Source organism: Melospiza melodia, chromosome 1 (genome assembly GCF_035770615.1).
Source record: "Melospiza melodia melodia isolate bMelMel2 chromosome 1, bMelMel2.pri, whole genome shotgun sequence".
NCBI lineage: Eukaryota > Metazoa > Chordata > Aves > Passeriformes > Passerellidae > Melospiza > Melospiza melodia.
This window is the reverse complement of record NC_086194.1, coordinates 154,001,508-154,145,686: the sequence shown is the minus strand read 5'-3', so window position 1 is coordinate 154,145,686 and position 144,179 is coordinate 154,001,508. Positions and strand designations below refer to the sequence as shown.

General features: G+C 39.3%; 3 protein-coding genes across 3 annotated transcripts; 1 reads left to right on the top strand and 2 right to left on the bottom strand.

Annotated features, from left to right (window-relative positions):
• The first annotated feature begins 29,192 nt into the window (after window positions 1–29,192).
• NECAB1 (N-terminal EF-hand calcium binding protein 1) lies at window positions 29,193–82,588 on the top strand. The gene is made up of 12 exons (XM_063151794.1): window positions 29,193–29,300; window positions 32,531–32,555; window positions 42,273–42,381; window positions 54,495–54,520; window positions 56,942–57,039; window positions 67,229–67,357; window positions 68,558–68,693; window positions 70,956–71,032; window positions 74,802–74,855; window positions 76,280–76,392; window positions 79,363–79,454; window positions 82,346–82,588. The coding sequence occupies exons 1-12, from the start codon at window positions 29,193–29,195 to the stop codon at window positions 82,372–82,374; spliced, it is 996 nt and encodes a 331-aa protein (XP_063007864.1). The 3' UTR covers window positions 82,375–82,588.
• A 3,746-nt stretch (window positions 82,589–86,334) lies between these two features.
• On the bottom strand, window positions 86,335–94,192 carry C1H8orf88 (chromosome 1 C8orf88 homolog). Its single transcript, XM_063178360.1, has 5 exons — window positions 94,105–94,192; window positions 93,206–93,282; window positions 91,744–91,828; window positions 88,164–88,270; window positions 86,335–86,515 (listed from the first exon to the last, which is right to left on the bottom strand). The coding sequence occupies exons 1-5, from the start codon at window positions 94,190–94,192 to the stop codon at window positions 86,477–86,479; spliced, it is 396 nt and encodes a 131-aa protein (XP_063034430.1). The 3' UTR covers window positions 86,335–86,476.
• Window positions 94,193–109,577: 15,385 nt separating this feature from the next.
• Window positions 109,578–133,481, bottom strand: PIP4P2 (phosphatidylinositol-4,5-bisphosphate 4-phosphatase 2). The gene is made up of 7 exons (XM_063172687.1): window positions 133,343–133,481; window positions 127,413–127,561; window positions 126,294–126,400; window positions 124,008–124,131; window positions 118,283–118,335; window positions 112,339–112,429; window positions 109,578–111,208 (listed from the first exon to the last, which is right to left on the bottom strand). The coding sequence occupies exons 1-7, from the start codon at window positions 133,446–133,448 to the stop codon at window positions 111,065–111,067; spliced, it is 774 nt and encodes a 257-aa protein (XP_063028757.1). The 5' UTR covers window positions 133,449–133,481; the 3' UTR covers window positions 109,578–111,064.
• Window positions 133,482–144,179: the final 10,698 nt, after the last annotated feature.

The window sequence follows — 144,179 nt, the reverse complement described above, 5'->3', positions numbered from 1 at the left end:
AGGGCTATTATCATGCAAACACACCCAACTAAACATGTGAGTCAATTTGAAAGGAAAGGCATGACTCATTTAGGTCCATGCAACTGGTCCACAGTGAATAGGGATGCTGAAGATCGGAAGTAGGATACAGTAAACCACAAATCAGGACCTAAATTAATTCTGAAGTTCCTGAAAACTTGCCATAGTTATTTCTGAATTGCTCTTTGGGAGGGAGAAGCAGGACTTTTTTGAGAAAATGATATTAAGAACCGTAATGCCAGTGTACTTCTAAATGTCTGTTAGTCTGCCAGCATTATTGTGAAGATCCTTTGGTGGGAAGTGCAGCCTTGACTAATCTATGTTTATCTATCTATCTATGTCAGGACTAATGTTTCTTAGGCCACAGCAGGCTCATTCATAGTGCCTCCATCTGGCCTGCAGTCTTCCTTGCTATAGATTCCTTTACATCCACTTGAAGGAAGGGGGATATAAACTCAGGCAGGGAATACACTTTTTGCTGTTAAACAGAGGATGAGTTGCAAAGATGTGAGGGACAGTATTAGCAAGGAGCAAGCAATGACCAGAGAAATTATTCTGGTAGACCAAGGTAGGTCTGCAAACCGTAGCTTGGGCCCCACTGATTTGGATTGTTGTGTTTCAAATACATGTGCATTCACAGTTTTGTCAAAGGGAATGACAGTTGTGCTGAAGGAAAACAAGGTATCATGTAGCATTTTATGACTGCTTGAATTCCCTGTGAAAGGTGATAGCTCTGAAGTTACTGCATCAGAACAGGAGATGTAAGAAGAGAAAGGACACTATTTGCAACTTGGGATCATCTAATAGTATAATTTTTTGGACCAATATCTATCAAGATAGATAATAAATTTTGTGTTACTTTCACCAGGAGCTACCTAGTTTAGAAAAAATTTTTATATAAAATATACAAACATAAAAAATTAAAGAGCATAAACCTTATTTATCCCTGAAAGAGATTTTAAGTCCTGGGGTGAGAATCCAGATTGTGTTATTTTGCAGCTTGATTTATTAGGTGTCTACAGAAACTTTATTACTTGATATATAATCCCAATTTCCTACCTAAGTGTCATATAATCATGTTAAAAACACTGAAGGATTTGTTATACTATCATAAACTCATATAATTCAGAAAATGAATCTGTTTATTTTTAGACATGCTTCTACTTAAGAAATATGGTTTATACAATGATTTTACAAGAAACATTTCAAGCCGATTTGATTTCAACTCTATGTAAGGCATGAATAAAAATTAAATACAGTAAGCAATGTGCTGAAATATTTCATTGAAGAGAAAATTCTGAGGCATCACTGTAATATGACTTGCTATGTAAATAGTGACACATCAAAAACAAGTCCATTTCAGTGGAAGTGAGGATTTTTGATATTCATTAGAGTGTCCTAGACCAGAAAGAAGAAATGAGAAGCCTTTCCATATACATAAGGCAAAAACACAGCTGCATACTTGATCTATCTACAGTTGCCTTCACCTGTTGCAGCAATGGAAAAATTAAGCTAATTAATCTGAAAGACTCACAAGGAATTCTTCCTTGGACAAGGACATCCTTTGGTTGGGAGAAAAAACTTCTGCCAGTTTTTCATTCCCTGAAATTACTGCTTTATTGCCCAAAAAATGCCTTAGTCAGGGGCTATTGGTGTAATGCAGAATAGCCTGAAGTTTGGAAGTTGCAAAATTCCTCTTGAGGATTAGACTAACATGGGTTGCCCTAGGAAATGGCATGCTATGGAAAAAGTCCAAGTATTAAATTAATTGTGTCCTCCTTAATTGCATAGTGCAATCATTAGATGCACCTCAAAATGTTAGCCAAGTAATTACTAATTGTGATCCTTCTACCAGGATCACAAACTAGGAATCCTCATTTTCATGCAAGAGAATGCTTGAGGCAGTTCTTGAGAGCACTAAGATCTAGAAAGTGTATTTTCAAAAGGAATTTTGGGTATCATGAAACAAAATGCAGTGAGAAAAGCATATCTGAGAAACAGGAAATTCTCTTGGTCAAGTCGTTTATTGAGGCTGTTTACACCCAGATTCTCCTCCACTTTGAAGTGACTAAAAGAGAACTGTAGCTAAATATATACCATGCTCAGGGCACTTTTAATGGGAGGGCTGTAAGTAAATGGAAATGCTAGCACATCCTTAATGTCATGTTTTCATCCGTTCCCACACATCTGTGTCTTTTAATATAGTTTGATATTCAACAAGTTATCATATTCCCTTTGATACATCTGCAATCCCATACGTAAAAGATATATCTATCTCTTTCATATATTTGCTTTTAAGGTATATTTCACTAAGTTGCAAAGCACAGAAAAGTAGCCTGCATTTTCACTTTTTCCTCAGCAAGGGTACAGTCCTAGCAGGTTATGGATTGGAGGTCAGTTTCACCTAATATTTTTGGTTCAGTGATTTTGTAAAAGTATTTAGCATGAAAGGATAACCCAAGATGCAGAGACTGTTTTAATAACACAGTAACATTTGACTGAGTTTTATTACTAAAGCTTTATTAAGCAGCTTTAAGGTTAGCTTCAAGTCAGCTCTGAAGCAGACAATCAAGTTTGTAGCTTGGATAAACAAATGTATTTAAGTTTGAGGGTATAAATCAGGCCATCAGTTACAGCAGTCTTAGATCAGAAGAAAAAAAAAGCTTATGGATTAATTTCTTTGTGTTTTCTTGGTTTATAATTGGTTTTTACTGAGCAAAGCTTCAGCAGTCCTTCTTCATCTTTGTTGTTATTTCTTTATTTAAGAAACCACAGTATGGTACTGGCAGACATTGAACATAGCAGGGGTTTATGCCTTTGTAGAAGCATGAGGATTTAAAAAAATCTCAGCTTCCAAAATCAAAGGCAGAGCTCATCTGAGTGTTTCTCTATATCAAGCACTGTTTATATCACTTTGCATGTTTATAATCCTTGTTGTAGCATATCTACTAAATTATTTATCATTCATAGTTTCAAGCTAGGCTAACTGATGAGTTACAAACATCCTCTGAGAGAACATTCATATTTTTTATTAAACACTAGTGAAAACATGATTTTAAGCCTAATTTGCCTCCCATTCTGACTCTTATGACCGTAGCCCCAGGCAAAAGAGCATTTTAACTAGAAGCCCCCAAAATCAGAGTCCAGTAGACAGCCTGGCTCTTCTCTACTGTGTACTTTAAAGGAGATGTAGATTATGACTGGGCTTGGCAAAGTCTCTTCTTAATGGTCTCACCTCCTGAACTGGAAGCTCCACTTCTTGTCTGTTTTTTCTTGGCTCTGGTGTCTGCACCCCTACTCCAGCAGCTGAGATTGGAGACACAATGTAGTTGCAATAACAGCCATCCATTAAATTTGCAGCAAAGATTTTGCCCAAGGCTTGGAGTGTTCTGTCTTTCTTTGAAGCATTCAGTAGTCCTCAGCAGGCTTGGTGGGCACACAGGAACGTGTAAGAGGTGCTCAGTATCAAGCATCTGGGAGAGAGATGTAGAATACAAATAAATGAATGATCAGATGAGATGGAGAGGGCTGAAAGGACTTAAAGGATGTTAGTCTTGATAGGGAATCACATGAAAAAGGGCTGTGTGTTCTTTTTGGTCCTGTTCCTCCTCTCCTCCAGTCACAAGAGATGCTGTAAACATAAAAATGCTTTCTAGTCATACTTGAGGGGAGTTATACAGAAGAAGGATGAGAAACAGGGTATAGGAACTAGGTCTGTGCATAAAGGAGCCTGCTCCCTCTGACCCCAAATCTGTTCCATCCATGGAATCTGTGCACCCTTTCCTGCACTCGAGGGCAGCTTTTCCATAACAGGAAGAAGGAACCTGTGATGCTGGAAGAGACAGCCTTGCACACAGTAATTAAGATTAGGGTGTTTGCTAAATATAAGGCCTGTGTAGAGAGCAGATCTCTATTATAGGGCACACAGCTTAGGCAAGTAGGAGTCCAGGTGCATGGTATTTTGGACTTTTGAAAACAAATATTTCCAAATGGTACCTCTTAGCGGGTTCAACAGAGACAAAAATAGCTGTGTTGAAAAATATTTAGATGTGTTGAAACTATTTATTGACTTTGAGACTGACTAAAAATGCTCATATATTGATACCCAAAAGCATGTGTTTAAACTGAAGTTATTTAGTAAACCTGGTTCAAATGATATCATTAGATAACATCAGAAGGAGGTTTCCAAACTTGATCTTTCAAAGACTTAGCAGCACACAGGTGTTAGTCATGTAAGTAGATATATTGGTCTGCCCTCTTTGATGGTACTGTCGTCAAAACTGTTCTCTCTACAGCCAATAAACTCCAAAGGAATGTTGTAAATAGTTGCATACAACATTATTAAACACAGAGGAAAGGTAGACATGTCACTGGTAGACATTTTCACGCAAAGACATTCACAAAACCTGAAGGCATACAGATATTTCCCTGGATAAGCTCTATAGCTCATCCCTTCTTCAGTTCTTTACCTGGATTTAGAGTTTGTTTCTGAATGTGTTTGTTTGGAGGTTTGAGCCACCTATACCATTGCTTCTTAATCTTTATTATAACAATTTCAAGTTTACCAGTTTTCACTGGGCACAATATTTTTTTTCAACTGTCTGGCTCTTGTGTACTTTCCATTCTCAAAACACTGTATAAGCATTTTATGTTGGATATATTGCCTCCAGCTGTCCCTTGAAGCACTTAAAATTGCCTTTATAAAATATGTGTACTGTAAATCAAGCATATAGTCCCTTTGAATGAATCTGTTCTAGAGTGCTTTCCAAGTCATCAGGCAAAACAGACAATCTGCAAACCCAGGTGTTGCTTTAGAAAATAAACACATCAGCAGCATATCAAAGCTCAGGAAGAAGTTCTCAGCCTCAAAATGGAGTCATTCCCCATTATTGCTCCCACAGTAACAGAAATGTTGATGTGAACCATTGTGTTGTGCTCCTCATTCCCTGATATGCAGCCCCAATTCACACACCAAGTTGAGGTATTTCAGTTTTTTATTCTGGTTTGCACAGTGTAGGGAGATAACCCAAAAAGGCTGGCTCCCTTATTATCAAGGCTATGCATTTTAACAAACCAAGGCATCAGCACTCACTGGTTACAGAATACATATTTATTTATTTTAGTAATTAGTACTCAAATTCCTATTAGGTGTATCTCTTGCTCCTCATGCTAATTAGTCTGCATGTGCAGTTCTTCCCTTCCCTCCAGTTGAGTCTGGGATCTGCTTTAAGTAGGTGGTCAATGAGTCAATGGTCACAATCTGTCACAGCCAGAATTGCCTTTCCCCCAGTTACTGCTGAGTTCTGCTGACTTCTCTCCTGGTGGCTCTCATCCAGACAGCCCATTCATCTTGGGATTGTCTTCCTTTTTTCTTAAAACAAAAGATTAGCCAAGCATACAACATTCGCAATGCAATTGCTTAATCATAACTGTCCAGCTAGAGCTACTGGGAAACAACCAAAAAACAGATTGCAAAGTTTGATTCAAATCTTGAGCCACTCAAATCTTGGGGGGCTTGATATCATTTGTAGAATGATATCTCTGACTTGACCAGAGAATTTCTTCTTCATTGAAAGAGCACAATAAAAGCTTTCTACAACATTGAATTAGTTTGTAAAACATCTGAACAATGTTTGCTTTCTTCACACTTCTTGTGATCACAAATAAAAGGGTTAAATACAGGAAACTAGTACCAAAACTGGGATAAAAACCAGATATTTCTTTTCCTATTATACATATTTCTACTTTTATGGGTACTTTTTTTTTAATCTTAAAAGATGTAAAGATGATTTTTAAAGTAAGATTGTGCAACAGGAAGAGTTCCCAAAATTTTCTTCCTATTTTTCACAATTTTATTAGCATATTCTGAAATCACTGTTTCAATGTTGTTTGTGTTCCTTCATGAAACATTTTTTAATATATAAACACCTTATACTGCTCTATGTTTAGAAAGCTGTTAGCTTTGTCATTCTGTATGATCCCAGTGGTAACACTTACCATTCTTTATTCTGTTTCCAGTCAATAACAGTGGGAGGTTCAGCCCTGTTTCCCTTCCTCCTCTGCCTTCTTCCTGGCATTCTGCCTATGGCCATGGAGTAGCAGGTGTGTATTTTCAAGCAGTTACACCAGTTGCTTCAGGCATGCAGATCTCTTCAAATTACCTTCTTCATGCCCCTCATCAGCTGTTGCTGCTTTATCACTTTACTGTCAGATGGGCAGCAAGCACCAGTACTAATCCAGGACCAGCTGAGAGGCCGTTCTGTCCCTAGAGCAGCACCACCATAATATTCCTTACTGGAAACTGGATAACTGAGTAAGATTTTTTTTTTAATTTAGTTTAATTCTTCATTATGTGTGTTACTGATATTTGTCAAATAATAGAGGAATCATTTAAGAGCGAAGGAAATATTGAAGAGCTATTATGCACAATTTTTAATGAATTTTGAATGAAACTTCACATCACTCCAGCAAAAATTTGCCTTAATGTGAAGTATTCCTAATTTTCTTCTTTAGGCATCAAGATCTTCCAGATTAGTCTCACATCTATCAAGACATACAAAACTATTGAAAAGTTTTGCTATGAAATTCATGCATTTTAAAGTGTAAATTCTACCTCACCCCCTATACAGTGCACAAAAAAATTCATAAAATAATTATTTGACTAGAAATAAAAAGACAAAAATCATTTGGAGTTGACTGTATGTGATACTTAATAACTTGAGCAAGTAGTTACAGTGCATGATGCTAATGTTATCCTTCAGTACAGAAAGCAACCAAGTGCACCCAATATATGGACTTTGATGATAGTCTCTGACACACTATATGCTCTGTAGGAATTAACATGGCTGGAGTAAGACTCTGGCATGACCATGGCACCTCTGTATGACCCTTTCCATTCCACAATGACTTATTGCAAAAAGAAAAAGGATATAGTGCCTGTGAAGCTACAGACTTTTTTGTATCACATACCTTGATCTAAGGTGCCAGAAGAGAACTGCTGGATTCCAGGAGAAGCCTTTATGGCCCCACAAAATCAGATGTTAGGAATTTCCTTCATCTAGATCTAGAAAGATCTCCTCAAAGGATAGACATGCACACCAGTAATGACAGAAGCATAAATTACCTCCAGTCTGAATCCATGGACAAACTGCCCCTGATGTTCCTAAGGAGCACTGACATGCAATGTGCAGAGATCCCAAACTGTGAAGGCTTGGTTCAATATAGGTAACTGTCCTGATTTTAGCTGGGATAGAATTCATTTATTTTCAGAAGCTGTTACAGTTCTGTGTTTTGGATTTGGAATGAGAATGGTGTTGACAACACAGTTTTGATTCTTGCTAAATTATGTTTATCTAAGTCAAGGACTTTGATTTAGTTAATGGGGTTTTGGCTTGGGATTTCGTGGTTTGTTTGTTTGGTGGGGTGTTTGTTTGTTTGTTTGGTGGTTTTTTGGGGGGGAGGAGGCATTTAGTGTTGGTTTGTGAGGGTTTTTTTTTGGTTGGTTGGGTTGGGATTTTTTGGGTTTTGGGTATTTTTTGTCTTATGCTCTGCCAGAGACAAGGTATACAAAAGAGAATGGGAAGGAGCATAGCCAGGTGACTTGAACTGACCAAAGGGATATTCCACACCAGAGAACATCATGCCCAGTATATGAAATGGGGGAGTTACACAGAAGGGGGGACCAGTCAGGGTTCAGGAAGGGGGATCTGACATCACTGAAGGGTGAGCAATTGTACTGTGCATCATTTGTTCTTCCCTTTTTATTGTCATGATTACTATAATTTACCACTATTACTGTGTTTTACTTTGGTTTTGATTATTAAACTGTTTTTATTGCAACCTGCAAGCTTTACTTTGATTCTCCTCCCCATTCCACTGGGCTGACGGGAGAGAAGGGGCTTCAAGTGAGCGGCTGCATGGTGCCTAATTTCCAGATGGGTTTAAACTATGAGCAATGTAATTTAATTGGCTAATTCCAGGGAAAACTGTCTTACAAATACAAACTACTTTCTCACTTATGCATGGTTATTATGCTAACAGAGGTTGACAAGTGTAAAAAAGAATCACATCTTTCTTATTTGAATCCATAACATTAAAAAGTTATTTGGGGTTTTCATGTTTTTGTGGTTGATTTGTTTTGCAGTAGCTATGTTCTCTTTCTCTCTTTCTCTCTTTCTCTCTTTCTCTCTTTCTCTCTTTCTCTCTTTCTCTCTTTCTCTCTCTTCTCTCTTTCTCTCTTTCTCTCTTTCTCTCTTTCTCTCTTTCTCTCTTTCTCTCTTTCTCTCTCTTCTCTCTTTCTCTCTTTCTCTCTTTCTTTCTCTCTCTCTTTCTCTCTTTCTCTCTTTCTCTTTCATCTCATGAAGAGTCTAATGAAGCAGTTCTTTAAAGAAATCAGAAAACTGGCAAGAAAACTGCATGTGAGGTGTTGAGTTTCTGTTGAGAGCAAAGATTGTGTATCTTGGGTCTCTTTAACAGCTTTAGTCTTTATGATTTCACCCTATTGTTTCCCAGTTTCCCCTTTCTTTAAAAGTTGTCATGCACTTTAAGCTTTCAGCCCTTCAGATGCCTCATGTTACTTCATTGGTCACTACTCCTCCACTCCTCCATTTGCTGGGCAGAAGGCAGATTACACTTCTTAGGCAATACCTTTGAAGATTGCTTCAGAATTAAGACATCTGATGAAAAAATTAGTTTGTTGTGATAAAGTCAATCCCAGTAGGGACTGACCTTAACCCAGGACACTTCTCAAGAGATACGAGGAAGCTTTGTGTAAACTTACCCTTTAGAGACACACCAAATTGAGGAACAGTTAATTGCACTGACATTTGGAATCCACGAAGCATTTTTTTTTATTGTCTTGATTTTTTAATACCACTTTACTTATTTAAGTTTAAGCAGCCCTTTCCCGTCTTTGTTGTTATTACTTTATTTCAGAAATTATAAATTGAGTCTATTCAAGGTAATGGAGTTGGTCAGGCAGGATTTTCCTTTGGCAAGTCCATGATGACTACTCCCATATATGTTCTTCATGTTCTCAGAAGACTTTACTTGCAATGTGTATCTTTCAGATAGCATACAGAAAATATTTAATCAGAATATATTTTTACTTTGAATACATTTCTTCCTCATTTCTCTGCTACAAATTTCTCAAAATATATTTTCTGGCTCAGTACATATACCATGATCATCATGTTTGTGGACAGCAAACACAAACAGGGCTGGATCCAACCCTTTTCTAGATCTGGGGACTGTGTTGTGTGTGGGGCTTCATACACTGTGTCTGAATCCATGTGCATGCTGGAAGAGCCTAAAGAAGGATGGACTAGGAGAAGGTTAAGGGCCATGTTACCTGTCTCCCCTCCCTGCCTCTTCTTCAGGTTATTGTCCCATCATTAGGAATCATTTCTCTAAACAGGTAACAAACTGGAGGAGGGAGATTAATAAAATTCTATACCACAAGTAGTTACATAGCTGAAAACTTGATCTGATTCAATAGGACATTACAGTAGCTGTAGAAGAAATTATCCTCTTTGGCATCAGAGATTTTGCATATGCAGAATAGGAGACACAGAAGCAGTCAGGCTTACTTAGCCTTCAGTGTAATAGAAGGCTGCTTCAAGAGAGGTGATAAAGTAGTTGTAACTCTTCTGCATCCAATTACAAGGTTTCTAATTATGCAGAATTATTTAGGATTTCCTCAAGGAGTTCATTTTAGAGAGTACCAGACATTGTCTCTGAAGACCTCTTCTAACCTGTCGCACTTAAAAGCATTCCAGCTTCTCAGATGTGCTGCTCAAGGGAGCTCTTTCTATTTTATTGGTATCCACTAGAGTAAAATATGCAACAGCCAAGTCATAAAAAGGTTGGGGTTTATTACTTAACATTACAGCAATTTGCTGTTTCTAACCTCGTTGGGAAATTGCAGAGAGGTGAAGATGAGTGGATGAGCTGATTCACTGGGGAGTATGATTGATTGATGGTGGGAAATAATGACAAGTCCCAAGGAAGCACACAGGAGAGAGAAACTTCAGCAGAAGGAGAGCTTTAAAGAGAAGTGTTCTATTTTTCCTTTTTTGGTTTTTTTTTTTTTGGTTGTTTTTTTTTTTTTTTTTAACGAAAGCACCCAGTATCTTTATGATATGCTTTGATGTGCAAAATTTTGATGAGGTTATTTTCAGAGCACAGGAAGCTCTCCTTTCTTTGGGAGTGTGAAAAGGCTGTGCTTGCCACCCCTGGAAACATCTGTGGGATTCACAGCTCACCCAGAACTCCTAAGAAAATAGATTCACATATTTAGCCTGTATTTCCTTTTGTTAACATAAAACCAGCTGGTTCAAAGTAGTTTGTTAAGATGAGTCTGGAGTAGGTCACCTGTGGCTGGTGGTGGATGTACAGCACATTTGAGTGGATGCTGAACTGGTCCTCTTCATCTCAGCATTTAGTTCAGAACAAAGTACATATAAAAAGCCCCAGAATATTTCCCCATGTTTCCTGCCCTCCCACAGACTGTAACCATCTCTGTGGTCTGGAAACAAAGTTGAAGAGGGAAGCTGTGATTTCAAAGCAACACAACAGGAGGGAAATGATCAGTGCGGCCACAGGGTCTGCCGTGCCTGCTGTCCTGGGGGAGAGTGATGGAATTGCTCTGCTGGTGGCAAATACTTGCAGATGCAGCACAGGGATCTGCAAGAGATCTCCACTGTGTCTGCAACAGCATCTCCGCCCTTAGCATGAGGGCAAAAGAAGAGAAAATTGGTCAGCTGGGGGGACAAACTACACAGCCAAGAGATTTCTTCTTTCTCAGAGCTCAAGCAAGAGGAAACCATAGCAAGAGAATAGGGGAAGAGAGAGGAGGGGAGGAGAGGGGAGAGGAGAACCACACTGAGGGAAGGCAAGCAGCCTGTCTCTAACACATCTTTGCTTTTAGGGGAACTCAGGACATGGGTAAATTTTTTGGCTCTTCCTCATTGTTGGCATATATGGCCACTACAGCATTAAGTCCACTGCTTTAAGATACAGATTATCACATAAACATGATCCTCCGTTTTCAGATTTTTTGGAATTAAACTTAAACATACACTGTACTAGCATGGGTAATATTGCTACCACAGTGGTTATTTTTTATTTCCTATATTTCTGCAGCAGCATAATTCAAAATTAAAAGAATGAACATGACTTTAAGACAGAAGAAGCCCCTGTAAAGGAAATAATCTTATCAGGCTTCTGAACTGAAGCAGTTCTGCTTCTGCAGAACTGAAACAGTCCTGTTTAAGTGCAGAGGAGACCAAAACTAGTATGTGCAAGAGAGTCTGTACGGCTTATGCAGCTTCAGGAAAGGGGAGCTGCCACAAAGGGATTATTCCTGGTACTTACTTCAGACATCACTTTTCAACTTAGGTAACCAAAAAAATTATAAAAAAAAAAATAAAGAAAATAAGGACTGTATCATTATTAATATTTTAATTAAGGAATGAGAAAGGTTAAAAATAAAACAGAAAAATCTTCTTTTTTTTTTACTTCCTGAGGATTTATTAGGCAGCCAACACAGGGCAGCTTCTGGAAAAACATTTGTTTAACAATTGAACAAAAATCAAAAGATATATTTGAAGGACATCTCTTTGGCAGCTCTCTTCAGCATGCAGTAAGGCTCCTTTAAAAATGTTACAAGCCAGTCAATCTAAAGATGCCACGTATCTTTTAAGAGAGATTCCAAGTGAAACTAATCTGCTTAGGGCGATAATGACCCCGTAATAATGTATATTGTCTGTCCTTGTCTCATGTTCAGAATACCAGCATGACAATCAGATTTTCCTAGAGAGCATATTATTAATCTTTGCCCTTTATAATAAACTGTTGGTTTTATCTGTATGATATACAAAATGAGCCCAGGATCCTGTCAAATACTCATCCTTTATGGAACTCTCACTGCCCAGCGACATGGGAGTGGGAGTCTCTTCTGAGACCACTGAAAATATGTCCATTGTGATTTCCCTTAGCTCAGGAAAAGGAAAATGCAAATAACTCCAGAGAAAGAAGTGCAAATTGCACAGACTACAGTAGCCTGGATGGGCCCAGCTCTGTGCTGGTTTCGGGCAGGCAGTTGGATGGATGCACACACTGCAGCAGGTGAGACTCCCTCCCACTTGGCTCTGCGGGTGCAGCTCCGTCAGTTCCTGAATTAGGCCAGGTTCCCTCTTGGGAAACTCTCAGGAATTAGCAACTCTAATTGCATTACCCAGAGAGATTTTGGCCAAGAGTGAGACCTTGATGAAAACTATCTGTCTTTTGCCCATCTCCAGGTATTTCTTAGCAAGTTTATCCCCTTTAAGTGGATATAATTTAGCAAAATTATAGCTCTTTATAACCTGTATAGCTTTAAACAGCCAGCTTGAGGCCCAGGGACTCAAGGAAAAGGCAATAGGAATACTTAGAGCTGAAGAGCCTAAGAGAAAGAGCAGTGCAAATACAGCCATCCAATAAAATAAGTGCTTGTGTTTTATCTAGATTCTCTTGCCATTTATACTTAAAATAATCTGATTAGTTCAGGTTATTCAGCACTTGGAATGTTCCCTTTGCTGCTTGCCAAAAATAAATTACTAAGCTTTATTCTTTCTGCTAGAGGGCATTGGAAAGGGAAGCCATGGAGAAAAATACAAGAGAGTGGGCTTTTCTCTATTGAGAAATACTCAGAATACTCAGCATGTATTTATAATGTGTTTATAATTTCTAAGTACACCTGAAGCCTACAAGAGATCAGAATTTTGACACCAAAAACAGGAGAGAATTCAGGAGCTGCTTAGTCAGAAATGATGGGAAGAACATGTCTCACAAGAGTGCTACAAGGTAAGGATTGCTGCACCCTGCTCATAACCTTAGCAAAGGAGAAAATGAATATTTCTGTAATTTTGCCCCTGATTAAGTATGAAGTCCTGAAGGAAACAGAGTGTCTTAATGCTGTTTCCCTGCTCACAGAGGATATTTCTATGCATAATTCTATTCATATTCACTGCTATGCCAACAAATGTGCATCAAATTCCTTTCCACTGTAGTTTTTTTTCAGAACCTCTGCCAAACCATCCAATCCATGGGGGTTTTTTTCAGCATTGATGTACAGTTTGAGAGACTATAAACTTTAGTTCCTGCAAGATACACACAAAAGGGAAGTAAAGAGAGGAATAAAAATCTCTTGCCTGCTTTGATGGCAAAATTGTCTGTACAACAAGGAAGTATAAATTCTTTTGTTCTTTTCTTTTAAGTTTGTACAGCTGCCAAACTCATCCTCTGCTAAATTTCAGTATTTCAAAAATGCAGTGACTTAACTCCAAGGGGTTTTGCTGATGAATTGAAATCCCATCCCTCTAGTTTTGAAGCTAACTTTTCCAAACCAGCACATGCAGCCATTTTTGTAGCTCGGTGTAGAGGTTATCCCAGTTCCAACCTCAGACCCTTTCTTCTGCATGCAAAGATCTTTCTTCATACTCACTTCCTTACCCAATCAAGAACCACTTTCATCCTTCAAACTAAAGATGGAGCTGTTAATGAGTACTAGTTAGATTAATCTTCTTCTAGTGTCTTCTAAATAGACAAAAGGACTTGTCAGTGGAACCTGGGGAAAGGAAGGGGGAAGGAAGAAGAGGAAAAGAGAAGAAAGAGTTTATTAGGGAAACCCACTTCATAAGTACCAAGGATACCTCTGATTCCTATTTCTGAAGTACAAAACCAAAGCAAAAACTTGCATTTAGACCTATAAGTTTGAAACCACTACAGCTACCAAACAATTTGGCTAGCTTGGGACAATTTCATAGGCAGCACTCTCCATTATGCTGTTGTTTCCTCATGTGAGTTACATTCTCAGTAAAGTGAGCAGAAGGAAAGGATCACTGAGTTAAAGAGAGAGACAATTTCCAATAAGAACTCAGTTCCCATTATTACTGTTGATTGATATATAGTGAAAATGAATAAACAGTTACCGTCTTGATAATTAGAAGGTAATTGTCTAAACCTGTGGCTGTAGTGTAAATGGAGATGTGCTAACACAACTGAAATTTGTGCAAGTATCATCAGCAACTAATCACACCCTTCTTCTCTATAGGCTTGCTTGAATTTGCTTATTTTGGAAACAAAGCAAAGCTTTAACCTCATTTGTTAAACTGTATAGGCAGCAGAACTAGCCAGTGTTTTACTCTGTCCCATGACCTGCTAGTAAAGTTCCCAGAATCAGCAGATTTCCAGGTGCAGAAGGTTTGACTGGTGGCAATATGCATGATGGCAGTGACTCATGGGTTGTAAGATTAATAATGAAGTACCTAGCTCTGATGTGTGTCCCAGTAATGTATTCCAGTGGTACATATTTAGCATTTTACACCAGCATTTCTGTGAGGTGGCCTGAAGGTCACCAGCATTAAACATGGTGACACAGTCAGGTTCAATCAGCATTTACAATAATATAGGTCTACACTGACATCAGTATTAAGACATCAGCAAGAGTAAGGGAGAGATCAAGAGCACTTGGCTTTTCTTCTGGAAAGACACAGAAGAAAAAACATGGCACTACCTTTCCCACAAAATTTTACATGTGCAGAGGTGATGGGAGCACGTAGGTACTAATTCATAATCCTTGGAATTAATTTCTAAATTTTCCTATCATATCCACTGAGACTCTCAAATTACTTTTGTTATAACATCACTCCAGTTATAATACTTTTGTTATAACATCACTCCAGTTATAATATGTAGGGAAGTTCTGACTCCTTGAAAATTGTGCTCATTCTGAATGAGAAGAAAATCAACTTTTTATAGTTTCTTAAAAGACAGTTTCTAGAAGAGATGCTGTTTCAGGAAATTTGAAATGCATTACCCTAAGATAATTACCTAGTAAAGAGGTTTCAGTTTCAATCATGAAAAAATTTATTCTGAAAAGGATCCAAATTAATCACACTGACATTGTTAAAATGCTTTTCAATTCTTTTCATCGTAGAAATTCATGAAAAGCAGTGCATTTTTCAGGTAGTTTAGTTTTTAATGAAGCTTCATTTCCCAAAGGAGAAATTAAAATAAATTTCTTACCTTTTTAATTTCTTACCTTTTTAATTTTATCCTTTGTTTTCTATACTCTGTTCATCTGACACAATTGTACAAATGCTGGACAGACTCTTGCACCACTACCACTACCACTACCACTACCACAGTTTCCAGGCATGAGTCTCTTACTCCATCTGTCAGTACAAAAGTGAATTACAAGACAGGCATTACAGCTTAATGTATTTTACAGATGGAAAATTGCCTAAGGGTTAAACATTGATATCAAACTATACTGGTAAGTGCTATAAACCTACAGCACACCCCAGCTTTAATCTAGTTTTTCATATTGGATGTGAGTGCTGGCTAAATGAGGCCCTTCTGCTTTTAAAGAGGTGATCAGAGTGAAATGGGTAGATTAAGAAAAGAAGCTTATCTAAAAAAATTAAGAGGGAGGAGTAAGGCCTGAAGTTGAAAAATACATAGACAGTATCTCAATTAACAAGAAAAAGCTTTCCAAAGAATGGATGTACTTGAAGCATGGTAAAAAAATTAATTGGTTCTCTTGAGGTTAATAGGGAATTAGAGGGAGGATGGAGTCGCATTGCAGACCTGTTGTGTAATTTCCCTGCCTGCTTTTACAGTTGAAGTGGATGGAGATTTGCTTTAGCTGGAAGCCCATTTTCACGAACTCAAAGAAAAGAACTAAAAAATAATGCTCAGCTTGCAAGACAGGCAGGACACAGCAGGGCCAAAGGGAGCTGAAGCAAAAGATTTGGGTAGGAAACTGTCAGAGGTAAGTACTGACAAATATTTGTCAGGCTGGTTTTGGTTGATTCTAAAAGCAACAAACGTTCTGAAGGACGGAAAAAAATGTAAAAGAAATACCAATACGAGAATCAAGGCTTATTTGCCAGAGATTAGCACGCTTTTATTACTGAGCACACATATGAAAATCTGACCTTTGGCAAGGAGGCGTAATTAGACAGTGTGCACACTGCAGGCAGCGTGGCTTTCCCCCAAAGGACAGCACGAGAAGCAGCAGGGGCTGAGGTGCTCCGGGGTTATAATGAGAAGACCTGCACATTCTGGGCAGATGTCACCTGGGCAGCAAATATTGCCCATGTGGGAGGACAAGAGGGTGCACACACTCTGTACAGCTCAGGAACCTCACCAGGTCAGTGAGACAAGATGACTACAGCCTCTCTAGGTCCTCGGTCTTCTGCAGATGTACTTTTGCCCCTTCTCCAGATAGTACAGAGTTGGCTGAAGAGTTATTCCCAGGCTGCAGGAGGCTGTGGTAATGTTCCTTTACTAAGGGCTGCTTTAGTGTCTTTGACACGTCTTACACATAACTTGCTTCCTTTTCAAGTGAGATCCATCTGATAAATACTTCTGTTTACTGTTTAACTACCTTGGCTCCTCATTGTTGGCAACACAAAGCAAGTAGGGCTGGTAAATCTTAGCTGTTAATTAAGGCTATGCTGAGTCAAGGACTCTGTCATAAATACCCACTTTATTGCCACGTGCAAGAAGCTAGGAGAGCAGTGCAGACTGTTTGAGTGTCAGCTGCAAATCAGGGAGGGAGAATTTACATAACTCATCCAGCAGCTATCCTTAAATTCAGCACTGATTTTGCTCTAGTGCATGCCACCTCCCAGGACAGGCAGACTCCTGTTCCCCATTTGTGTCTGCTGAGCGGGGAGGCAGGATAGCCAGGACCAGGACGGACCATCCAGTGCTTTGCAAGGTGCAAAGCAAGAAGGTTTGTGGGAAGGAAGCTGGCATGGGAATAACATGACTGTAGAGGCAACTGCAGAGAAAGACTACTCTGGACCAAGACCCTGGGGCTATGAAGATCTTGTCTCTTAGAGATAAAAGAGACCTCAGCTGGGTTCCTGTGAATATTTACAAAAATAATAATAGAAGGGGAAAATTACATCTGCTACACATCTCCATAAATGTTATTCTCTCTACAAAGGTTTCAGACTTTAAATCCTCGCTCAGTCAAGAAACTGGAATTGCCTAAGAATAATCATATTGACAAATCAAAGACAAATGGGGAATTTATGGAATCTGCTGTATTTTTAATTTTTTATGCATTGTATCCACCACAGGATTTCATCTCAAACTCATCAAAATTAAAGCTACCTCCTTGTAATCTCTTCTGAAAATAAATCACTTTCTACCTTAAGAAACAGAATCAAGAGCTAACAGCTTTGAGTTGTTAAAGATGCTGCAGTTAAACAGAGTGCTATTCAGCAGACAGGAGTGTTCAACAGACCGTGCCAGCTTCTGCAAACACTGCCCATGTCTCTCTCTCTCTCTCTAAGCACTTTCCCTGCTTTAATTTGTGGCTTGTAGGAATTGATAGCCCATTAGTAGGTATCTTTGGGCATCATCCTGTTAATAGCTTCCATGGTTTAATCAAATACACAACAAATGCTACTAACCCTTGTTAATTCCCAAATTCTTATCCATGAGAAAGGCTTAGTGTGGGCAATGCTCTTTGTGCAGATGGAGTTTGTACATGCATGCATTTTATTTCCGCTGCTCTCATTTAACCTGTTCACCCCCTTTGAATTTTAGGAACTGAAATACAAAATGGAGAGAAAGAAGAGAAGATGGGGGCCAGATGTGACTGGTAAACCTCTTTCCATGCACTGCAGCTTTCTAAATACTAGACAAAATTGCTGAATATCATGCAGACGGAAATAGGAGACTAGCTTTGCACAGCTTTAAATCTCTAGTTTTAATGACTTGTTAGGCAAATTTCAGAATTTCTGAAGTGTTCCATTTCAGAAACTCACTGGCAATGACAATGCAAATAAACCAAGGAAGAATGTTATTGAAGAATGTTATAAAAACCACCTTGATGCTGTTTCATCATATGACAATTTTGATTTTTATCTAAATGTGATACGCTCAAAATGAGTTAAAATTAATATAAGCATCATGTTTATTCTCCAAAATATAAATAATATAAACTCTGTTTTCTAAAAAGAGTCACATATATTTTCTGTCCCTTTTACATGTTAAGGTAGAATATTTGTCAATGTCATTTTTATGTTTTAAAACTTCTGTCAAATCATTATTCACAAACATCTTTGATAATTTATTTTTTAGTTCTGAGCAAATACTTTAATGTGGAAAGTTGGAAAGATTATTCAAATATTACTCTATTCAACTAATTCTGGTTTAGAGCCATCAGAAGGTATGTTTGCTGAAAATATACTGTTCTAGCACTTTAATTCAGAGAGACTGGAGAAAATGGCCTGAAGCTTTTGGTTATATAGTATTAGGGTGTAGTGTAAAAAATAAAATCTAAAATGAAGGAGGAGTGTTTGTCTCCTGGCAGATCTGTGTTCAAAGGGGAAATCAGAGTGTGCTGGCAGCTTGGTTCATTTTGCTAAAAGGTGAAAACCTTTAGGATTTTGTGTGCTTTTTACAGCAAAATTGCACCAGATGAGAAGAGAAAAATAGCAGATCCATGAAAGTTAAGACAAGAGTCAGGTACTGAAAATTAAAACGTTAGAGCCCCATGCTGTTCTGACTCCATAGCAGGGCCCTTGGTGTGCAGAGCACTTGTTCCCATGGCCAGAGGACAGCCCATGGCTGTGCCCAAGCCACCCAGCTGGGCAGGGGAGAGCTCTAGGTCTGGACCCTTTGCAGGAGCTATTCCTTCTCCAGAGAAGCAGCATTTCTGAAGGCTGCAGTTTGTGCTGCACCTGATCTGTAGATTAATGAAGTTCAACAATCTCAGCTGTTGATCTCCCGCTTTTCAGGAACATGATATGTATACTTATTTACACTTGCATTGCTACTCATGAATGTATAAGCAACTGTGAAGGGAACAAAAATAAAAATAAAAAATGAGACTCATGGGAACTCTGAATTCTGATTAGAAACACTGCACATCTCTTATAATTTTGGCTCACAGAAGTTAATAGAAAATGACATCAAAGGCAGTTTGTGTTTACCAATGGTAGATCACGCCAGACCAAGCTTCTTTGATGTGCTGAGAGATATGAATAGGAAATGCAGATCTCATCTATCTGAACTCCAGGAAAACATTTAATGTGCTGTCACTTGGGACCATATCTGCTAGATAAATGGTAAAGGAGCTCACAAAAAAAATGAAAAATGCATGAAGTTTGGAACAAGACAGATGACAAACTGATTCTGTTGAAAATCTTCTGTATGCTGGAAGGAGGTTAGTAGTAGAGACTCTTGTGGGTTTGGGGTGGGTTAGTAATTTTCTGTACCAGCACTTATGCTGTTACTACCCCCTGAACCCGATATGTTCCCGAGGGATTTTCCTGCCAGGTGCTCCAGGGCTGCACAGCAAATGAACACAGTGCTGCCCTGGAACCTGAGCAGCATTACCCAGCCAGTGTTACAAGGCAGTTCCCTTCCTCCTTCCAGGGCAAATCCTCTCCTGGGCTGCAGGTGTATACCCCAGGGAGGGCTTCAGTACCAAGCAAGTGCAGGGAAGGGGATGCCTCCCACTTCCCTTCAGCACGGACACTTTCAGAAGAGTTTTCAGGGCTGCACAAACACCACAAAATCTTCTGGACTCAAGTCCAGTTGACAGCACTGCCAAGTCATCTGCGAACTCATTAAGAAAGCAAGTTCCTGTGCTGAACAGAAACAAACAATAAACACAGAAAGACAGTTTTCATCTACTTTGCTACTTATAATTGATATTGGCATGAGGTGACAAAGCAGAAGGCTGCAATATCATTCAGGAGGATCTAGGGAACTTTAGGGCATGGAATCAAAATAGTGTGGTGATCTTTCATCAAATATGTTGTAAGATCCTGCCCCTTGGACCTGCAATAAGATTTGTGTTGCAAACTGCAAGTGGACCATTTGAGGAGACAATGAATCAGGAATTTATTTTCAAATAAACAAAAATATTGTCTGAGCTCCTGGAGCAGGTCCAGCAGAGGAGGAAGATGATGAGGGGATGGGAGCACCTCACTTATGAGGAAAAGCTGAGAGAGTTGGGCCTGTTCAGCCTTGAGAAGGGACAACTGAGAGGGGACCTCATCAATATCTATCAGTATCTAAAGGGAGGATGTCAAGAGGATGAAGCCAGGCTCTTCTCAGTGGGGCCAAGCCGAGGCATAAGAAGCAACAGGCCAAAAACGATGTACAGGAAGTTCCACCTGAGTATGAAGAAGAATTTCTATACTGTGCAGGTGACCTTTCTGGAACAGATTGCCCAGAGAGGTGGTGGAGTCTCCCTCACTCTCCAAGAACCATCTGGATGCCATCCAGTGTCATGTGCTCCGGGATGGCCCTACTTGAGCAGGGAGGTTGGACCAGGTGACCAACTGTGGTCCCTTCCAACCTGACCCATTCTGTGATTCTGCACTAATTTTAGCAAAGAGGTCAGGACATATTAATGAAATTTTCCTGGTGAGCCCTTTCTGGAAGGTGGCATAAAAGCCTTGTCCCTTACTTTGAAAAAGAGAAGCAAATAAGTACCAGTGCACAGAAGCAGACATGATGCAGGCGCTAACTGCTTCTTTTAATGAGAGAAACATTAAAAAGTTTAACTTAATTAGCTCAGCAGAATCAAAGCTGAAAGAAGAAACAATTATTCTCTGTAAAGCTATCAAGACCAAACCTCAGGGAAGGAAAAGGACTTTTAGCTGATACAGCAAGACATGGAAATAAAGTGGCCATGAATATATTTAGTCTGGAAAATAGAGGGGAGAACAGCTAGCAGGAAGCAGAGTTGTCTCTCAGTAAAGGGGAAAAAAAGCATATGCAATTTTAGAACAGCAGCTACTAAAAATATGGAAGGTCCACCTGGAGCACCACCATCCTGCAGCAGGAAAAAGAAAACATGAGCAGTCAAAAGGCACTTGTTGGTTGCAGCTGGACATACATAAGCCAAAGGGATACCAAATTGCATGGCAGTTAAATAAAACCACTTCATCTCTCAATGAAAGAGACTGCTCTCAAAGCAGTATTCTAATGCTGGGATTAAAAGGCCAGTCCTACATCAGAGCAAGCAATTCCTCAGCTCTGGGGTCATAAGTGAAACTGTAATCATATCTATCTAGCTGGCCCTTTTTGGACCCTCCTGCTCCTAAAAGCAAAGAAGGAAAAGACTGGCAAGAAGAGCAGCAAGCCCACAATAAGGAACTTCAGCCAACATTCAGATTCACAGCTGAAGCTGAATTGCAATGGCAGAGGTTGGTTATAAATCCTCTGCACTGGAAAACGAAGGATCTTATAGAAAATCTTATATATACTATTTCTATGCATTACTGAAACTCCAGGTAGGAAATAAGCACAATTTGAAGATGAAAAGAGCTCTGGACATTACCACAATGACATCCCAGCATGCCTTGCTCTGTGCCTGCCAACCAGCAGCCTGCAGAACTGAAACAGTTTTGGGCATGTGTCTGTCTGTGAAGCATCCTGTCCTTAGCAGAGCAATTGGATCTCAGCTTAGAGGGGTGCCATTTGAGCCATCCCCCCTTGGCTGTGGGTGAGGACGAGCTGTTGCACTTCTGATTAATTCCCAAAGTAAAAATCATTACAAGTTTTGTGAAGACCACAAGATGGCACAGATGCAGTAGTTATACAGAACTGCACGAGGCAGCCCAGCATGAACAGATTCGAAATAAAAATTAAGAGAGAGTATAATATCAATTCAGAGATGGAGTGGAGTAAAAAATGTCCTATTTTGGTGAGAAAACTCTAATTTTTACATGAAGGACAGTGTTCTCTGAGCCAACAACAATGCTGAAATCTTTTATTTACAGTAAACAACTGCCTATATATTTAGACTGAAATAACTGAAAGCAGAATTTACTTTTGAACAAGATAATCACTTTTGTTTGAGATCTAACAGAATCTTGTGATTTTAGATTCTTTTCAGTCAAATAGTACAATCATTATAGAATGGCTTTTGATTATCTATTTTCTTAAGCTTAATTTTATTAAAATTCTTTAATACCAACAAAACTTGTCTATCCTACAGACAATTCAATTTACAACCATTTTCAATTTTTGTATAGCAAAGGAGTTTGAGAACAATCCCTAATTAGATGTCACATACAGATGACCTTTTGAAAACAGCCTTTTTATGACACAACCACAAGGCAAGGAATGCACTCCACGATACAATAAAGTAAGTGATATGGATTTGTAAGTTTCAGATGCACTGCTCTGAAGGCATGTCACAAGGGACTGGACAGTACAGGAGTACTGTCTGCAGGATATTTGCTTTTATTGTCCCTTAACTACTGAGAACATTATTTGAGGTAAAGAGAAGCAGACGTATATCAAAAACTATGCAGGGAAGAGTAATTTTATTACATCTCTGTAATGGATCTTCTAAACAAAAATTATGTGATTGATATTATTCACCAGTGAGTTTTGCCATTTGTCTTGCAGCTATTAAGCATCCAGCATAGCAGACTGATATTCCCTGGTTAAGATTTCTAGAAACATCTGCAATAAAAATACTTACTTTCTGTCTATGTGCTGCCATGTTTGTCAATAATTTTCACAAATGTCAGGGATTTTGGGAGGGCCCTTTATGGTAGAATGATGGAAATGTAAACATAAAGTCATCTAAATAGTGATATGTATCTATAGATAGATATAGATGATATAGATATGCTCCAGAAATATCTAAATCTAGTCATCTAATCTATATACAAAGAGAAGAAAACTAATAATTTTATTATTCAGTTCTGTAGTAAATCAGAATTCCTGATTAGCATTCAAACGAAAAACTGGTCTTCCAAAATTTGCTACATTAAACTGTTCTCTGATTTGGACAGTGAGGAGACTCACAGAAGCCTGTGGGTTTTTTTTAAGTAAGATATGAAACTTTAATTAACATTTTTTTTATTTGGGTTGATGGCCTTCCTTATGTAAGTAACTAGGAAATGCCTATGACTGTTCTTGCTATGCCTGGAGTAATATTTATAAGGAATATCCTAGTAAGTAAGTGATTTGTAGAATCAGTCTCTGAAAGTTAAAAAAAAACCTCTCTCAGTGAAACACATAGAATGTCCCTGTCATTTATTGTATCCTTTGATGATTGTGTTTTGGCTTTGGTAGAGAATGCACATCCTAAAATCTTGTCTTTGACTTGGGCTAGCACTGGGGCATTGAACCAGGCCCACAAGTCTGGCACCAGAATAATGGGATTAGTGGGATATGTCTGTCCAAATCACTTACTGTTATGCTCCATCTCAAATCCCATCTGTAAGTAGAAATTCTCTGGGAGTATTTTAAGTAGAATTTCTCCAAATAAGCACAATGTTGAGAAGCAAGCCGAAACTTCAACATTCATACCCAGAAATTATTTCAGTTTCTCATGCAGAGTTGCATTTGGATAGAAATGTCCCCAAAGTTATGCTCTGTTTGGATTAAGGCTTTTGCTTCTGTAAAATAGCAGAAGGGATTCCTTATTTCAAGTAGACAGTTATTAATTCTTATATTAAATATTTAGCTATTAATTATTGTTAAAATCAAGAACAGATAAAATCACATCTCTCCCTCCTGCTTTTACATTTATTTGCATTATTCTCCTTAGCCTAGGACTGAGCACAATAACAGCTGGAGAGCAGACAGTACTTGGCATTGAATTCTCTGGCAATATAAAATTGCTAGAGACTTTTCCTAAATTGGATGGTGACGTGTTTGCTCTTTCTGCAAGAATTCAGCTCCCCCCCAAAGATCCACTGAAAGCAAAACAGAGTCTCATCTACAGTTGTAGCAATATGATCAAAACATCAGTCCAAAAGGCCTTGAAGAGCCCTTGGCTTTCCCTGAGGTAGGAAGCAGCAGGAGATGTTCCACTAGGCTGTGAGCACTGCCAGGCTGGGGAGAGGGGCTTGCCTGCATGTTCTGAGCTGTCAGCATGGCTGCAAGAGGTGAAATCACTGAATTGCTGTAAGCCAGGAGGTCATTTCAGAAAGCAGAATTTCAACAACTGACAAACTAAAAAGCAAAGAAAAGAGCTGGAATCGTCTCATGAGGTAGTGTTTCATTGGAGATATATATCTGAGGATCGGCCTGGGAAAGGTAGGGAGGTAGGGAGAAAATTCTTCAGTTCAAAAAACTATTGAAATAATACAGTCTTTCTTTTTAAAAAATCTCAAATCCAGCTACAGAAATGAGTTTGAGATAATCTTATCAGATCCATGATCTTTTTATTGGATTCATGTAATTGAAGCCAGTTGAACAGGAAGGACAATGGCCAACACATAGTTAAATATTTGGGCACCTGAAGCAGAGCTCAGGCTCGGAGGTTTTGCCAAAGTGAAAACCACGACTCCATGTCACAGGTCTCAGACACTCTCCCAGATTGCTGTACTGTCTGTTATCAGTGTGTATGTGCTCATTTCTGGCCCAGGAATGAGGCACAAGGCTTTTGGCATTTTTCTCAGTGACAGCCACAGTAACAAAATAAGTTACATATAGGTTGCCATTTGGCAGGAGGGCACATACATATGGAAGAAACTGTAGTTATTTACACACTCCAACCAGCCTCAAGACTTTGAATAAATTAACCAGACTCCTAAAAGTACTCTGTAGTCAATGGCTCCTTCTCAGCTCTTAAAGACCAGGACCCTGAAGACCGGAATTAACTCTTTGTGGGAACCTCATTCCCCATCTTCAGCTGTGAGGGAAACTGTTCTTCCAGGCCTGATGAACCATGAGTGACCAGCTTTGCAATACAAATAACCTTGTGATTCTCCCTCTTAGGGGGAACAGAGCAGGGATGGATGGACTGCTCAGGACTATTGCTTATACCTGAGCATGGCAGGTACCGTGAACTGAACTTGTTTGGGTCTGGATTAATATCTGTCAGGTTTAGAAACAGTACTTCCAATTTACTGTCCCCTCCAAGGCTCTCCAAAACCACACACCCATTCCCCTTTGCCCTTCCTCCCTTCCCCTTCCCAATTCACTGGGCTGGCACTGAGAATTGGAAGCACAAAAGGCAAAGGTCATGGGTTAAGGTAAGAACAATTTACTGGAAAAAGAGATGAGATAAGAAAATGAGCAGAAACAGCAACAATACTAATGACAGAGATTATAAGAAAAGAAACTACTCACATGGGGGAAAAAAGACCCAGTAATAGAATACACTATGTTTTCTCAATATGAAGGAATGCCCTCTCCCTGAAAAAGTGTCACTTTCCCCAGCAATGGCATGAGGTGGCTCAGAAAAACCTCAGTGCCCTAGCCATGCCTCCTCCCAGCTACTGCAAAAAATTAACCCTGTCCTGACCAGAACGAGGACATTATTAAATCATTTTAGCTGCAGACTAACAATAGCAGTTTTCTTCTACCTTTTTTTTTTTTTTTTTTTTTTTTTGTGGGAATGTTGCAAATATAAAGAATAAAAGTAAACTGTGCTTTCATATTGTTTTGCTTCTGACCCTTATGCTTTGATCCTCTACTTAATTATTTTTCTTAGATCTTATGAGTAAATATTTGCCTTATCTATCCAGTCTCACAGCAGGCTTTTTCTCAACATGAGCCACAGTTGCTGCTGGGTGCCCCTTTACCCTCCCTCCTCCCCTTGGCCAGGGGTGCAAACCCTGCCTCAGTAAAGCACCCTGCTGCCTCCGCAAGTGGCTGATTGTTTTGAGTCATTAACCTCTAACATATCAGTTTCTGACAATGGCTTTACATTATATTTATTCTCCTGGTGGTTTAGGAAAGAGCTCCAATCCATGCTGCATTCAGGCTCACCTGCTGGTGCTCATGCCTGTTGTCTGCACTGGCTTGCCCCTGAACTGCCCTGTGGCTCCGGTACTGCCTGTGTCTGGTTTTCCTTTGCACCACCGCGTGGACATGGGGCCAGAGGGAAAGGAGGAGGGCAGGAAAGCCATGGGAGCAGACTCAGGCCTTGTCCCAGGAGGGATCCCGATGAGGTTCCCAGAGCTGGGAACCCTGAGGTGATTTTCATCTGATGAGCTGTACCTAGCCACACCCTCCTGTAGAGGTGGCTGACCTAATGGTTTTCCAGGCACACCAACATTCCTTCTGAGATTTTGTAGATCCACCCTTGCTGTCACTGGCACAGTTACCATATGTTATAGAAGAGGACTTACTTTTTCATCATCAGAGTCCTTCCTAGGAACACCGAGCTGCAGAAATACAGGATCCTCCCTTGGGTCAGATGAGTCCATGTGTGATACACAAAGGGAAGGAAAATAAAGGTGGCCTTTTGCTTCCTCTGTTTCTGCCCACAAGCCATGGCAACAAACATACTAAATCTGAATTTTCTCTATTTTTACTTTATGACAAAGAAAAGTAATGAGGGAGCAACGACAGGGGCAGCATTTGAGTACCCAAACCAGAGGCTGGTTTGGGGTTGGCCTACAGAGCACCAGACCAGATGGTTAAACCATGACAAAACAACAGGTTTTGAAAGCTGAGGGGGGACTCTGTATAATACTGACTCAGCCCTTTGGACACGTACCAGTCAGCTCCTGCAGCAAAGAAAAAAGACCATAAAGCAGATCCATTCCCTTAGCCAAGTGCAAATAGTGCTGTTCTTCTGCTGGAAAGGTTATATTTTGACACAAGCATTACAAAGTGTTTTTCCTGTCAGTTAGAGGCCACACACATAGAGAGTGGAATCATGGAGTGGCTCAGTAACTCAATTAGACACTTGGACAGCTTGCATTTCCTCAGTAAAAAAGAAGTTTTGCTGTTTGTCTATCTCAGCAATGATGGCTCTTGCACATCACAGTCCACTGCACAGTAAGTGGAAGGTAGCTCTTGCTGCCAGCTTTAATTTGTTTGTCTTTCCCAGATTAAAGGGCAAAATCATTACACTTTGGCTGACCAATTCATTTCACATGAGCTAGTAAAGTACCTGGTTTCTAAATAAAAGTTTAATGATTTGACACACAGCAAGAAAAAAGCAGGCTATTTTAGGTTTTATCCTCAGACACACACGGAACAACTTTTATTTCTTGTAATAGGAGGTGAGCAGCACAGGTCAGTGGCTGCAGAGGGGAGCATGTCACTGAGTGCTGACCTTTGCTAACCTCACCTGGGCAGGTCACAAAGCCGTTATCCTGCCAGCGAGGCAGTGCCTGTACTCCCACATCACAGGGCACCACAGCAGCACTCCCCTCTCCTCATGGCTTCTTGCTCAGAGACAGAGGGACATCATTGAATGAATATGAAACTGAGTAAAATTCAGAGCTCTGGTTCTGCTTGTGGTGTTAAAATTGAGGTATTGCTTCAGGTAATTTTAAAGCAGTACAAAAACTATCATCAGTAAGTTTCACATATACTCTACTCACAACTTTCTCATGTAATAAAAGTCCTATGAGACATTTTTGATTCTTATGTTTTCATTTTTACCCTAAAAATATCAAGATGGCACAATATTTTTTCTTACAATTTTGAAGGAAGGTTCCTCTAGACAAACAAAATATTCTTGGTGAATGTTAAAGCTAATCAAAAAGGAAAGATACTGGGTCTTCATCAAAGGTCTTTTTATAGATAGAAATTAATCCAAAAAGTTAATTTTTTTATAGATAGAATTTATTTTATATATAGAATTTTTTTATATATAGAATTTTTATAGATAGAATTTTTTTATAGATAGATACTGGGTCTTCATCAAAGGTCTTTTTATAGATAGAAATTAGTGAAAAAGTTAAATAGGTAAATTATTAATGTTGTTGCTGTGAAAGTTAAAAAAACCAAGCCGCTCTATAGTCTAAAGAAACTTGCTCTTATTTCTACTCACCCCCCTGGCTCTTGAGACTACCTTTGGAATTTCTTCTTCTTCTTCTTTCCTCTCCCTGGAAAAAAATATATTCCCATATTACCATCAAAAAATCAGATTAAATAAAAGCTTTTCAGTATTATTAAAAAGCAAAAATAGCCTGAGATGATCTTTCCATCTCTTTTTTAAAGCCATCTTTATGAACTGAGATAAAAATTGCTCACCCTGTGAAATGCCTTGTCTTTCCAATAGGACAGTTCTCTCTTACATCTCTCAGGTTTTCCTCTGAAATGTTGGAAGGGAGGTGAGAGAAGCAGAAACTTTCAAGTCACACCACGGCCGAGGCTTTTCATCCATGAAAGTGTTTTAAAACAAAAACTTCACTCTAGTATTTGTTTAGAAGCATAGTATTGATATAGTAATCACTAGCAGCAGTATTTAATCTATCCCACTGCTGTAACACATGATGTAAAATGGTAATGCCGTCTGCCCGTGGTGGGAGCACAGTCACAGCCGCTGTTACAGGATTTCCATGCGAGAACTCCTCCTTGGATTTCCATGCGAGAACTCCTCCTTGGCTCGGGCGTGCAGGAGCTGGGGGATCTCCCCTCAGAGCTGCCTTCCTTCCCCTGATCCCGGACCCTCCTCCTTGGCTCGGGTGTGCGGGAGCTGGGGGATCTCCCCTCAGAGCTGCCTTCCCCCCCTGACCCCGACCCTCCTCCTTGGCTCGGGTGTGCGGGAGCTGGGGGATCTCCCCTCAGAGCTGCCTTCCTTCCCCTGATCCCGGACCCTCCTCCTCCTCTCTGCCCTGACCACGCCGGGCCCGCTCCTGCCCCATCCCCTGCTCCCCGCTTGCTTCCCCGCAGAGCACCGGCGCTACACGTCCCTGCAGCCCCTGGTTTTTGGCCGGGACACTTTGAGGGATATATTATATACAAGCATCATCTTATTATCAAGCCCGAGGCTTTTGTGGAGCGCAGCTGCTGGCGGTGCCCGCAGCGCGGTGTGGAACGCAGAGCCGCCCGTCACCCCTGCACTGCCTCACCTTACGCCTTATCTCTTATAGCCCATCTTCGGAACGGGCTCTCGTGGCTTTCCTGGGAAACATCTCCCCAAAGTGACTGTGCTGATGGGGGAGGCAGCCAAAACGACGGTGCAGACGTGTCCTGACAGACCGCAAGTTTCCTTCATGGAGACAACGCAAGTGTCGCCAGAGCCCGCCCTAAGGATGCAACAGGGAGTGTGTGCCCCTCACGGCACGGCCGGCCCTGCTCCTGCCCCTGCCCTCGCTGGGGAGGGCTCCCGGGGCCGGGCGGGCGGCTCGGCCCCCGCAGGGACCCCGGCCCGGCCCCGCAGGGACCCCGGCCCGGCCCCGGGCGAGCTCTGAGGCGGCTGAGGCGGCTGAGGCGGGCGGATGGCGGCGGAGCGGGGAGCGGGCCTGCGCATCTTCCGCGATGTGAGTACGGGCACGGAACCCATCCTTCGCACCGGCCACCTGCGAGTGTTTGGGGAGGGGCACCTGGTTTGTTATGTATTGCCTTTTTCTCTTGCCTTTTTTCCTCTCCATACTTCCCCCCTCCCCGCTTTTATTTCTTCTTTTCCTTTTTTTTTTCCCTTTTTTTTTTTTCCGACCTGTTATCTCCTCCCTCGGTGGAAGGGGGTGAAGCCCAGTGAGGCTGTGAATCTTCCCCCTTTCCCTTTCCCTTTCCCTTTCCCTTTCCCTTTCCCCTTCCCCTTGTGCTTCTAATGGCTGCATGTGTGAGTAGAGCAGGTTAGTCTTTGGGGGTGGCTAGAAGAGGCTCTGTCACCATTCTAAACGGGTGAAAACAGTCTAAACAGTCACCTTTCTAAATAAGTTACTTCAAATTTTATTGTTTTTATTGGGGCGGGGGGATGGGGGTGCTTTTCACTAAAGTTTCTCACCCTATAAAAGTTTTTGGGTTTTTTTCCCTAACCATGCAGGTTCTTCCCATCCCTTCAGACCCTGATGAATTTGAGGAGCCCAAGGTCAATGTGCAGAGAATCCTGAGCCCCTCAGCCCTTTGAGGGTGAGCCCAGGGAGGTGTCCTGATGAACATCTGGCCACGCAGCCCCGCGAGGTGCTGTGCTAGGCTGTCCCCAAGGGCATCTTGCAAGGTGCAGCTGTAAAGTTTTCTTGTCCGAATCTGTGCAGCACAGAGTATTTCTTTGTTCCAAGACAAACCGCGGTAAAAGGCAAACTCCCACCCAAAGATCTTCAAAGTATCCCCTGACCTTGGTGAGACCTGCAAATCTTGAGACCAACTCAACCACCAACTCTGATCCGCTTCAGACCAGCTCTAGTATTGACATTATTCCACAAATCAGCTGGAATGGCATAGCCTGTATTAAAGGACTCTTTATCTAGATGTTTTCTCTAATATGCCCACTTCAACTTCCCCAACCTTTCTCTAGTTGCAAGTGAACCTCATCTGCTCATCTCCTGATTTCTCTAGCCTCCACAGAAAATTGTTTAAATAAGACTTTTTATTGACTTTTCCATTCAGTTCAATTTTCATTTTAATTCAAGTGTATATTGAAAATGCAGGGTTTTTCTTTGGTTGGGTTTTTTTGTGGTTTTTTTTTTTTTTTTCTTTTGTCTCAGAGATACCACTTGTAAAAGAAATGGGAGAATTACAGTCATACGTCTCAAAAACAGAAGAGAAATCCAAGTTGTCAGAAAAACATTAAATGCAGCCAGCTCCCCAGTTTAACTCAGCACACTGGATTGGGAAATTGCACAAGGTCAGATTATCTGATAAACTGAAAAGTTTTGATTTCACTAAAGTAGAAAAGATTTAAAAATAAAATTATTTCTTTAATTTTTAGCAATTTCCTTAACCAGTGTCATGTTCATATTTATAGGAAAGCAGATACCTTTCACAAACCCACAAATAGGAGGAGGCTGTTTCTGTGATTTTCCTCTTATATCTGGAGGAAAACCTTAAATCCAAGCCATGCCTGCTTCAAAGCAGGGACTGGACACTGGGGGCCCTTCTGCTGTGATAAAATATCATGTCACAGATATTTTAGATTTTGGGGGTGTGTAGGTGTGTGATTGCTCCTCAGTGAAGTAGCCCCACCTATATGAACACATTTAAATTAGATCAGGCAGCAAGAGGTTTGTTGTAAGGCTGCACAGAAAGGGCAGCACTGAGGTCCTGATCCCCCTGGGGAATAGAATTGTAGAATGATAAAATGGCATGGTTGGAAGGGATCTTAAAAATCATCCAGTTCTAAAGCCCTGCCATTGGCAGGGACAGCTTCCACTAGACCAGGTTGCTCAGAGCTTCATCCAGCCTGGCCTCAAACTCTGCCATCCACAACCTCCCTGGGCCACCACTACCAGTGCCTTAGCACCCATACAGTAATGATTGTTTTCCTAACATCTAATCTAAACCTAATCTCTTACAGTTTGAAATCATTCCCCATTGTTCTGTCACTAAATGTTCTTATAAATAATCTCTCTCCAGAGAGAGAGACCTAATGAGAGTGATTTATGATTGCTAAAACAACCTCTTCTGTGGTCTTCTGTCAAACTCCCTCTCAAGTGTCTAAAGGATTTTAATATTTGCTTAAGGTTGGGGCAGGGGGGTTAATTAATTAAAACAAATTATATAAAATTTAAATAAGAATTATAAAAATAATAAATACATAAAATAATTGATTTAAAATCAATTTTTAAAATTACTTAAGCAGAAAATTTTACCACTCTTGACCTATGGTTATGGGACATTTCTATTTTATTGAAACTCCACTGCTACATCCCTTCAAAAGTCCAATCCTTATACTGAAAATTGAGTGTATCATTTATTTGTATAAAGAGGGAGGGAAAGTGTCATCTTACTAAGTATATTTCATATTTTATGTGCTGTAAATTTGGTTCAATGCAAAGTTCACCATCAGTGAAGTCCTGGATGTGGATCACAACTCTGTTGGTTTCCCTGCCAACACCACCCTCCACAAAACAATCATGAAGGTGCTCCAAGAGAGCTGGGCACTTGGATCCATCTTGTCTGGTTTCACTTCTAGGAGCAGAGCAGCCATGGCATGTGCTGGAGAAGCTGTTTAAATGCTACTAACATTTTAATAAACCAGAGAATGTTTCCATTGCTGTCAGCTCTCAAAAATATCTGTGCAAAAACATATTTTGAAACACTTCAGTGATATTTGCTGCAGCAATAGAAACTAGGTTTGGAAGATTTGCTTTCTTGCTTTGTCTGCACTTGTGGCAGCATTTCCTGGATGATTCTCCATTGCAGTGACACCGAGTCTGATCCCTTTGTGCCACCCTGATTTACCCTTTGCTTCCTCCACCCACACAAACCAGGAGTCTTTCTCACCACCTCAGGTGCTCAGCACATCCTCCCAGCCATCATTCTTGCTCTACTTCTTTAAGCCACTTCTCTCAAACCTGAATCCAGTATGTATCATGGTAGCCATGTGGTACCAGGTTTTGTGCCTGAACATCATCCTTGTAATCCATAAACAAACCGGAAAATAAAGCTGGTTCTTGCTATGGTCTTGGTTGTCAGTGCACACAGCAACGGAGGAGTTAAAAAAAGCTCAGAGGGACGCATGAAGACGTGTTAATAACTTTAAAATTCTATGCAGCTTTGTGAAAATGTGATGTAGAGCCCAAACTATAAATCTGTACTAAGAAGAACATTGTTTGTTATTAACCCATACAAAAGAAAAAATTGACTCTGTTCTTTCTGTCTCTCTTTTTTTAAGATATTAAGAAGAGCAGACAAGAATGGTAAGATTTCTTGCATGTCTTGCCTCTTTCCTTTGGAAAAAAAGAATCCATCATTAATTCAGCATTTTAAGTCATGTTTTAAACATCCTAACAGGAAAAGCAGACATCCCTCATGTCATTTTATGTTTCCTGCAGATTCAGTGCCATGTATTATGTTGTGTTGTGATCTGATCTTCCCTTCTTTAAGGACAGATCTTATGCTTTCACAATTTGACATTTGTGTTTCATTTGCACTTTGGGTACATGTGAATGTTTTCTAGTGACACTGACTCAAGAAGGTCTGAAATACTTGTAAGAAGCTCCATCTTATCTTTTTTTAACCATCATAGGCTACATCCAGAAATCAGCTTGTTTTTGTATTTTTTCAGTGTGTCAGTTGGAAGAATAAACCCTTGAATTCAATGCACATATTTATACTACGAAGTCATAAGTTTTTTATTAACAAGAGAAGCATTGAACAGTGTCAAGATCACAGATCAGATAGGTTTAACCCTGACAAGTAATTCTGTCCAGTCAATCCTCAGAAAACAGATACTGGGTGCATTCAATAAAGAGAAGGCAAATGGATACCATCGAGAAAATCAGTGATAACTTACAAGGAAGAGCTCTTGGACAGCAAGTGGCTACTGTACAGTTTGGTGGTATAACTGAGCATGTGGAATAACTGTACTGTTGCTGAGAGAGAAATCTCACCTCCACAGCCCACTTCTGTTTGCTATTCCTGCCCCAGCTCATGTGCAGCAACTGGCACTTCCCACAAGACCATGGTAGGCTCCTTCAGAGGGCTCAGGAGCCACAGAATCCATCACTGTGGGAGTTTTTTGGTAGTGTTTTCTTTGTTATCTCCCTCAGTCAGCTAGCTTGCCAGTGGTTTGCATGGGCTGTGATTGTGTAAGGTGAATTCCAGGGTGAGGGCTGGCATGGGAAGAGGAGGAGGACTCCCTGCACCTGCAGTGTGCATCTCTAGCTTTGTTATCTGCCAACCACAGCACAGCTCTGGCATCCCCCTCAGACCTGCTCGTGGGGTTTGGAATAATGAGTGTGCATCTGCCCTGAAGATTGATGAGGGTCAGAGCACGTGGTACAGAGCAGAACTCATCAACACCCTGGAGACCAAAAGAGACCCTGGAGCTTTGTGTCCCTGCCCTGGATTTTGGGCTCGTGCTGTGCCGGCCCTGGTGGATCCACTTTGGTGCTTAGGAGCACTTCAGTCCTCATTTGGGTTTCCCCACAGCTCATTACCATACATTGCTGTGAAAACAGGGGGAACAGCTCCCAGTATTGGGGACAAACCAGAGCAATACAAAACCCAGAGATATTGGTCACTGGTATTCCTACCTGTATACGTTTTTTTACAACATATTACTGGCAGAAAAGTGGCTAAGTTCAGTCACTTCAGTTCTATTAATGTCCATGAACTTAAAATTATTTCAGCTTTTAGGCTTTAATTGTGTTTGCTCAACCATCAGTTGCCCATGGGACTTCCACTTTTTTTATCTAGCAATGCACAAGCTTGTGCCACATTGATAGGGAGATTTGTTTCAAGGCTGTGAAGTTAAGTTCATTTTCAGCAAGGTTATTGGATATGTGACTACTTACTGAAAATACTCACACTGTTGTCACCATAAATTATTGGTTTTGGTTAATGACTGGTCTACTTACACTTTCAGTGTCTCCTTTCTGTGCTACAGGAAATCAACTATTGGCTTTCAGTAACAAATGCTACATTACTGTCCATGACACAGCCCTGTTAAATTCTCTTGTATACTTTTAATAGAACCTCCTCTGCTGTATTCATTCATTTTGTGAGATTAAAATACCCTCAGAGAAAATATCATCAAAAACTTTACTAGATTCTTGCTAGACAGCAAGGAAAAAAATATATTAAAAAAAAAAGTGGATGGAGCTGATAAGTAGGAGTATTGTATAAGCATTTTTACTATGAATTCGTGGACTGTGGGACTTCAGGTAAGCCTTCCACCACAAGGAAAGATATATATTCTTGCAAAGGCAGTATAAAATGAAAGATCAAAAGAGCCAAGACATTCTACTGAACTGCTGGTACTCAAAATTGCTACAATAATTTATGGCATTTGTGGTCAATTAAGAAAGTCCTTTAGCAAACAGCCATGTGAATGAAGTCATGCAAATGGCTTCTTTCTTTGCCAGCCCAGGTACATATATCACTCTGTTATTGTCCTATTTCTGGAAATATCAACTATGCAGAGATTCCATGAGAGGATCAGCTTCATAAACTCTCTCTTTAGTTCTTATTTCATGGCTCTGCTTTTTGTGGAGCTGATCCACATGTCTCCCATAAATGAAAAGGTCATATGATTTTTTTTGAAGGGAGAACAAGGCACAGGGAAGGATTTTAAAGAACTATATGGTTCATAATATTGACAGAAGAAACAGAAAATCCTGAGGGGGGAAAAAAGCAATTTCATAAAGGTGAGATGCTGCACATTGACCTTTTTGGAAAGGAGATGTTTCAGGTCTGTATGTCAAAATGAAATTTTGGTAAGGTTTACTTTATAGAACCCCACAGACTCAAAGGAAAGCATGTGGATTTCACACAGAACTAATTTGGGGGAAAAAAATCCAGCTAAAAGGAAAAATCTTCATTTGTTTAATTTCTTTTGCTATTTAAAACAAAATCAAATTCATTAAATTCCTCACAAAAAATAAAATTTTGTCCTTAGCCTGCAATGGAGGGAGCGAAGAAAAAATGGGAAACTGGAACTGCCAAATGCAATCTTTTCTAACCCCCCCAAAAAAATTCACTTCCCTCATCTCTCAAGAAACAGTGGTTGCCTCACACACATATGAATGTAGCACCTGCATGTGCTTGTCTGCATGAGGTGTTTCTCTAATATCCCCTGATATGCCAGGAGGGACGTGGGGCACCCCATCAGCCTTGCAGTGAAATGATATCAGTTGTTGGTGAATGTCACCCAGGGGCCTCTTGTGACCATGCAGCTGTGACATGTGCCCAATTAGAATTGCCTCCTGCCAGAATTCCCTCCTCTTAGCACAGGAATGGAATTTCAAATACATATTACATTGCAGAAGTCCAATCACAAACAGTCTGACTGTCAAATAGATGGGGGGGGAAAAAAGGTAATATTGTACTGAGAATGCAACCCTTAATCTTGCAAGAGTAACAAGGGGAAGGCGCCTTGACGCTGATGGTTCAACACTGATGGTTCAACACAGTCCAAAGTCAAGGAGCACCACAAAATAACTAGAGAAAAGTGCCCTGCCTTTGCTGGCATCATGGTGGGGGTCATTTCTCTTCCCATCCCACTGGGGAAGAGGACCATTGCCTTTGCCTTTCACCAGAGTCTGTCTATCATCTCCAGCTCTGGATCTCCTCTCCTGCTCTGGAAACTTGGCATGCTCTGGCGTTTGAGACTTCTCTTGGCACTTTTCAGTGTCCATCCAGTCAAACCTGCAGGGAGTGACTCCTAGCCCTGTCCCCCAGGGGGAGTAGCTCTCAGCTGTCTCTCTCCTCCAGAAAATTCAAATTGGTATTTGATTATGGCCTTAACAAAGGCCATAACTTAACAGCTCCTGTCCCCAAGCTCTTGGATGCCTCTAGGCCCTAAGGAGGGCAACTCTAATATGACAGGTTTGGAAAAGGTGGTTTGTATATAGATGTTTTCATTGATTTGCAGATACAAGTCAGCTGTTAAGAAAAAGCACTGAGTGAAACTATACCTCAAACACTCTTAAAGCTCCTAAGAGGAAGATATTTAAAAACATCATTGGTAATATCTGCCACAGAAGCAGACATTTTCGTAAAAAGCCAAAAAGCCTGAACCGTAAGGAACACTGTGAACAGCTTGCTTCAGGCATGACTGCAAACAAATGAGGGAAAATTTTAAAAACTGACTAAACAAAAGAAGACTAAAGCTCCATACATTGATGAACCTGAATATCAAACAACCAGCAGACTTGCAGCAGCATCTTATTGATGTCGGAATCACTGCATTTATGTCTGGTTTAATTTTTTTTCTCTGACATTTCAAACAAGCACTCACTGAAAGCTTTTCCCCCGTAATATATATATATATATCTTTTTTAATGTATTTGAACTAGGATCTATAAAATGAAAAATAGTCAGATGAGATAATCTTTGAATTCTGTCATATTCAGTACCCCTGATGTCCATGATACAGAGCAGGCACACCAGGCTTTTATATGTAGAATTCTGAAACTGTATAAAATACTGTGATTATATATGCATCATATTGATTACAATAATCTGAGGATTTCAGCCCAGCTCTAAAACCATGCTAACATTGGCGTAACAAAAACTGTGGGTCATAAATAAAGGATTCCTTAAAATAAGGCGAGTGCAGCAGTAGCAACCCGTCCCTTTCACTGGTGTCAGTGACCAAAAGGTTTGATTCACAGATCATAGGCTTTTGAGTGACCAACAAGATTTCCAGAAAATAACCAGAACACCTCTGAAGTGCACCTGTATGATCATCAGGAGGAAATCTTGCAATGCCTACTCCAGAGTCAGCTTTGCAGAGACCAGAATAGAGGTTTTCCTATTCATTATTTATTGACAGCGCCTTTTCAGAATAAACACTGACTTTTCAGGTGAGTCTTCTACCATCTGTGCTGGCTCATGTGTCTGTGGGTGAGCTCTGGCAAGGTGAAAGCTGCCTCACTGCAGCAGTCCTCAGACTGGGATTTCTCAGTGGCTCTAGCTAGTTTACCAGAGTGCTGGTTCATACTGTGCCTGAGGATTAAGGGAATATGCCTCTGAGAGGCAGAGAAAGCACTTTGGGAAAGGGATCTCTGGAAGCTTTCCTAAAGTAAACAGTCAGAGGTTGGCCTGCAGGCTCTCAAGATTGCCACTTAGTGGGTTAAACTTTTTTCCTAAGAAAAATTTTGGAGTTATACCAAAGCAAAGAATGCAAAGTCCTTGATTTCAACATTTTTTATCTAGGCCAGTATCTCCTAACCTGTGGCTATAACACCCTGTCATCTCATGAGGTCTTCAGCCACCCCAGAGACTGCCCCAGAAGCTCTGCTCAGTGGCAGCTGCATCAGTGCACAGGCTCTCCCCTCCATATGGTCTGGCCAGAGAGGTCACAGCATGACAGGGTGACGCAGCTCTTGTGTGACCTCCCTGGAGAAAAACAGCAATGTGCAGGAATCCCTTGGGGAAGCTCGATGCACCACGATACCCAGAGGAGTCAGGGCTGAGTGGCCCAAAGTGGCCATGTTTGAGCTAGAGATTTACTGAATGACTTTGCAGAGCACATTTTCTAAACAGAAGCCAGAGGACAGAAATTCTCTGAACTGTAGCATCCCTGATTTAAGCTCCCAAGTTACTCAGTGAAGGGATTAGTAAGGCAAAACCCTTGCTGTACATCCCATGAACTGTCATCATGTTGCTGTTTGCTTCCTGACCATCTGGATCCACTGCAGACATGATCCTGCATCCTGTTCCAGAGCCCAGGCTCAGCCTGGAGTGGGATTCCCCATCCACCCCCCGCATCCTCCAAGTGCTGCATGGCTGGAGTCTGTGCTACAGATCCCCAGAAACATTTCTGTAGAAATAACCTAAACCCTCTCCCTGTTAGCCTTGGAATCACTTGGTTACTTGTGTGAAGCTTTTCTGGCATGAAAGATGGAATAATGGCTCAAAATGCTTATTTCTGATTTTATCAACATACAATATAGATCAGAGTCAGTAAAAGCTTAGTGGACTTGCCCAGACTCTTTAAATTTTCCTGTGCTTTTTCTGATGCAGCCCCCTTATGACTGGGACCTGGTGGATATTATTGGCATGCTCACCTTGGCACACTGAAATTTGTTATTTTGGCAGATCTTTCTTGGTCTGATTCCAGCTTGTGTGCCATATGTTAATAAACCACGTGGGTTTCATCTTTTTGCATCTGGCAATAGTACTCAATAGTAGTCTGTTCAAACCTTTTACAGCAGGTGGGGACTGTCAGTGCCTTCCAAAGGACAGGTCCCCCAGCAGGTCCCCAGGAGCAGGTGAGCTGGGAGGAGTACCCATGTTCACACTGCCTTCCCAGTGTGTTTTCTTCAGCTACACAGGCTCTGTGGCTCACTTGAAACCCTTGAAGGCTTTAGGTTCTAAAAAGGCAGATGGATTCAAAAATCCATAAAGGGCTGTCACAACACCCTCAAGAGAAACTGAGCTCCCATTGAGAATTGTGAGGGCCTGAATGGGTCTGTGTTTTGGCCCTTGGCTTTCCCATGGCAGAAGTGACTTTGAGTACTTTGAGTAATTTCCTAGTCCCTGTTGTACCTTCCTGGTGAATAAATACTTTCTGTCACAGGGAGTTTTTCCATTTATTAATATCATTTGTTGTTATCTCTTCTTCCTTTCCTAATTGTTGGCCTACAGTGACAGAGATCTGTTCTTATTGATCTGTGCTTATAAACAACCTCAATGCCCTGGTAGTGTGCATTCTGCCAGTCTGGAGGCAGGTTTGGTGTGGCCACAGCTCTCTTCACAGAGAGCAGCAGGCACAACTTCCCAAGGATTTTTCCTGGGAAGGCAGTGAGAAACACAGAACGAAGAAGAGAAAACAATTCTTATCTCTATTCACTGCTCCTGCTGTTGCACATGTGGAATGTGTTATGGAGATTGCTTACCTAAAGTGATTTGGTTATTGGACACCGGTGAAGGTTGTTTTGATTCCTTGGCCAGTTGGGTCAAAGCTGTGTCCTGGCTGTCTCTGACAGTCACAAATTTTTCTGTAGTATAGTATAGTATAGTATAGTATAGTATAGTATAGTATAGTATAGTATAGTATAGTATAGTATAGTATAGTATAGTATAGTATAGTATAGTATCCCCTTGGTATAGTTTTAATGTAGTATTAGTGTAATATAGTATCATTTAATAAAGCAAATTTTTCAGCATTCTGAATCATGGAGTCAGAGCACATTATTCCCAGCATCAGGGACTCCCTACAACAATAGTTTGGCACTGTCTGATTGGGCCAAAACAGCTCTGAGGGCTCAGTTATCCAAATCACATCCTTCTAAGGTAAACCCCAGGATGAGCTTCAGCCAAGAGTGGTTCTCTACCTCTGATTGCCAAAAACTCCTACATGTGGCTCTTCCAAGTTCCATAAGTGCTAGGGCTACCATTCAGCCATATGAGCTCCATCTGATGTGGCTCCTGCTATGAAAAAACTCTTTTTAAACTACTTAGAAAGGCTCACAATCCTAACAGGATGCCCAAAATAGGGGAGAGTGGAAGTGGTTTAGTTGTCCTCCAGCATTCGCTGGCATCTCTGTGAGACATCCTTCTTCTCCACATCACTGTAATTTCCTTCACCAGCTATAGTCTTACCATTTGCCATTATCTTTGTGCACACAGTCTCCAAATACCTCTGTGCCCTTGTCCATTATTTGCTCGATACATTTTAGCTTGCTGAAATCACCTTTCAACTGAGACACTGTGTGTGATTTTCCTCTGTCAGATATGCTGTTCTCTACTGAAGGCATCAGCTATCTAAAGAATATCCTGGAGATTATATTAGCATTTCTGCAGCCAACTGGCTGGGGGATATCCCTTGGACATATTTTACACAGAAAGACATCTACTCAATAGACAGGTGAATGTTACTGAAATAAATGTGAGAATGCAATTGTAACGTGGACGAAGGCTCCTGTAAACCACTGTGTGATTTGTTTCTAAATTTGCAATTGCAATGTGGGGAAATTTATTTTATTGCTTATATTTTCATTTTATTTACTTGTCTGCCATTTGAGAGACATAGGAGAACGGGTGATTGTGCCTGCTTGTGAAGAAGCCCTTCTTTTGAAAGATGTCAGAGAAGACAGACAAAAGCAAGCAGGTCTTGCAAAACAGCTTCTTAAATAACATTGCCAAGGCAAATACAGCTGAAGGTTGATTTCCCTGATGGATGCATAGCTTCAGAGAAGTTTATTTCATTACTCATCCTTCCCCTGTCACTTTGCCAGTGGCAAGGATTGAAGAATCTCTAATAGAGGTTTCTGCTCAGCACTTAAACCAGATAGCATTTATCTGGGCACTCCAATGGCACTGAGGTGCGCCCAGGGCAGTGGTGCTAAGGACACATGACACAGCCTTTAAAATAAAAGCTATTCTTGACAATAAAAGCTATTCTTGATAGTTGAGGGGGGAAAAAACTAAACTGTCTAGGCAAATGCATCTTCAGTTTAACAGCACAGGAAGCATTTGTTCAGTGTTGGGTCTGAGCTTCATGTGGGCACTGAGGAAGCACAAGGATGGCCACTGGCAATGAAACTTGCCCTAGCTGCTCTGGCAAAACAGTTACACAAAATCAGAGAAATGCTCTGGATAATCAGAGCTGGTTTTTGGTAAAAGTAACTCTATGAAGTCTGTAAGTACCAAATAGGTTCAAAAAGTCCTTGTGTTTTGCCAGAAACAATCTCAGTGATTTGTGACTCAATGTCAATAACATTCAGAATGTTATTAAGAATAAACAGCAATGAACCAAAAGGCAATGTCTGCTCTTGGATGACAAAAAAATAAAGAAAATAACTAAAGTACCCAGTCTGTTGGTGGATCAGTGATTTTCTGGATTGAGATAAAGCCAATGATCCTGAAGGACTGAAACAGACTTGTTTTGTATTTACCCCAGGCTGTTCTATGGGTAAACTCGTGTGTTTATCTCAGGAAAGTTGCCAGAAGTCACTGAGTATTCTCAGTCACAAGTATTCTTGAGTGTGTGTATAACTTGCATGCAAATCAGCCTTCCCAGCAAAGGATAAAGCTGCAGAGGTAGTTTGATTAAGCAATTGATTGTATCTGTAAGAGCCAAAGGAAGCTCATCTGTGAGAACACTCAGCTCAACACACTCAATATTTGATATTCCTTTTCTGTAACCAGAGCCAAATGGCAAATGTGTTTAGATTCTCAGCTAGGTAATCATTGCAGTTTTGTGCCTTCTTGGTTTCTGGCTCTTAAAGATCTTGACATTTTATTTTGATTGTAATGATGATCATCTCCAGCTACACTCTATCTTTTCATATTAAACATTTCAAAATGGTTTTGTTGAAACAGACATTTAATTTGTACAATTTGAAACCTCTTCACGATATCTGAAGCCATATATTCCAGACAAATTATGAAATAATAGCAAGTAAAAGAAGGAGGAAACTTGTCAGCTCTACTCTTCAAATCTGCCTGCTGTAGTACAGCATGTAGTCACAGGAATTAGATACTGCCTTTATAATAGATTCTTCACACTATAAAATGAAGTCATAATGCACTGTAGATTAGTCTGATGCTTAGAACATCTTAGTCTTATCCTCTACAGTTTATTTTTGTGCCCTGTGAGGAATTCAGTATGTTACTGAGGGAAAGAAAGAAACATGTGAACTTACATTTAGTGCTGCCCAAAAAAGTTGTGAAGTGTTAGGCTATAAAAACATTCTTTATGCTTCATGCAAAGGCTCAATCAATTTAGATAAATCATTACTTAAGTACAATTTAATCTTTGAGATTTCTTCTAAATAACAGGAAAAGGTTTATCTTTATTTGACTTTTGTTTGCTGATTATCATCCTTGCATTTAAAATAGAAAATTTCTACATTTAAGCTAAAGACCTAGAGGCTTTTAATACTTTCCTCTTTTACTGCATGAAATAAACAAGAAAAAACGTGAATGAAATTAAGTCAATTTCCATTTCTTCATCGTTTCAGATGATGGAAAACTGTCCTTTGATGAATTCAAAGCTTACTTTGCTGATGGAGTTCTGAGTGGAGAAGAACTGCATGAGCTTTTTCACACCATTGATAAACAAAATACTGAGTAAGTGCCCCCTTCTTACAATTCCAGTGCCACTTTCTGCACCTGCAAATGGAAAACAGACCTCAGGCTGATTTTAGGAAACAAGTTTATGTAGAAAGTTTCTTAAAGGAAGCCAGGCTGTGTCATATGACTATAAACTGTATAAGCGAAGAGTTTTGAAAACTCATTGAAATATTTGCATATTTCAATAGATGTGATTTGGGTACTGAGAACACAGGGTGGAAATTTGATGCTTTCTGCATTCCCCCACCATTGAAAGCAAAGGCCTCCTTCAGGCTTAACTGTGAATTCCTCAATTCTCAATTCCACTGAGTCATACTGAGATGAATACTTGGAGCAGATGTTGAGACGGAAATAAAATAAATGAAGCAATTCTATATAGTAAAGAGTTGTGCTGGTGTGTCCTTGGGATATTCCCATTATGGTTGGGTTTAACAAGGCCAAGGGGAAATAAGCTGACAGGAACTTCATGAAGTTCAGCAAGGAGAAGTGCAAAGTCCTGCTTCTGGGGAGAAGCAAACCCCAGGTTTTGTGGGAAATGGAATCAAATTAAATGTAGTAGAGTTCACAAGATTTTAGAGTTTTTACCAAAATAATGTCCTGAAGTAAGCAGAAGAAATGGTACTCAATCTGTTGGACTTGTGGGGAATAAAAAATACTACAGAATTTATGAGGTATTAAGGGATGGGGTGATGGAGACAAGGAGGTCGAGTCACCACCCTGGAGGTATTTGGGGGATTTGGCAATGCTGGGTTAACGGTTGGACTCAATGGTTTTAGAGGTCTGTTCTAACCCAAACAATTCTATGATTCTGTGGTTCTATGCACCAATAAGTGCTGGGGCCCACTCAGCTTCAAAACAGCTTGGCAGAAAAGGATATTGGGTGGACACCAAATTGAACATGAGCTAACAATGTGCCCTTATGGCCAAGAAGGTCAATGAATGCCCCAGAGTCAAAAACTCATTTCAGAGCCAGACTCATTCCCACAGCTTTGGACTTCCTCATATGTACCACATATCTGTGTAAGTGGTTTTATTTTACCATAATTCCATTTGTCTGCAAGCATCCTGATAAAGGCAGAAATTCTTGATACTAAGCAAGATTTCTAAGAAAAAATACATCTATATTTCCTTCCTTTTTATTTGTGAAACTTTTTAAATTAATGTATTATTATTATTGTTGTTGTTGTTGTTGTTTTTATTGTTATTACACCGTTTTCTCTTTAACAGGGAATATATAAATCTAAAAAATATGTAGAAAAATGAGGATAACATTATGCTTTTCCTCCTGGTAGATAGGCACACCTGAAGAATTGGTGCAATTGTTGAATGCTGCTGCTATTAATTGAAAATAGGTAATTAAACTGTCATGGCAGCCATCTGAGAGAGAGATAATTTTCACTGTCCAGAGAAAGCCTGGCAAAAATCTGAGCACAAAAGTTTCAGAGTCAATGCTGTGAAGAGTTCAGTTTTCATGTATTTCAGGGAATGGAGCAGGTGGAAGATTAAGACAAGCTACTAAATTACCTTTTTGAACCAGAAGAAAGGGTGCTCTGTATTGATGGATTAACATTTGTTACAGGAGGAGGAGAATCTAGATATGGGTAAGAAAATGTACTTGAGACTTGGATTTAAAACAGCAACAAGAAGCTTTTTGAGTGTTTTTTTCATGGAGTCTTGAACTGATAAAAGGCTTTAGGGTGACTTTGCAGCTGAAAAGTATTATACCATACTTGATATATAACAGAGGCAAATACATTTTAAAAGCTTTCCCCTACCCCTTTGCAAGCTTTTGAGGAAACCTGTCAGCAAGGTGTCACAGGCCAAATATCAGATGGATATAGCAAAGAGAGATAGCTTGGCCAGTATAATATAATTTCCTTGTTAACATAACTTTCAAAAAGAAAAAAAAAAATCACATGAAGCAGATATGATGAAGCAAAAACTTTACTCACTGGCATTTCCTGAAAAGGGCAAGTTATGGTAACATGCCTCAAATTAATGAGCTAGCTGAGAAAAGTAGCAAAATGTTCATTGAACCTTGGAAAGTGTTTTAACGTAAGCATTAGGAGAATCATGTACATATCAAACAATCCCCAAACCACCTATTTTAAGACAGTTTCACTTCCAAATTATCCAGGGGAATGAAATGAAAATTATCAGAAGTATTTTATGGCTAGTTTTCAGGAGGGGAGGGCAAAGAATTCTGCTCAATTTTGTACCTAGTGGGAGAAGATTTGCACAGATTATTTTGTCTCTCTTATCCAGTTAAAATGCAGACACTGTGAAACTCTGGGCAAATCTTTTATCTTCTCTCTGCTTCACTTCACCATTTACAAATTGCAGACTGTAGCTCCCCATCCCAGTAATACTTCATAAAGATTGTGATTATGCAATGATTTACACTACACATAAATGCCTAGGACAGATGTCTAGGGAAGCATGTCATGATCCCTTTGTTCATTTCATGGAGTATCTCAAGATTTCATAACCATCTTGTCACAACAGCAGACTTTGGGTTGTTTCCACCTGCGTTAAATCCTTTAGCTCTGCCAACATTCAAAACCTCACTGTCTGTATGCACAAGTCTTTGTGCTTTAAAGCCTCAAGATGAAAGAGGAGATGTGGCCTTGGGGTGATAGCCATGGACCACAAACTCAGGCAATTTTAATTCCCTTCTCAGCTGTGCTGCAGCAATTTTCCAATAAAAGATTCAAAGCATGAATGACTTCCACTGGCTTAACACTTCTAAGGAAACTAAATTAAGCAGGTATTAAACCCCACTATTACACGAGCCCTAATGTCAGTCTGGTTGAAGTGAGATTTAGATTATTAACTTTTAAAAAGACCAATCCAAGACAATGCAACATGCTTGCCACAAAGCAGATAGGCTGTGGAAGACTGCTGAAATGAGTAATTACCATTTCCAGTGTGATAGCAGGGAAAATAACAGAGGGTTTAACTTCCCAATAATTCAGGTTGTGTCTGCCTGACTGACTAGGATCTCTGCACCTTGGTATTTGAAGCAGTCAGGTGTTCTCTTTTTACAGAGTAAAAGGAGTCAATTAGTGCCTAATCAGCAGGAAAAACACAGATGAGTAAGAATTAGTTACTGCTGCACCAAGTTTCCAAGACATAGGTTGAATAAGAGTCTATTATGACAGGATGAATTTAAATTTACTTTTTTCCTAGACCCTAAAGTACAGGTTATTAATTCAGGGCAGATCATTGCTTGTACTAAAAATTTGCATTAGCCGAGGGTATTTCCTCAGTTTGGAATACATATTTTGGACATATATTTAGCAGTTTATGAAGGTACTTCCATGTATACTAATTTTCTTTCTATTTAAAAATATGTACCTTACCTTTTTATGGCATTTGATATATTAAATAAATACTGTTAAAGACACAGTATACAAATTGATTGCCTTAATTTTTTAGCTTCTTTTTTTCTTTGGACACAGCCAGAAGCAAATGCATAAGACAACCAAATTAGGTGAAGTAGCGTATTGATGAAAAAAGGAATTTTTTTTTCCATCTTTTAGCACTGCTATGATATTTTACCTTTCTTGAAGGTAAGCTTTGATTAGGCAATACAGTGAGCATTGCTGACATGTAATTACAAGGTGGCTGTTCTATGGGGGTAGCAATTAACCATTCTTCTGTAAGTGTTGTTTCCAGTGTTGTCATTACTTCAGAGTGAAGCTGAAAGCCAATTAAGCATTTGAGTGCCACTGAGAGTCACTTGTATTTGTGCTTTCCAGGATCTCATTAAACCTTTGGGCAATCATATACCATTAAATGGCATAAATCTGCAGCTGTGGAGGGTCCACACTCAGATGCCCTCACACTGCCAGTGAAAGGAAAGGCTTTACATTGATGCAGAATTGATGCTTTGCATTGATGCAGGAGGGATCAGGTCGAGGTTGTTACAGCCACATCTCCAGGTTCTTGTTTCCTAGCATGCATTTTCTTCTACTGCAGTGTCCTGTACTTAAAGACCTGTAAAAAACCCCAACCGAACAAATACAGGTAGGAAATCAAGAGTTTTGACTTAAGCTTCAGCCTGGAGTTTATACTGTAATTCTCCTCCCCTTTTCATAATTATTTTGCAAGTACCCCCAATATAAACACACTCTAAGCATCTGGGCAGCATCTTAGGCTCTTCTTAAGTTATCAGGAAGCCAAGGTATATCCCCACAGTTTCTTGAGTAGGAGCCAGGCCCCCAGAGTAAGAGTTAGACCAACATGAGTGCATATCTGTGAGCAGGGAAGGAGCAAGAGGAAGAGTTTAACTTTCTCTCCTGATTTGACATATATTTGACATGACATCTGTGTTACACATTTGTAATGTCAGTTTGAGCCTTGGTCAGTGCTTGTCCTAACACTTCAAAACATCTCAATGCACTGTATTTGAAATCCGAGTTAACATTTTTGGACTTTGTGAGGGTGAAGGAAACGCAGTGTGGTTCCTCACCCCTCTCTCCTCCCCCAGCCTGAGCTCCAAGCTCCACATGCTCAGTGAGGCTCTGCAGGGCTGGTGGGAGCAATGGGAAGGCTGTTGGAGCAAATATGAGTGCTGCAAAAGCACCAGAAGATTTTCTTTGTGCTGACATGGAGGGTCATGAGGAACATGGTCTGCAGGTTGTAGTCATTTTGGAGCTGAAGTAACTGTGGAGCTGAAGACCCACATACTCTGCTATCTCAGAGCATTCTGGTTATTAACTGAATGAAAAACATCCTTCATGTGAAACAGCGTTGAAGCACAGTTGAGGAAGCTCTGCAGAAATACTGCTGTTTTGTTTATATGCGTTATTTTATGAATAATTGTACTGAAAGTAGAGAAATGTATCAGAAGCACAGGTCTTTTTGTAAGTGGAGAGAGAAACATACAGGAAAAGTTTGAAATTAGTGGTTTAAGGGGTGAAGGCTGTTACCATTCATTTCTTTGGTAAATCATCTCCTACCTAATTTTAATGTGAACTCTGACAAGCTTGTGTTTCAGCAGAGCAAGAATCCTTGACATGGTTAATGGTTTAGAGAAAAAGTCTTCACAAAAATAATTGCAAATGCAACCTTCCTCTTACCCTAATCCTCTACCCTCCCCCCACTCATGACTTCCATGGAAATTGTTTTAGCATAATGGCATCCTCTGGGAAAAGATGTCAGAAGATAATGAGAATATTTGGCAAAGTTACAAACTAGGAGATATACAGAAGGTCTCAGGGGGATTTAGTCTGCAGCACTGCCAGAGAGATAGTGCAATAAATGCTTCACTGATTACTGACTCACAGGAGTCTGTGGGGAATCAGACTTATTTTTCTCCCTTTACGCATTGGTAAAATAAAGTCCTTAGTCAGGACCCTAGTTGCAAGGTGCTGGAGCTATTGAGGGCCTGGGGCACAGGCAGCTTCCCAAAGGTAGAGAGGCCCCATTAAACCTTTGTGTGTGGCCTAAGTTGAACTAAGCACAAGCCACAGATGAGTTTGGTGAGGATCTGAGAGCCTTGGCCAGCTGCAGCACTGAGCTTAGGCTGGGCTTTTGGGGAGTGCGTCATGCTGCATGCACAGCAGATAGAGAGGGATGGCACTATGGAGACATCTACACTTGCATGCCTGTGTGTCAGCAGGGTGTCTAAGGCTCCCTCATGCTCAGGGAAGTCACTGGCACCTAAGATGTGGTACTGTTCTCATGGGCTTCAGCTCAGTTGCCCAGGCTTTAGGCATTTGAGATGTTCACACTTGAAAATCAGCCCAAGGTGGAAAGTGTAACACAGTAGAAGTAGTTGGGACATGGATGATGCGAGAAATGCTAGAGCATTTGAAGCAACACTAGATGCCTGTGTTATATCAAATTACTTCTGAGTCTCCTCCTAGCTGGTCTGTTAAACCCTCTCACTCCACTGAATTCTCTGGGGCTCCTTTGCCTGGCAGGGAAGGTTGGACAGCTGGCACCCATATGGACATCTATATTTGGGACTAATTCCCAAAGTGAATAAACCTTCCTCCCACCTGCCCAGGTCTCCATTAGCAGAGCCCTAGTTCCTCCCCTGGGTCAAAAGAGAAATGCTGAGATCATCTGCCCTAGCAGCAAACTCCCAAAGGTGGCAACTGGATGTTGAGAGGCTGGTTAGCAATCCTTGCAGCCCTGGGAACCCGTGAGCCTGGAGCCCAGTGCTGGGCACTGGAACTAAAATAAAGGACACGTTTATATGGACCAGAGTGCTTCCTTCAAGGTTCTGCTTGTCAACTCAATTACAAGTCCTCAGCAATTTAAGGGTATTCTAAGTGTACTAATTATCTCTGCCTTGGATGGTTTCCTTTTGTTTTAGTTGGAAGGTATATTTCAGTCTCATGCTGTTGCTGATCTTTCACAGTTCAATACAAGAAAAGAATAATTAACTTTTAAGTAAAACAAGAAAAATAAAAAATGTATTAAGAACAAGATACATACAGACAGGATCTTTAATTAGGGGAATTGCAGGTGAGTTATTTTTTTAAAGGGAATTTTTGAATGCAAATTTGCAAGAGGAAAATAATGTATTAGGGTTTGACCATTTTTAAAAACCTGGTTCTTTTAGATTTAATTAGAATTTCAGGCACATGGTGCAGCATTGGCATCAGAAAGGTGTGTTTGTTAATATTTAAGACATGTAATTGCAGCTATTGGCTTTAACACAGTTTTCTCATTACCATAGCTATAGAAATCAGTTTGGAAATGAAGCACAGAGACAAAGGCAAGATACTGGTCAGAGTGAGCTGATTATACATTTTAGTATTTCACAACTGATCAAACAAGTTCACCAAGAATTATTTACAACATCCTGATGCTAGCAGATCTTCTGGTCAGACAGACAAGCTGCAAATAGAATTTTGCTTGGAAATTTTCCATGTGAGTGGTTATTTTTAATGTGAAATCCAGCTTTCTGCAGAAACAACTGGCAGTCTCTCTCAGTGAAAAAATCAAACAGTAATGACTATTTTCAGTTGCCTTTAACTAAATGGAGCTGACTTAAAGTGTTTCATTTCAGTTCTGCAGTAGATAACGTTGGCTTCCCTGCAGTAGGCTCCCTGCTTAATGGTAGGTGTAGTTTGGAGGCCTGGTCCCTTCTATAACTGGGTTTCCCAGAGAACCACAAGATTTTTAATACCACTCAAAAATCACCTAGAGAGGTTTTGCAATGACATCAGATAGCTCTGGGGATTCTTACATGAGTCCCACCAGGCCCCATAGATTCGTAGGGATCCAGCTGAAGCAGCAGATCCCACACAATTTCAGGGTCTACTGGGAGTCAAACATTCTCACAGCCATGGTCCTCCAGCTCAGAGCACTGAGACCCCCTTGGTCCATCATCTGTGTTGAAGGCAGAGACAAAGAATGCATTAAACACCTCTGCCTTGTCCATGTCCCTGTTTGTGAGGTGCCCATCCACATCCTGTAACAGGTGATGTTATTTCTATGCTGCCTTTTGCCATTAATATATTGAAAATAATTTTTTCTTTTCTCACACATTTCTGGGCAGCTTCAGCTCCAGTTGATCTTTGGCTGTATGAATTTTCTCCTACACTGGCAAGCTGTGGTTCAGTATTCTTCCCATGTCACCTGACTTTGCTTACAGTGGGCACACACTTTCCTTTTCCAAAAGAAGATGCCTGTTCAGCAAAGCTGACCTTCTGCCTTGTTCGTTTGATTTCTGACAGTTTGGAATTGCCTGCTTTCCATTTTGAAATTGTGCATTTCCAAGGAGTGTAAGAAACCAAAGTAAACATTTTATTTTGTATAAGAATAAATAATTTAATCTCAGGGTTGTTTTCGTTTTTGGTTTTCTTTAAATCATTTTGTGACAAAACCAGGAATTGAAACATTGTCCCCTCCTAGGGGGTGAAAATTCTGAAATTTGCTCTCTGTGGCAAAAGAGCCACCGTGGTGCTGCATTTCATTTCCTCATTTAGGTTTGTGTCATTCAGACTCTGCAAAAAAAAAAAAAATCATAGCTCTGCAGCCCTCATACAGTGTTCTACAAATTTTAGCACACACTACAAATTTTAATAGCATTATTAAGCCTCTTTTAGCAACACAAAGGCTGTTACAGCTGGGATGATTAAGGTGACTTGTCAGCATCCCTGTGAGTCACTGCTGAATGTAAAGGACTAGAGGGTTGTTTTCTTAGATGAGTTCTTAGTCAGGAAAAAAACCCTTTATTCTCTCCTTCAGTCCTGCCACAGGCAGAGCAGTAAGTGATGATTCTGAAGTAATCACTTAGCCTGGAGCTAAGCAAACTAGGCTATTATTTAGTGAAGCAAAATGTGGGATGGTAAAAGAGCTGAGCCCACTGCCCATGTCAGAGCCCAGAGAGCCAAACTGGCTGCTGCCTTTGGGAGCCCAGAGGGTGCAGAGTCCACATGGATCTGGGACTGAAGAGCAGCAGTGTCCTCAGGCCAGCAGGAAATTTGTCTGCCCAGGGACAGAAGCTTTGTCCCACTTCTGCCCCCTTTTTCCTCCCCCTTTTCTGTGACCAGAGGCCAACACCTGAGCTGCTTATAGCATTGCATCCTACTGGAAGCAGTTTTGCCTCCCCTGGTAAGGTACCTTGAACAAACCTGGACAAAAGGTGTTTTTTGCTGTTGCGAAGGAGCTGTGAGGCAGAAAATCCTTAAAATGGAAGTGCATACGTAAGACTCCTATGCAAAACACCCTCAGTAGTGTTGGAGCAGTTAACCTCATTTTGCTGACGAAGTGAGATGGTACAGAGGCTTTCTTGTTGCAAAGACCCTACAGCTTTTTGGGGGAGGTTGTCCATGGATTCCTATTCAGTTACCCTTGCACAGTTTATGTAGTCCTGAATTCCTTTCACTCACCAATTATATGCTTCTACTTAACAATAGGCGATACTACCTTCAAACTTTCATCCCTAAAACCAAATTTAGCAAAAAGACATGCAAATGGGACTGAAAAAATAGTTAGTTCAAGCTTTTGAGATAAATCCTTCTCATATCTGAGAATGAAGAGAGATCTCAAAAGAAATCTCCTCTTCCAGCTGCAATTCATGGCAATGGTTTTCCTAAATTAAGTTAGCTCATGAAGTCTTTCATATAGTATTGGATTCTTCAACAAAATAACTGCTTTATATTTCAGACCCCATGCTCTGTAAGATATTGCCTTTTCTCATTGTCCAGGGAAAATACACAGATCTTCTGCTGGTTCCCCTGCCTGGAAGGTGCCTTTTGTACCATAGAACAGTGTGTGTCAGGTCAGTGGATCCATGCACCCACGGCAGTGGATGAGTGGAATAGCTTTAACCTTCTCTCCTCCCTGGCTGCCCCCAGTCTACAGCTAACATAAGTGGGCAAAACAAAAGCACAGCTGCTTTGCAATTCTGCATTTTGGACCACTTCCAGAGGTACCACAAATAATCCCTTTTGCCATAGTTCAGTCAAGTGAATTTGCTTATTTTTTCTGTCACTGACCAATAGCTATGATCAACTTTTCAGTGATCAGGACTGTTCAGTATATTAGTCCTTTACAAATAGCTCATATTTTTTAGGTAGAGAATATTTTAGACATGGACATGTAGAAGGACTGCATCTAGTAGTCAGAAAGAAAATTGAGAATTATCATTCTGATGTGATGTGAATGCATTTGCCTCACCCTATGCTTTGGTTGCTTATCATGAGTGGAGGGCTGATGTCTGGATGTGAGTCATCAGCAAATATTGTTAATAACATGTTCAGCATTGCCAGATTATGGGTCTAGGCAGAAGCATCCTTGGTATATGTACCCACTGAAATGAGGAACATGTGCTGCTGTAAACCTGAGTACTGAGTTACAGAAACAGCCCTCTCGTGTGCACCTCACTCCTGTACTATTAAATACATGCCAAACTTCTTTAATTATTTCTGTAACATCTTGCAGGGAGTTTAGAATTGTTTGTATGCAGCAAAGAATTCTGACGTTTATTCACAACTGCTTTTGAAGCGTCATGTCATTATTTCAGAGAAAATTAAATAATGACTGACAAAATTACAGCTTCCCTGCCTAGAACAGCATCCCCTTCAAACAGGATGCTGAGAACAATGAAGTCTCCAAGGGTATTTATAACAGAAGGAAATACTGAGTATGCTAGACAGAAATCCATGTTCTTTATGTCTTTTCTGTGCTTTTTCACAGGCTTGCTGCACAAAATGCTTTGGGTAATATTTTCTGGTTATTCATGTGTCCAGTTCTAACTGAAAATGAATTCGGCACCTGAATACTTTTCCATTTTCACTGGTAGTCCATTTGCAGCTGTGCTACTGCTGTCAAGGACAAACAGCATGTTGAAAACAGGGATGCTGAAAGCCTCTGAGCCACTCCCTATGTCACTGACAGAGGGCTGAGGATGTTGCAAAAGAACACAGACCAGAAGGGATTTAAATACAAAATTTGAAAAGAGTGCATGAATTTGACTGGCTGACAATGTGAAAGGCTGTTTTAAACACAGTAATCAAGCTGTGCATTAAGAAATGCACAAGTCTTTTGCATTAAATCATTAGGGCAGAGGTTGTGAAGGAGCAGGAAATGCAGGGATAATGAAAAAAGAGTAGGCATTATAACAGCAAACTCCTGTCCTTTTACCTCATCATATCCTGTCAAGGCTCTTTGGCTCAGGAAATTTTCCAGCTTTCATGGTTTCAGTTTGCATTTAAGAGGTGAACATCTGCACTGTTCCAAAATCAACTGCTGAACTGCAGAAGAGTTGGCCAGACACATTTGATCATAGATACCATAGTGATCTGTGGTAAACAGCCTTAAGGGGTTGCAGACACTTCCCCTTCACATGGTTTGTTTACCTAAGAGTAGAGTTTCACAGCTTCAGCACCAGTTCTTGCAGACTGTGAATTCCTTTATACCTGCCACCAAGGTCATTGGAGAAATCAGGTGCAAGTCTCATTTGCAGCCATCTCACTTGGCCTGTTCGAATGCAGATAAGAATCACCTTCAATTAATAAATGTTGTGTGAAAAGCTCATTTACATTATCAATTAAAAGTGTTCAGAAGTTTGTATAGCCCTGAGTATGCAAGTTTGTGATGATCCAGGTCCTGCAATTTCTATCAGTTTCTCTCCCTTGTGAAATAAAAGCCAGATGTATGGAAGTTAGCAATGGAGAAAGTGATTATAAGATAGTACTGTGTCATCATTTTATTAAAAGGTCAATTAAAAATTCTATTAAAAAGATAAGTGAAAAAATACTAAGTGCAATCAGCCGTTCAATATTCACCCCTCAGCAAGATTCAAAGAGGACATTCATGCTTTTAAGTTTCCTTAATAATCTGTTTCTTTTCATCCTTGGAAGAAAAGCAATATACTAACTTTCAGTAATGAGCTGTGAGTCAAATGTGTTTTTCTTTTAACTATTAAAGCCTTGCTTATGAGAGAAAATATCTCTTCAAAGTTGATGAAGATGAAATCTGCTTCTAGCAAACAGGTTTGAATTGAATAGAATACTTCCCTGCCTTTATGTATTTATATAACGATGGCATATGAGTATGGCAGTATATCTGTATTTTTCTCATTATTAATTTTGCCAAAATTTCAGTAGCGGTGAAATGGTCTGGCATGACCAGAAAGTCTTAGGAATTATGTGTGCTCATGGACTATGTCTGGTTTTATCCTCCTTCTGCAAGGCTCTCCCACAGAACACTATTGCACAGCAAGGATTGCAAACAGGAGAAAGTTATTGGATCTTTTCTTCTTTAGCATGGAAGGCCAGTATCTATCTCTGAGCCTTGCTGTCCAGCATGACAGCCACAGAAGGGGAGTACAGGCAGGAAGGCGGAGGAAAAAACCCAAGCCAAAAATTTCTGGTGTTTAGATGGATTTCTGCAAGAACTGGGGCCAAATGTGTAAGGCCTGAGGAGCAGCAACTGCAGCATGATGCACAAAGGCTGAACTTGAGACAGCTTGCAGTGAGTAGGAAAGTGCCAGTGGGAATGGGCTCAGGAATGGAGGCTGAACCTGCAGCCAGCTTTAGTAAGGCTGCAGCCTTCTGCCCTAACAAAAAAAAAAAAAAAAACCAAAAAACAAAAACAAACCATTACCAACCTCACTAATCTTCTGTACTCTTATCTTTCAGCAATCTTGACACAGAAGGGCTCTGTGGTAAGTTTTTTTTTGGGAAAGAACATAATCTGTGCCCGCAGCAGCCCTGTGCAAATAAACATGCCATGTGATTATTTTTTTCTGTTTAATCTTTGTAGCTCAAACACAAACTAATTTCCACTCAGAGAACTCCTGGGAAAATGCAGATGGCTTATAATCTTTTCAGACTCTGTCATCCCCTTTTTGCAGAATTTACTTTGAAAATATTTCTCCTAATCAGTATTTCACACTCTCTGAGACTCAAGATCTGTTCTGACATAAGGATAGATTAGATAGATAGATAGATAGATAGATAGATAGATAGATAGATAGATAGATAGATAGATAGATAGATAGATAGATAGATAGATAGATAGATAGATAGATGACTTGTATTTTATTCCCCCTTAGTGTGAGATATCTTTTCTAGTTAGTTCCTCACTTTAAAACTTGTCATATACCCCCACTAAAAGAAAATTCCCTCATATACCTCCACAAAAAGAAAATTCATTATTTTCCTCCTACTTGAGCCAGGGAGAACACCAAGTTTGCAAGCTCTATCATCCTTTGTCACAATAAATCTCCTGCAAGGCCTAGATTTTGGCCCAATTACCCATTTCTGTACCTCATTCTGAGCTGTGAGTCATTTCCCCAACACCCTGTTTGCTCTCCAGCTTATCTAACAGCACCTGATTTAGGAGTGCTTCTTTCAGCAGAAAACAATTTATAAATGTTTTTGCAGGTTCTCCCACAATATGTCAGGAAAAAAAAATCCTACTTGTCAACACCAGACAGTTTCTGAGGGAAACATGGCAGCCTAATAAGTTTCCCAGTGGTCAGCAGTGTTGAAGAGCTTTAAGAGATGAACACATTGTCAAGTTGAATACCAGCTCATTTACTCACCCACAGGGTGACATGGCCAAGAACCCCCTAAAACCCGCCTCACCCTGTGGCTTATAAATATGTGACAAGAGGCTTATCTGAAGTGAACTGGGCTGTGACAATTTCTGCTGGTTGAGCATCTGGCCAAAATTGTACAAACAATTTTGGCTGAGGAAGAGAGGTGGTTTTGTTCCGCATGGGATTTACTGCAGCTGATGTCGCACAGGCTTGCTGGCCTGGGGGGTCAGTCCAGCACTGACTCTGTTTATTGTCTGTTTTGATTAAATACAGGCTGCTTCAAATGCCTTTTTAAATCCTTCAAATATTGCCACTAGGGTGTTTTTCATCTGTAAATCTGGCACTGAATTTACTCAATCCATATTTAAGCTTGTGATTATACAGCTCTTTCTGAGCTATATGAGTTCATCTCAGAAATGAAGCTAAAAAACATCCAGGGTACTAATTAATAATACATTTTAATTCTAAATAATTCCATTCAAACTCTCAGCAACATGAGGTCACATCACAGCGTTCCTGGTAACTTGTGTTTTCATGATTCCCCTAAGAAGCTCATGCTGACCTCTTAAAAGCCCTGAAGGGTTGCTATTTATTATTTCAAAAAGCTCCTATCTAACCTTGTTCTTCCTGTCTGTCATTTAGATGTTGATTTTTGTGCTCTTCCAGGTGATCTGATGTCTAAATGCCTTGTCTAACACAGTATCTAAGCTTTAACATAATTTTGTTTATTTATTTTTCACACTACTTCTTCCCTGTGCTTCCCTCTATTGTATTTCACCACATCAACCAAATGGGAACTCGGGTCATCATTTCCCAGGTTTACTTCCTCCTCTTGCTGTAATCCCTCTGATTTTACATCAGCTCTTTCTGTTAAGAAGTCCCTTTGCTTTGAGAAGCTACACAGGGACATCCTGAAACTTGTTATTTCCATGATTTTCATTAAAATTAATTTTGCATGCATTGTATTTGTTTGAAAATGTCACAGCACCTGGGACTAGAAGCTTATCTGGCCAACTCATGGAGTCTTCATTTCTCAGAGAAACAGCTGCTCTCAACCAACTCTGCCTCACAACAGCCGCCCCTTGATATTATCTCCTCTAAGGGCTCTACCAGAATTACTCATTTTCATATCAATATAATCAAATTCACCACATACATATGAAAACTTCATTTGCTGCTAGTAATTGAAGACTATTAGACTGAAATTTCAATTTACAAAGAAGATGTAGATATTTTGAAAATAAGTTTGTTTTATCTGTCAAAATGATATTTACCTTTTTTGTGATTTTGACAGATCATTTATTGAAAGAAAAAGTTTTGAAATACTGTTTTTCGTATTTTAAGTATGCCAGGAATGATTTTACAGAGAGAGAATACAAAATTTAAAAAGAAAATGATCCTTTTCATTGTAACTCCTTCTCATTTTGCATTTAGATTTTCAATAATGCTGTAACTTAATTCAGATTTGATAAAGCTGATATTTAATGAGACACTGATTTTTGAGGACATTTGTAGGTGATGTGAGGTTTTTTCTTCTTTTAGATTATTTTTCAAAGCACTTAGGAGAGTATGAAAATGTTCTATCTGTCTTGGAAGACTTAAACATAACCATACTGAAGGCAATGGACAAAACAAAGAAAGTAAGTAAAGATTGTGAAATTTTCCTTACACTGTATGTTTTGTTTGTTTGGAGTATTTCTAGTAGTTTTCCTATCAGAATTTACTAATTCATATTTAAGTTCTTCTAAATATGCATGTTTCTAGCAAAATCCAGTCAGAAAAGCTTGTCAAAATGGTTGTATACAAAATCATTTAAGTCCTGTCTGCAAACTGTTGCAGTTTGGATATAGCCAAAATCTTTGTGAATGGTCCGAAGAATGGTCTTTGCATTGTTGTGTGAAGAGGTTCTACGTCCCCTGCCAAACGTGGGTAAGTATCAACACCAACATTTGGAAATAGACCAAATTTGAAAAAATAACCTGGGGGTGGGTTGAGGGAAAGCTCCTGGCCAAGAACAAGCTTTCATTTCCATCTGAGGCCTTTTAAACAAAAGCAGTGGTCACAGAGCCTGCCAAGAGGAGGTGCTCGGGCTGGTGCCCACCAGCACAGCAAGGGAGCCTTTACCCTGGAGGGAGGAGCTGTTTCCCAGGGGAAGAAGGTTGGTTTGTCCACCTGCACATCTCACCAGGGCTGCAGGACATGCCAGGCAGCCAATCCAGCTGGCACTCAGTTCATCGTGGCTGTACCTGCTCCTGTGTTCACACCACATCCCAGCTGTGTGGCTGACCAAAAGTGCATCAGTACATTGGGTAATTCCCTCCTCTTCCCTGGCTGAACAGTTAAATGTCCTGTGCAAGGTGGAACAGCGTCAAAAGGTGAAGGAAGTGAACCCAGATCCTCCAAACCCAGCCACAGACCCACACCAGGCTAGTCATCAAAACCAGAAATTTCAGCCAAAGTTATTCTGTGAGATCCCCTGGGCTTTTTTTTCAGTCAATCAGTGGAATGATGAATGTGGAGAAAGCTGCGCTTCTTCAGTGAAGCTGTTATCTTTGGTATTCGGGTGTTTGCAGGAGTAAAGTACTCATACATTTTACATAACCTGCCAAAATAAAAACCCAAAAGTGTACCTTATTTATTTAGAGCTTGAGCCAGGAAGCTGAACGTCTGTTCATTCATGCTGTGCATCTTCCACTCATAATGAACGGGCACTGACTCACTGTCTTGTTGAGCTGGATATTAAAAAGCAACAGATTGGTTCATTTTAGCTATGCATAATTGTTAAAAAATAGCCATGTGTATCAAATACTGCGGCTAAAGAGCAGGATGTCATCTCGTTGCAACTGGAAGTAAATAAAAGACTACATTTAAGAATTACTTCAGAAAGTTAATTACGAGGAGAAGTCCCAGCAGAGTAATGAGATTATAAAAGATATGTACTGGCCTGACTAGAAATATGGATAAGTGTCACAGACATCTTTTCATTAAAATCCTTTCATTAGGATTTTTCCTGCTGAAGCTGAGAAGTTTCAGCAACAAATGTAAACAATGGTTATCTGCTGCTGTGGAATGCAACAGGTGTGTCCATGATTGGTCTCCTGTGGATGTTTGGATTTACTGGCCACTCAGGGCAGAGCTGTTCTCGCTTTCTGCCGGGACACAGAACTTTGTTATTGATTCCTTTTCTAATCTTAGCTTAGCTAGCTTTCTGAGAACTTCCTCTTCTATTCTTTTTAGTGTAGTTATAATGTAATATATATAATAAAATAATAAATCAAGCCTTCTGAACATGAGGTCAACATTCTCGCCTCTCTCTCCATCCTGCAACACTTGCAAGCCCTGTAACAGATAAGAAAATCTGGAATATTAATAAGTGTTTCATATGTCTACTTGAAGAACCCATCTGAAATATAACCAAATAACAATTTCTTTGAATTTTATTTTCTTAACTGAGGATTCAAGCCTAATGGGTTTTCTGTCTTTCAGGAATACTTCAGCTATTTGTTAGAGGTGGCAGAAACAGAGCAAAGCTAAAATTGGAAAAGCACTTTTAATTCCATTTAGTAGAAACTCTGTGTGAACACAGTCAAACAAAAAAGGTGTTCTCAAATACGCTAAAATAGAGCTTTCTGCCAAGGATATGCTCCGACACTACATCTTTGTTTGGAAATTAAATTTTCAATTCAAAGTTTGGATTGTTTTCAATAGGAACTCAGTTCCCAGGAAACAGGTTATGTGACCTCATTGCCTGCTAAATCATTGGAGTGCAAATATTAAAATTTCTGTCTTAAATAGTTCAAGTTTTACTTAAGTTTGTGGTCTAAAATCTGGACTTCAGCCATCTGAAATCAGAGCTGGATGTGCAGCAAAAGTTAGTTAGCACATTGAGATAGCATAATAAATGATGTTCATCACCAGTGACACACAAGATGAGAGGCAGCTCATAGCTCGAGCTGACTCCCTGCTTTTAAATGGCCATGGACATGCATCCCAGGCAAGACTTGGGTTTTCTCTCCTAGTGCAGCATAAAACTTTGTCACCAGTCTGCCACTGCAGCCACTGAGTCTCTTGAACAGTCACTGAGTACTAGCAGCATTGGAAAATTCATATATAGAAAAGAATTCTGGAATTGAAGGCCTGCACTGTGGGGCCCACCTGCACACAGTGTATCTACAGTGGCTCAGTCAGTTTCCAATGACCCAGAGCAGCATGATTTCTGTGTACTTTATTGCCCTCTGTAGTCTGAAAGAGCTGTCAGCACAGCTTTTTTGAACTGAGTTTTCTCCAGCCTTCCAGTCCTCTGCTATCTGAAAGTGAAACCATCATCATCTGTGGCAGAAAACATTCCAGTGTGTTAGCAGCTTCAAGAACCTTTGACTTCTTGAATTCTGAGGAGTCATGCAAGGATATTCCAGACATTCATGCCTTTCCTCTTCTAGCTCCTTATCAGAGTAATGAAAACTCTTGGGAACTTCTTTGATCTTCTTTCACTGTTCTGGGGCCAGATGCCTCCTGCCAAACCAAACTAAACTGCACCTGGGAAGCTCTCAGGAGTGTAGGAACTGTTCATGCTCCATTGTTTGATGGGAGGTCTGAAGCTAAAAATGGAGAGGGTTTGATTTCTCCAGGAACATTTTTCAGCAGGGAAAAGACTGAGTTGCATTTGGAAGCAATATACTTCAATACAAACCCCATCTAACCGGAAGATGACTTTCTGTTTCAGTTCTGTTTCCTTGTGCTGTATCCTCACAGCAGGAAGCAAAGGGATGATCTCTGAGTGCACACCACTCCTGTAAATGCTGAGGTACAGCTCTTCCTTTGGAGACAAAAGCAAAGCAGGCTTGCATGGAAAGGAATGGCAGACAGCACAGGAAAAGAGGGATGGAACATTGCAAATTTTCCTTTTTTCAGACTCTGCAAAAGTCTGATTCTTTGCTTTGGAGGGACTTTCTTCCCTCCTTTGCAGCTCTTTTATGAAAGACACCTAACAATCTGTCTGTGACAGCAAAGGACCAGACTAGCAAAATGCATTTGAGCAGTAGTGATCAAAACTGATTTATTTAAGACTGGTTTTGTGTACTTACATACACAAAACATAAACATTAATTTTAAGATGAAAACAAGACAATTCTTCAGTGGAGCTACAAAGTTCTCAAATAGCCCTCCAAGTCTTCTGAGGGGGAAAAAACCCTAACTGCTTTTTACATGTTGCTTGTAGAAACATAGAAAGGGAGGTGTGTGGTGTGCAACAGCAAGGATTCAATGACAAACACAGCATGTCTAATTATCTGCTTCTATGAAATCATTAATTTTTCTGCTCTGCTCAGAAAAACCCAAAGCTAAAAGTCAGGGCAGCCTTATCATTACTTGAAAATTTCTTGATTAGTCTAAAAATAGGAGCCAGTAAAGTAAAAGAGAAGATTATAGGAGCTGAGAGAGTAACACAGGGCTTGAAATTTAGTTTCTGATAGTGCATTGATGGTAATTATGTAAATTACTGCAATCTTGAGGGTTGATACCCATTATAAACCAGGATGCCTAGATTTTGTTTTTTTTACTTGCATATTTGACTAATAGTAACAGTAGCACTTATGTAAATTTTATCTCAAAAAAATTATCTGGGAAGAAAGTTAGATAAGTCTTTGTTGACAATGGTGTTCCACAACTAACATTATATTTGAGCAAAAATGAAATTTTAAATTGCTTTTTTGTTTTCATAAAAACCGTGTTAAATTGGCTGGCACCCATTTTTCCATGAGGTTAGAATTTATTTACATTTTTCACAGAATAGAGTCTTGTTCTCTTTGAAATTACACTTTTTACAAATGCACCTTTCACAGAATTAATGCAATGAATAGCTGCTGCACAAGAAAAACAGGTATTGCTCTGTTTATCCTGAGTATTAATTTTCATGCATTGACTTGGAAAACAGTTCATTTGTTCCTTTAGATTTATAGCTTTTTAAAAATGTCAATCAAAAATCATGGCATCATTAAGGTTCAGAATCATTCAAGTTGGAAAAAATCCTTAAATTCATCAAGTCCAACCATTAACCTCTTGACACTGCCAAATCCACCACTCAGCCATGTCCCCAAGTGCCACATCTGCACAGCTTTTAAATACCTCCAAGGATGATGACTCCACCACTTCCCAGAGAAGCCTGCTCCAGCCAGTAACTGAACTGACTGTCTCCCAGCTGAAGAGAGAAATGCTGGTGATAGTGCTCAATATATCACCAGGTCCACCCTGATACAAGGCAGAGAGGACCCTACAGATAAATGCTGTTTTTATCTGGGAACATTATTAAAATATGTTTTGGACTTTTTATTTTGTTTATTTTTAAGATCGTGACTGTTAGTGCGAGTCACAATCTTAAAAAGATAAGATAAATGCAAAATGCAAGCAATTCTGAGGAGTCATGCAAGGATATTCCAGACATTCATGCCTTTCCTCTTCTAGCTCCTTATCAGAGTAATGAAAACTCTTGGGAACTTCTTTGATCTTTTTTTGGAGAAGTTTTTTACCTCCTGGGTCAGAAAGAGACAATACTCAAATTTTTGCCAGCAGCAGAGAAGATGTGTTTAGTCAAAAATAAAGATAAAAACAAAACAAAATCCCCTTTAATTTAATATTCATACCTGTAAATAGAATTTTTTTTCACAGCAGAAAAATAAACCTTTAACTAGCCATTCTCCTCCTGATACCTATCAAAACCACCAGAGGCTTTGATGTTTTATGTGTAGCAGTGCAACCTTCTCCCTGGAGCAAGGGTGTTACCCATTTCCCTGCCACCTGCTAATATCAACCACAGCCAAAACAGTTCCTCATCTCTAAGCTACCTGATGCACCTAATAGCACTTAAATAGGAGTTACTTTTTATCCATGCAGGGATTTTGTGCCCCCTATTATTGCAACAACAGTGCATTACTCCTTCAGCAATCCAGCAGAGTGATAGAGTGTTCTGAGAAGCGCTCTTACAAATGTGTGACAATCTTCTTTCTAATCAGCCATGGCTGCCTATTTAATTTCATTGCTACTATGTCAGCACTGCAGATGGTTGGTAGAAATAGTCACTGTTCCAAAGAATTTAAACACATAATTTATGCTAAATATAATATTTGGATAAACTTGTAAAGCTTGTGCCATATTCAAAGTTGAATCTAATAATTGGGCACATCTTGCCTTTGATCACTTTTACAGTGAGGATGCTGTAAAAGTTACATTTGTGTGACATCAATACATTGAGCATCTCTCAATATGACTTCTAGTGAAAATTATGATTTTATCCTGATGCTCTTTTGATTTCTTCCTGAAGAAATCAAGTCTGAAGAATTAGATCTTAGTGATTTCATTTTAGTGAAGTTATTCTGACTAATTTTATATCCTCAATTTAAAGTTGTAACCCAGGGCATTGCCCTTCTAATTTGGGATCTAAATATAGCAGGGCAGGAGACATTCCAAGATAAAGGGAAATTTAAATAGATTATTTCTTACTGAGTTCTACTCAGTGATAACTGCTTTTCAGTTGACTTGAGGGTATTTTCTGTAAAGATAAGCATAAATATTTTTGGAAATTATGTTTAATATGACATCTAGATAGGAAACAGAAAATTGCTAAGTAATATATCAGTAAGAAATGTCCCACTCCATCGCAAGGAGCTGCTCTTCTGATAATGGAGCAGCAGGGTCAAGGGGAGAGGGGTGAGGCTGGCACCAAGGACTGAGAGGATCAAGAGTTGCTGAACCTTGGTAACCCTGACATGGGAACTGCACTAGGAGATTCCTAAACCTTGCCTCCTCTGCCTTTGTAAAAGGAGAACCTCTTCTGCACTCTTCAAGATGGTCTGTAGACACTTTTAAAGACCACAGTCACCTTTTCCACAGTGAAATCACTAATTATGTGCATTTTCTGTTTCATTAAACAAATCTTTGCTGCTTGCAAAGGTCACAGTTGCCTCTTGATGAGGAAAATGTGGAAAATTACCCTCATTCATTCACAGTCAGTAAAACTAACAAGCAGAACAATATGTTAACACAGACTTATTTCATCTGGACTGCCCAGACTGTGGTGCAGTGTAATGTGTATGCTAATGAACAGTAACTTACAGCTAATGAAATTCAAGAAATGGGACATTTTCCTGATTTATGTTCAGACACCATCCATGGTGTCCCATTACTGATTGATGGCATGATGCACTGGCAGCAAAAATGCTGGGCATGCCAGTTGAGCTGATTTTACCTTAAGATGAACTTAATAAATTGATACAAAAATGTTGTACCAGTGTGCCTCTAGTAAAACACAAAATAAGGTAATTTTCAAAGGAAATAGAGTGGTGAAATTATTCCAAAGCATAGCTACTAATTCTTCAGCGCTGAGAGCTGGACTTGAGGTTTAAATTGAATTGTAATGGACAATCTTTTACCCTCCATGACTTAAATTACAATTATTCAGATAATTTATATATCCTGAATACCTTCTTCTGTGATCTTTGAAGAACTTTAGAAAGACAGGTAGTAGCTATTTTTCACTGGGCAGGAGTTGAAGCTGCCCAACATTGCTGTGAGCTCAGAATTCTCAGAACTTCTTGACTCATAAATTCTTCAAAGAAAACAGTAAATAATTTGTATTTATTTGCTCAAATACGTGCATTAAGAGAGTTAAGTAATTCCACATAAAATAGTTGTAAACACTAATATTTGGGTAAAATATACATAAGGAAAGGGTCTTTGATAATTCTAGGTTGCCAAAGATGATGTTAGCATCCTGCCTACCTTTCCCATCTTCAAAAATAGCTCTGTAAATCTGATAAGGTAACTCTCACACATATCTGAAGATCACAAGGACCTTTTTCATAGGGAAGCCTTAAATATAGAAGTTATGGGACAGGAATATAAAGAAAAAAAAGACTAAATCCTATAGTAGAAACAGACAACCCCCCCAGCCGGGCAATAATGTGCTCTGACTCCATGAATCAGAAGGCTGAACAATTGCTTTATTAAGCTATACTAAATTCCACTAATACTGTACTAAATTACATACTAAAGAGATATTATACTAAGGAATACTATACTAAAATACTGCAGATATTATACTAAAAATATATTAAAGAAAAACCTGACTCTCTGCAGACAGCCAGGACACAGCTTTGACCCAACTGGCCAAGGAATCAAAACAACCTTCAGCAGTGTCCAATAACCAAATCACTTTGGGTAAACAATCTCCATAACACATTCCACATGTGCAAAACAAGAGGAGCAGCAAGTAGAGATAATAATGGTTTTCTCTTCTTCTCTGAGCTTCTCACTGCCTTCTCTAGGAAAAATCCTATGGGAAAGTTGTGCCTGCTGCTCTCTATGAAGAGAGCTGCAGCCACAAAATCCCAGTGCAATGCACAACCTTGGAGTAGTTCTAATGAAAAAAAAAAATCTTACTTACTTTAAGATGCAGGAAAACTTTTCTAGGTAATTTTTTTTCTCAAGGAGTTAGAAAGCAGAAGCCTCAGACAGCAGCAAGTATTACACAGCTAATGTTTATATGATCCCCATATCTGTGAGAGCCCACCTGAACTGTTTGGAAAATGAAACAATACTGATGTTACATTTAGGTTGTAATTCAGCATGCCTATATCAGACTTACTATGAGTTTCACCAGGAAGCAATATTGACATATTTGCAACATTTACTTTCTGAATGCCCAGAATTTTAAAACACAATTCAAAAACTTACAAGAAACAGTCAGTTCCGGGATGATTTCTTCACTTATTTCCAAGAGCAATGGCAAAAGCTGAAAAACAAATGAAAGTGTACCTTGGATTTCCACTGAAAGGTTTCAGTTATCTGTCCATGCTGCACAGATTCACACATGTTGTTCTAACATACCAGAAAATCAAAATTTTTGGAAATGAAATGATCTCTCGGGTTTAAAACTGAAGTTTTAAATCAATTACAATGGAGACAGTTTAGAAGAAGAATAAAATAACAGCTTTCCTATTGCACAAAAAGATTAATCATAGAAAGGTTCCCATAAACTTATTTATAGACTGGTGTGAGTCCTTCAGGTAGACTGACAATCTCTCATGAGCATCTATTTTAAAATTGTATCAATGAAAAGTTATTTGTTGGAAAGTGACCCGCGGCTGATTAGTCTGGAGACAGAATAAGTAAATGTAGAAGACTATGATGCTTCTGGCTACATAAGTTACTTCTGATAATTCATGGGTGGTTTAACATCTGAGATTTCTGTAGCAGAAGTATTCCAACAAGAACTAACTTACTAACAGATATTGTGGAAAGATTGCTCTCATTTGAGAGCAAAATGCTTTTAAAGCTATTATCTGACAATCTTTCATTTTACATTCAAATTTCTAAACATCTTCAATTTGCGTTCTGATTGCAAACACATACATGGAAAAATTCTAAGAGAAGCCTAAAAATCAGAAAGGCATTTCAGCTGTAATTCACATCGGAAAGAACATGGAATACCTTAAGAATACCAAAAATACTCAAATGGGTTCTCAGATAGTGTAGGAGTCCACACCATTGAAGTGACAGGTCTTCTTTAAAGCTTGGCAGCGGGGGACCAGCATCTCTCTTCAGATGTGGTGACTAAGGAAATTTCTCATATTTTATGAAACTGTTTTAGATGAAATTGTGCCCAAAGGTTTTCAAGATCAACTGAGTGAGGAGCCAACAAATTCATTCAGAACATAAGAGATGTAAATCTATTTCATATCTCTGTTCCTGATGTGACCTCAACACAGTAAGTAGAGGCTCTAGGGGTCTCTTCTATCCTCTCTGTTACATTTATTAATGAGAAAAAAAATAAAGAGGGTGTTCATATTATTGTAAAGGTGGCCCCCTCACAAAGCATTACCTACATATTACTGCAGAACTGCCAAATCAGAGAATCACATAATGGGCATGGTTGGAAGGGAGCAGGGTGTTTTTGCAGATTTGGGCTTACCAGAAACATCAAGTTTGACCCCAGCCATGGAAATATGATTCATTGGGCCAGGGAGACAACGGGCATAAAAATTGATTTCTGAAATGATCTGCAAAAAAAAAAAAAAAGCATAAAGTTTTTTTAGACATACAATAAATTGGAAATGTCATTATTCAAAGAACCACTACAAATTGCTAAGCATAGGTGCAAACTTTTATAATAACCAAACTCTAGTTTAAATTACATTTAGAAACATTTTTTGAAATTGTGAAATATACAGATTTATGGTTTCAAAAGTAATTAAACAAATTAAAGGAACAAAAATCAGTCAAAGAGTGTTAAATTCAGAAGGCAACCTCTCTCACACAGCCCTTCAGCCAACTGCTGGTGGGATTTTTCAGGGAAGTATCTTACCCATGTGCTCTGCTCAAAGACTATTCCCATAATCAATGTCTGAGACAGGCCAGTGGGCTTGAGAAACATCTTTTCACAAGAATGGATCTGAATGAAAACTTTAAATTCAGTTCTGCAGCTGTCAGTCTTACTTTGGCTTTTCCACATTTCAGAAGTAATGTGGTGCTGCCATCAACTGGAGTTAAGGATTTAAAGAAATGGGTCTTTTTGAGTAGAAACTGTGTTGTGTCACTGTGTACTTGAGCCTCTCAGTTTGAGTGGAAGCTGTGCCTACACCTGGAAATTCAATGGGCATTTTGTCCATCAGCAAAGGTTGTTTGTGTGGTTTACATTTATAAACATGGAAACATCCAACCCGCTTGCTTCCCTCCTGAATGAAGTCTGAACCTTCCCTCGTGTATTTCTAACTTAGCAAGCAAAGCCTGACTTTTTGGTTTTTTGTTTTTTTTTTTTTTTTTTCATTTAATCCTTAGGACTATCAGGAGGCTTCCAGTTTGGAGCAGTTTGTGACTCGCTTTCTTTTGAAGGAGACCCTGACCCAGCTGCAGTCCCTGCAGAGCTGCCTGCAGTGTGCCGCGGAAAGCGCAGGAGAGGCGAGCAAAGTCCTCTGCAGCTGCAGGGAGGGGGCCGGGAGCGAGGTCACAGCGAACCTCCACAGCTGCTGTACATTAAACCTGGAAATCTGACAGAGGGAATAACAGGAGAAAGAGGGATACACTTTTGATTCCCTATAGGAACCTGCTAACGGGAGTTTTCCTGAAATTGAATGCGTGATGTGGGGCTGCCTGTAGGACAATAATTTAGGTACCTGCTAGGTTCTGCTGACTTATTTTTAAATCCCTGGACAGTTTAATATCAAATGTAGAAATCAAACCACTGCAATACAAAGAGCTCTGAAATTACTAAGATGACTGACTGTTTTGTTTGTTTTTTCCAGCTTTATAATTTATCTTTTTTTGATACACAATTGAAAAATGTTGAAGGAAGAAAATAGCCAGGCTTTTGCTTGTCACAGCTTCTTCTTAGAATATATGGCCATATTCTTGGTTAACTTCTAGCTCTATAAACTCTCAATCACCTGGGTAGCCTTCATCCCTCCAGGGGTTTTAGATTGATCTCCGTAATGAGGGTTTGTAGAATCAAGGGTCAAAATATTTTTGAATAATTACTTGGTTATATGGAATTTTTTCCTTAGTATGCTATTGTTAAAGACAATAGGGAAAGCAAAATACAAACTGTTGTATTTTATGGACAAAGAAGATCTTAAGACCTTTCTGTTGGAAATGTAATTTTTTTCCTGTTGGAAATGTAATTTTCTTGTTTGTTTTGCTGTTGGGTTTGAGATCCCCTGAAGTACAGGAGTAATACCTGATTTTGTGCCAGCATCTTGACTGTAGGAATCAACCAGGTTTTGAAAGTCTGAGGCTGCACCAAGCATGCACAGTGTCTGTGCACCTCAATTCATGCCAGTTCCTCTGCAGTGATGCTACACAACTCCTGTGAATGAAGAAACTGTGAATGACTACTTAGGTCAGGTCAGAACCACAGCATGCACAGATACTGACCTTGAAATTTGTCTCCCTCAAAGATTTAGGTTTATGCCAGCTTAACACTCTTCTTTTTTTTTTTTTTTTCTTTTAACTTCTTTAATGACCTAATCAAAACTAATGAGTTATAGTGAAAATCCAGAAAATAATTCAGTCCTCTCAACAGGTATTTCTTTTTATTTAATTCAAAAGGGAAGATAGAAGCACACTTTTTGAGAACAGAGAGAGAAGAGCTCTCCCTTATTTTTTCTTAAGAAGTCTCCTGTGTTTCTGTGCAGAAAAGATCCAAGAAAACCAGAAGTGCTCTCAGTCCAGTGGCCAGGAAAATGCTCAGCTCGAAGGCTTCAGAGGAACAACAGCCTGTCATCAAATAACCCTTATTCCAGCACAGGTATGGTATCTCACATTTTAAACACATAGACATATATACAGAAAAATACACACAAATCTTCCCCTCAAGAATTTAATTTAGATATGTAACTAAGATACTTTACTGACAGAAGACAATTTCAATTTAATACAGAAGATACTAAATGAAACCTGAGGAAAATTAATGCACGTCCATAGATCTGAAATTATAAAAGATAAAAATTTAATTGTGGGCCAAAGTGTGTATTTTGGATTGATTCAAACTGAGGGGAATAAGTAATAAACAGAAAAGGAAAACACAAAACCAGAAAGAAAAGAATATTTCATTTAAGATAACGCAGACAAAAAAAAACGTCTGCAGCAGCATTTCTGCTTTGGAGAATGATGGAGTACTTTGGTAAATGTAATTCTTTGGAAGCAGTGACATTAAGCATGAAGCTGCAGCGAAGACATCTTCGTGCTTAGTTACATGCCCCAGAATCAAGGCATGAAGATGACTGAAACAACAAAATATCTAGTGGGTCTGTCACTTCTTGACCATGTGCTGGCCTCTTCCTTTTAAAGCCTCTGCTGAAGACCTTTCTGTCCCTCACATGCATGACTCACTCCCTGCCACTCCCAAATGATGCTGTTCTTTGAGAGCAGTGATGCAGGATGATATTTGGCCTCTTGTGAGTTGGTGTTCCTAACAGGGAAGGTCACAGAGCCTTGTAGCTGCACTCCTGACTCAGAAGGAGCCCAAACAAATGCAACTCTACCAAATCCACTTACTGTATTTGTGTAATCTTAAAGAGCTAATATTTTCCTCCACAGCTCTACTAATAGCTGACAGCTGTCTACTTTCCTACACAAGGTTTGTGTTTGTCTTGGCACTTTCCTGCTTACTGCCAGCTGCCCACAGTAACACTGCGGTGTGTCCATGCACCCAAGGCTCAGGCCAACATTCCTTCAGCCTATGTACCTGCTCAGGTAAAGCCACACCCTGCCTCCTCTACAGACCACAGCTGTGGTATGTTCTCAGCATTAGGATTTCTTTCTTTGGTCAATATATCAAGAACTCTCAGCTGGGAAATGAAAAGGTTGATGAATGTGGATAACAAGAACATTTTTTGAAAAATCTTCCATTTCTGACAAATAACCTTCCTCTCTCCTTAAAACAACCGCTCATTTACACATTTACATGATGGGTGATGTCAGAAACTTCCTTATTAATGCAAATACTTGTTTCCTTGAGTGTTGTCGTTTTCATTTGGCAGGCAATTTTCAGGATACTTTAGCAAAGCAAAACTTTCCAGAGACATTAGAGGGACTCACAGAATCACAGAATATCCTGAATGGGAAGGGACTCATAAGGATCATCAAAGTCCAACTCTTGCCCTATGTAGTGTCATCCCCAAGAATCCATGTGCCTGAGAGCATTGTCCAAATGCTTCTTGAACTCTTGATGTTGTGACCACCTCCCTGTGGAGCCTGATCCAGTGCCCAGCCACCCTCTGCCTGAAGAACCTTTTCCTGATATCCAGCTTAATTCTCCCCTGACACAGCTGGATGGCATTCTCTGTCACTTGTCACTCTCACAGCTGGATGGCATTCCCTGTCACATGTCACTCTCACCAGAGAGAAGAGATGGGTACCTGTCTCTCCTCTTCCCCTCACAAGGAAGTTGCAGACTGTGATGAGGTCTCACCTCAGTCTCCTCCAAACTGAACGAGCCAGGCGACCTCAGCTGCTCCTTTTGTGCTTCCCCTCAAGACCCTTCACCACCTTCATGGCCCAGATGCTTGTGCCTGTCTAGAACAGCATTGTCTAGATCTAGCCTTGCTGCATGACATCAGATTGGGTTGGATGGGGCCCTGAGCAATCTGATCTAGTGGAAGGCTCCCTGCCTGTGGCACGGGAGTTGAAATTTGATGATCTTTGTAGTCCCTTCCAACACAAACCATTCTATGATTCTATGATCAGGTCACTACACAGACAGGAATATACCTGCAGTGGAGATGGAGAACTTTCTTCTGTTACCAGCATTATTTCAAAAGCACTGACTATTATGTAGTTTTCATTCTGTCTTGGATTTCTATTTAATCTTAAAAAGAAAGAAAATAATCCATTGAGTCAAATCATGTTTTCCTTTAGTTCCACCTAAATGAACATTGAACTAGTTGCAGCACAATCTTTGAAAAGACAAAAAATTTGCAGGGTAATTTTTTTTTTAAAGACAGGAATACACTATCTACCAGCAACTTAGCAACATTTTATTAATGTTTATCTTTTCTCTTTTTCAAAGGTTGGATTGAGGAAGACAGCCAATGGGTGATCCAGATAAACAGACTCCAGAGGCTAATTGATAGACTGGAAAAGAAGGTGTGTGTGATTTGTCACCTTTTTCTTCTTTCACTTTCAGTAAATTAGTCCTTAAACCACAAATGTTTTCAATGCCCCAGTCACAACATTACCTAAGAGAGCTAACACTCATTAAATGCCTACATTTTTCTTCCACCTTCATCTTTCCTATTCATGACATTGTTTTTCAATGCTTCCCTTTCCCCCTCCCATCACCACAGATTGTACTTTTCATAAAGATGTGAAAAATTGTATTATTCTATGACTGGAGAATGTGAATGTATTCAGTAGTGTTTGTTTGGGGGAGCATGTTACAATCTTCCTCTTTTAGGGTCTGATATTTTCCTCTTCCTCTCTAAACTTTTTCATGAAAGCTTGATAGAAAGTTTTGTTTCCTCCTTTCCCATCAGAGAATCTTCATTTATAAAGATTAAACTGCTTTCCTTGTCAGTACAGTTCAACCAAAGTCTGATGCAAATCTTTTTGGGAGCTGGCTGCAGCTGCCCCCAGAGCCCAGAAACCAGATGTGGTTCCCACACCAAAGCAGAGCCTTCCAGGACTCTGACACATCACCTGTCTGATCAACAATGCCAGGGCTTCCCTGTGCTTGTAAAATCCTGAGCCACATCTGTCAGTACAGAAAATATCTATTCTTCATTATTATTCTGACTTGATTGCTAATTGTTACTCTGGTGTTCAAAGGCTGTCTTAAAATCTGTGTGTGATGATTTCTTTTTTTCTTTTTTTTTTTTTTTTTTAAGAAAGAACAGCAGACGAAAAAGTAAGGTTTTAAATTCCTGAGTTTTTCTCTGCATTAAATTTCCCTATTGAAGGACAGACAGACAATTTCAGATACGCCCTAGGGGAGTGGCTGAATTCGGTGGATTTTGGGACCCAGGGTGTTTCTTCCTCCTTGTCCACTAGAGGTGAGGTTTTGAGTTGTGCTCTCAGAGCCAGGAGTAGCTCCAGTCCCAGTGCAGCTGGTGCTGTTCCTCCCCACAGGTCAGTGCTCACCAGCAGTGACACTGCCTGCACTCCAAAGACATTGGCATGGGTCTCTTCACCAGCCCACACAGGCAGCACTCAACTCACAGGGACATAAACAGCATGATCCTGTTCTTTCTTTCTAGCTGACTGGGATATTCCCCTGTGAATATTGTCATCTAGTATTTGTGGCTGGACCCATGCCCCTTACCCAGGCACTGGCTCAGACCTTGGGTCAAGGCAGAAAAACATCTCCTGTTACTCAACCACCAGTGCAGCTTGAGTTCAGTAGCAAGTTACACACAGAAAATAGTCGAGTAAGGGTTTTAACAAAAAAACCCAATAAATGGTGGTGACTTGGCACAGGCCTCAGCAAGAGAAGCACACTGACCTTTCTCTGCCATTCCTCCCTCCCAAATTAATAAAATGCCCCTAATTACCTTTCCCCTTTGGTCCCAGTTTGGTGTTTCTGTTATCTCAGCCTAATTACTGATCAGCTGCATGTGGCCACCCCCAGCACTGCTGGCCTTGCTCCAAAAGGAGCCCAGTATTCCCTTTGGTTGTCCCTGCAGTGTGACAGTCTCTCGCATCGCTTCTCCTTAACCAGCTGTGAAATGCGGCCATTCCTTGTGGCGCTGTCCATGACTTCTGCCAGCCTCTCCCTCTGCTCTTGCTGTGCTCTGCAGCTCCTCGTGGTGCGCTCAGTGCAGTCAGCATTCCCTGCTCTGGCCAGGGATACCCGTGAGCCTCTGCCCAAACACTTCCTCCCGGAGGCCATTTCTGCATGGGAAAGGCAATTACACAGCAGCTGCCACATTAATGACATTTTAGTGGCAACTTGATCTTTTTCTGAATAGATATAAATTGGATTTTGAAATGTCAAAGTCCACCATGAAAGGTAAGTCTGGCTTTACTCCCCACTCGGCTTTGGAAACAGCAGCTCACTGCCCTGTCACAATTGCCACCTGACATGGACTGATGCCAAAAAAAACCAAACATTTAAAAGAATGTTACTTTAAAAATAAATAAACGTGGCATTCAGCAATAAAGCAGTTCAAATGTTACAGAAAGCAGCCAAACATTTTGTGGTAAATAAACTTATAACAAGGGTGTTATAAAATGATCACATTTCCTACAGACAAATGACAGAGAACCTGAGTCTGAAAAGGAGCTTGGTGTCAAAGGGAAGCAGTGGCAGGGCATAAACCTCCCATAATTACCTCCTTGTCAATATAAAACCTGATTAATAAAACACAGCAATTACATAAGTCTAATTTTTCCAGTAGACAACCTCTCTATATTCACCTTTGTCTAACTTTGCTTCTACTTGAATTTGTATCTTACAGCCATGTCTGATTGGGAGAGGCATTAAATATCAGCTGCCTATCAGACTAAAACCCCTCTTTTTGACTTTGCCCTGAAAAAGATAAGAAAGGATCAATCATTCTAAAAGGCAGTTTCAGAAGCCACTACTTCTCAGCTGAGGTGAGGTAGGATTGAAAAGGCATTTTAAAGCCTCTGAGCTGCATCCATTTTTATTTCCAGGCTTTATTTACATATACTGGCAAAGAAAACAATTATTTTCTTGCTACATTTAGAGAAACTTTGCAGTACCTCCTGGAGTCATTCCTTTCCTCTCTTTTTCCATATGTTTCCTGACAAAAAAAAAAGGCAGTGAAAGTGAACTTTCACTTCAGGAATACACATTTTTTCCCTCATTTTGTTTTTTTATCCAACGTGTCTGCACTGACAATAAAGCCGGCTGTCTTTCCCTTCCCACACACATTTCGTGACTTAACTTCACAGCAGCTTCTGAACACTTCACTCCAGCCTTGCTCTGCCACCTGCTGCTGGTGGAGGTGCTCTGCTCATTTGGATTCTACCTGCGCGTCTCTTGCTGGCTTTCAGCGAGTACAGCATCTGTGCTGGCAGAACAGCTGCTACCTGAGGTTAATCAATCCTCACCCACGCTGGGAGTGGAAGGAGATTTTTCTCTTTGTTGCACAAGAACTGTGTTCAGTGAGACGTGAAGCGCCACTAACAGAGCGTGTTTTGCTCCAGCTGCTTGCTGCAAATCAATCTGCTTTCTTTTCTCAGGCACATGGGTATTTTTCAGAATATCATAATGGCACTGGGTTAGGAGGTACTGCATGTGCCTGGCAAGTAAAGAACGATTTTGTGTGTATTACAGGTTGGTGTTTGTGTGAATCACTGATTGCTGAAGTGCACATCCAGTTTGGGCACCAGGTGCACTCACAGACACATCTCTGCTGCTGCCCAGCCCGTTCTTACAGCAAGGGCTGAGCACAGGTTCAGAGACCTGACTCGGACCATCATGCACATCTCTTCCAATGCTAGAAAACAGCTCCTTGCAACCACAGAGTCCCTGCAGGGAAGCTTCTTCTGTGTAGAGTTTTATGATTGCACAACAGTAGCTGATAGTTCATTTCAAATTGCCATTCTTGCTCATCCTCACAGTCCATGAGACAATTTGAGAGGATGTCTGTCTTTTCTCAATTAAGTCCAACATACATTTGGAAACAAGCAGATTTGTTCAAATGAAAAATCACCTGCTAAGCACTATATATAAAACTTTACAAGACAGCTTGGGCTGGAATTAACCACTGAGGCACACAAGATCATGTAAAACTTGTGTTTGACTTAGAACTAATAAAGAAGGGATTTAACTTCTTGGCGTAGAACAGAATCTAGTTATTGGAATAGTTTGTAAAAAATGTAAGAACAGAATACATCTATATTATTGACTCTTCTTACAATTTCTATTTTCTTTTCAATTGCCTCAAAGGACCTCAAGCTTGAGCCATTTGAAGAGGAAGTTTTGGAAGAAAATGCAAGATCTGTAAGTACTGTTCAAGATAATGATTTTGACATTTTATTTTAAGCACCAGGCATTGAGACCACACCAGGTCTCTTTTGTTAAAAATAATTTTAAAAATCTTTATCTTCACTTTTTCCAGTGATAAGAATCCATTTTAGTTAGCAGAATACACTGTGCAAAAGGCAACAACAAAATTTAGAATACGTGACTAAAATTTTTATATTAACTTTTTACATTGTTTTTAAAGGACAGAGTGAGCCAAAACCTTAACACACATAAGGAGAAAAATTAATAAGATTTATCAAATTTAGCAGCAGTGTTTATGGGGTGGTAGCTTCTCTGCTCCAAATGCTGGATGCATGCTTTAACCATTGTTGTACAGCCTCCCTCCCTCCCAAAACTGCCATAGGAAATCTTATGAGGTAAAATGGAAGAGTATCTTGTGCTCATTACAATCTACAAAACCAAAATTGTGACCAGAAATAAACTTACTGTTAAACAAGCTTATGTCCCAAGATTGATATACTAGCATTCCTAAATTCATAAACCTAACATTCATTCACTTGAACCTAAGAAAATGCAAATCAAATATACATGAAAAAATTATTTAATCACAGGAGTTGCATTAGATTTTTTTAAAAATGAGATTATGCAGTATTGCTACACAAACTGCTTATAATCCATGATTTAACAGTATTCATTATCAAGGCAGAAACAAGTCAAAAACCTGCATGTAGTGATTAAGAAGCACATAGTGTTGCTTTAAATGTTCCATTAGTAAAGTTGACAAGCTTCAATAGGTTAATCAGTAAATAAACAACTTGAAAGAGCTAAATGATGATTATTTTAATTCAGAATAGATAGGTCTTCTGCACTGCTGACTGTTTCCATAGTCCTGTTTATAAAGACTGTTCATTTTCCTGCCGGGTTATGGAGGGAAGACCCCCTCTCTCTTCATCACTTAATGTGGGCTATCTTAGGCCTCTCAGTCAGGTGAGGGGCAAGGCTCTGAAAGGTAAAAACTGTGAAAGCACCTTTACAAAAGCAACAATGCATCCAGTGCAGGTTGTGGGGATATTCTCTTACCCCAAAACTCACTGCAGGCATACAGATTCATCCAAGGAAACACACTGACTTTATTACTGAGCATCTCAAAGTCCAGCCTGTGCTTTGCCCTCTTCTGAAAAGACTCAGAAGAGGGCAAAGCACAGAGTTAGGACAACAGGCTGAAGGGGACACTCATGCCCAGACACAAAAGCCAAGCTTAAGCTTTTCTACTTCTCCACTCCAGATCACTAAAACAGGGACTGCAAACTTCAAGGGAACTTTTGTGGGTTTTCTTCTATGATTGGGGTTTTATTGTTTCATGATAGACTTTTCTATGTTTAAAGTACAAGGAATTCAGAGGAAGCTGTGGCAGCAATATTGTCATGGTTTTGTATCAGCAGATAATGATTATTCAGCACCAAATGTCTGTGAAAGAAGAAAAAGTGGAAGAATTCCATCTTGCCCTGAAGCAGTACCTGGAATCTGCTTCTGCTCAAGGTGGCTGCTTGCAGTAAGTACAGGGTTATTGTCCTTGGGCTGAAGGAAGAAATGTAGTCTTTTTTCTTTAGTAACTCGGATTATTCATTAAGAGAGAGCCTATGATACCTTTCTTGGTGGGTTATGTGTGTGTGTAAGACAAAGCTTCCTAAAGACACCTAGAACTAGAAAGAGATGTGAGAATGTGCAGATTTTAGGTACTGTCACAAAATGACTGTACATCCCAAAGATGCTAAACAGTCTTTTCAGGCTTGTTAGTTCTGCAGGTCACCAATTCATGACTTCTGGAAGCTTCTAGGCTGACATTCTTTATTGGAAAACTCATTTGCCATCCTTCACTTATGCTTACCTGGAGAAGGAGCAACTTATCAATTGTTCACCAGTTATTTGCTTGGAAGTTTTCAGAATCTTCCCTTTAGGCTGTCATTGTTAAATTTTAATTCATAATAAATAATTGGAAAAAATTAAAAAGCAAACTTTTCAATGAAACTGTGTTTCTGCCTTGCTCCTTTTAGAATTAATAAAACATTAGAGCTGGGTTAAGATAAATTTTAGTGGCTTACCAGTGTACTTAATTTTTGAATTTAACATACTAGAGAGATCTACTATCATACATACCACAGACCATTATGAAAAAGATATTTTGGTAATGTGTACACAACACAGAATCTTCCCATCTAGTCAAGGGCTTCAAATACTGCCTATCACACCCCTAATTTATGTGTCTTGTTGCTATGAGATTATCAGAATTAGGATTTTATCAGTAGTGTTCACATAGACCAGAAAAATTAGGCTGGAAGAGTGATCTTTCTGCAGTGGTTCACTTGTAAAGGCAGACTGATGAGGAAAATAAAATTCTCTAGTTGGCCAAGAGATGGGAAAAAAGCCCAATAAGAAGTTCTCCCAGCCTCCTCCCAGAAATGAACATCCAGCAAAGCACTGTAGTGACTGCAGGTTGGTTGGGGAAGACAGGTGACATGACTTCAGAATGCAAGTCAGCAAATGGTGGCAGAAAGTTCCTTTCTTTCCCAAGTGTACAGGCATTTGTTAAGTCTGTAATGCCACCTAATGGATGGGTTTTGCTGTAGCTCTAATTGACAGGGACTTGTTTTTTCCAACAGCTTTTGATATTTTGGCCATTTTACCGTGCACTTCCACATGCAGCAGGAAAAAAACAATAAATCACAAAACACTGCTGACTACAATATGAAGCAAAAGCTGAGACCAGTTTTCAAGTACATCATTAGTGAGGTCAGCAACCTCACACTTGGGCACATGGAAAAATCTATATATATATTTTCTCTGCTATTTATCTAAACATCAGTTTGATGACCCAAGTGAATAAATACCCTACACACTATAAAGCTTTTATGCTCAGGACAATAAGCAGGATGATTCTGTGTAGAAGATCAACAGATATCCTGTGGGTCATTTTTCACTCCTGAGAAACTGTTACTTGAATAACTTAAGAACAAGTAACTAGTAGGCAAAATATTATTTTAAAAGTGTATCTGCAGCAGATGTCAGCCTATATGGCTTTTTACTCCATAATGTATGCATTATTTCATTTACTCCATTTGCTTTCAAAGCACTTAAATTCTATGACACTTGGATGCATCTCTCATACAAAAGGATAACTTCTACTCATTAGATTATCTTCCCTGAGCAGCTGTTTGATTAATTTTCTGTTTAGCATTTTTTTAGATAAATAACACTATTGGAGCAATATGAAAAATTATTTTCATAAAAATATTACATAATAAAAATAAATATACAAAGGGTTTTATTTTTAAAAGCTCAGATAATTTGAAGTATGTGATCACTATGATCAATCATTTGTTAAGTTTATTAATTGGGTTGGTATTGGGTTTGATTTTCTGTGGGGTTTTTTTAAAAATCACTGCATTTGTTCCTACTGATAAGCAGTTAGGAATAAAATGTATATTTTCAATAATTTTGTTTTGTTTCAATAAATTAGTTCTATTATGAAATTCTTAGTGTCAGGACTTTGGTGGCTTTCTTTTTTTTTTTTTTTTTTGGTAATACATAAAATTTGAAGGTTAGAAATCAATTTTGTGGAAAGACCGAGTACAAATTACTTTAAATACTGCTAACTGATCTTTTGCTAAATACATCACAATTAATATTTCAGAAAAATAGTTTGGTTGCTAAAGACTTGAATATACTGAAACATAAATAAAAATCCCAGAAAGACAACGGTGATTATTTATAGCAGAAAGAGTCTGAAAGTGAGTACATAAGGATATAGCATCAGGTGGATGGTAGTTCATCAGAGACAGAAAACCAGGAAGACAGCAATAGCACCAGTTTCATAAGGAAGAAAAACAAAAAGACACAATTATTGAAACAGATGATGTGCCAGCCTGCAGCACACATCAGTAGTTATGGGAAACTCTCCCAAAACTTCCTAATCCACATCACAGGAACCCATCCAACAGACTCCCAGAGTGTCTCTTTTGGGCCCAAAACAGAAATTATTAAACATCCTACCAGCTGAATTCTAGCCTCCGGCAGGCAGATGACAAAAGGATTGTCCTTACCTATATTAAGTTACAGCACTCAAATACACCAACCCTGTGATCCTAAATCTGTAGAGAGAGCCTGTTCTTCAGGAGATGGAGAAGTCTCTTGCAGCTTTGTTGCTTTCCTGTCAAGCAAAACCCCAGTTTTACTGGGTTTCCTATCACAAAGACTCAGGAACACTGGTAACACGTGTCAACACTGTACTGGGTCACAGCCAGGAGATGAGCATCAGACTGACAGCGAGCTGCACAGTAGAAAACCTGGGTTTCATATATCTGCAGGCCCTTCATAGCTTATCTGATCTCCTCTCCCACTATCACTGTAAGTTTTTAAGCACAGAATCTCTGTACAGCATTAATTGTGAAATTTCTTATGCTCATTTAAAAAATTGAGCCCCTTTAAAAAACATGTCACATTTTTATTTTTTACAATTATTTAGCCACCTTCAAATGAATTACAGCAAGACATTCCAGAGAAGTAATGTGGATTTCTTGGAAACTCCAGAGCTCATCACACCAATGCTAGTCCCTGGTAAATATCAACTTTTCACTTCTTCTTTTTTTTTTTTTTTAATATGTGAATGGTTCTATTAGTGTGTTGCATCTGCAAGACCACTGCATAATATCACCCTTATTCAGATCTTCTTTGGTAAAGTATAGAGGAGAAAAGGACTCCAAATATTTCTATTTTAACCACATAAACATAAAATGCATCAGCAAGGAGAAGACCCACAGTGCTTTATTTTACATAGTGTGAAGTAACACTGACATACACTATTTAAGAAAATATTTAGAATAAAAAATACTATTTGTGAATACTATTGGTAAAATAGACGCCATTTAAGATTTTCAAGGAAAAAAATGCTTTCTGATTAGGACTTCAATTTATTCCTACTTACATTGACTGAAGGGAGCCTTATTTACCAGTAATTGATATTCACTAACCAACTTGTTGTACACACTTCCTGCTATGTTAAAAAAATAAAAAACAGGCTGGTAAAGATTCCAAATTTTTATTCTTCATACAAACCATTGAGCATGTAACATCTTTCTCCTAGAAATAAGAGTTAAAAGATACAGTGCAGGTGCAGGATGAAGCAAAGAAAGCATCAGTCTCATATTTACAGAGAGAGGACATTAATTTTTTTTTTTTTTATTTTAGGGAACACAATCTATTACACTGAAGCCCTAATTTCCTATGTGTCTGAGTACCGACTAAATTTAAAATAATAAAACCCCACTTAGTACAAAAATAAATGTAGTCTTGTACCTAGGGTTTGTTCTTAAAATAAACCAGCCAAGACATCTTCAGATCTCATGAGCCTGATGTGGACACAAAATTATATGCCAGGGACTCCTGCAGAATTCAGAGATTTTAGTTAATGAACCAAGCATCTCTGTAAAATCTTGTATCTACTGGGATGTTGCTGGATTTAAGAGAAACTTGATTTGGAAACAATGGAGCCTTTTTCCAAAATTCTTTCTGTCCAAGAGACTGCACATGATCCAGCAGTGTTCCAGGGTAGTTTACATATGAGTACAGTGCAATTTACATAAAATAAAATGTAAACATAATTTTTAAGTGCCTAAATATGGAAGTGTCTGAAATTGGATTCCAAGTACTCATTACAGCATTTACTCTGCCTGCTAAGAAGGATTTCAGTCTGCAGCACTCTGTCCTGGCAGACAGTTACCATAGAAACAGCATTTCTCACTGTGCACTCCTTGCTGGGGCAGGGGCAATGGGAATTAATGCATTCACACTTCTTCGTACAATATTATACATTACCTGTAATTTAGAAATCTGTGCAATGATTTGAACTCTGTTTCATGGAAAGAGCTTCCTGCAATTTATCTATACAAATTGTATTTGTGTTTGAAAGACAGAAAATGATCTTGAAGTAAAAAATGATGGCTGCAATCCCACCAGTACACTTTACAAAAGAATTTTAGACATATTTTATCACATAAAGTGATATCGCTATAAAATCAGAAGGAAAAAACCCTAAATCTGTCTGCAGTTAGAACACAGATAGGCTCTATTGTAAAAAAAAATTACCCTAGCTGAGAAACTTCCAAACTTCTTTTACACATCTGGGTAGGTAAGAACTGAATCAATTGCAAACTGTAACCTGAATCTGATTCATTCAAAGTTTACAACCTGTAAGTCTTTACCAATTAACTAAAATTAGTAAGGATGCACTTAGTGGCCAAGAATGATTCAGGAAGACAAGTTTTCAAGACTGTTTGATCCAGTATTATCCCAAAGAAAATTAATTTACCATCAGTTAAGAGGAACCACAAGCTATTATAATCACTCATACACCTGTTAACTCACCCAGTTTTTCACCCAATCTACCAGGGTGGCATGAATCATTCAGTTCACATTCAGTGAATGTCTCATTTTTACACAAGATCTGGACTTAAGGACTCTAGAGAACCTTTGGGTGAAGAAAACAAGATAAAGGGAAACCACTGAACACTTATAACACTATAACCCATGAAATAAATTGTTAAATTGGCATTTTGAGGGGTTGAAACATCCACTGATGTTTCAAAGACTACTAGGCTCATAGCCTGAATTCAGGTAGGACTCTTGAGTATTTTCTCATCATGTTTCTTCATGAATAATAATTTTCATTAAAGTACCATTAATGGAAGCATTTATGGATACATATATAAGAAATAAGTTCTGTTAATGAATTTGTGTAGTGTGACACCTACGTAGCCTAGTACACTCCTTTTCTAAGGGCACTTGGCATCTAACATACAGTCCCCATTCCTTTCCTTCCTTCCCATCTCTCTCCATAAATCTTGTGGTTCCTCTCTGCATAAAGTTCCATTTCAAAAGGCCAAAGGCTAGAGATTGTGGGGAAGAAATACAAATTGGTTTCACCCCAGCACTGCCTATAATCTGGTGATTACAGAACTTTTTATGGGAATGACATTTTGCAAGCCCATCAATTCTCCTACTTTTGGGGACAAAAAGTTATTAATTCCTAGACTTGTATAAAAAACCCACCAGATGTGAATAATGTCACTAGGAAAGCAAGTCATTAAAGCTAACACAACCACCCAGGGAACACAGAGCTTGGGTTAAAAACTGACACACACAGCAGCACAGGACTGAGGATTTATTTGATTTGCTCTCAGGGCGCTTAATTCTATGCAGCTGCACCTACGACACATAAATGTTTCTTTGGATGTTATCAAAAAGGGATATAATTATTGTGATAAAGCCCTCCCACCACTTAGACTCAGCTCTCCCAGTATCCTGAGTATTTTTTCTCACCAGTATTAGCTGCATATATAAACGAGCATTTAATGATATATATTATGGGTATTTTGTTTAGAATTTTTACCAGAGGTCAAAAAAGAAATGCAATTTATGCTAAAAAATAAATAAACTCTGTTCTCTTTCAGCATCGTGGTGTGTCCTCAATAACAACTAGAAGTTGTGGTTCCAAGTAATGTTAATGTTGTATTGCCTTTCATTACACTAACATTCATATTGCAGTGTACAAGTGAAATTATGATAACATTTGTTATTATGGATGGAATCTGTTCCACTTTATCCATTCTAAAATCTGGAAAACTGCATTTATTACCTTTTCTTCTTGTGACTAGTTCAGTGAAATGATGCTTTCTAAAAACTGAAATAAGACAACTATGATAAACTATTTATTTCTGTGACAGTCCAAACTGTCACAGAAAAGTGTGTCTTGAATGTATGACTAAATATTTGTGAAAAGTTTTATTACTGCATTAATAAACAGCCATTACTTAATGCTGCTGTGTTCTCCTTTTACAAAAGAAAGAAGTATGAACCGGAACACACATGTTCATACATGTCTGCAGAGAAGCTGTAAGTCATTAATGAAAAGAATAAACATAGGGAAAACTCTTAGTGCTAATGCAGAACTTCCCCCAGCATATTTTCTGCTCATGACAAAACAAGGCAACAATATCTCCTCTTACAGACTCTTAGCCCTTACCCTCCCAAGAGGAAACATATCTGCCTATCTCTCATCACTGTAGATCCCCACACTGAACACTGCACAACCTCTATGTTCTCACCACTCAGGAAATATTTTCTTTGGATCTCTGGCAGGTCACTGCAAAATCATTAGAGAAACTGCAGTTACAATATAAATAACCATAAACCTTGAGCTTGTTTAGAGGCTGGTTCTAGCAGGGGGCAGGGCTGCTGTATACCCTTGACCGATGAACAGCACCATCTCCGTGGGGAAGATCACCCTCTTCAACCAGGGTGCAGCTTTGGTAGGGATGCACATGGAGCATTGAGGGGGAAGTGGACACTCCCTGGGCCAGCTGGGTCAGCTCAATCAACCTAGTCATCAGTGGGTGACAGGGGTGGAGCCAGACTGCCCTCACATCCAGGGGTCTGGGGTCCTGGTTGATCGAATGTGAGCCAGCAGTGCCCTGGCAGCCAGGAGGAACAACCCTGTCCTGGGGGGCATCAGGCACAGCATTGCCAGCAGGGCAAGGGAGGGGATTGTCCTGCTCTGCTCTGAGCTGGGGCAGCCTCACCTCAAGTGCTGGGGGCAGTTTTGGGCACAAAATATAAAAGAGATATAAAGCTATTTAAGAATATCCAAAGGAGGGCCATGTAAAGCTATTTAAAAGTGGCCAAAGGAGGGCCATGAGGATCATGAAGGGCTTACAGGCATAGCCATAACAAGGAGCGGCTGAGGTCACTTGGTTCAGCCTGGAGGAGACTGAGGGGAGACCTCACTGCAGTCTGCAACTCCCTCATGAGGAGAAGAGAAGCAGGCACTGATCCCTTCTCTCTGGTGACCTGTGACAGGACCCAAGGAAATGGCATCAAGTTGTTTGAGGGGAAACTGAGGTTCGGCAATAAGCAAAGGTCCTTTACCCAGAGGGTGGAGGAACACTGGACCAGGGCAGTGGTCACAGCACCAAGCCTGACAGAGTTCAAGCAGCATTTGGACAATGCTCACAGGCACATGGTTTGAGTCTAAGTGTACTGAGTCTAAGGGCCAGGAGCTGGACTCAATGATCCTGTTGAGTCCCTTCTAGCTGAGGATATTCTGTGATGCTGTAAGACCTGGAAGTAGCAATACTTGATTCCCTAGCAAGTCATGTCTCCTGCATCTGAGGTGTGCCCTCCTGCCTAAGAATGGGCAAGCAACCACTGTAACCTCACACCTCCACAGCAGGCTGACAAACTCTACATGCTACATGACCATTCTCTCCATCCATTTAGCAGTCTAAGCTTACAAACAGTACCCAAAAAGAAACTTAAATGCCATGTTCAATAAAATACCATCTTGTTTAGTTTTATTTCTTCTCAGCAAAAAGTTATCATATGTGATTGAAAAGGGGGAACTCCAACTACAAAGTCTTCATTGCAGTAAGGTCCTGTGTTCCAGAAATCACAAGGTCTAAGCTCAATAGGTTCCTATTTTATCAGCAGAGTTCTGAGGTGAGTTATTTGTCTGAACAAAGGCAAATGTAGTGCACGTGAGTTACAGTAGAGGAGCCCAGCTGGTCTCCAGCTCCCAGCTGAGGATAACGCGTGTTAGCTGTAGTTTGTCTGTCATTCATGGCAGGCCCATGCAGCATGTGGGCTGGAATTCCAGGTGACTCTCAGATGACACCAGATGCCTACCTTTAAGCAACTGAATCAAGCCCTTTGCCAATAAAGTTCATGAGGTCTTGGTTCTCCACACAAATGTGGATGTCAGAGACATCCACACATCTGTTACACGCACATCTGAATTTATGTGCCCGTATTACAGAAAAATTTCACCCTTATGTCTCTCACAGTAACTCAGTGAAAGTGAATGCTTTTAACACCAAAGTCCAAGGCTTTCCTTTATTGACATGATCCAGATCCTACAGATCTGTCAATCTGTAAAAGGGCACTGAAATTATCCTCACAAATGACATCAGTGTAAGTTTAAGGGTTTGTTGTCTTAATCAAAGTAAATCTACACATACTTCTGAACAACTGGCTGCTGTTTTTAGTATGCCAAGATGATAAGCTACTGTATAGCATGGGTTTTTTTTGTCACTACTGACCTACCAACAAAGGAAATAGTGACATATGACACAGAATCAGGGAAAACCCCTAAAAATTACATACTACACTAAGGTTTGTGACATTTTTTCTTTTCACTGTGAAAAATGTATTAAAATCATTCTTACAATCACCTGCTTTAGAACTTCATGTCAATTAGGTGCTGGAAGGGTGAAAAAAGTTGTAGCGGGTCCTATACCCTTATAAGAGTTACTCTGCTTTGTATATATACTAGTAAAAAAACACTTTGATGAATCATACACAAGAAGTTTGAGAAGTTTCACTTAGGAATTTTGAGAGCTACACACAGAAACTGTCTGAAAATATGTTTCCCCAACATACTGGGAAAATAGGTCCATGTGACTCACTCTAAGAAACTCCTGGAGATTAAAAACTAACCAACAAAAAGATTTATTTGCATCATTCAGGAAAAGAAAGCCAGTGCCAATCCAGTGCAACTTGACAGTTTTTGCATTACTGCAATTGCCATTTAACATATCCTCATTTAGCTTTCGCTATCATTTGTGACAGAGGGTAAAAAATTGCCTGCAGTACCCAAATGATATTATTATGGGTCAAAATAGACATTTATAAGTTAATTATATTCATACAAAATATTTGTTATTGAAGCCTGTCAACTGATGGATGCTTTCAGGAAGTACTTGAACTACTGCTTTCCACTTCAGTATTGGATACCAGACTCATTGAAGGGAAAAAGAGAGAATTAACTCTACATTGGTACACCCATTTACCCATATAAGACATAGGATTAAAATCTGTCTTGTTCCTCAGTTTTTCCTTGACTTTCACTTTTCAAAGTCAAGAACACAGGACAATTATTTACAAAGAACTTTAAGGAATACAATGCATATGCAGGTCTCCTGTTCTGACGCAGGATGAGAGAAAATGTCCCTTATTAGTGAAATTACTACTAATAAGAGACTTCATACCTTGAAAAAAGGTATGGGTATCCACAAGATATTAAAGAATATCTTGTGTCAAGATGAAGATTTCAAATTAAGAAGAAACAAGTCAAGTTTTGTCAAAAAAAAAGCCTAAAAAAAAACTCTACTACTAGAGGAGTAGATACCCTAAGACATCTGAGAATTGACACAGCCAGTACTTGTTCCATCTTTACTTGAGGAAGGGAGTTAGGAGCAATCAAAAGGTCCAAGTCAAGTATTTATTTAGAATTTATGGTCAGGCAGCACATCTGGCTACATAACAGAAACAATTCAATGACAAAATTCTGCCACACCAATATGCAAAATTATTTATTTTCACTTTAATCATATTGCCATTTCAGGCATTACAAATTAAAGGTTTGTCTCTTAAAGCATTCAGGCAATTACAGGAAGAAACAGGCATTTTCATAGGTTTCACAGGGTCGTACTTCCATCTGCAGGCACCCAAGTACCTTCAAAAATCTTGAAGACCTACATCAAATGTAGCTCCCTCAGTGACGGACTCTGGATCTTCCAAACAACATGTCACTTCTTGCAGATGTCAATGAAAGGTTTGTTCTTTACCTGTGAGACAAACCAACCCTCAAATTACTTCCGTTATAAGAGATCACTCAGAGTTTTCATTTCAGTCTGCTTGTAACTCTTTTTTACTCCACATCCATTTCACAATTTGGAACTTTTTTTATTATAGCAAACAGTTCTATTTTCATTAATCATAGGGACTTCATCTAAAAGTTTCCTATTGTGTGTCAAGCACTAACAGTACTAACATCTGTTTGAATGCTGAGCCCTGATCCCCACATCTGAAAAAACCTCCAGTGTCCTTTGGGACAAATGCAGTCCACAGTCCACCAACTGTAACTGTATCTTCCTTCTAACAAGTCATTCTAGGAAGTTTTCTTCATCTGACAATACAACTTTTACTCATAAATGGGCACACACTTCAGCAGTGGCTTCAAAAATTCAGAACTAGTAAAGTCTTAGATAGGCATGAACTGTCTGAATACTCAGTTCAGCAGCAAACTGTTGAAAAGCCCCTGCTCCAAAATACAAGCTCACTGACACTGTAGGATTGTCTGTCATAAGAAATTCATTTGTAGGCCACCTTCTGCCACTTTTAAGCATCAATTATTTGATTTACACATGATCTCATCAATTCCTCTGGTTTCTGTGCAGAAAAACAGATGACATGATCAATCAATAGCCCAGAATTTTGGCTGAACTAGGTGATCTCAGTGATTTCTGTATAGGGACCCTCCTTTTTCCTAGGAATGTAAACATCTGAAAGCACACAGATTATCAAAATTTGCCACTTTTAGAAACCCAGGTGGTGGGAGAGGGGAGAAAGTTAGGAAATTAAAGAACTGAGACTTCCCAATCTGAAAGCAGATTTTCAAACAAAGAAAGCTTTCATCTTGAGGGCAAATAGAAAGATATAAAAAGATCAGGGAAAGGTGATTATGATCATATATTAGTTAATTTTTGTTTTTTCAAAGGACAGAATTTTTAAAGTTTAAAAATGCCTCCAAATGTGGCCAACAAAGTAACCATGTGGACATACTTTTCCATAATAGGAATCGTATTTCTAGCAGAACTACATCCCAATGATCTCAAAAGCAGCCAACTTATGTAGCCTAATTTGATATGATGTTTACACAGAAGCTTTTCCCACACTTGGGGTCCAGAATATGATCCAGTAGATGTTTTTTCCTAGCATATGAAGTCTTTGAGGATTATTTCATCACAAACATTAAGGTAGCACACATGGATATCCTTCACATTCATTTCTATTAATTTCTTCCCAAAACCAAAGACCAAAGATAATGATAATACAAACTGCAATGAGCTCATTAACGGTTTTGTGGTTGATACTGATGCATGAACACCTCAAACAGTGGATTAAGATTTTTACCAAGCTGGAAATGTATCAAGATTGTTCTCTTCTATTTTGAAAACATGAAAACATACCTGATTTTTTCCTGAAAACAAATTTAAAACTCTTTACCCTTTATAGGGTAATACTCAGGGTAAGATGTCAAATACCAACTGGAGAAGTTACATACAAAAGTTGTGTTGAATTGCTCAATCTGTCCTTTGAAGGTTTTACCAATTTGACAGGCCATTTTGAAGGTAAATGTTTCCTGTCAAATGGTTTATCAAAACTTCCATGAATGATTTGGTAACTTCATTTACCACAAAAGAATGCACTTACTGGCTTTTCAAGTACAATTGGATGATCAGGAAGAAACTCTGGTTTCTTCTGAGAGAGAGAAACATTTGAAAGCTTCAGAAGGAAATCTCTGCTGTATTGGATCCTTTCTGTGAATATAGAAAATCACTAAGTTTAACAATCTTGTTTAAGGAATTAAGATTGGAAATTCAGAAAAATTATTTTGTAACTTACAGAAGAAATGCTACACATGGAATATAAAAATCAATTTTAAAAACAGAAGTAATTTAGGTCATATCTTGCATCAGGTAATTCTGAAGTAAATTACAGAGCATTTCACTTTACCTGTATCAAACTGACACAGTAAATCAACACAAAAGACGAAAAAAGCTGAATCCAACCTTACAACAGACAGACTCCCTGTATCTTGTTCTAATTAGCAGAGACACCATAAACTGGTCTTGAAACCCACAAGAAAATCTGTTTATAACTCACTCCAAAGTGGCACCTATTTTTAAGTGACAGATAACAAAAACAGGGTGTCTCTTTTCTTGGAGCTAATAAGTTAAATGTCTTTCAACACCTAAAAGTAATGACAAGATCTGCTGTATGCAAAATGGCAAACAGATTAATAGCAGTGAAATATTTTGAGGGATTATGTTGGATCAACAAGTGTCAGAGCCTTTGCTCAGAACATGTAGGTTTCTCATTCAAGTTGATAGCACTATGGCTGCTATGGCATAGCTTTGGATACAGTATATCTAGCAATATCTGGTTTTAAGCTGATATTCTCAAGCAAGAAACAAGAGGAAAGGAATTAGGCAAACAAAGAACAAACCTTATCTCTGGTCCTTGATGACAAACAAGCATATTGCTTTAGCAATAATGGGCTTCCTGCAAGATTGTTACACTGTCACCTGATGGACAACAGTTTTTGCTTCTCAGACTGTGGGATGTTGAAAAGAGAGAAGCTGATATCAACGATGACACAGATTTTTTCCTGCCTTTGAACACAAATGATGCAGTAACTGGTGAACCTAAGGGAGGGCATGTGGGTAACTTTGAAAAAGAAACAGTTTAAAGACTACAAGCATACTTGAAAACTTATGTCTTCTTTTTACCTCCCTTTGATTAAAAACCTATGAAGATGATTTTTGTAAGGCCTTGAACACAATCCCCCACAACACCCTTCTCTCTAAATTGGGGAGATGTGGATTAGATTGGGGGATTGTTCACTGGATGAGGAACTGGCTGGACAGCTGCATCTGATCTCATGTTGGAACAAGTGCAGAGGAGAGTGCCTAAGCTGATCACAGGGTTGGAACACCCCCCCTAAGAAGACAGGCTTAGATAGTTGAAGATGTTCAGCCTGGAGAAGTCTCTTGGGATACTTTGGGACAGCCTTCCAGTACCTGATGGGGGCCTACAAGAAGCTACAGAGGGACTTTTCAGAGGCATGTAGTGATAGGAAAAGGGGAATGGCCTTAAGCTGAGGGACAGTAGGTTTAGGCTAGACAGGAGAACAAAATTCTTTACTCTGAGGATGGTGAGGCACTGGAAAAGGCTGCACAGAGAAGTTATGGATGCCCCATCCCTGGAAGTGTTCATCATCAGGCTGGATGGGGCTTTGAGTAATTAACATGGTCTCCTGGCAGGTATCCCCACTCATAGCAGGGGGTTAGAACTTGAATTTTTAGTCCCCTACAACCCAAACCATCCTATGATCCAAAGAGTAGTGGTCATGTCTGGATGCAGATCAGTGAATGATGAATGGGATCCCTCAGGGGTCCATATTTGGACCAATTCTATTGAGTATCTTCAGCAATGGCAGACAGTGGGATCAACGGCACCCTCAGCAAATTTGCAGGTAACACCAAACTGAGTGGTGCAGTTGGCACACCTGAGGGACAGGATACCATCCAGAGAGCCCTGGAAAAGCTCAAGAAGTGGGCCCATGAAAACCCCATGCTGCACTTAAGAACTGCTGAGACAGGTAACTGAAAGCACAGTACCGCTGAAGAGATATTAAATAGAAATTATTATCTGGAACTTAAAGTACAGCTGAATATAAACAGAGCTCTAGAAGAAATGTTACTGTGCAAGGAAAAAAAAAGAAGAAAACAAAAGACTTATTTATAAGAAGTAGCTGAATAGTAGGACCTCTAAAGTTGTGCAACTCGGAAGGAAAAGATTACAACTATCAGCAAACAAACAAAAGCCCTTTGAAAACAAGTGTGAGAAAAAGTTTGACAATGGGGAGAATTGTGGAGCAGACTCAGAGAGGCATCACAGAGCAAGTAACCACTGAAAATGATCCAAAGGGTTGGATTATACAAGAGACCAGGATCTGATGAGAAGCTGTTTAAGATCTTGTAGAACAAAACAATCTCTACTCACCACAAGCAGAATCGATGACAAAGAGCAGAAAGAAACCACTAAATGGACAGAATTGACAAGTCTGTTGTCTAACTAGATCAAAAGAACAGAACTCTCTTCTATTTATCAAGATCAAAAATAGAAGAAATGAGCCTGAGCTTTAAAGAAGATACATGGAAGACTTATTTTTAAGTCAGTAACACACAACAGAACCAAACTAACGCCCAAGAACCTGTGAGATGGTAACCTCAGACTGACAAAAATATGAAAGCCTCATTAAAACCTAACATAATTCTTTCAAATTTTGAGTACAAATAGCAAAAGGACAAACTACATCTTCAGAGATTACTTAAGGATTGGAAATTACAGATGGATGCCTGATTACAGGCAGACACAGACAAATGAAATTGTCTCAATAAACTGGTGACCTAACCTGGGTAACTGATGCAGTTTCTGTGACATGTTTAAAAATGAAGAATTAGGTGGGAAGCAGGGCAGGGAAGTATTGTGAGAATGCGTTTGAACTCTGAGATTATCCCTTAGTGAAAAAAAGGAGCATAAATTTGACTTGGTTAAACTACCATTTCTCTATGAGTGCAGTGGCAGGCAGTACAGAGAGAAAAGCATAAGGAGCAAACCTTAAGGACAGTACTGACACAGAAACAAACAGTGCAGGATTAATCATAAAAAAAGTTAATTCATATCTAACCACCCAAATACTATTATTTCAGAACCACCGTAGTAAGAGCAGGACAAGGAAGCCAAAATGCTGAGTTCTTAACTTGTTTACATTCAATAGTCTGTGTGCCACAACTGAGCCCTGCAGCAGGCTAAAGGATGCAACTCAAATGTGCACTTTTTCACACACAAACAATCCATACAAACCCAGGATTTAGTGTGAAGAATTTTTTTTTATGTTTGGGGTCTGTTTTTTCAGGGTTTGGGGTCTGTTTTCAGGCTGCGGCTTTTTGTTTGTTTGTTTTGTTGGGTTTATTTGGGTTTTTTTAAGTTATATCGCCATATGCAAGCAGCTCTACCAGTGGAAGTTTTCTACCTCAGTTATGGTGAATTTTTACACTTTCTCTAGAGTGTTATGTGAAAAGCAGGAAAGTTTCATACTGCTCTCCAAACTATCAATGCACTGGCTGATCAGAAAAAATAAAGTGCAGCCCACATCACTTCAAAGTTCAGTTGTCCTTCATCCAGAAAATAAAATCCTGACACAGCTCCACATGCAGTATTTTACCTTTTTTTTCTCCTGATTCATGTTGCTTTGGTTGACAGAGCATCATAGTTTGAGTTAAGATCTTCACTTCAGTCATTTCAGATGACTAAGATAGGAAGGAAAGTTATGAAGCTTATTTCCTTTAAGCATATTAAAACAAGGATACATGTTTCTTAGGTAAAAGTAACAGTTGTAGTACAGTTTAATTTGAACCAGTAGAATGTTACTCTTGATTACATACAATAAAGAAATAAGACAATACAGATGAACATATTTGAGAGATATTTTTATACAGAACTTTACAGTTCTACTGTTAGTCTTTAAAAAGAACACAATTATCCCTTTCTTTTCTATTATCCCACCTAAAGCACAGCCACAAGCTGCTACATTTGGGAATAATAAAAGCAGGAAGGACTTTTCTTAAAGACAAAAGGATGGACTTGGATTCTTTCATTTAGCAGAAAGGAGATGGTCAAGTCTTATTGAAAAAGTCTTTTCCATATGCTACATTAAACAAAAAGTTAAAAAAATATAAAAAATCCAGCTATACCTATATCAAACAAAGGCAAAGTGCAGCTACATGTAGCTAAATACTGATGAAACTGAATTTTACAGCACTGATGACCAGAGGCTTATTTAAAAGTGAGTAGTTTTGTTCTCTTCAGTAATTACTGCTCAAGAGACAAGGGTGTTAAGTTCCCTGTGTTGGATCAAAGATAGGCTCCCAAGACCTTAACTTTTTTTTTTAATGTTAAAGTCAAAGGCAGCTTGCAGAAGCTTAATGCAATAAAGAACGCTTACTGGATTACTGAAACTCTTCTAAAATAATAAAAAAATAAAGTAAAAATTAAGGAACAGGTATTTGTTCTCAAAAAAAAAACCCATTTATCAACACTCTGAAAAAACATTCAAATCAGAATCAACAGAAAGTTCAGGCTATGAAACATGAAGCAGGCTATGAAACATGAAGCATTCCATTTGGAAGACTTCAAACTTCATCTTCCAGCAAACAGCTACAACTAATTTCACGTCGGAAAAACATATTTGTACCATGTCCAAAGTCAAGCACTCCTAGCAATAAAGCATAAAGTTTTATGATGTTTGCTGTCTCAAATGAATTTGTACATGTGCTAACAACAAAAAAAAATTCTAATTTTATTGTTTACACATAATAAGTGAAGACAGAATACATGTACTCTAAGTTTAAAAGAGCTGACTTAAATTCAGGAAGACTAAAGAAATGCCACACAGATTTTTTGTAAGAATCTTAAATTCCTAAGCTGCATTTTTCAGCTATTAGTGCATGCAAATACCAGGGAAAGGCATTCCTGAAACTCAAAATTCTCTTCAACAGTTCTGACACTGCTGGTTTAAAACACTCAGAGTCAAGGACACTCCGAGCTGGAAACAGTTTTCATTTAGTTACTCAACAGATCCGCTGACCTCCAATTTATAAATAATTATATATTTCCTCAATACTCACCCAGTTAACCTTACTCTGCAAACATACTTCAGTGCTGCTGGGTAATTCAGTCCGAATGTTTAATGCAATGGGTGATGCTGGTGAGCATAAAACATTAAGAAAAAATAATTTCAATAGACACCACAGTATTATTTTGTGATACTTGCCCCAAGAACATTCCTTGCTGCACAGAGATTTTACAGGCATTTATTCACAACTTAGAAGCTCCACATCACCACAGGACCCCTTTTCCGTTTCTTCCATAAATTTCATACAAAGTAAAAGTTTATGATGTCACTTAGCCTCAGTCCACATCAGCACAGCTGATGACTTTCTTCTGGAACAAAAATTTCTAACTTAACAATAGCAACTGTAGTACTGCAATAGCTAGGCTTTAATCTATAGAAATTTAAAAATTAAAGCAAAATATTCACATCTGACATAAATACTGCATGATTTTTTTTCTTGAAGTTTTTTGGGTTTTTTGTTTTGAATTTGTGTGAAAGCTAGATAAGAACAATGCAGTGCAGTGTACTGTACCTGAGGCATCAGCACTTACAATAAAACCCAAATATTCTGTTAAATTATGTGTATTTTATGTTTTCAGTAGTAGGATCAGTCACCCTAAGAAATCCAAATTTAACAGAGAAGCCTGATCCAGCTTTCTGAAGCTACATTTCAGATGCCAAGCTAGAAGAGCAGCACCAAAGAGCTCTGCATAAATCTAATACAGTTTAAATTCAGATTTTATCACAGAAATGATGTGCTAAGATCACCACACAGCAAGGTGTTTTCTCACTGTAGTTTAATGAAGTAATTTAAAAACAAAGCAAAACAAGACACCTTACACATCCTTGTTACTTCCCAAAACATAACCCAAACTTTGGTAAAGGGAACTGCACCTCAGCCGTGCTACTCACCTTGTTTAGAAGACAGTTGATGCACAGGTCGTGCTGGCTGAAGGGATTTACCAATAAACTTTTTTGCTTCTGTAACATTTTGAAACATCGCACTTCAAAAAAGCAGCTGAAATCATTAGCATTCAGTTTCACATATGGATGTTAAACAAGAAGAGCAATCTACCTACTCCCTGTTAGTTGCATTTGACAAGGCAGTATTATATCTGGGCAGGAAAAAGCAGAAAGGTCTGATTCATCAGTTTTTTTAGATGATTGAACATGCTGGATAAAATTTGCATGAAGACAGAATCAGACACTCCTCTCATTTTTCCTTCCAACTGAGCTACCCTAGCTTCTTCTTAAGATTCTTTCCCTGTATGTCTATGTACACATTTGGAGAAAGGAGATGGGGACATGATGGAAATAAGGGAGTTTCTAACATAGTTCAACAGGTTTTTAATTAATTAGCATCAGCATACCCCTTCTCAATCTGTTGTCTGCACAGGAGTTCCTTACATATCTATATAAATTTAGAGGATTGTTTTTTAATAGCTACTTTAGTCAAATTAAAACAGTTTTGTATCTTCCCACTCAGTTCAGCTACTATAGAAGCATCAAAAACTGTGAAAGTGGTGCTGGGCTGAAAAATCTCACACTTTAAGTAAGCAATCAGTTGGAAAATGTTCATTTGTAGTACCTGTATCTTAATGTATCTCCATCTCATACCCATCTCTTTTTTCAACAGGGAGATTTTATGATTTGAAGGAATTTCAGCATTTTTAGAGAAAAAGAATACCAGAAAGAACAACTGCCACAATATAAATGATACTGATTTTTTTTTCTCTAAAAAAGTTTACAAGACAAGGGAATAACTGTTATAACAAAAAAAAATTCAAGGGTTACAACTACATTGTCCATTTCCTGTACAAAATAGGAAAAGAGAAGCTAGGCTGTTAGACCCAGCATCATACACAACTTTAGTTGGTCTTTGTGTTGTAGGAAGAAAACTAAATATCATCTTAGAATTTTCTACACTATAATTTTTGAACACTTCTAACACAGTCAAATAACAATTTTCCAACATACGAAGTTGGAACCAGGTCTAGAAACCAACTGTTTCATGGTTACTGTCTGAATTAGAACAACTTAACTAAAGCTAGGAAAAAAAATCTGGTTTGATTCTCTGATTTTCCTACCCGCTCATCTTAAAAAAGAAAAACTTGAAAGCTGTAGTCAAAAGAAGCAATAAAAATTCCTGCAAGTGAATTAACTAAGACTACACATAGGGATGACATATTTCATTTAACCCAAATTATGAATGCTTGTATAAAACACATTTATCCTACATAGTGAATTTCCACAGAAAGCAATGCAGTAATTATACACATTTGCATCAGAAGAGTGAAAAAAACCCCAACAAACAGGCAAGTTTTCCTTCATGCCCTGATGACAAATTATATGCACGCTTTTTAAAAACAGGAAAACCTGTTAAAGAGACTGCCTAGCTTCTAGAATGGAGCATACTTCTATTTTATCATAGTGTTCTGACAATAAAAACAAGTTGTGTGGTGGCAGCAAAACACATTTTGTCACTCTTCCCTCACCCTCCTCCAGGAAGCCTCCAGAAAATACCAAGTTATCTAGCCCAACCTCAATTAATAGCGTTCTTTCTGACCAGTGTCAAGGAAAGTGGAGAAGAAGTTGTTTTAATAGCAGAGGAATAAACTGCTTTCATGAGAGACTATTGCAGTAGGGGTGGCATCCCAAGAATTGTCCCTTCCAAGGCCACACTGCTTCTCTGGGGACATTCCCATGGGAGACCTGCCCAGCAGAAGGGAAGCCTTGTCGCACCAGCAAGCGGGCCTAAAAGCAGTTCTGTAGAACCCAGGAATTATTTTTTTTAGTATATTAATAAGCTGGACATTGACAGCAGCCATTTCCCAAAAGCCCATCTCAAGTGTTTGGAAGGCTCTTTCCTAAATGCGTGAAGGGGATTTGATGCTATTTTCGTGAAAAATCCCCACGAGCAACCGGAAACTGACCGTCCCGAAATGGCACCGCACCGGGAGCCCCACAAAGAAACAAAACCCCCCACCGCCGCCCGGCGCCTCGCCCGCAGCCCAGCCCCCGTGCCCTGCCGTGGGCCGGGGGATGCCCAGCCCACCTCCAGCCGCCGGCAGCGCCCCTGCCCCGCGATGCCGCTGGCCGTGGTCCCGCTGAGCCCGCTCCGTCCCTCAGCGCGGCCGGGCGGGGCGGCCTTCGCGCGGCGCCTCGGCCGCGGCCGCGTGCCGGGCGGGGCCGTTCAACGTCGCGCCGCGGGCCGGGCACGGCCGGGGCTCCGCGGGGCTGCGGCGCCGCTTCCCGCCGCTTCCCGCCGCCCCCGGGATTCAGGGCAGCGGGGCACACCTGAGAGCCGCCCTACGAGGCCCTGCCAAGGAGCAGGAGAGGCGAGCTGAGGTGCTGCTGGCCAGCTCCCTCTGGGGTTAGAGCTGAGAGGAGCTGGAGATGGATAAAGGTGTCTCCACCTCTGTCCCACAGACGGAGTCATGTCCCGTCAGGGCCTTACAGTGGAAATTGGGAGAAATAAGTGACTTTTGAACACAACTGTGGGGTCTCTACAGCTAACTCCATCGAGAAAGAAAAGGGCAATTTGTAGGCCTTGGAAAGCTGCCCTCATGGCATGGGGCAGGAGGGACGAGAGAACGGCCTCTGGCTTCTCGGTTACAGAAGTGATGGCATGCTGTATGGTTTGGAAATTCAGAGTTTTTCTCATTTTTTGGTCACAACATGTAATCAACAGTAGCAATGAACGCACCTTGCTAACTCCCAGAGAAGCACATTAAAGCTCCTTGATGTTAGTTTGCTAGACTTCACCTTACTTAAGTTTGCAATATTAATTAAAAATTCTTGAGTTTTTGCTGATTTTTTTCTAACATATGTATTTCATATCACCTACTAAGAACTCCAGAAGTACAGAATAGGAAGGTAATGCCCAGTACATAATCACACAAATAACAAGCAACTAATTATTAATATCCAATGTTAAGATTTACCTAGCTAGTTTATAAAGGCTGTTTTGTTGTTTCCATCAACCATATTGGCTCTGCTTTGCTCCAGTCTCTGAATTTTATTAACTTAGATATTCAGAGATTAAGCTGTCCTCAAAATAGTGGCTGTTATATACAGATGTCATGCTCCTACAGTCTTCTCTCCTAACACATCGTCTTCCAGTTGATTTCCCGAGCTGTTCATGCATGATGTGCTATCAACCCTCTCTTTACAGACACTGGTGCAGGAATCTGCATACTCACTAACCCATTTGCTGCTGTTTAAGGTCTGATTTAAAGTAATTTCTCCCAAGTGAATTAGTTTATACTCAGACATGTCCTGTTTCTTCTGACCCGCCATCCATTCTCACAAGATCATCATGTAAAACAGTTGCTCTCCTATTCTTATCAACCATTCCCTCAGCTACATAAGAACTAATTATAAATTATTAATATGTAAGTGCCCATAAATATTAAATGTGTCTGGCTGTTACTCCAGAACTGTTACTGATGGGAAAGCCATTGGGGCAACTAAAATAAAGGTGTGTTTTTTTATGGAGCTGTTGTGCTTTTTGAAAGAAGCGTGTCAGGTGCTGCAAACCAGATTTACACAAGAGCGACGTTACCCTGCTTGGCATACTGAAATGGTATCACCTACAGATGTAGCAATAGGAATTCTTCCAGTGTTTTTGCATATTTAAATATCCTAAGAATGAACTAAACAGTAAAAACCTCACATGTGTTTTTCATAGGGGCTGTAAACTCAGTTGCTGCTGGGTTGTACGGCAAGGAGAAAGGACAGGAACAAAAATAAGGGGGGAAAAAGGAGTGTGCCAGGTATTTTGAAAGCTTGCTGGGAAGATGGGAATATTGGGGCTGGCAATGGCTGTTTGTGAGGCTGCCCATGCCAGCAGGAGCAGTTATCACCCCGCACGCTGCAGTGAGAGCTGGCACTGCCCGCACGGGCTGCAGCCACGGCCAGATCCCGGCAGCCTGCTCCGCCCGCCAGCCTCGCCTGTGCCCGGAGAGAATCCTGCCCCCCACCGCGGGAAGGGGAAAATACATTCGCTTATCACTTGTCTCCCTGGTGCTGGCAATTGCACTGCTGAAAATTTCTATTTCGTTTGGTTGGTATTGTTTATGTTCTTAAATGATGATAATCTAGTGTTCTCTCAAACACCTGATATATACAGAAATTAATCTGAAGGGCTAATGGTAGGTCTAGCCAAGAGAGACTTACTATATGTTGCAAAATATAAATATTAAAGGTTTTTGTAGCTGTGTGAACAAAATGCTTATATGTAAGGAAAAAAAAAAATCCCAAAACCATCTATTTTTTCTATTTGATGAACTAATAATAATAATTATTAGTTTTAATAATTACTTTTTATTTGATATAATAATAATAATCATCATCATTCCCAGAATAATTAAGGAAATTATTTTTTTAACATACTGATTGTGCTCCTAAAGGCTGTAGATTGCAGGAAGTGACACAGTCATTCTTGTTCCCTGTACTAGATATGATTCAGGAAAGCAGAAAACATTTATTAAAGACAGTCTCAATATTGCACATGTAAAAATGAGCAATTGCACATCTAAATGAGCGTGTAATTGTAATTGTATGTGATCTTAGCTTTGTAATGGATGGCACTTAGCAGCAAAATAATGGCTTTGTGCTGAAATGAAAGGACTCTTGGGTCAGCCTGAGGGCACGTTTGTAGTTGCAAGTTTAAAAAGCCATTTTCAGTGTAATTGGATACTCAGTCCTGCAGCCAAATGTAATCATATTTGCATATGTAATTGTAATTTATTTAGCAGTACTTTTTTGGGAGATTTTTTTTTCTTAAAGCCACTTTCAAAATAATTTCATCACAAAGCAAAAAAGAAAAAAGAAACCAAACCAACCCTCACCCCAAGCCATTATTTCCAACACTGTATGCTTCATTAAGTCAGTCAACAGAACAAACGCCAAGAGACAAGAATGTGTATGTAAATATATATATACACACACACAATGTTTTGGTTGTAGTTTTGTGAAGTGGCTACTTTCAGCTAAACTAGCAATTTGCCCTGTAGAGGTAGCCCAGGGAAAGAACACAAAAACTCTTCTACCCCTGACTGTTCCTGAAATTGAGCTACTTTATATATTGATGTTCATCTTTCCATAGAGTTGAGAATTCAGAATATTAATCACAATTATTAATCTTGTTCTTTTTAACTACAGAAACTGTTGAATTAAAAGTGGGGAAGCTATTGCTGTATTTAGTGCTCTACTATGTGCAACTAGAGGAATGTTTATGATCAGCACATAGTACTATATAAAATTATATATCAAATATATTTTCTTCATATACAAAAATTCTCTCAAGTGTGTGAACTGTCACACTTCTCAAATTAGGATTCTGTATCTTCCTTTAAAATTAATTTTCTGGTAACATTAATTGTAACAGATTCTCAATATTTTTCTTTAAATTTCTGATTCCTTTAAATGTGAAGAAAAAAATCTCAACAATGTGGGTCAAAAGCACTGTGTAAGTAGTAAAGAATCCCTACATGAATAAAATACGTATCAAAACTAAACATTCATTATTTTGGGGGAGGTCTGCCTTGTTCATCGCTATCACTGAGGAAAATTACAGAGGTAAATTCCTGTAATCCACCTGAACTGAAGGTGGATTCAGGATGCACTGAATATTCTCAGTAACTGCAGTTCAGGATGCACTGAATATTCTCAGTATTGCAGACACTCAACGTCAGCATTTCAACTGACCTTACTTTGTAGGCTCTGAAACACCAGCTGCATGTCCTGCTTCTTGACAGGGATCCCAGAGGCCACAGGCAGGAGGATTCAAGGGCAGAAAGGCCCATGCAGGCTCTGCTGTGTCACAGAGGAGCTGGGCAGCAGGCTGTGTGCTTACTGCCTGGACCAGCGCTGGCACTGCACCTTTACCAGAGTTGCCCTTTTGGTTTGATACACAGAATGATGTCTCTGTTGAAGAATTAGCCTGTGGAGAGCAAAAGTCAGATGCAGAGCTTGAGTTGGCTATGTGATTGCATTGGTCAGTGGAAAAAGATGCCATGGGGCAGTTGATGCGGAGAGAAGGAAAACTGATAGACTGCAGCTAATAGTTTGACAAACTTACTTTGTATATAAAGGAGTTTATTAGCAAGTATCAAGGTATCTGCTGTTTACTTTTTTTTTTTGCCTTTTTTTTCTTTCTTTTTTTTTTCCCAGTAACAACATAATAAGGTAAAAAAGTTAGGAAAGATTTGTCGTTCTGCTTAGGATCAATCAATAAAAATTAATCTATCATTATTTATGACAAAGTTTTACCATCTATGTATATAAGTCTACAACATATGCTAACATGCTAACATAATCTACTACATATGCTTAGTAGTAGACAGATGAAACAAATAAAACAAAAGAAAAAAAAAAACCCTACACATACAGTTCTCTTGTGTGGTTTTAGATATTCACAGGGAAAGAGACTCACACCTTTAATAACTAATAATATTACTATCAGGGTTCACTTTGCTTTGGGAGAACTGAAATTCTGAAATCACAGCTTAATAAATTTAGTGAAAGTTTTGCACATTTTTCCTGGGCTAGAATTTCACCTGTTATTTGTATAGATTCCTTTACTCTGAATTCTTACACCTGATGTATCTGTCATAGCTGAATTACAACACCTTTATATATGTTGGAATTAGTTTCTGAATCTGAAAAAAAATCTTCAAGAGAAATCAGCTCACGCTTCCATGCAATGAAGAATTCTGCTTTCCAGTATTTCAGTCATGGGAGTTGGATTTAGTTTTTAGGCTGATTGAGATTGTTGTCATAGCTTTTAATACCATGAGAATATATATAGAGTTTTATTACTAAGACATTGCTACCTTTAGGTTCAGACTCAATCAGCATGATTCAGCAAATGGCACCAAAACCTGTACTGATAAATAAAGATGCAGTAGAATGTGGGCAGAATAGTCACGACCAAGAGCATAACAGGAAAAAAAAAAGAAGACCAAAGTTTGGAATGTGACACAAGGAAACTTGTTAACGGTGCAAAAGAGTAGTGATTATAAAAAATACACACATTAAAACTATGCATTCATGCTTCTTTTGATTGAGATAATTGTTTGTGTCATAGCTGTGACATGGTCATCAAAATCATTGACAATTTTAGTTTACACGCCAAATAGGAAATATAATTTCAAGTTAATACAACTGTTGTGTGTTCAGATGTATGTATATACATGAGATTAAGAATGACCTGATTCAGTCTTTGCAAATTAATCCACTTTTATACACTTTTATGCACAATCTGAGAAATAAGATTTGCTTTTCCACCATGAAATACAGTGTAAAATGGCTAAATGCATACTGCTAACTATTGGAGTGAAATAATTATGACCTCATTTATCTTTTGCTAGATGTGAGGTATGGCTGATTTACAAGGAATCAGAATAAAGTTACTTTCTTATATTATTATTTAAATTATTTATTTACGTGAGAAATATTAATATTTCTATAGCTTTTAAGTTAGTACCTGCCTTACATCAGTTCCCTGTTCTTCTGTGCAGTGAATATCTAGTAGCCTCCAAAGATGAACTGACAAGACAGCAGCCAGTGTAACTTGTATTTGATCTTTCTGCATTATGGAATACATTGTCTCCATTTCAGAAGAGCCAGGGGATGAGCATTAGTCTTGTCCTAAAACAGAGTTTGGGGCTTACACCTACCCTCTGCACAGAGATAATCTGGCTGCTGCGTGTGCTGTCGAAGACTGAGAATGTAAGAAAGAACAAAATGTTGTGCTTCACTTCACTGTGTGGATCTGTGATCTCTTGCCATCTGAACCTGCATGAGAGAACCAAGACAGTGCACAGAAGCAATCTGAGAACTAGCAGTTCAGAGGAGTGCAGAACAAAGTCTAGCAAGCTTTGTCTGCTTAGCAGCTGCTCTTTCTCTACCAGAAACAGCAGTTACACAGACTCGGGGAAATAACTCCTGCCTGTGCAGGGACTCCTTGTGATCGAAACTAATCGCCAGAAGCAGGAGAGCTCTGGCAAGAGAACACTTGCACTGGTGTGCACTAAGGGAAAATGAGTGCATTGTGTGCCTTGGCTTGGCATTGCCTGCTGCAGATCATCCTGCTAAAAGAGGCCAGAAACTGCACACTTCGTGCTCCAGTGCACCCATCCTGTACTTGCTCTCAGCTATCTAAGCTTGCCACTTCATTGTGGCAGTGGACCCATCAAATTTTGGCTGTTTGGCGTCTCAGGACAGCAGGGTGTTCTGGCCAAGAAGGAACTTTTTCTCACCCAAATGCTCTTGATTGTTTACTGTGTGTCTCTTAAACATAAAGGCAGGGACAAAGCAGAGGTCACCAAAAAGCAAATGAGAAGAAGCAACAACATCAAGTCAGAAACAAAAGAATTGTTGCTGTCAGTAACTAAACAGAAATAATTAGAAAAACCCAAGCACCCAAACAAAAACACACACAAAAAAGCAAAATTACTACATAAAAATTCTATTTTGGAACTGAAGCCCTGTAACTACCCCAGGAATTAAATTAATGTGATTTTCAGAATATGCAAAAGTTTCTTTTTCTGTATAAGAACTGAAAAAAAAAATTCGCTGCTTGTAAAATGAACAGTTGAAGTCTTTGATGTTTGTGAGAATAAGCACACATATTAGCCCCCAGCTGGCAAAAACTAAAGGATTTTAACTTCATCTTATTGAAAATTAAAAAGAAATGTCAAAAAAATCAGATCAAGTTCTCATTTTTGTGTAGGACATACTGTTTGTTGATTAGTCTGTGAGCACAAGCTTGCAGAGACATTTGGCCCCATAAGGCACTTACAGGTGTTCCTTTGTTTTAATTAATAAGTCTTACTTTCTAGGGCTTTAGAAGTATTACATTAATAATATGTCCTGATCTGAAACAAATTCATACCAGAACATCATATCTATCTATTTTTTATTATTCTACCACAGTTTGTACTAGAACTTTTTTTAAAATACATTTTTATGTAGCTTTAATCTGGATTTGGTGCTTATCATATGAGCATAGTGAAAGAAATGTGCAAAAAAATTGTCTGCTTATATAAACTGTGTAAACAAAAATACATTTTCCCTCCAAATTTGTAAATATAAAAAACTATTTTTAAACAACTACTTCAATTTTCATGCTTTTAACTGCCACTACCAATCAAACCCAGCCTTTACGAAAAATATTGTACATTTCTGAAGTAATCTTTCAAATAACATTTGCAATTTAATCAACAAATTTAACCCAAATTTAATCAACAAATTTAACCCAATTTATTAAGTCGTTAATCCAAAGGTTTTAATTAAGCACAAGAGCATTTAGGAAGTTGAGATTTTGAAGGAGTCTTCTCAGCCATTCTTCAGAGAAGTCTATAACTAGGTATCAGTTTCCATGAGGAATCATCATGTGAGCTGCTGTGACCCTCTCCACCTATCCCACGTCCTCCGCCCAGGAAAGTTAAACTGGGCTGTCAGAATCCCACTGAACATTAGGCATGTGCTGCCCTGGATCAGGAATTTGTTCAGCCTTACCTCGCCTCTGGAAAGTGACTTCAGGGACTCCGCTGTGCTATCAGTCTCTCTATCAGCAATGCCATATTTTGCAGGAGAAGTGATCAAAACTTGATGTCCTGAATCCAAGCAGTTAGCATTGTTGAAACTACATTCTATAGTTATACTAAACAGAAAGTGTTCTATCACTCTAGTCAGTGTCAGAAAAAGAAATGGTTATATTCAGTGTAGCATATTTTCTTCATCAATTCAGAAAATATTGTAGACTTAAAGAATGGCAGAGATTCCATAAATAATAATTGAATAGGAAACTTATGGTTCAGTCAACTCACATAAATATCTCATTAAATCAACTCACGCCAAGGCTTTCCTTCAAGCCAAGATTAGGGTCTGCTGTTACTTGAAAATTCCACTCAAGTTTTCCAGCTCAGCCAGCCTCTATGCTTACAAGTGTGAGACCAAAAGCAGCTAATCCTAGTAGAGAAGTAAATGAAGGTTGGTCTCTTTCACCAGACAGCAACTGACAGAACCAGAGGACACAGTCTCCAACTGCATCAGGGGAAATATAGGTTGGATATTAGGAAAAAGTTTTTTACAGAAAGGGTGATAAAGTTCTGGAATGGCCTGCCCAGGGTGGTGGCGGAGTCAGCATCCCTGGATGTGTTTAAGAAAAGACTGGATGTGGCACTCAGTGCCATGGCTTAGTTGAGGTATTTGGGCTGGGTTGGACTCCATGATCTTTAAGGTCTCTTCCAACCCAGTGATTCTGTGAATTCTGTGGAATCTCACAAATACAAACAGTGGAATTGTAAAAAAAAAAACAAAAAAAACCAATCTTCTTTCTCTCCCTACTGTCAGGAATCAGATTGGTATTAGCAACACTTGATGCTGTATTCAAATACATGAGCTGCTGTAAATAAAGATTAGAATAAAGAATAAAGATTCTGCACTGTGTGATGGAAGCAGTGTCCTGCTCCTGTCACTGTAGCAAGGGCTGCTGCTGTGACAGCCAGGCTGCTTCTCTGCCATAGAGAAGGGCAGGGTCCCACCCCAGCAGTGCCTCACTGCCTGTGTGTGACAAAAATTGCTGTCCCCACATGCAGCCATGCAGCAGAGTGAGCTCTCCACACTCCTGACCTGCTCTGTTTTCCTATGCTAAAGCACAGGAAGAATCAATAGTTTTCAAGCTTTCACTTTGGAGTTCTAAAAACAAACAAATAAATATTTTTTTTCCCAATCCAATTGCACTATATTTTTAGTCTTAAATTCAATCGAAATAGAAGGGCTACAGAGTGGTGTTGTTCTGTACTAATGACATTAGCTTAAAATCACTATATTTAACAGATTTTGTTTTCTGCTTTCTTTAAAACTTTAAAATAAAGATGAATAAAAAAGGTTTGTTCTCACACACAGGTGAAATTTTTCCTGAGTCTTAGAACATAGGCATATTTCAGATCACTTTGCAGGACAGTTAAAATCACCAACAGGTCCTACCAAACTGCTCCAAAGCAGGGTGCAGGGGTAGCTGGAGTTGTATAGAGCTATGTGGTTTTATTTAAGCATAAACAGCTTTTCCCTGTTCTCATTCCTGGCAAAACAGTACTATTTGAACTGAAACTGCATACAAAAACATACATGAAACTTTTGGGATGGAAATTTTTTTATCTAAAAGATTAATATTTGACATTATAAACATCAAAGCAAAATAAGAGAAAGCTGTTGCTCAGGTTTTAAAAGCATGCTTCGTAGTTCATTGACCTATCCATCAAAATAAGAATAGTGTGCATTTATGCTAAAATTAATGCAAAGTATTGTTTTCTTACTCCTAAATAAGAAAGGTGCACTACAAATAAAACTATAGACTTTTTTAGCCCTCTTCCACACTGATTAGCGTGAGCTCAGTAATTTTTGATGGGGGGAAAACCCCAAAAACCAGAGAATGCCAGTTTGTCAGACTCAGATTTCTGAAAGGAAGACTCTTTGGGTGCTTGCATTTTCAATGAAATACAGCCAGAGAACTCCTGTGAAAATTTCTTCTTTCTGCTGGTTCATGTGGTTGGTGGCTGTTTGGGGCTCATTGCCATACAGCCTGCTCAGGGCATAGGGCTCCAAGCCTGCAGAGCTTCTTGGAAGTTGTGTTATACCTTTCAAATTACTGTTGAACAGAAATTCTGTATTAAAGATTCACATCTTCAAGGTACTCTGTTTTATCTCTCTGATATAGTTGGAAATTATATTCAGTATGTTGTTAAAGCATTCCTTAAACAGGCAAGAATTTGGTACACTCCATAAGTTTAACTTGAGAAACTGGCAGATAAAACACGCAGTGGTATCAGTTACAGATAGAAAATTTTAAAATATGCAGAGAAAAATATCATCATCCCATTTACAAAATTAAAAAAGACCCAATATACTCCAGTAACACTACACAAATAATATAAAATTCTCTACATATTTCCTATCTAGTCAAGTTTTCTAATTTTCTTAACAAATTGAAAGCATGGCAAGAAAGATATTATGCATGGGTAAGAGACTTCATTAATAAACAATGAAAATTTAAAGATTGCTTTGGAAATACTAAAAATTGACACTTGATCTTTCTGTGAGCATAATATGCTGTATGTCATTTGGCCTGTCAGCAAATTCTTTCTCATACAATTTAACACAAATCTCTCTTGAAATTTCATCAGCCAAATCATTTTTCTTAGGAAATATTGCAAAAAAACAACAACAACAACAAAAAAGCAGTATGCCCTCAGAAGTGTTTTCTAACCTCAGTCTCAGACTCTAATTCCCTTCTCCAATTGTTTGGGGTGGTTTTAGACATTAAGCAATGCATGTAAATCTAAGGAAGCTGGAACTTATTATAACCATGTCATTATAAATTTACATAAATTCATGCAAAAGAGCTCCTATTTAATTTACTTTGAAATAAATGGTGGTTTCTCCATTGCACAATATGCTGTTACTGGATAAAATGCTAATATGCAACTGTCTTTATGACCCTATGCACCTCATCCAGCTTTATCTTTTAGCCATAAGTGTTCCCTGACCCACTTGATAATCATTTTACTAAGTCACTGCAATGACACACAGCTTTTCATCTGGATGAATTTCCAATCCATAGTCATACCTACTGCTTTTGCTCACAAGATTTAGCTGAACACACTTCTTTCAAATGAACTGTTCAAAAGAACCATAAAATCCACTACACAGGTCCAGATCCAAAGTCTGTTACTGTCATGTCCTTTTCTTCCCCAAAAGCAGCCAACATGAACGCCTACAAATGAATACTAAAGCAGAGGAGATGATACAGGGATACCTCCCTGGTAGACTCCCCCAGATTCCACTGAAATGTAACATGACAAGTTGCTGGCTAATCAAGCTAACAAGCAGCTTTATCGTTCTAAAATAAAACCTCTTTTGTGGCTAAAGCTGTAGGAAACTGAGCCTAGATATTGTTTTCTTGTTGGCTCAAATATCCATAACAAAAATCTTGCAAATAACTTTAATCTGATTAAGTTCCTCTCTCTCCTCTCCTTCAAGACCTCCACCCAGCCTTTTGCTCCTTCACCTTCATGCAATGTGCTGCAGGTCGACAGCATCAGCGAAATCACAGAAGGAAATCTGAATTAAGGAGGCACTTTCAGAGTTATTTTCAAGCAGGATATTGTCCTACACCTATGATGTGTGTACAGTGCAGTTGTTCATACTCCTCCAGTACAACTCTGCTGCTAAATCCTGGCATTGGGATGGGCACAGCTGGAAGGTTGAGGATTGGGGACAATTTAATCTGGCAACTGAGACAAGCATTTTAACCCCCCCTGTAAAGAGACTAATTTTAGGTATGAAGGGGGATTTAATACAATGAGAGTCCAGTTTTCAAATACTATACATTCTATGAAATATTATGGTTAGAATTTTTTATTTAGTGATACTCATTTCTCCAACCCTGCTCTATTTTCCCACAACAGATTTTTTGAAAGGGGAAGTTCAGTCCCTGGCACTGTTAATCCAAATCACACAAGGAATTAAGTAGGAAACCAGGATGAATTAATATAATACAGTCACTCAACTTGCTCTCAGTTTCTAACAGCTGGAATTATAAGCAGCATACAAACTTGACTAAGTATTAAGTATTTCCAAAAAGCTGGTATGCATGGCTTGCCATATCTTCACAGCTTGATAATCACTTTATTTGAATAATTTTACTGATGGGTTTCTCAAGCTTGCTTAGAAGAACATTTCCAAGATATTTTTAGAGTGCATACTTCATTCAGTGTGGAATTTCTGCTGGTGGAAAAAGCAGTGAGATAGATCTAACATGACAAATCATCTTGCTGCTACTCACCTATTTATTATTCAAGGCCTTAAAGTTAGTTACAAAGATTTTCTAGAACTTCATATGAAGCTGCTGCCCTGGCATTCCCCCTGTTTATAAAGGCATACACTGAAAGACAATATCCATTTCTCAGCAATAACCACTCATGACTCCACAGCTGCTCCAGCATCTTCTCTAAGCACTTCATGCTGAATTTCTTATCAGACTAGTCTGAAAGATTTAACTGCTTTCAACATGCTACTTGTGACACAGATCTCCTAATTTTCAGAAATACTACCCTCTTGGTAGTGTTTCTGTAAGACAACATATCAACATGTATGGTGAGTATAAATAAAATCAGTCAAAGACTTATTAATCAGTAGGTTTATCATTTAAAAATTAAACACATTTTAAGATCTGAAGTGCTTCCTAGCCAAGGACACACAGTTTGTATAAACGCTCTGGTGGAAAGGAGTGGAAGGAGAACAGGGAAGGGGGGGAACTAAAACCTCAAAGACAAGTCCTTAATCCTGAATTTGAATAAGACATTCCCATATCTAACACAAAAATAACGCCTTCAGGAAAAGACTATTGAAAATGAACAAAAACAATGAGTGATTATAAAACCTGAAAGTTGTTCTAGTGGTCTGTTTGCACAGGACAGGATGTTAATTTTATTTTTAAAGTTCAGAGAAGTTTCTTGGATTGATGTGTAGTTCAGCACAGAACATCACAATGGTCTACAAACAAGTCTGCTTCCCTAACAGCCATATCCATTGGAGTCCCTCAAAGTCCCATCAGATTTTACCATTACACTTCTTAGCTGGTAAAAATGTCACAATTCTATGTACATTCTATCTTGACATGTAACGACACTTGATAGGAATAACTATCATTGCAAAAGGAAGTAGCAGCAAACATTGTGCTAGTACCCTGATCCTGACAGAAGTAAGTTGCTTTGTCCATCCCTTCTGCTGAAAAAGGTTGAGAAGAAAAAGAAGAAACACAAGACAGGAAATAAAGTATAGCTTAACACAGGGGAGAAAAGTACAAATTCCTTTGATTCATTAAAATAACATCATACCCAGCCCCCTCCCACTCCCAATGCTACCCTCACTGAAGTTACAAAAGCAGTGGATGATTTTCTGTACAGCCCTAACCTACTTTATGTCACAATGTGGAGTGCAGGCAGTATTTTGAAACACCAAGTACCAGGAAAGAGTATTCAGAGATTCAAAGGCAAGTGAATACAGCAAATCTCAACAGTGAAGGGATGTAAAAAGCACTAGGAAAAGAAGGGAGTATATTAGTCCATCAATAAGCCATTGACTCAAGAAAATAGAATCACAACACTGGTTTCATCCATTATTTACATCCTCATTCTTCCTAAAACATCAAGATAATTGCAATTTATTATTGCTATCTTATATTCCTGAGGCTGCCATTTGGCAAAAATGCAGAGGTCACCTTTGGTGTGCCATACCTTTGTGGTTCCTGTATCATATCAGCAAATTCGTCCACTTACACATTCTTATATACATATAAATAACAAAATACATTTAAGTTTGAATAATAATCTTTATTTCTTTATTAGTTTATTTGTAAAAGGTACATTGTAATCCTGAGCTACTGCTTTTATACATTTAGCGTCATACAAAGACAGATCATTTACAGTTCGATCATTTACATTTATTGTGCTCCAAAATCCTTATCCGAGTATCATTTTGACTTAGCAGGAACATAGATAATTTAAATTACATGTATCCCTGAAACATCCATATTAATTTACCCATCTGACCCCATTAGCTAAATTACTAGTTGTCTAAATCACTCAGGACATTCCTTCTGAATTTAGCAAAAACTTGTTTAAAATTATAAAGATGGGCAGTGCAAGAACTGGTCCCTCAATCCTTTGTGAATACATCATTAGAAAAAACTTTCTGTTTCCGTATTCTCTTGGCAAGTCAGTGCTAAATTGATTAGATGTACTTTGATGGAATGGTCCAAGAAATAGCTTACTAATTTCCTTATTACAGCAGTTAATGAGAATTTACAGTGTCTCCCTTTGCAGTGACCAGTGTCATAACTCTCCCAAGCAGGGAAAATCTGATGTGATCAGAGGAAAGTAAGAGGCAACCCATCACCGTCTTATTGTCATCTACATGACACTGAAGTATTACAAACCAAGTCATATGAAATGCTTCCCTTAGACCCTGTAAAGGAACTTGTACGAATAACCAGAGTTAAGTTCCATAATCCGAGCATGGCTTTTAGGATTTGCCAGTTAAAAAAAAAAAAAAAAAGAAAAAGAAAAAGAAAAGGAAAAAAAAAAAACAACCAACCAACCAGAACAAACCAAAAACCAAGACCTCAGTCCCAGGATCCTTGAGGAAAAAGCATTTATCCTAACTGAAATCCAACCCTGGATAAATGGAAATTTAATTGGACTACCAAAGTAGCATCTCTCTACCTGAAAAATCTCCAAGCATACAGTGTTTACAAATGTCTCTCTAGCAACAGTGTCAGTCTTAAATACTCACAAGTTTCATTTCCTGAATAAGGTCACTATGATCTTAGGCAAAAGATGCAGTAAAGCAGTTCAAGCAAAATGCTTATTGCTTAGGTTTTAAAGCAAGCCACTTGAATATAATTTTAGTTAAAATGTTAAGTACAAATGTGAAGCTACTGTAGAAACACTTATAAACACTCTTGCTTTTGAATTCTTACTGATAATCTAGAAAAATGGCAGACGGATTTGAACATAACAAAGGAAATGTAAAACTTAATACTGTTCGAAATACAATTCAACGCCTATAAAGACAGAGTTATGAACATGTAAACATAGCTTTAGTATTCAGAGCTAGGGAATCTAGCAGCAAAACAAACTATTTGCATATTATGTAGTGCAATGAACATTTGTTCTTAGAGACCCCCAGTCTTTAAACTACTTTGAACAGAATGGAATCCATACAGGAAAGGTTTTAAAAGTGTCCAAAATGTAATATCCAGAACTACTAGATGTTCACCTATAACCTAACAATTTCTCTATGCAAAACTGTGTTCTGGATAGCTGACTTTAATGGCCCCCCAGTAGCAGGCTCGAATGAGGCAGATTAAACCTAAGAGATAAGCAACAGCCCAAGAAACATATGTTGCGTGAAATCGCCTGGCGAAATCTTGTGTTCCAACCTAAAAAGAGAAAACAGTAGTGTCAAACATACAGCACTGTCTGTTCTTCAGAGAAGAGCAAGTTATATTAAGGAGAAGCATTTCAGCACCTTTCAACTCTGGTAAGGGTAAATTAGGTGTTTTATTAGCTTGATTTTACATAACCATAGGATAATTGAGCGTGAAAGGGAGATCAGGAGACCTCTAGTGCCAACTCCCCAATCAAAGTAGGGTCAACCCCAAGGTCACACCAAGTTGTTCATGGTTTTAACCCAGCTAGGTCCCAAATAACTCCAAGGATGGAGGCTACACAAGCCTCTAGACAAACTTGATAGAAAAATGTTTTCACATAATTTTCCAATTCAGTAAGGTCATGAAAAAAAGGAAATTTGTCTCTCGCTGTTTTTATTTCTGGCTTTGTTTCTATTAGGGAACCTGGAAAATCCTTCATAACTCATTTAAGATCACACATAATTAATTATTCAAGTTAAAACACAAGTTAGAGGCATAATGAGAATTACACATATGAATTCACTGGAACTATTTCCTCACATGAAATTTTCTGGGATTCCCAGGTATAAAGTTGGCTCTAGTAACCTGTATGAGACACTGGTAAGCCAGATACCACTGGTTCCACTTCACAGAATAACAACAGACTGAGCCTTCTCATTTGTAAATAGCTTATGAGCTGGTTTTACACTTTACAGCTTTTATAAATTACAAAGACTCATACATATTTCTAGTGCTTGGAATCCCATTCACCTCTACTGCAGTGGAACTTATACAGCAATATGTATTTCTGGAAACATGGAAGTTTTGAGAGCTCTAGCAAGAGCAAGATGTTCCAGTATTTCTACAGTGAAGTGAGCCATTTTTCATAAAACTCAAGTTTTTAGAGATGAAGAGTCAAATTTAACATCAGAAAAAAAGAGACTATCAAAGTGCCAGAATACCTTTTTTAAAAAAAAAATCCTTTTTTTGGCCTACTCAGATGATTAAGTTCACAATTTGAATGGAGATGACAAAAACCACACCAATTTAAGAAGTTTTACTCAAATGCTGGGAAAAGAAGAGCTGGTCAACTAAGAGAACTCCTTTGAACACACACACCCCTGCACACAGCTGCAAATTTATCATGGGACATCACTCACAGTTAATCCAACACCAATGAAGATGCATATCATCCCAATTGTGATATATGCACAGCAGCGCCTCCGTGGCAGTGCACTTCCAACAGAAGAACTGTTAGAAAATAAGTGGAATTGTAAATTAAAAGCAAACAAAAAATCCCAAACCCAACCAACCAAATAACAACCATCACAAAAACCACCCCTATCATCAACAGTAACTGTTCAGTCTCAATGGGGAATGGAAAGAGAATGGCAATACACCATCTTCAGTTTATAGAGTTGCAAGTAAAGTCTACAGTTATACTACAAAGTACAGGACAGAGTCCTCATTTGTATTGTAAAGAACTGCCAGTGATGATTTAGTATGTAAAAATCTAGGTGCTTACAAGAAAGGAAATGGTGCCACACCCACAGTTCTAGTGTGTCTACCTTCTGCACCCACAGTAATTGCCTTGGATAGCCTTTGGATGGCAAAACTCAAGTTTGCTTTTCAGCTTCCATGCAAGACACCCTTCAGACTTTTAGTACGTCAGCACATGGCTTCAATACTTCACCGCATCTAAGTAAGTGAAAATAACTTCTACCACCCCTACATGTCTTTAATAGAATAACAACCTTCAGTATCCATTTCTTGGATACTCAATACCATTCAGTGACTAAACTGCTCTGAAGATAAATACAAATCATTTTAGTCACAGACATGTAATTTTTTTTCCATGTTCAACATCTCCAAATACTGAAATTCTTTAAGCTATTAAGTGAACTTGAAGAACATGACAAGTTCTTCTTACTTTGCAATTTTTTTCAGAGTTCTATCACAATTTATATGAGCTGCACAAATAACTTCTGACAACCAAGGTAAATAAATCCCCTGGAAGTTCTGTCACTCATCATCAAGACTATGAACTCCAGGACAGACAGCTCTGTCTCTACCTGCTGCATCAAGACAGTGCTTCACTCTAACAGACCATAAATGCAAATAAACCATAACATTATCTACTACAAGTTAGAAAAATTATTCTAGAAGCTCAGCGTTGTTTAGCAAATACATCTTGAGTCACACATTTGCAATCACATACAGCTTAGTAATGAGGAAAATAGGAATATGATTTAAACTGAAACACAGTTAAAAGGACTAGAGAGGCAGAAGTGGTTTTATAAAGCATGCATTATCTATCTTAGAGGTGTTTTGAAGCATGCTATCATTAGTTAAGTACTTCATCCCATTCTGGGAGATCAACACACCTTAGGAAATGTGTAATGCTTTTGCACATCTCATGATAGCTCAATTTATTCAAGATAAATGCGTAACAGAAAAAAGCCCTGCTGAACAATTGAAGCAGTACATGCATCATATGACTGACCAAATTTCTGGCTCCAGTTAATTAACCACATAGCAAGGCCTCATATGCTTAGCATGTGACTAAATTTTTTTAAGTATTTGTCTTAGAAAGCCTTCAAATAGATTGCTTTAAGCAGCTTTACTTCAACGTTATTTCTTTACAAGGAATTTCTGAAATGCTCCAAGAGAAAAAACAAACAAACAAACACCACCACAGTCCTCAAGCTAACACAATGAGCTTCATCTTTCAAGGCAAGATTTGAATAAAGTGGCTACTCACAAGCCATTTTCAGAAGAGCTAGAAAGTCCCTAAACAGTACTGCTCATTAGCTTCCATGGGGAAATTACTTCCTTAGCAAAACCTCACAACACATAGTGAAATAGGACACTGGAGGGTGCCTGGGGTTGGGGTTGGATTAGGGTAAGAGAATTCCCAGTTGGGCAAATAATGGTATCTTACCCTCTCACACACACACCTCCACACACTCCCCCAAAAGTCACTCTACAGCCATTCTAGAAAAGGGATATGTTGTTCAATTGAAAGTTACATGAGTTAAAAATAATAAAATCAAACTGTAGTTTTATAAAAGGGAACTAGGGAAGAGACTGAGCTTGCCAAACTGACCTTAGGTTCCCTCCTTTACAGGATTTTGTGGCTATGTATTCAGAGTTAATGCTATTATAGAGCTGGATACCATAGGATAAGCTGGTAAAAATGTCATGTTCAACACAGCTAAAACATACATGATACTTATTGTACCGTGTATTGCATGCAGAGTCAAAGTTCATTCTGGAAAAGAGACTTTCACTTTCAGAGCTGACTTACAGTCTTATTTTGTAATCATAATATTGCAGGTGCTGTGTGTATTTTCCATCCATATTTCTCATGTGTTTCCTCCTATCCAGTAAGAAAGGCTGGGGGAGAAACCATCAACTCAAATACAACAAAATGGAAATGCAAAGAATGTCTCAATTTAGCTGCTTTTCTCTTTCCACAGAAAGCAATGATTAAATAAAGATATTAAAGTTTCTACAGTCGTGTAACAGACCTAAGAGTCCAAATAAATCATTATTCATTTGTCACCTCCCAACAGTGATGTTAGCCACTGGCCTCCTCTAGATAGTGAGGCTTCCTCTACCCACCCCAAATTACACATAAACCCCCCAAATTAACTTAGAATAAAGAAAGTTGAAACTCTGTCCCAAAAACCTACCAACTGTGAAAACTCTGACAAGCACATCTGGCAATATTAAAATGGGATCAAAAGAACTTTCTTCCTATCACAGAAGCACCCAATTAGTTCTATTGTGGGAATATGAGGGAACTCTCTAGAAAGCAGCAGTTCCTTCTTTCTGAGCTGCTGCTGAGGAAGCAAAGGCACCTGCCAGAACTCTGGGCAGCAGATACAGAAGATGCCAAATCCAATACCTCATCATGGAGTAATTAGAAGAGGGGAAAACTGCCACATGGGACAAAGGCTATAAAAGAAGTACCACAGGAAGCAATGTTGGGCCTCTTGTGCTCCAAGTAATAGGAATTATGACCAGGATTTCCTTTTAAGAGGAAAAATAAAACGCCAATATTTTGAAGGTGAATAGCACTGCTGAAATTAGCATTCACAGCAGTGATGGGGTTCCAACATCTCTCTCTTTACCAAAAGTCCTTTATGGGGCAAAGGTGCTATAAATTCATTAGGGTTCATAGTTTTGGCAGACCTTAAAAAGTAAAAAAGATAGATTCTAAAGGAAAAAAAAATAGATTTGACATTCTGTAATAATAACCTGTACCATTCAATTCCCTTTCTAGTAACTGAATTAACGAACTGAATTTTCTAGATGATTTAATATACATCTTGAGAAAGAGAACAGCAAACAAAAAACCAGCTCCTGCTTCTTCATCATTAAACAAGAAAAATACCAGAAGCCTTCCCTGAATCTCTCACTTTTGGAAAACAAGCTGATAAACATCTGGTATTTAAAAATGCAGAAGAACACTAAATCAGCAAAAAGAAACCATTTCTCCCCCACTCCCAGGTGTCACTATAAAATACAACTGTATAATGATCATTTCCTCATTAGCTACATTTATTTTCCCTATGCAAGGAAGGGCCTGTGTCAGGCAGCCACTACACATCAGTAAGCCTTCTGCAAACACTTCACCTAGACTAACATGATAGGCTTACAGTCCACTTCCAAAGAGATTTGGTCATTTACCAAATAAGATTTTATTCTCTACAGCACAATTAATTTCCTACATTTCCCAAGTTATTTTTCAAGACAAAACAAGTGCATCACAAAACAAAGTCATATCACAATGGTAGGACATAGATGGGATTAAAAACAGACAAGAAGATCCTATTTGCCTCTACACTCAGATATGAGAGGTTCCTTTGTTTAGGTACTATGAGGCATGATGGCTTTATTTCTCCCTGAACACTGTTTCATTTTTAACTTTTTCAAGTAATAACTACTGATCTTCCCTTGCAGTTTTAGAAGACATTCGTAATATAAAGTTCTAATATCCATCAACCAAATGGAAGGTCACAAACAAACTACCTGCAGAGATTCACTGCACTTCTAAAAATATTTGAAACAAAATTATTAATCTAAAAAGTGTCAGCTGATGTCTCCTTGGAAAACTTACTGTTGCAGTGATTCAAGATTCCTTTTGCCTTAGTCTACACTATCCTTTTCTCAGTGACAATTATCAACTTAATCAACAGAAGGAATGAACAGTTCTACATCTGACTACTCAGCTACTAATGAAAGAAGTTTTGCATTAATAAGATGAAACCCTACATTCCCTTTTAACTCCTTGGCTATGCTGACCTCTGACAAAGACCTGATAGAAAGCAGGTCACTGCAGTTATTTATTCCATCATCATGACTCAAAGCTGTGTCTCACCTATGCTGTGCCCTAAATCCATGTATCAGAAATGTTTATGCTGCTGGAAATGCACAACTCCCAACCATCACATCCCAAATGCGGGAAAACACCGAGCAACTCATTCAAAGCTAAATTACAATATTCCACAGTTTGCATCCTCAGCCCAAGGACAGATGTGCCCACTTGTTAAAATTTGTTTTGCATTCTGCAATACAGTTGCCATGCAAGCTGTAATTATCACAAATTGCACTGCAGAGAGGCTCCCACTTTCCTACATATAGATGGCATGCTTTGCACTTTATGGAGGAGAACACTACAAAAAACTTTGAGTTTGGCTGGAATTTAAAACAGAAGCAACATTAATCAACAGAGGACAGACCAAAAGATCACATGCTGTGACTTCTGACTGTTGTTTGGAGCATAGTTTATATTGCTGCTGTTATTGTTAGGGTTGGGTTTTTTGTTTGGTTGTTTCTATCTTTAAGGTTAAACAACAAATAACACTGACCTAAGGAGAGTCAAGAAAAAAGCCAAGGTCAGCTAACAAGGGCGACATAAAACATAATTGCAATTAGTTTTAAAACAAACCAAACAGCAAAACTCCAATGCCTGCTCAAGGACTGAACAGACTTAATGTGTCAGTACACACACCCCTGCAAAGCAGCATTTTATTTAATCTAAGCAAATTAGAACATGTCCACAACTCCACACTGGGTTAGCTACACCCCTGAGGTTAAACACAGCACTAGACTGACTTCTCTATCAAATACTCCAAAATAAGACTTCAGTCCGTGTTGAAGGCCAGGCCATGCCCACACCTACAGTGCATTTATCCTGCACTTTCTCCTTCCTAAGGGACCTGCTAGTTTTTCTACAACATGTAACACAGCTGAGATTCTCCATTCCCAGTGGAAAACATGTTTGTTCCTTTAACTGGAAGTCCCACTTGCCTGTCAAAGGAAGACAAATATTTAAATAAATCAGCAGGACATGAAGGTCTCTGAAGTAATATTTATATCTTATTTCAAACCATGTGGCTGAAAGTATTAAAGTATGTTACTAGTGCAACAATTCAAATTAAGAATTCCCGAGTTCAGATAAGAAAGGCCAAACAAATACTCAAAAAGAGAGGCCCAAAAAAAACCCAAACCAAAACAAAAAGCTTACAGCTCTTGTATTCTAATTTTTCTTGTTCTTCTTTAAGTAATAGCAAATGAGTACCCAAGTTATTCCACACAAGTTATACCCAAGTCATTCATTAACATTAACCAAGATAATGCATTAAGATGCTTAACACAAGTTGGGCGTTGAGTTTATAGTATCAGTAAACCTTCTTTCAAATTAAGACAAGATTATTTCCTGTCCTTCCCTTACAATAAAGTGATTCAAGTTCTACCTTTAAAGATGATATCTGATTACTACTATGAAGAGGTGAAATTTCAAGGACATAAAAAGTTAATTTTAGCAACCTATTCCTGTCTATTGTTAGCAGCTTATTTCTGCCTCTATCAATTCAATCAGAGCATTTTCATAAATGCAGGTGGATATGCCAAAGCTACTGATTTCTGCATAAAGAATGGAGAATTCACATGCACACAATATCGGCTTTAGCCTTGAAGTTCAGGTGAGCACAGCAAAATAATCAGCACAGCCAACACATTTTACTCCAAAGACTTACAGAAGAAACACTGGCTACTTCACAGTAATTTACATAACCTTGCTTTCAGAGAACTTACATTTTTTTGCAGTGTGGGCATTTTGCTAGTGTGTTAAACCTCAGTTCCATCCACTGTAAAGAGAAAAAAATAAAAAGGTTGAAAAGCAGACCTGGGAAAATGGTTGTTGCACTTAATGTTAAATGTCACTAGGAAAACATTTTGCTTCTCAGACTCTTTGATTTGTTTTTTGTTTTCTTCTATAAATGGGATGCCCTTTTGTCAGTGGCAACATTGGATTGGGATTTCCATGTGAACATTTCCCATGACTTGCCTTAGTATTACAAAATTTGCTTGACGTAATGTGGTTGCATCAACAGGCGTAGTATGCGCAACATTATAACACAATATTAATAGGTTTTCTTCTCTTACTTAAAGACTATGAATATACCCTGAATCAAAATAAGTGTGTTTTCTTTGGCACAATTACAGCCAGAATTATTTTCCAATCTTTTCCCAACCTTTGCATCATTTATGAAAGCTAAGTTTTGGTTATACAAAAAAATGTGGTAAAGAATATTTTAGAAAGTAGATATCAGGTTTTACATCAATGAAATAGAGAACACTTCTGACTACTTTACATGACTTAAAAAGATGATATGTAAAACTGTACATGTCACCACCTTCCATGCTCAGACTGAAACCTATGTGGGAAACAGCCTTAGTGAAAGCAATGCTTAGAACTAACTCAACCAGGGGATACACCATTATATACTCACTTAAAAACAGCAGGTTCTGTTCTATTTCATTCTGTGATAACAGTATTAAGCAAACATTTTAAACATGTTTGCCTTGACCAAGGGAATAAGCCTCTTTTTCTTCTCCCTGTAAGCAGTTATTTTGTAACTGCAGCTCTCTCTCTTCCCCTGCCTTTCTCAAGTGGAGGGTAGTTGGAAGTTTTCTGGGTGATGCAAAAAGTCACACTGCAAGTTAAAAGCAGGAGAAGAAGCCACAGTGCAGATCCCCAGTGCCTCCATGGGGCCCTTCCTTATCTCCATGAGAAATCTGAAGCTGTCCTACTGAAGTGAAAGTAATTCCTAGAGCCACAAATCAAAATCAGAGCCCATCCTCATATGGAAAACACCACCAACCTACAGCTGACACCATTTAAATGCTGAGAAGAAATTTATGATTTTTATGAGCAAAGAAAGATGTGTTTTCTCATGCCTTGTGAGTATGAAGAGATTTTGCTGTGAGCAAAGTTTTGAACTGGGGTATTTATTGAGCATTTTCCTACCTCTTGACTATCTTCCTCAATTTTGGTTTTTTTTTCCTTAGGGATAAATCTCCTCTAAAAAGAAATCTATCTTTTCTTTTCTTGTTCTGAAGTACCCATTTACACATTTACAGGACAACTATGTAACTGGTATTACTTGTTTACAAAACTTGACCAAACTGATTTAGTTTTATTTTAGTCCTTAATAAAACTTCTGTAATGATCCCCACCCAAGCAAAGCCTTTTAAGAGCATTAATTCTACTTCCATATTCCTGGCAGAGGAGCAAGTTAAGTATTTTTCTGCATCCCTTTCAAAAACCTACTCAATTTCCCTTAACTCTACGCATGGAAAGTGGGATAAAATGCAATTGTCAGTATCAGGGATGGAGAGAGGCCTCACCAGAGCAGTTATTTCAGCTTTTTTACCTGCAATTCCAGAAATAAAGGGAAGTCTAATTCCAGGATTTATATTTTACCTAATAGTAATTCAACTTCACTTCTATAGACCAGTTTCAATTCTGTATCACAGTGTAGGCAACTCCATTTCCTTGGTTACTCATTAATGATCTTTCCAGAGTTTTAAAACTTCTAATTATTAGCCCAAATTATTAATGGCTACAAACTCAAGTGCATTTGGGCTCCAATTATTGATGGAAAAAGGAGTCAGCAATAATCTGTTTTCATTGAGAGTTACCTGGAAATAACAGAAGCAGTAGCTGCTATGATGACTTTTACACAGACCAGAAGTATTTGTAGAAAAAGAGCAAAATTGTGACAAGACTTTCAAAGTACAAGACCTCAAATCATATTAGCACAGTGGGGAAAGGTTATGTTTGTGTACATTCTAAATCATGCTTAAGCTAGCATTTTTTACTCATACTCCAGAGTGCTTTAAAGTACCTAATATTGATTCATGTTGTTAAGAAGTTACACTTACATGAAATTTAGCTCTCTGCTGAGAATACAATGATGTTTTTTTAATTGGAGCAATACAATATACAGCCCAAATCCCTTGTTAGAACTACTGAAACACAGATGAAGAGATGAGGAATACAGAACTCGTCAATATGTCAACTGTGGACAAAGCCAGACATCCATCAAAGGAATCACTAGAAGAACAGTCAAACATTTTCCTTCTAAGCCTATAATAGTTCTCAGTGCATTCAACACAAGATAGTGGAAAAAAAAAAAAGGCCCAAAACAAAACGACATAGGTACATAAATACATACACAGTCCTACATACAGCTGCTGCTGCAAAAGAAGCTTCTTTATTCCCCTCTGGTTCTTTGGGAAGGCAAAATACTTTCACAAACTAAAATGTATCTTATTTTTCTGAAAAGTTTAATGGGTTTTCTATTCAATTATTTCAGAAGCAAGTATTTTCATATTTGATTACTTTAAAAAAATAAAATTGACAAAGCACAGCTGACAAAGCAGAGTGCTTAGCCTGCAGCCTGTGGCTTCCATAGGCTTAGCCATAGGCATAGCATAGCCTTGCTCCTGGCTTCTTGTCCCTGAGGTCCCTCCAAAACCAGGACAGTAGCAGGAAGAAGGCAGAGAGGGAGAGGGCACAGGGACAGCCCTCCCTTGTCCCCCATTTCCAAAGGCAACTCAGCCTCTGACAGCCACAGAGCACTGCAGGCAGAGGTCCCTCAGACGAGGAGCAGGGAATGATTTACTGCTGGCAGAAACAGCAACTGCACAGCCCAAGTCCAAAAGCTCCCAAAACAGCCCAAACCAGATCAAACTGACATTTGGCAACACAGTTAAACCCTCGTCCTGCCCTCTTTTTCTATTTTATCCCTTTTTCCATTTGTCAAGTCCAAACCTGCCAGAAACGGTAGAAACCTTAACACAGAAAGAACTTATATCAGTTTACCACGTGAAAAAAAAAAAAAATCTGATTAACAAGATGTGAAGTATCGATAGTTTGGCTACAATTTCACTTCAGTACTAAGACATTCTTCCAGCCAAGACAGAGAAACTTTAAGGCACACCACAGCAAGCAGTGTGGTTTTCATAATTTGTAAAAAACACCCCCTTCACATGCAGAGGCAGGCAAAACACAGTCATGTTTTCAAATGGAAAATAAAATTTTGGAAACGTGGTGAACAAGCTGATGCTCTTAAAAGAACACAGAACATGACAATTTGACTTTTCCATCCCAGGGATTCTAGCTTTGCTTGTCTATTTTATTTATTTTTTAACTGTCAAGTAAAGTAAAAGGGATAGCCTAGTGAGTTGCTGAGAGATGCCTCTAGCACTACATATTATCTTCACAACATGGAGATATCAAAAGGCAGAAATATTAACTCAGAAACTGAGCTTCCAGGCTGGCTAAAATACTTTTTTGTTGCTTCTCTGCTCATTCTGAAATCCAAACAATTTCCTGATTTTTCTAAACTAGAATTTTTATTTTCAGAATCTCAAACTTAATTACAGAAAAAAAGGGAAGCAAAAGACTGATGGGAATGCTGTGTAACACAAGGCAAAAAAGGGTTTATTTCTTGATAACTCAGCATAAAAAAATAGCAAGCTTCCAATTTCTAATGGTTCAGAGAGTTTCTTTTCAACATATCATGAAGTGACAAACTGGTCTTATGCTGGCAGACAGGACTATGAAGTTCAAAATGTTGCAGTTCTCAAAAGCAGCCAGATGATAGGAACTCGCATGCACAAATCTCAAACTAGAAAACTTAACCTTTTAAGGCACAATCCAGTAGTTATGGGCAAAACCAGACTTAATGGATTTGTTTTTTTCCCCTTATGTTCACCTGAATAGTTCACAGTGTAAACTGCAAAGTTAATCTGGAATGTACTTGTATAAAGTTAACAGGAGATCAAGACAGGTAAAATTCCTATGCCTGTGAAAGTCCCTAAATACAGGCTGAAAAAAAAAGGCAAACAGAAAACCCACTTCAGCTATCTTCAGTTTCACACTACTGTTCTTTAGCAAGGGTTATAAGAAATTATGTATTTTTAGTACATAGACTGAATTAGTAGACAGAATATTTCTAGAGCATCTCTCTAATTGCTTCCCAGTTAGCAGATTACTTGTAAATTCCTCATCATATTCCTATTTCTTTTCAGAAAAAAAAAAAAAAAAAAAAAAAAAAAAGAAGAAAGAAGCATAAGGGCCATCTCCAGCTCCCTGCACTCATCACATACTATAATAGTTAAAACATTACAGCACACCTGTCCTGGATTCAGCTGGGACTATTAATTTACTTCTTAATATCTGGTACAGTGCTCTCTTTTGGATTCAGTAACAATGCTGGTAACAAGCTAAGATTTTAGTTGTTGCTAAGTAGTGTTTACCCTAAGTCAAGGACTTCTCAGTTTCCCCTGCTCTGTCAGCAAAGAGGTGCACAAGAAGCTGAGAGAGAGCACAACCAAGACAGCTGAGCTGAGCTGGCCAAAGGCATATTCCATAGCACAGAACATCACGTTTGGAGCACAAACTGGGGGAAGTTGGCTGGGAGATGCTGATCACTGCTGGGGCACTGGCTGGGTCAGCAAGTGGTGAGGAATTGTATTAAGCATCACTTATTTCTCTTGGGTTTTATTCCTCTCTCTCTTTTCATTACTATTATTATTGTTATTTCTATCATTATTAGTATTCTTTTCCATTTCAATCATTAAATTGTTTTTACCTCAACCCTCAAGTTTTACCTCTTCCCCAGTTCTCCCCACCACCAGGGCAGGGGGCTGGGTGGTGTTAAGCCACAAAAGCACCTCACTGATCCATAAACCTGAAGTGAAGACTTAAAGGCATAAGCCATTATAGAGCCTGCCACAAAAGCCAGCCCTTCTCTCTCTGCTGGTACTTTTTCCTTGCACAAGGAAATGCACTTGAGTATCCTCTGATCTTTATCTATCTTACAATCCTTTGTTTCAGGAATGCACCACCTCTCTCGTGACTGTTTTCTTTAACCGTACCCCTAATCTAGCCATTTCCTACAACCCCCAAACCTGAAAGAGATTCAGTCACTGCTGGATGATGAAGCCAAAGCTAGCTTGCTTGTGTATGGCAATCAAAATTCAAATGTAGCAGCACCGTCCATTTAGAAGGCTACAGAGAGTTCAACTGGCACTCACATATAAACCAAAACCTCCAGTTCTCCAACAACTTACAGATATGCCAGTGGCAAGTGCCATAACCAACAGCTTTCCAGGGCTCATACAGCAATGACAGAACTGCTCCCTTGGCCACTGCAGAACACAGCCACCACTGCAAGCCCCAACAGAACCTGGAAAACCAATTTCCTCTTCCAGCACTGCCCACTCTCACATCATGAAACAATAAGACATGGGCTTTATCTATCCACGTATAGAAAGACCGTTAAAAGTTTTCTTGAAACACATATAAATAACCAAAACCAGACCATACACTATATTAATGAGTAAAGAAGTTTTAGTTCCTCAATGATGGCAGAAAGTGAGGCAATACGCTCTAAAAACTGCTTACAACAAACAGCTTGAGGGATAGCATGGTGAGGCAAGAAGGAGAATGTGATGCTTTACTTACAAGGAATGTATTTCCACAGTGCCCACACACCACTCTAGTTCCATCTGGTTGAACTGGCAAGGCAGGTTGAGCTGGCTGCTCCTCTGGAATCAGCATCACTGGACCAAGAGTAATGATGCGCCTACTGCGTTAAGAACATTGGATACACATGTAATTGAGCTAGCAAAAGAGAAGGATGATGTGTTCAAGCAATTAACTCAGTCACTACCAAATGTTTTTACACATTTAAACGATAATCTACTTGTTAAACAGCTGATGCACCCAGTTTTGGTCACTCTCTGAAGTATTTTCAGTTTTAAAAATATTCTCTTTCCCTGTAAGATCAGCCATACAAGCCTAAACCCTGTATCAGACTTGCAAGCATATGACAGAGGTGTTCCTCAGAAAAATGAAAACTTAATACCCAGGCTGAGCAAGCCTGAGAATTGAAATGTACATACCCATGTGAAACATGTAGAAAGAGTATGGATCTTCCATAATCTAGCTCTCCTTCCCACACTACTGACAACCATGTCAATATAAGAAGCATATCCATATTTGTACAGTAAAAATTCCATTCACATTGAGTAAACTAAAAATGAAAACCACCCTAGGTTGACTAAATGAAATCAATTTACTTTAAACTAATTATTTACTTTTATGTTGAACGTGTTTCCAGTTTAGTTACACAATTTGTCAGTCCAAAATGACAGTATCCAAATTAACCAACTCAGAATGAGGAGGAGATTTCTTAGAATGAAAAAAGTGAAGGAGAAAATTATAGCAATATTTAATTTGCATTGCATCTCTTCCATCTACAACCAAAACTGTATTCTGAATGCCTTTCCTTCAATCTGGAGTCTTCCATTTAGGTCACACTCCCAACTCCCTCCTTCAAAGTACACTATACCAATTTTGCTCAGTTTCTAGCAAGACAAATACATAGGCTATCTTACTGCTTACATGTATGCTTTTGAGATTATTTTAATAAAATTAAGGAATTTCTAATTTAGTTTAGTTACCAACCATGTGATATATTATAACTGAACTATCCCATGAACATTTTTCACTCTGAGAAAATGTTGGGAATGTTCTGAAGTCCTACCCAACCAAGCGTTAGTAAAAGGAGTCAATTCCCACAAGTCCCAAACTATGTTTGAAAACCAGAACAGCCAATAGACTGGTGACTAACTTGGGCACTTGGTGGGGTAGAACTCCCCTCCACACACCTGCAGACTCAGGCTTCCTCTCCCTTTCTCCTGTTAGAGCTGCACCACTTCCAATCAAACTCCTCCTACCTCGGTGGAATCTCTAACACCTCAAGCCCAACAGTAAGAGCAATCACTATGGCAATCACAATTGCTTCTTTTACAGCAAGTGTGTACATTTAAGTTGAGAGCTGAGAGGAGAATGAAAACTCAGCATAACTAAGGAAACTGAAGTCAAGCTACTACTCCATCTCCCATCTCACTCCCAATCCCTACTCAGAGCTTAGCAAAGTGAGTATTCTGTGTGGTTACAATAACTAAGTCTCCAAGAAATTATGAATATTAACGAGAAACGAGAAGTGGATTTTCTTCTATTTCTCTTTACATTATTTTTGATTTACAAAGTAGTTATATAATGGGACACACACATCTGAGACTTAAAGAAAAGGAAGAAACTTTTTTTCTTCTTTAATTAAAAAAAAAAATATATACAAAATGGACACTAGCACTACCTGTGTCTGCAGTGAAAGTGTTAAGTCCTAAAGCCACAAATCAAAATCAGAGCCCATCCTCATATGGAAAACACCTCCAACCTACAGCTGACACCATTTAAATGCTGAGAAGAAATTTATGATTTTTATGAGCAAAGAAAGATGTGTCTTCTCATGCTTTGTCAGTATGAAGAGATTTTGCTGTGAGCAAAGTTTTGAACTGGGGTATTTATTGAGCATTTTCTTACCTCTTGAATATCTCCCTCAGTTTTTTTTTTTTTTTTTTTTGTTTTTTTGGTTTTTTTTTTTTTTTTTTTTGGTTTTTTTTTTTTTTTACTTAGGGATAAATCTCCTCTAAAAAGAAATCCATCTTTTATTTTCTTGTTCCAAAGTATCCATTTACACATTTACAGGACAACTAGGTAACCAGTATTACTTGCTTACAAAACTTGACCAAACTGATTTAGCAGTGTTTTATTTTAGTCCTGTAAGTGCCCATGTAAAGAGACCAAGGCTTTGAACCTCTTTTAGTTTTAAATACTCAACACAAAGACAACAGTTGCTTTAAAGAAAACCATCTCAAGGCACTGGAAGTGTTTTATTCTTACCAGTTTGGTCTTGGGCAGCCTATTTTCCGAGATGTATCCTTACAGATAAGGAGACAGTTACATTGACATCTAACATACTTCTTCCCTGAAGGAGGGTTTTTGATCGGCTAAAAAAAAACCACAACCACCAGAGAACACACATCAGAAGTCACAGCAATTCACTTTTTTCCACATAACAGGAACACAAAGCAGAACAACTCCAGTGAAAAGTTCTTGTTAACAGAAATGCACTTCCTCTTACAGAAGAAACTTCAGAGTCAACACAAAATTAGAAATTTTTCTTTCTTAAGAAATGAAAATTTCCTCACTAGAACAAGCGAATTCTGCTCACTCATGGAAAAAAACACTCATACTTTAGCAATGACAACTCAAGGCTTCAGTGCAGTTATTATTATTTTATGTGAGTTTAAATAGTGATGCATTAATAAAAAGCAATGACTCAAAACCAGTCAAAACATCAAGCAACCCTTCTTGCCTGGTACAATGGCTTTATTCAACAGTGAAAGGACCACAGTCTGTTTCTTGGTCACTAAGAGACTATGAAGACATCACAGAACTGTAATCTTATTTTAAACTGTACAGAAATTATCTTTCTCCAACCTGGGAGTCAAGTTTCAATGTCCCTTTCATGCAGCAAATCAAAAGGTGCACAATACTTTGTTTGGCTTGAAACATTATATATTGGACAGGAAAGTGACTATCAGCAGCAGGTTCTCTACTCTCTCTTCTAAGTGGAAAAAAAATCCTGCAGTTTTAAGGCTTCCTGTTTTCAGGACATACTTTAATGTTCTTTTTATATAACATATATATAATAAATCCATGTAATAAATCTAATCCAGTCTTTTTCACACAAACGCTTGCAGAAGCTGTGAAGCACTGCAGTATCACATCCCAAAACTAAAACTGGCAGGAGGAAAAAAATAAAAGCAGGAGGAAAAATAAAAGCCAGAGGCCAAATAGTGAAGACTTGAATTAAGAGGAGAAGAAAAAAATGTGTTTGGACAAGCTGGGCTGGCTCGCCCTCTTCCTCAGGGGTGGCAGGAAGGGACCCACCTGTCCAGGCAAGGACATGAGTGCTACCCCCAGCGCCCCCCAAAAAACACCAAAAATCCATTTTACCGTGGCTTCATTGCAGACTGTGCATTTAACCACGTGTTGGTGCAGCTTGCCATCCAAATTGATTAGTGACTGGCACACACGGCAGTTTATCACAGGAACTCCGCTGGCATCTGGGCTGGCGATGGCAGTGTATGGAGGGGGAAGCTCTGCTGCAAGAGACAAGGAAATCTCAGCTGAAAAAACAGAGCATCCTAAAACGCTTCCAGCAAGTACCATTTCCAGCAGGCACAGGCTCAAAGAAGAAAAAAACCCTTACACCTCAAACTCAGTGTTTAGTATAAACACAGAACAAAACTAAGTTTGTTTTCCCCTTCTCCACAACTTCTGTGTACACAAACACCATGCTTAGTTGTAGGTAAAGCAAACCAGCAAAACAAACACACAGTAAATTACCCCAGAAATCTGTATCCAACAGAACTTATGTAAATTTATTTCAAATCAACTTTTTGTAGTCCATAGAAAACACATGGAGAAAAAAACACTAAAAAACTCCAAACCTACTACAGATTAGTAGAGACTGGCTTCTGAAGAAAAAGACCCAGAAAATAAAACACAGGTGGGAAGAGTCAAAAACAGCGTCCACAAAGATCTAAAAAGACTGAAATACAGACAAGTGTTTACCACATATTAAAAGATAATACAGGTAAAAACACAAAAAAGTCCTGTGAAGAAAACAGGTCTTAGGATAGGAAGTGGCATGTAATGCTTCTTTTTTGAGTACAACAGCAAATATACGCTTTCTTGAAGAAAAAACCCTGAAGTCTCAGAGTTTCTGCTTTTAAGGGTTCCAGATACTTTTCCTGTCCAGGAGCCAAAGTGCCAATGCACAAGAAGGTCTTCAGTCACTCTGGAGAGGCTGACACTGGGAAGGCTTTAATGGCCTCAGGCCTCCAGGGAAGAGCAGACCTCAAAGTCCAGCTTTGTCAGTCTTGAGCCCACAACAAAACAGGGAGGAAACACTGAAGATTATCTGAGGCTTAAGAATCCATGGAATGAAAATAATTCAACACAGTGATCTCTCACAAGCTTATCATCACCACTCTTTGGCATATATTAGCACTGACTTTTATTTCATCAAGAAGTTCAGGGCTTTTCAGGTAAGCAAATTCAGACCAGGCATATTCAGTAGTTCATATTTAGCTTTCTTAAATGCTAGTAGTTCAAAATGCTCTGCAGCCTTGGGCTTCAATAAGTTTTTCAAAAATTACATCCAAGCAGCTAACCAAATCTTCAGAGAAGCAATGAGAGATCAGCCTACTTCCCATTTACCAACAGCATTGAACAGAGCAGTATCTGCTGGAGGGTGGTGAGTGAAATCACAGGCTGCTATCAAAGCTGACAAGCCTGAGTATTAAATTTAAGCCTGTGAGAATGCACTCATCACTCCTTTGCTGTCTTGGAGTGAATGCCATAAGCTGGAGGGATATCAGAAACCCTGTCTGCCCTTCAGATCCAAAAGTCACCACACATCTTTGAAGTGCATGCTGAACAGCCATGTTGCTATCTCTCTTTGCTACTTGGTCTATATATGACCCAGACCTATGCTTGATTTTAACTCACAGAGGCAGCAGGAAAAAGATGGATACCTTTAGAGTCTCAGAATCACATCCAATATATGTGAATTATTTCAGATGAGAACAAAATTAACTTATATGCAGCAATACAACTCTGAATTCATGACACTAACTGATATTGTATTTCTTGAGGAAGTGAACTTCACACGTTCAGCTCTGATACACTGGTTACAGAAAACAACATCCTTAAGAAATATCAGGTAGCAGTACTGTTATTTCTTCTGTTTGTGAGGAAATACATTCTGAAAAAATGCAGCATACAGAAAAATAAATATTAAATATCAATATTTTGCAATACTGTGATACCCTATTTTAAGCAAGGCTGCCACACGCAGGACATGAGACATTACAAGACATTAAAAAACAAACACACACAAGACAAAACCCCAACCCACACACTTTGGCAAGCAGAGACAAGCTCAAGCCTACCAGAGAACTCCAGAAATCAGGTTAGAGTAACCACCACGGCTAAGTCAAGGCTGCTCCAGTGGGTTCTGGCAGTCAGCAGACTGCTTAACTGCTCCTGCAGTGAGCAGCTGACACTTTCTGGCTAGGGGAACAGGCAGCCAGAAAACAAAGGGCATGTTCCAAAGACTAAACACCAGACTCTCTGTCAAGACACCTTTACAGCTCACTCCCAGCTTTAAGGTTGCTTTTTTGAAAAGCAACAGTTGTTTTACAGAAGTTCTTAACTTTGTCCCTCTCCATTTTGAGTGTGGCAGCTCAATTCTGTCAGCTGGGAACAGGGTGGCTGTACTAAGGTAAGCAGGATCTTTAAGGGCACCAGAAAGTGAAGAGACACACAGCCACCAACATTTCAGCTTTCAACATTTCAGCTTTCCACAATCCTGGAATACTTGAAAATTTGACAACCATACCTTCTAGACATTTATAATTTTCTATACCCATTTCCAAGTGATAACTCTTATGAATCTGATAAACTGAGGTGTGTGAGCCCCTACACACAGCACCAGCCACTTCTTCAGCCTCAGACTGGAGCTGCCTGGCTTCCAGGTAAGCAGCCTCGCTGCTCCTGTCCTGCTGCCTCAGCAAATATCAGATAGCAAGCGAATAATGGCTGCTTTTCAGAGCCCTGCTGCAGCAAATAACATTTGCTATGGAGCAGAAAGCATGAGCTATCTTGGCACTGCAACCTTCATGCTTAAAGAAAATGTGCATTTTGAAAGGTCCAAAAAACAAGCCAGCAGAAGCCACCAAAAAAATTAAATATAAAGAGTATATCTGGGGGGGTAAGGGGGTGGGGGATGGTGTAAAGGAAAATAAAGACATTGTCCAGTTAGCTGCTCCTTACCCCTTAATAAAAAGGCTTGAAAGCACATCAGCTTACTTCAGTATGACCTTTTTTTTTCCTTGACATCTTGAATTTCAGGCTTACTAGAATATCTAAAACCAGTTTATAAAGGTCTGTCAGTCTGTCATACTGGAAGGTAGGCAAGCTTCCCATACACACCCGGAGAATGTAATTAGATAGTGAATTCCCTGCTGCTGACACACCAGTTTACAGCTATATTATCTATTTCTCTTTAAAAAAAAATGAACACAAACAAAAAAAAACACACACACACAAAAAAACAAACAAAAAATCCCCCAAAAAACAAATCAAACAAAAAAAAAGCCCAACAGTAATTAGTTCAGGAAGATTAGCAAAGTGTCCTACCACGCAGTACCTCTGACTCCCTCTTCACCCTACAGAACAGCAATGCAATGGAAGATATCCCATTTGCAACCTGAGAAACTCCTTGTGGACCTTGTGTACTTTCCTCCCCTGGTAGCTGAAGGGTGGAAACAACAGAGAACCACTAGAAGCCTACCAGGGTCAAACATAAATTAATTTTATTTGATTTAAAAAAAATAAAATAGTTCTTTATCATGACCTGTGAAGGGGTGGGTAAGGGAAAAAGTTTAATGATTGATGTCAGAGATACGTTGTTAAAAACTAAGAAATCCTGGACAGGGCCCAAAAACCCTAAACAAAAAAACACTGACTAACCATCCTACTCCAGGGAAAAGAACTGATAGTTTCACCCTTTGTCAATGTTGTGAAAATGTTCTTAAATACTGTGGCCTGCATCCACACTGAAAAGCTTTTTCTTGCTTGCATCATTAAGAACACTGAGCCATTACCAGGATTCAACCATTTTACACAGGGAAGGGTCAGCTGGGTCTCAGCTGCAGCTCAGCAAGGGAAGAGAAGGGTACCTTCAAAATATGGTCTCTAATTTAAAGTTGAGGATGATATATTTGGCACAGTAGATAATTACAGGGATAAACCTATTAATGTACATTCAGGTGGTAGTTTTGATACAAAGGGCTTCTTCCTCCTTCCTCTGCCACCCCACACTATCCAGATGATGCTAATCAAGGAAGCTCAGCAGAAGGAGTTTGCTTTGGAAGCAAAGCCAATTCTTCCACAGGAATGATTCTTCCCCCTAAGCCTAGCCTTGTGCTAGGGAGAGAGATGAAGCCTGCCAGTCAGCTGGAAAGGCAGCTCAGCTTGCAGGGATCCTTTCACTAGGGAAAGCCGACAGAGACGGGAAGTAGAGCCACGGGCCTGAGCCACAGCCCTGCACAATTCTGTTCCACAGCTGTCTGAGAGCTCTGCAGAGCAGCTCTCAAGTGCTGCCGAGTTGCTCATGGACTGATCAAACAAGAGATATGCGACATTCAAGAAAGCTCTGTGTTGGTTCCTCCTCATTTTTGGGAAGAAACCACTTATCTCAAGCACCACATCCCACCACAGGTGCCCAGCCAGATATCTCAAGTAACAGATGCCACTGAAGGCACAGGAGGACACGGCTACCAACTGAAACAAGTATTTCGAATCCAGCTCATTTCCAGGTCTTGAGTTTTACCCTGGGGGCAAACAAGAGTCATAATCTAATGCATTTTCATTACTTTTTAAATTTATAAAGACTTAAAAAAAAAAAGAAAAACCCAAAAAACAAAAAACAGATTGAAATGTATGCAAAAATGGTTACAGGACAAGAAACACTAAGAATAAAAATATCAAACCCCAGAATGTAAACTAAGGTAGATAAATCGATTTGTTTGTTTGTTTACTTGGGGGATTCTGCCAACACTAAAAAATTGATGGCAAATAAGCCCCAACTAAAAAGCCAAAGCATCCAACCTCTGCTGTTTTTTAAGCCAATACTCAGTTGTCCACTTCAAATCAAAGTAAACACTCAACACCAGCTACAGCCCTAACTGAAATACATTTCTGTATCAAGACAAGAGGACTAGCTTTCCACGAGATTAAATAGAATTCAAAACAGACAGATGCTCACTCATTCTAGTTGCATGCATGTCATGAATCGATACAGTTAATAAAAATCATTAAGAAAGGGCCAACATACTGGACCTACTGAGATGAGAATTGTAGTCTTACATTTAAAAGGGTACTGCTAGCAAAGCTACTCTAATCTTATTTCATCTTTATTCCTTCAGCTTTCTCCACACCTCAATTTCTGCTCCAAAACGTTTAACTGAAAAAAAAATCCTACTAATGTATTTTGATAACATCCTGATTCACATTTTCTAAGTGATTTTTTCCACCTACTAATTAAATAGTCAGTACTGATCAACAAGACGATTTTTCCTAAGTCTATGCAAGAGAGATAATACCATATAATTATGCCACGGCTACAGATCTGTAACCGCAGTATCGGACTTGCTTTAAAAATAAAGCCATAACCAGCTATGGCCTTGAAACGTGCTTGCAAGGGCATCCTGGCGGTTTTGGACTCCAGCTGCCACACTGCACCGGGTCCCCTCGTTATTCTGATGGGATTGCCAGGCCGGGGACGGGCTGCCCACACCTGGGCAGGGCTGAGGCCGCGGTGCTGCCCGGCCATGGCGACCTGCGCGCTCGGCCCCGCGCTGCGCCCCTCCCGCAGCCGCTGTGCCCAGCCGAGCTGCTCAGCTCCGGATCTTCCACTTAATCCTGCTCCTAATTAATGGGGAAACCCAAGTCCAACAATTACCACGCAAGCTGCGGCATGCGAGCGAGTTATAATAAGCAGACCGGTTCGGGCTTGTTCTGCCCCTGCAAACAATTATTTTAATTTCTTTTATTTTTCCTGCTGAGCCGCCCAGGCCGGAGCGCGGCGGGGAGCAGGGCCTGTGCCGGGCACGGAGCGGCGTTACCTGTTGTTCCCCACCGGCCAGGGCGGGGCGGGGGCTCCCCCGCCGGCCGCCCCCGGCCCGGCCCCGCTGCCGCGGCCAGGGCGGGGGGAGCCCCTCACCGCCGCACCCGGGCGGAGGCGCCGCGTCCCCCGCCACACACAGCCACAGCCACAGAGCCAGGGCCGCCCCCCGCCCCGCACAGCGCCTTACCTCGGGGACTGCTGTCCGGCAGATAGGGCGGCGCGGTCGGGGTGACATTGCCGGAGCCGGGCGCGGAGAGCAGCGGGGAGCGCTCGTCCACCCCCTCGGCGGCCATGGCTGCGGCGCGGAGGGCCCTGCCCGCTGCCGGGCGCGGGGCGGGGAGGCGGCCGGGCCGGCGGCGCCGGGGAAGGGGAAGGAGCGCAGAGGAAGGGGCTGGGAATGAATGAGAGCGGGGCGGGGAGGAGGGACGGCGGGGCGGGGAGGAGGGACGGCCGGCCCCCGGCACGGGTAATGAGCGGGGCAGGCCGGGGGTGGTGTCTAGACAAACATAACAACCTTCGGTCGTAAATAAATTTTTCCCGATAAAGAGTGCATTTGTTGAGATGTGTGGGTTTTTTTCTAGTTTTGTTTGTTTGTTTAATTGTTTGTTTTGTTAAGGTTGTTTTAAGCTCTGTGTTTGGATGTTGACATGACTACCAGGGAAGTGCTATAGTCGATTTAGCGGGGAGCAGTCGCCTTTTCCAGGGCTCTGGGGATGCAGACGGATGGAGGAGGAACTCTCCGAGGTGACAGCCGTGGGAACAGCTCTAAACGTGAGGAGATAAATCGACGCGTTATCAAATCTGCTGCTCAGCGGGGATGTCTGTCCCCTGGTGCCATTGAGCTCTCAGGACGGAAGGACTAAATTTCCTTCTGCCGCTCGGGCACCATCTGGAAGTCTCTGGCAAAGAGGGAAAATAGCCCCCCCTGATTAATTTTTCAGACCATACTGAGATAAAACTGATGTTTGTCCCCCTTGTGCCGTGTCCTGCTGTCCGTCGGTCAGGCTGCCAGGCGGCCCCGGCACCCGTGCGGTGCCATCAGAACCAAGCGCTCCCTGAACGACTCGCATGGAAGGCAGATGTTTTTGGGTAAAGGTGAGATCGTGGCCTGGGAGTTCACAAGCTGGCCATATTCCTTCTATAAAAATACAATTTATAAAATAAAATAGGATTTCTTGCATGGTGTATAAAATTTTGTACAGGACCTTTTTTCATATTTGAATCTAGAAAATGAAACTGTTGTACAAAAACAGATTAATGTATATGAGAGTCTATGAGAAATAATCAAAACATTAAATTAAATGAGGGCTGATATGGTTTATTTTTCGAAGATTTCAATCATTATTACTTTAAGAACTGTAATAAAGAATTAATTAACTAATCATTTGGTGCAAAATTGTGGTTTTGAACATTTTTTTATCCTGCAGAGATAAACTCTGAATATGAGTAAGCTCTGATGTAAGGGACAACATGCTACGAGGCAGCTGGTTGTGTTATTCCAGCTGTCTTCATCATGCATGAAATGCAGTAATGCTATGGCAAACCACTTTTCTATCAGAAAATGTAGTAACTAGCTTGCAAGATGCCTTTTTTAGTATTAATTATATTGAACTTTCAGTGGTCAGTCAGCTTTAAAATAACTCTGAAGCTCAAATCAATGCTTAACAGCTTTTTTTGTGAGGATTTCTAAGGCTGAAGGTGTTTTGTGCCCCAAACTCTTTCTTGATCAGGTACCATGAGACCAACCTTGGCAGGTCAAATGTAGGTCATAAAAATCACCAGTCAGGTTGTGTCTTTAGCACATGATTTTGCTATCACATGCCCAGTTTTCAACAAGAACAGAGGTGAAGGCTTTCTTTTGGAGTCATATTGCAGGAACTGGCAGTAGCAACCAGATTCTTTACTCTTTTTCTTTGTATGGGAAAAGACAGAAAAGATTTCATACACTTAAAGCTGCCAACTAGGCTGCACTGAGTTCCACCAGTGCCTGGTCCATCCTGCAGCAATTACAGCAAATTGCCTGTGTGGGACCTTCTCCTCCTCTGAACTGCTCTTCTGACTTATAAACTTCAAATTCCCTCCCAGGGACCTGCAGGGAAAGCTATGCCACAACTCAATCTGACTGCTCAAGCCTGCACATACAGCTGAGAATTATTAAGCATCCCAGCATGCTGACCTATTCTTGGAAATATGACTGTCATCTAAATAAGGACCCATTTAGGATTTTAAAAAAAGCAAAACCAGCATTCCTATAGCTCCTTGACTTGACTTTTCAGAGCTCTTAAAACCATAGTCACCTGAGCTGCTGTAGTCTCAATAGCAGAAATTAGGTAATAGTTCAGTCACCTGCCTCTGCTGTTCAGTATTTCATGTCCATGTATTTAAAGGTAGTCAAAGGTCTACAGGACTCTCCAACCCAAATGTTGCAGCCTGATGTGTAGACCTGCTAGCATTGCCTGCTCTATCCATGGGAAGATAGATGGTGCCTAAATGTGTACCAGGAAACTAGGGGATGCACTTGGCTGGTAACAAGCCTTCCCTGGATGCTAGTCAGGCTCTAAAGGAAGAATTCAAGCATCAGATAATGCCAGGCTGCAGACAGCTTAGGCAGTGAGAACTTGCTGCTTTCTTCCTACGCTTCTTCCTCTGGACACAACTGCCGTGCTTACATGTTTAATTAAACTGCTGTGCAGTTTTCCTTCTATGAAAATCCTGCCTCCTCTGGTGGGTGGGATGCTCTGCTCTGAGAAGCTCTGCTTGTGCCTGAGCCACCCAGAAGGCACATCATGACTCGAGGTCAGTGTTGTAGCACAAGCACAGGTGCTTTTCTGCACTACTTGCCCCTGAGCTTCTTCGACTGGCGAGTCCCAGCACAGCCTGCACACGCCCCAGCCTTCGCTGTGGGACCTGGTTGTGCTGCCAAGGCATCTCGTGGGTTGCCAGCACTGAAGGCTGAGTGATACAGACTACAAACCCAAGCACGTGCCTCCATGGGAAATGCCTCCTACCGAAAACACGCTACTATGCAGCTTTGAACGTGACCCAGGCAAATGAGCCAACTGCACCTCTGAAAACAGCCCTACAGAAGGTTCCTCAGGGTGTCTTCACCTGTGTCACAGAACAGAATCACACATGTACCTCTGTCCTGCCCCAGTCCTGTTGTTTCATATACGCTTCTGTACCCAATAAATGAGGGCTGAACAAGGCAGCACATTGGTTACTGACAAGGCTTACATTTAGCAGAGATAAAATGAAAAGGGTAAAACATATTTTCTTCCTCTATTCTTATTAATGTCCCATGCTTAGAGAGACATTTTGAGAAGCTTGGTAATGCTCAAGTTTAATTTTTCTTCATTCTAAAATCATCATTCTCATAGATTTTTTAAAATTTTCCCTAGATAAAAGAATCTTAACTTTTGCATAAGACCAACCACTGAAAATGTCGAAGATCATTGTCGAGTGCAGAAGTATTTGTGTATCAATATTATAAGCAACTACAACTCTTTGTTAATCTTGCCTCTTTACTAAGTAGTAAGTGTGAAAATATATCTTAGGGAATCTGTATCCTGCAGACTTTTTCAGGTACCATTGTAATTTTCTGTGTTACATTTAAAAACAAATAACCTCCAATAATAATTTTTTATCTGTCTGTTATTTTTAGTTTCATAATAATGCTTAGAGTCTGCAAGCCTAAACCCACTGCAATAGGAGCTGTTCAAAGACACAGAGAAATACCCTGATCGCTTAAAAGACAAAAAAGATAAAAATAAAAATTCAGACATAATACAGGTTATGCAAATTCCCATAACTTCTCAGTGTAAGAACTGGAATATGGTCAAGGGACTGTGTTGCTATACCATGTTTCTTCCTCATCGCAAGTATATGGAATAAAAATAGCAGGAAAATAGCTTATTTTACATTTTCCCAGATTCATTACATTGGGAGAGGCACTAAGCTAACACAAGACCTGGCTTATTTTTCTTTTTTAAAGCTGTAATATTATTATATTTAATTATTATTGAAGTATAATAATATTACAGTTTTTTAAAACTGTAGTATTATTTTTAAAACTGTAATACAGAGAGGTGCATAGGAGCAGCATATACAATGCACACAAAATTCTTTCAAGATTTCCATTCACAAAGCTATCCTGTGCTGCAGGATCAAGTCTATGACAAGATAAAATTTCATACTATGCATAGTCTGAGAAATGTAATTACATTTCTGTGTATAGCATGAGATGCAGGATATAATAATCCTGTACCAGTTATAAAAATAAATAACTATAGATTTGAATATGTGGTTTCAGGCAAGGTAATGCAATGTAAACCAAAATAATAACTGTGATACAGCATCCAGAATAGTATTTCAGAGCATATTTTGAAAGATAGGCAAGGCTTTTGAAAATACTTCTCAGTTCTATCCTTTGTACCATGCTACAACCTAGTGAAGGCTTCCAACTCCAGCTAGGGTTGGGACATGGCATTGATATGCACAACAATGTGATAATCTCTGGAACAGTTAGTATGCTGAAATGTTTAATTTCTTGTCTTTATTTTCTTTTAATGTACGTGTCTGTAATTTATTCACATGAAAGAGTGTACAAGCACCATGAAAATGGGAACATTGTACAATTCCATATTTATTTTTACTTGGAAAAGGGCTTTTTTCTCTGCAGAAATTAGACAGCAGATCTACAGAGCACAGGAATTAATTTTGAACCTCTTATCTGCAGAAGAATTTTACCTTTAGTCCCATCAACACTGCTCATCCCGTTGCAGTTGTGTGATAAGTCACCCTCCCACTGGCGACACACAGACAAGGAACATTGTGTTACTCAGGGATGACTTGGGAGGCTGACAGCACCTAATGCTGCAGAAAGTGATTGTTCCTCCAACTCACTCCTTCCCACCTGCAGGGCTGTGGAGACAGGAGAGCAGCACACCAGAGCTGTGGAAGGGTCAGGCTGGCTGCACTGACAGCCTCTCCTGTCGACACCCTCTGTTCCCAAAAGCAACGGGAGCATTTGGCCAGTGACTAGACAAGTCTATTTTTAGTAACTTTTTATGCCATATATTCTATTCCTATCACTACAGAGTACTCATGCAAATGTATGTAGGGCTGCTGCTATTACAAAGCTGCAATTTCCTGGACTGCATTAATTTTACTACAGTAGATTATGACAGACAGAAATTATAATGGTAAAGAAGTCTTACATTTACACAAAGAGAGGTGTCTTCTCTTATTTGTAACTGGAATTGCAGTTCTTGTAAAGCTTATTCATGTTATCATCTTCTCCTGATTGCACATCTGTCATTTCTTTTACAGTATTGGTGCTATTTCCAGTTAACCTTATTTTTAGAATAATGGAAGAATTTTCAGTCTCAATTAAGAAGCAGTTCACACTGGAAAATATAATCCCTATTGGCAGGAAAATTGTTTATGGGTTTTAAATTCCTTTACATTCCAGCTCCATCTCTATGTGTTACCATAACCATTAAGCACTTTCTTGGTTGTCTTGAAGACACCAGCTGCTTTCAAAGATCTTTATTTAATATATTAATCTCCTCTTAATCACATTACATATACTCAAGATTCTTGCCTTTGTTATTTGTCAGAGATTGCTACCCAATAAGTATTATATTATTATTAAATATCTATATCATATCTAAATATGTAGATCTCTTTCTTCTGTAAAATCATTCCATTTGTTTATTAATGTCAGTCAAATGGTATTTGAATAAACTTTTAATTACTTTCTTTTTACTTTATTTTCTATTATTGAATGGATTAATATTACAGAGATAATTAAGTAGTTTTAAATTTGTTTGACAATTCTAAATGTTGGTATCATATACATTTTTAATTTCATCTCTGATTTTTAGTTCTGAGGGGCAGTTTGAGGGGAATGAGGAAAATATTGTCCTACACTTTTGAGTGTTTTTTTTCAGTTTCCAGTGGACTTACTTTTTAGCCAGAAGTTCTCTGAGTCTTGGTCATGAAACCAAGCAATGTCCGGCTCAGTCCATACCTGGATAAGATACATTGAAGAAAAGCAGGTAAAGATCTGAAGTAACTTGTGGTGCTTCACTTGACAGCAGCTTTTGCTTTGGGGAAGAACAGAGCTGCTGTACCCTCCTGGCACCTGGTGGACACTAAGTATAAAGAAGGAAGCTCCAAATTCAAGTGTAGGTTACAGCAGCTTTTGATCACGAGCTATCCCATGACACATATCACAAGAATAGCAGAATCTTGGTCAAACTCCAGTTCGGATAATTAAGCATCTGACTTGAATTCCCTTTGCCATTTCAGTCTCAATGAGCAGCCTTCTTCAGTTTCAACTGGAACTCGTTTCATGCAACACGTTCATTAAAGTGTTGCTCCATTTCAGGAATAGATGAAGTGATAAACATACAGTTCATGATTTTTCCAGGATAATAAGAAAGAATAACAAGGCCTGCCACTCTAGCTATTTTATGTGGGCACCAATCTCTACTTCAGCTAAGTAGCATCCTTGATGACAATGCTTAGTAGATCTATGGCGACACTGTAAATGGTGTAAATGCAAAGACTGTTCCACACAGATATGGATGGTGTGGATTGAAGTGGCACAGTGCTCCTTTTTAAATGTAGCAGCATTTGTTAGCATAGTACATAGAGTGTTTGGAGGAGGGACACAAAGATGGTGAGGGGCAAGAGGAGAAGCTGCATAAGAAGTAGCTGAGGTCCCTTGGTCTGTTCAGCCTGGAGAAGAGGAGACTGAGGGGAGACCTCACTGCAGTCTGCAACTCCCTCATGAGGGGAAGAGGAGAGACAGGTACCCATCTCTTCTCTGGGGTGACCAGTGACAGGAGCCAAGGGAACAGCATCAACATGTCTCATGGAACATTTAGATTACATATTAGGAAAAAGTTCTTCACCCAGAGGGTGGTTGGTCACTGGAACAGGCTCCCCATGGAAGTGGTCACAGCACCAAGCCTGATGCAGTTCAAGGAGCATTTAGACACTGCTCTCAGGCACATGGTGTGACTCTTGGTGCTGTCCTGTTCAGGTCCAGGAGCTGGACTTCAATGATTCTTGTGGATCTCTTCTAACTCAGCATATTCTGTGATTCTATGATTCTATTAAATGTGATCCAGAGCAGCCATGCTGAACTGAGATCTTTGAATCACCAGCACTTTGGAAGAAAACATTTGAGATCAGACCGGGGGAGTGACAATGCTGGTGATGGCCTGTCTCCAAGGTAAGCTTTTCTACTGGGAGCTGCCAAGACAGATGCTGCTTTAGAAAGAATGCACAGATGTCAGAAGTCTGAATGAAATTCTTAAAGTTCATTGAGCTCATCTCTGCTATGGCTTGGGGTTTTGCAAGGCTTCTGTGAGTAAGAAAAGCTCCACATAACCAGAAGAGAAAGAAAAGAGTTTGAGGCAGAATGAGATTACTCTAAATACCCAGAAATTAAACTGTTTTCATGTTTGCATCTAAATACTTGCTGTACCTGCAGAATCTCTTCAATGGATGCTTTTCATAAAGAAATAATTTAGTTTTACAGATATGGAGTGTTATTGTGTGCCTCTCAGCATGGAATGCAAGGCTGGCAACAGCTAGTCTAATCACAGCCACCAATAAAGAAGAATTTGTAATTAACCACAAAACATTGTAGCAATGAGAAACCAGACAAATTAGAGGGCTGGAGGGTATTCAGCTAGTAGAAAGCTGAATTTTTTGCTATAAGAATAGAAATAACAGAACTAAATTTTTTTTGCCTGTATCTTGACTTAAACTAGATTTTACTAGTACATAGATTGTAAAGGGAAAAGCAGAAACAAGTATTATTCTCCCATTGATGGAAAAGATGTGGGAATCATACCAGTAGTAATTGTGAGCTGCATCAGAAGAGTATTACAGCTTCTTGATACAAAGCCCAATATCCTTCTGGGAAAGGTTAAACCCATGATTTTTGATTAGACCCATGATTTTCTTATCCTTATCAACTGATCAACCTTAATACTGTCAGGAAAACATGCAGGTCCTGTAACAAGGAGAAAGAATGCAAAATAGTGCAATTAACGTAGCAAATTAATAGAAAAAATGCCTTTACCAGTACTACAAACAAGTTTCAAGACCCATGGAGTTGAAAAAGGTGCAATGAAATTAGTGTATTTTGTGTCATTGCAGTATCTTTGTAAGTAGATCTCCTAATGAAGAGCAAATAAATATGGATTCTGCACACTGTTTGCACATAATACTTGAAATAGGATTCCTGTGATCTTTTTATCTGGGAAAAAGAAATGAGTCTTAGTTGCTCCACTGTATCTCTGCAAATTCTATTTTGATGTGCACCAGCTTTGTGAGCCAGTGACAAATTATTTTTTCTGATTTTGCTATCAGGTTACTCACTTAAGTTATAATATTTTGCTCTCTCCTTGTAGAGCTGGAAGACCTTTCACCATGCTCATAATTCAATGTGCCTATAGCAGTTTGGATGGATTCCACTTCCCTTGTTTCCTGCAGGCAGCCGTTAGAATTCCAGCTCTGCCTTCCTTCCACAGCCCCTCCCAGATGACCTGCTGTGCCATTTGAGGTCCCTAGTATGATCACAAAAAGTATGGTCCCTATTATAGATCCCAAAAAACCTCAATAGCTTCTGTAAGAAATGCATCACTTCTATGTTCTTTGATATGACCTTGTCATTTAACAGCAACCTAAATCTCTGGGCACATTACTGTACAAATGACAAAGCAAGAATTAATACAATTCTCCAACATATTTTTGAGGAATATATATTGGAAATTGAAGAGTTGGGAGTACAAAGGCACTGGTTTAGGATTTCCAAGGAAATGGAAAATTCAGTTCTGCCACATAGTCAAGCTCTAAAGGCAGCTTTCTTTCCTCCTGAAAAAAGAAAAAAAAAAAACAAAGCCAAACAACAACTGAAAAAATTGACTCAGAAGGAATAACACCATTTGTTTCTTTAGGCATCACTTGCTGGTAAGTTTGGAAAATTATTTTTGTGAACTGCTTAATAAGGTGAATGGAAATACACATCAGCTTTGGGGTTTTGTTGCTTTGGATTTGAAGAAACTGTTGGATTTTCTCTTTTCTTCTAGATGATATACTGCAAAGGTATAGAAAGCCCTGGCTGGTTGCTTATTAATAGCTTCTATCAATCTGGAGATAAAAAGGCATGAAGCATTTTGGGGAAAGGATGGAATGATGGCTGATGTTAAGTACCAACGCTGGTTTGAAATGTCAGAAGTAGTGCTTTTGTACCTACAGCCTGTAATCATAATGTACAGCTTATTCTTTCTTCATTTACCAAGGGCTGTATCCGTTACATCCGTTCTGCACCTTTTCAAATAATTTAGTTTTCTCATTTCAAATCCATTGTGTCTTACTCCATCTCATCCTTCTTCATAATTCATTTGTAGATCACTCCATGTGAGGAAAGTCCCTTGTCAAACTCAACTACTTAATCTGCTCTGTGTTTGTAAAGGTTGGAGCTGGTGTGATAATTTTCTCTGGAGTATATGCAGCAATGTCTCTGTCAATCAGAATATTTGTGGGCCCCACTCACTTTGGGATTGCACTGCAGAATTTTGGAGCTTGTCCACCCACTTTGTTAATCACTTTTAACCATTCCATTGCCCCCGTACTCAAATTTACAACTCCAGGTCCTTACCCTGGTTTACCTCTTGCTTTGTCCTCCTCTCTGGTTTCTCGCTCAGATCGAAGCCTTGTTTCTTGCCAGAGATATCTCCTAACTTCACCTATCTATGATAGGGATCAATGATTCTTTGCCTCCTTCTCTGACTTCTCCTAGTTCCATTGTTCATCCTCCAATTTTGGAATTCATAGGATCATAGATTAGTTTGGGTTGGAAAGCACCTTTAACAGTCATTTAGTCCAACCCCCTGCAATGAGCAGGGACATGGTCCACTCAAACAGGTTGCTCAGGGTCTTGTCCAACCTGACCTTGAATGTTTCCAGGGATGGGCCATCTACCACCTCTCTGGCCAACTTGTTTCAGTGTTTCGCCACCCTCAAATTTCTCTCCCTTTGTCAAACACTCTTTCTCCAATTACCTCTACAAATTCCTCTGGGTCCAGACATTCCTTCCTCTTGTTAAAGCCATGGTATCCCTCACCAGCAATCACCTCTACAGTTCATTTCAGAACTCTCAGTCAGTTTTCCCTTTCCTTTCCCCGTGCCAGGTCACCAGTCTCCTTTTCTGAATCTTCTGCTTGTCTTTTCCTTGTCCTCAGGGCACTCAGGCAGATTCCTTTCTTCCCCTGCCCCAGGGTATCTGGAGATGAGAGCCCTAGAGGTGGGGTCCAGTACCCAGCCCTATGGACAGTACTGGCAGTCCAGGGTTGGGATTAGAGGATAGGCCTGGGTTGGTACTTCATCCCTGGCCAGAAGGTTGTCTGACACAGACAAATACTTTTGGTTGAGCTGTGACAGCAATTATGTATCCTAGAAATTATGGTGACACTTCTGTATACTGAAAAATTATACAAAGGTATAACTGTATTTTATTGCCATAAGAATTTATAGTGCACAAATCACAGTGCAAATACTCAGTCATATATTTGTCTTGAAGACTATGTACAAGTGAAATGCAGTTTTAGCTGGACTGCTTACTGTTGAATGCTACTTTGAGAGTCTCAGAGATAGCAGTAACTGACCCATTACTCATTTTAGCAGTTTAAGGAGTACCTAGGGTTCCTCTTGTCTTTTCTTTCATTATCATGAGATATGGGAAGATTATCTGGCAAAAAAAAAAGTCTGCTGAACATGTGACACTCTCTTTCCTTGTTTTACAATAAGATGAGCTATAGTTGGCAATTCCACAGTGTAGAAAGTAAGTAAACAGCATGGTGAAAATAAAAGAGTATAGTGAAAATGACAACAGCTTCAAGGGGTTATGAATTATTGGCCTGAATTATTGGCCAAGATTCTACACCAGCAAAATGTGATGATATCCAGTGCTAACCCTGTGAAACCCAACTGAAAGTGTCTGC

Coding starts and splice junctions, on each gene's coding strand:
- NECAB1 (XM_063151794.1), top strand. CDS start 29,193: ATGGCGGCGGAGCGGGGAGCGGGCCTGCGCATCTTCCGCGATGTGAGT. Junction 29,301..32,530: donor TGTTTGGGGAGGGGCACCTG/GTTTGTTATGTA, acceptor TCTTTTTTTAAG/ATATTAAGAAGAGCAGACAA. Junction 74,856..76,279: donor TGGAAGAAAATGCAAGATCT/GTAAGTACTGTT, acceptor GTTTTGTATCAG/CAGATAATGATTATTCAGCA.
- C1H8orf88 (XM_063178360.1), bottom strand. CDS start 94,192: ATGTTTCAAAATGTTACAGAAGCAAAAAAGTTTATTGGTAAATCCCTT. Junction 91,829..93,205: donor TGCAGAGTAAGGTTAACTGG/GTGAGTATTGAG, acceptor TTCCTATCTTAG/TCATCTGAAATGACTGAAGT. Junction 88,271..91,743: donor TGAATCAGGAGAAAAAAAAG/GTAAAATACTGC, acceptor CTATATTCACAG/AAAGGATCCAATACAGCAGA.
- PIP4P2 (XM_063172687.1), bottom strand. CDS start 133,448: ATGGCCGCCGAGGGGGTGGACGAGCGCTCCCCGCTGCTCTCCGCGCCC. Junction 126,401..127,412: donor CAGTCTGCAATGAAGCCACG/GTAAAATGGATT, acceptor GTTTTTTTTTAG/CCGATCAAAAACCCTCCTTC. Junction 111,209..112,338: donor TCATTGGTGTTGGATTAACT/GTGAGTGATGTC, acceptor TTCTCTTTTTAG/GTTGGAACACAAGATTTCGC.